This window comes from Argiope bruennichi, chromosome 4 (assembly GCF_947563725.1).
Source record: "Argiope bruennichi chromosome 4, qqArgBrue1.1, whole genome shotgun sequence".
NCBI lineage: Eukaryota > Metazoa > Arthropoda > Arachnida > Araneae > Araneidae > Argiope > Argiope bruennichi.
In genome coordinates this window covers 65,146,657-65,250,498 of record NC_079154.1, presented here as the reverse complement: position 1 = coordinate 65,250,498, position 103,842 = coordinate 65,146,657, and the positions used below count along the sequence as shown (strand labels likewise).

General features: G+C 28.9%; 3 protein-coding genes across 10 annotated transcripts; 2 read left to right on the top strand and 1 right to left on the bottom strand.

Annotated features, from left to right (window-relative positions):
- Window positions 1-12,640: 12,640 nt before the first annotated feature.
- Window positions 12,641-41,806, bottom strand: LOC129965460 (uncharacterized). 5 transcript variants are annotated; one of them, XM_056079346.1, is made up of 11 exons: window positions 41,681-41,769; window positions 35,357-35,434; window positions 28,413-28,459; window positions 28,139-28,227; window positions 26,002-26,122; window positions 21,335-21,444; window positions 19,906-20,019; window positions 16,691-16,810; window positions 15,001-15,136; window positions 13,489-13,636; window positions 12,641-12,802 (listed from the first exon to the last, which is right to left on the bottom strand). In XM_056079346.1, the coding sequence occupies exons 3-11, from the start codon at window positions 28,447-28,449 to the stop codon at window positions 12,733-12,735; spliced, it is 945 nt and encodes a 314-aa protein (XP_055935321.1). In that variant the 5' UTR covers window positions 28,450-28,459; window positions 35,357-35,434; window positions 41,681-41,769; the 3' UTR covers window positions 12,641-12,732. The 5 variants fall into 5 exon arrangements, with proteins under 5 accessions (XP_055935321.1, XP_055935320.1, XP_055935319.1 ...); XM_056079345.1 differs by lacking the exon at window positions 35,357-35,434 and having other exon boundaries at window positions 41,681-41,806; XM_056079344.1 differs by lacking the exons at window positions 35,357-35,434; window positions 41,681-41,769 and adding an exon at window positions 28,557-29,331.
- Window positions 39,605-75,432, top strand: LOC129965459 (major facilitator superfamily domain-containing protein 6-like protein A). 2 transcript variants are annotated; one of them, XM_056079341.1, is made up of 6 exons: window positions 39,605-39,904; window positions 51,570-51,679; window positions 54,653-54,752; window positions 58,192-58,291; window positions 64,208-65,521; window positions 72,778-75,432. In XM_056079341.1, the coding sequence occupies exons 3-6, from the start codon at window positions 54,690-54,692 to the stop codon at window positions 72,939-72,941; spliced, it is 1,641 nt and encodes a 546-aa protein (XP_055935316.1). In that variant the 5' UTR covers window positions 39,605-39,904; window positions 51,570-51,679; window positions 54,653-54,689; the 3' UTR covers window positions 72,942-75,432. The 2 variants fall into 2 exon arrangements, with proteins under 2 accessions (XP_055935316.1, XP_055935317.1); XM_056079342.1 differs by lacking the exon at window positions 51,570-51,679.
- Window positions 75,433-78,358: 2,926 nt separating this feature from the next.
- Window positions 78,359-92,495, top strand: LOC129965458 (major facilitator superfamily domain-containing protein 6-like). 3 transcript variants are annotated; one of them, XM_056079338.1, is made up of 5 exons: window positions 78,359-78,497; window positions 84,287-84,452; window positions 87,139-87,238; window positions 88,378-89,739; window positions 92,271-92,495. In XM_056079338.1, exons 3-5 carry the CDS (start codon window positions 87,139-87,141, stop codon window positions 92,432-92,434), a joined length of 1,626 nt encoding a protein of 541 aa, XP_055935313.1. In that variant the 5' UTR covers window positions 78,359-78,497; window positions 84,287-84,452; the 3' UTR covers window positions 92,435-92,495. The 3 variants fall into 3 exon arrangements, with proteins under 3 accessions (XP_055935313.1, XP_055935314.1, XP_055935312.1); XM_056079339.1 differs by having other exon boundaries at window positions 84,247-84,452; XM_056079337.1 differs by lacking the exon at window positions 84,287-84,452.
- The last annotated feature ends 11,347 nt before the right edge of the window (window positions 92,496-103,842 follow it).

Genomic DNA, 103,842 nt, shown 5'->3' with positions numbered 1-103,842 from the left:
TCACACCCCTCTTTGAAAAGTAGTGATCACTGGTATTTGTGACTTTTTGATATTGGTTACGTAATAACCGCTAGTAAAATATTTGTCATCTATAGAGTGACCTTGACTTTCCGACATTCGCATTTGACGATGCACTATTCCATAAAGATAATTTTTAATTGCTTGGGACTTGACTTTGATTGCATATATTCTGTTTACTCCTGGCGCCATCTATTGATAGAATATAGAACTAAAGTAAACATTTTAAAGAAATAACATATATATTTAATTCAAATTTTTCAGAAAATAGTTTACTCCAATACAGAAATTAAATAAATAGTTTTGAAAAAAATCAAATTTAAGAAGTAAGCTGAAATAGATAAATTATTCAATCACACGTTACTTAAATTAGTAAATTAAGTATTAATTACAATTAATAAATTTTATATTTAATACTAACAAATATTTAAAAATAACAATACCAAAATTATTTGTTATTTACAAAAATCGTGGATTATACATCTCTAAACATTATTTTATCGAATAGAGATTATCGATAAAATATTAATATTGAACATTATTTTGTTGTTAATAAAGATTATTATGAGTTTTTAACATTTCTTGGTGGTAGTGAACTTTTTTATGACTATAAAAACTAGAGAATTTCGTATTAATTTTTCATTAAAAAAATTCTTATTATTTTTATTGAAATGGAAAATTTGAGACTTTTAGCAGCAAAGGCTATCATTTCAAATATCAATTTTTTTTTTTTTTTTAACCATGGAACATACGGACATAATGTATTTAAATTACGAATTTTAAAGTAGAGTGGAATTGAAAAAATGAACTAACTGAATAATAGAGACTTAAATACTTGAAAACAAAGATGATATAGAAAATTTATAAGTAAAATTTCCTTGAAATTTTCAAAAAAATGTGTTTAAATATTTTTCTCCTTGTTTATCCGGACAGAATTAGATATTTTTCCACCCTAGGCATGTACATACTGAGGCCCATCTTTTAATAACTGGTCAATAACTTTTATATTTTAACGCTTTTTTTAAGCTCAATCAATATGTTCGTGATTAATTTAAATGTTATACTAATTTGTGGAAATATATATACTTTTGTTTTTTAATGCATACTTGAAGGGAAAAATGATCAAAGAAATAAAATTTTTGAAAAACTAGTCATACTTATTAGTTAATGATTTTCTTATTTATAAATATAAACAATTAATTATTATGTAGGATAATAAAAAATAATATTTCAAATAAATATAGCGTTAAAAGTTATTATTTTACAGAGTCTGTCAAATGATATACAACATAAAACCAACTATTGAATTATCAACATTCTGATAAATTATATAAAGTAATTAGTTGTAATTTAGTTAATAATTTTAATTCAATATGCACACACATCCTGCTCCTATTATTTTATAATTTAAACCAGCATTAGTTGCCTCTTCAGACCTTTCTCGCATAATCTCCATCAATAGATGTTATCCAACTGAACGCCGTGCATGGCATTTGTATATAGTAGTTACGAAATATTAACCCTTGTGGTGAATTTAGCATTTTATTGAATCTATCTTGGAATCCTTGGCGCTTGATCTCTGATATGCGATCAAAAGTATCCGAAAATCGAATTTGTGTTTCAAACATATTATTCCCAGCCGATCAAGACAAAAATTTGGCATAAAACTTCACTTATAGTCGCAAAATCAAGTACCAAATTTTATATATTTAAGTTATTCCGTTTTTAAGTTAACACGTTTACATGTTTCTGAAAGTACAGAACGTCAACGGATTTTAATAAAAATTTCATAGATGCCTACAATATAGATATAAAATAAATGTACCGAATTTTAACCGTTTAGCTCTCTTAGTTTTGAAGTTATCGTATTGACTTATATTCGAATAGACAGACTTCCTCTGAATAGATTTTGGTCAAAATTTGATAGAAATCTACAAATTTGACTTTAAGGCCTGTATATCAAATTTCCTCCGTCTAATTCAAATCTTTTTGAATTATCTTTGTCACAGATAGACAGACGGACGGACGGAGATTTTCCAAAAATGTGTTTTTCGAACTCAGGGAAGTCCGAAACGTGTAATTCGAATTTTTTGACTATTACTATACTTTCTCTGTGTTTCGTATATGCGAAAGTAAAAAAAAAAAAATCTAGTCTAACATTTCATTTATTTTATTTGACAGCTAAACTAATAAATTTTTTTCAATCGACCTGTATGTGATCTCTTTAGTCGGAAATCCACCAGTGTGTCTGCTATTAATTAATGTTTCTCCCCTCCCCCGAAAAAAAACTTGTTTGCTTCCATAAGAAGCTGGAATCAAGGAAAACTTTTCTTTCATTAATGAGGTCACAGGACTTTTTAACAAATTAAAAGAATCCAGAGTATAAATATTTCTAAAAGCCCTGATATAACCCTATTTTAAATTCTGAACCAATACAAATATGATTCATATTTCTTTGCCCAATTTTGATGATACATTTCTTTTTCGGTCAGCTTTTCCCTTTATCTACATTGAGTAAAGGAGCACTTACATTAAGCCAGTGTCTTCATGCCGTAACAGTCACACATACTCAAAAAGAGAGAGCAATAGCAAGTATTTGACCCGATTGTTACATGTTCAGTGGCGTAAGGGGATATAGAAGCCCCGGCTGCCAACTTCAGAAAACACTATGGGAATAAAACATTACTACGCTTACGCTGCTTTTGAAAACGAAATATCTTGAAGGATGAAAAAATAAAGTTTTGTTCCATTCGCTATTTGCTGTGGTGTAGATAACTACCGCATGAGGCATATTATGTTTTTTTCGTCCCTAGTCGTAATCTGGTTTATTAACTGCAAATGGCGCCAATGGTTGCATGGTAATATTTTTTCACCTTTTTCTCATATTTTATTTTTAAAAAATGGCATTAACACATTCACCTTGGCTCCTTCTAAAGCCGACGTCCGAGGCATTCCCCTGCCCTTGTCGCTACAACTCTAATTATTTGATTGAGGGAAATTCATATTTTGCTTTGGTCGCCAGATCCGTATCGAGGGACCCGGGCCAAATGGATAGATAGAAGGAAAAAGGACAAAAATGATCATTTTAAAAAACAAATTTTAAGAATTAGATTGTTATAATTTGCTCTACAGATTAAAAAAAGAATATATGAATTAGCCTTTTGTGATGGATTAAATGTACGGTAATTGTTAGTTTATACCTAAATCAGCAAGCTCACGCTGTTGCAACTGGATCCTTTGCACATCATGGAATATATACCCATACAAACTCAATTTTGCTGTAGTGAGCTCTCAGATTTTTACGCTAGCAAAAGTACATCTTTGCAGTAATTTGTACTTGTGAGTGGTGATGAAATGGCATGCCTTTTCTGGCTTTTTTTTTAACTGCTGCTTTATACTGCTATAAAATTGATGGATGCACGAATTAGATGATCCACTAAAATTACAGATTACACGAACCACTAAAATTGTTACAACGTTTATAGAATTTGACAGCCAAAGATTAAAGAGCAAAGGGGTCATTCGTTCCTTTTTTAAAAATTTATGTTGGATGCTTATATGACTATGCTTACAAATGATAAAACAACCTCAATATTAATGGATGGATCATTGGCGTTCTTTTAATTTCAAATTGGGGGTGGATTGGTGCAGTGGTATTTTTGTGTTTAGTTTCTAGAGGAGCGGAAAGAAATTCTTGCGCAATTTTGTATTATGAGTAAGAAGGAAAAAATTTCAAATTGGTAAATATAAATAATTATTTCTTTATTTTTACATAAATTATATTAAATACTAGCCGCTTTTAGTGACTTATTGATATTTCTATCTTATTGATTGCATTAATTCAGATATACAGTTAATAAGAGGGTAAATTTTAAATTGTACTATTCAGTTAATTTTTGGTCAGCGAAAGCATTAATTATTACAAAAAAAAAAAAAAAAAAAGAGTCAAGAATTGAAGTACAATAAATATCAACTGCAACAGTATTTGAGCTAAATTTTCATCCATAATGTTTTGAATATAATGAAATTAATGATTTTAATCTTCACATTTAACTGTAAAAATTGTGTTAGGCTAAATCTTTAAAAGTTATAAGATTAAATTAATTTTTATTCCTGCATAATTTTAAGTTAAATCATGCTTAACTTATTAAGTTAATAGTAATTCAACTAAATCTCTGCTTTTTTTTTAACTAAAGGCATCAGATAAATCTCACGAGAAAATTATTTTACGTTAACTGGAGATATGATTTTAAGGTCACTGATGAAAAATGTCTTTCAAAACAATACATTTAATAAATCTGAAAAATAAATTAATTTGAATCAAGGAAAAAAAATGAACTAAAAAATTGTCACAACAACGGAAATAGATGGAATTTACTTACAATAAAAGAAAGTTTAATATTATAAGAATGAAAATAAACTTTTATATCAAGCTGTTTAACAGAAGAGGACCATTAGATTTTAAAAGTTGATGAGACAATAAAAGTTTTTCAAATATAACAACAAAATATTTTTTAAAAATATGCATAAAGTTAGAAAAAAAATCGCGAAATTTATGGAAAACATAGCACAAAAATTAGATAAACATAATTTTCTGAAATCCCAGGTGATATAAAAATTATTCTTATGCGATAAAATTTTTATGAGGTTATCGTTGCAAGGTTAAAATTTCTCACTTAAATTTGATTATTCAATTAAAAAGAAACTCTTCAAAGATGCGCATTTTCATTTTTCGTTGTATATTGTACAATGGTCATCTGTCAGGTAGAATATCGAAAACAGTCATCTATAGGAACATTCTCTTTTGTTATGAATAGAAATTTGCCTATAAAAGCATGATTAGAAGTAAAACTCAGAGATAATACTGAAATTTCGAGTTAGAATTTATTACATAAAGAAAAATCAAATGCAGTCAATCTACACCAAGCTCATAATTTCCTTGTTTTTAATTGATTTAGTATAATATTTTTGTTAACATTATATAAAAATGAATGTTGTCTTTTATATAAATGTAATGTTTTTGCCCTATCTTGTAGAAATTAAACATAAAGGATCTTCAAAACAAGTAATAATAATAAAACTTCAATTAAAAATTAATCAATATTTTGTAGTTTTTTTAAAAATGTTTTCTAAAAATATTGTCACAAAAATTAGTTTGGCATTTTAAAATTTAAAAAAATATATTTTTAATTATAAAAATTTAGTTGCCGTAAAATTCCTCGCATATTTTTAATAAATGATTTAAAATATTTATCAAGCATACTTTTCATTGTTGCAATGAATGTAAATTAAATTTACTTCATCAAATCGTTTTTAAGTTCATTATCGTTTTCCATTGTTCAAGCTACGATTCAGAACACTTGTTTTCAGTGATGCATTTATATAAATTAGATCAGAAGTAGATTTTAACTTAACCGTCACTCGACGTTAGATAATTTTTTTCTAATTGCTCTTTAATTTTTTAAATTTATCAAAGAAAAAAACTTGTCTATTTTCGATTTCTTTTTACATAAATTTAGTTAAGATTTATTTACTTTATTACCTTTAATAAATTTTATACCATAAAGTATTCGCTGGCACCAATTTCAAATTGATATTCTCTTTAATGATATAATGGATATTTGTGTTTTCTCCATTTTTAATAACATATTTTCAATTTCATTTTAATTTTACGATTTTTAAAATTTAGATTTTCGATTCTTTTAGAGACTTTAATTAAGAGGAGAGAGAAAAAAAATGAAATTTTTAATATTTTTCATAAAATGTATTATCTGATAAATTTTGGCAGTTTAAATGATATTTTTAACATTTTTCTTGGGAATCTTTAAGAGAATTTAATTTTTATTTCAGGCTATTTCATTTAATTTTTGAAAGCATCACTTTATTTTTCATATAATACATGATATGACGGAGAGATGTGTTGCAATTTTCTCATTTGTTACTTTTCTATTGTACTTACATTTTGGCTAAGTAACGTAAATGTTCTAGATTAGTGAATGGAAAATATAAAGCGATTGGTTACTGAAAAATAATATGACACTAAAATCAGTGTGTCATGTTTTCAGTATAACTTTGTGTTATTTCCAAATTTTTATCAGTAAAAACAGATGGAGCAGCAAATGATTTAATAGAAGAAAAATGATACTGAAAGATTTATTTTTCGTTCCAGCCATTCCATTTCTTTAATCAATTTTCGCACGCACTGGAAGATTTGTGGCAATAAAAATATTTTTTTTTTTCCCGCCAACAGTGAGTAACATTAATGACAGAGAATTTCCCTCATCCGAATACATCTACAACTCAGATACATTCGGAAGGGGATGTTAGCTTACACAGCACAATATCAATCGCCTCCGATAAAATACCACCAAACTAACATTAATAAACAGATCCTTTACTTACGGCAAAACTGTGAAATTGTCTTAAACACCTTCTTTTTACATTCTCGTATAAAAAATATACAAAAAAGAAAGTATTGTAATCGTCAAAAAGATTTGAAATCGGGGCTTCATGAACCACCACTTTTTAGATCATAAAAATACATCTTTGGAATTATGTCTATGTGTGAAAAAACGCGTTGAGCTATAACAGTGAAATTCAATATTTAGTTTTAATACCAAGTTTGAGATTTTTAGAAAATTTTTGACAAAATCCATCAAAGGGAACATGCCCGTATGATTATGAACATGATAATTCAAAAACGCTAAGATAAAATTTAGTACACAGATTTATTTATTTATTATTTTATTAATGCAATAAATTTCAGAACAAATTTTTCAGTATTCTCGTATATATATGAAGGTGCGAATTTATGCAGTAGCAGATTTAGGTCGTTTACAATACACATTATGTAAACCATATTTCAATTAATGATCAAAATAATTTCACGTTTTAAGATATTTCTAACTCAATCCATATGATAATGATTTATTTTAATTTAATTTTCGAAAAGATAAACTTTAAATATTAGTTGTAAAATATATTAGCATTCTATAAATCATTAGTTATAACTTAGTGATTTCCTTATTTACCTATAAAAGCATATAATTATGATAGAAGAAATAATAAACTAAATAAATAATAATTAATGTCCTAATTTATTATAAAGTAACTATACTTTATTTAATAAATCAATATGAAAACATATTTTAGTCCTACTATTTTATAATTCATAGAATTTGTATTTTTTAAAAATAAGTTTATTTATTTGCTAACTGACATTTTTTAATCCACTTGCCTGCTCCCCTCTTCAGTCCAGCGGCTTAAGGCAGTTGCCTACTCTACCTATCGATGGAAGTCTGTCACGAAGCTCACAAACGTAATGACATAAATAAATAAATAGATAAAATTTGGCACGCGATACGTCGCGAATTTGAATCCTATCAATGAAAATAAGCCATTCAAAAATTGCTTCTTTTTCCTTATTATATTACGAAGCTGAAATGCATCAATTATGCATGTCGAATGCGGAGGACGAGCACATTCATGCTTCCCTCTCTGCTGTGTTCTAGAAATGCAAAGATGGATAAAAAAGAGGACATAATAGGAGGTGCTATGTAGTTAACATAATGAGAAAGTCGACGGAAAAACACTTTTGCTAGTTTCGAAAACAATTATATATCAAAAGATACATTTGATAGCTGGTTTCTAATTGAGTATTGGCGTCCAAGTGTAGATATGCAATCAAATCTATACAGTGGAATCTCGCTCTACAAGCGTAATTCTTTCCCGAACCTTACTCGCAATTGGAAATTTCAAAAGAATCCATGTAAAATCGTTTCATCCCCCCCAAAAAAAAACCATCTTAAAATCTATAAAAACGTAATCTATTATTTATAATGTATGCTTTTTATTTTTATAAGAAAATAGTTTAAAGACTTTGATTGCACTTTAAAATGTGGCGGAAATAAGACGCAATATTTCTGTAAAATAAGTCTGTAAGATGCACAGCTTCTGCCTTAAAATTATGCTTCTCAATACACAATGCAATTTCCGATACTTTCAATATCTTCCTTATTTTATAGGAAAGATGTTATCTCTTGATCAACCTTCTGTTATGACGCAGAATGCAGTTTCATTAGCTTTTCGGTGTTCCAGTTATGTTCTTTCATTGGATGATCGATGTTGTCATCTCCTTGTTCCTCCATAATCTTGTTCCGAGATAAAATCTTGTCGATTAAGACTTCACATGCACTTATTCAAACTCCTTGGAATCGCGTTCGACAACGCTATCCAGACAAAATTTCATCCATCTAAATACAATGGTTTTCTTCAAACAAGCGCTCAACACAAACCGATACAGATCAATTATACATGTGACATATTGCTCGTTAAGAGAATCACCTTTTGATCTTTTTGTTTGCTCTAGTTGGTCTTTTGTTTGCATATTAATTATATCTTACACCTCCCTCCACAAAAAATCAAATTATGATGAATTTTTTAGATGAAAACACTGTAAAATGCGGATGATTTTCCGTGGGGTCGTGAAAGCAAGTGCTGAAGCTTGACATTATTTCTTCATTCTCATATTTCTTTAAAAAAAAAAAAAACCATAAACGTACTAATATTTTGTTCCTATGATGCCCGTGCAAATTCTATATTCTTCTTGTCCCCACCCCCCACCCCAACTCCATGTCACAGTATCCAAATGATATCAATGTTAACAATGATTTCAAACTTGAAGACCATTCAGGATATGGGCAGATAAAGCAAGTTAATGAGGACAAATTGAGGATAATAGTTGAATCAAGTACCTAAAATAAGCAATAAAGAAAGACAGGAATTTCAAACTATTATCCATTATGAAAAGATAACATTGATGGAATATTTGAAACTGATAAACAAATCTTGCCACTTTGTTTGAAGATTCCCGAACTTAAAACTGACAGGACTCTCTACATATCGTTTGCATTTCACTGATCGCATACAGAAGAAGAGCATATTTTTAAAAGGGTTGTGGATCATTGAACCACCACCCAATGACAAGCATCAGGTCTGAATTTTTTTTTATTTTAGTTTAAAAAAAAAGGATGTAGTTCACACTGACGCTGGCCTCTTTAGTGCCAATGCGCAACCTAAAGACTTTTCCAAGACACTCAAAATGCGATACAGACCCGAGTAAAGAAATTGTTAGGTTCCTCGAAGGAACCTAACAAAGCATAACAAAGGAGAAGTTTCTAGAACCTTCAATACAAACGGCGCACCACGCGTATGGAGAGAAGCAGTAACGTATCGCAGACCCATGTGAGTTCGGAGCCAGTCAACAAAGGTAGTTTCATTGATTGTCTGCATCTCAGCAGAAATGAATTCTCGATATTCATAAAGGTTCGAAATATACAAGCTCTGCAGACAAATATAGAAGCTTTTCTTTAGAAACACTATGTATACCAAGCAATACGATAGGGAGTGTCTCGAACTAAGAAACTCAGGGTGAACATCAAAGGAGTCGTTTATAAACGATAACCAGTTGTACGGAAATGTTGTGCAAATGCCAGGATTCTTGAAAAGCTGAGACTCTAATCAGTGACCTTCACTAATCGTGATAATATCAAGGCATTCAAATCGGGAAATCCAGCCAGCAAAGAAGGTTGAGCTACTCTTCCGCACTTATAGTTTCCATAGATCATGCCTCAACCCGTCTAGAGAAACAACTAATAACTGTCAGGCAATAATGACACGATTTTTCAGGAGGTAATGGTTCAATGATGTCTATGTGAACAGAGGCATTGAATCGGAGTTGTGCCAAAACTTTGTAGTGAAGAGGAGTAATGTCTCTTTATCTTCGAGCGTTGGGAATGTAAGCAGGCATGAGATCATCCACGACAATAGCTCTGAACTCTGGACCAAGCGAAAGGAGTGGAAAGCAAACAAGCAGTTCTTAAGAAATTAAACACTTGACAACGTTCAGATGCAGATATAAAGAGTCTTAGTCGTGATAAGGAAATGTCGCATGTCGATGTGAAATCAGAAGAAGGAACTTGAATTCCCTCGAAATGTTGTTAGTTTCCAACAGCTCTTGGTCACCTTTTTATGCCTCTCTATCAAGATTCACTGGTGGTGGGAACGGAAACGCGAATAGACCAAACGGTATTGTTATTGCTTTTATCAGTACATCTTGGTTTACGGAAAGCTGAGTATTCTGAAATTAATGACAGAGAAAATACTGCAACTTTGTAATTGGCTCCAGGAGTCATGCATGTGCTGGACAGGAAACTATCTGGAATTGGTCGAAAATTAAGAGACCTGTAATCGTCGCATGGTTGCCAGTCTCTAATATTTTAGATACAAGATGAAGTGGAGACGCCTATGGTCTTTCACCATGCCCATCTGTTCTCTCTCTTACCATAGTTTCAAATTTGGTCTTGGCAATTTTTAATCATTCTGAAGCGAGACATTGTTACCGGCAATAGATAGGAGGCTATGATCTCCGTCATATATGATGAACTGTTGAGTGGCAAACATTACGAAAGGTTCCGCAGGGCATTTGAGAGCTGGAAAGTACTTTAAAATATTATAGTTGTAGAGGATAGATACATCCAAAATGACTAACATCAAAGGGTTATTTGTAGAATATTGTTTAGTGGGATAAGTTTGTAATTCTATTCAAAAGAAGTTTAATTCTGCAAGAATCCAACAAGAGTCCGAAATGAACTAGGAAATCTCATCGTTATAGGCAAGGAACGCCAGCAATAACAATGTGCCAGGAAAAACGCCTACGAAATCCAAGGCCTAACAATAACATCAAAAAATCATAGGTCTCGATAGAAGCTGGACTTTTAAATTTGGATTTAAAGAGAGTAGAAGATAACATGGGAACACACAAAGGTTCGAACCAGTATCACAATTAGAAATTGTTTCTTGGGCGATTGGTCAGAAAAGAGAAGGCAAGTGTTTCCATCATAACAACTAGTAGTCGCTGTTACTAGTTGCCAGGTGCTTTCTCGGCAAAACCATAGGGTTTTAAGCAGTGCCTGACTTATTTTGAAAGTGTTGATGATAGAAAGATATTTGAATCTGGTGCAGGATGAGGACTCACGTGGAACCTATGATGCAGTGAGTTCCGTGAAATTCTTGGACTTGAATTTGTTATCACTAGCGCCACCTAACAAGCAAAATCCTTGAACTTCATAGCAAACGAATCCAATGCCATTGCAGATCCAGGAACTGTTGAAGTAACCAACAGTTGGATAGAAATCACAAAAGGATATGAAGACAGAAGAGAATTAATTTTGGAATTTCATTTTCTGGATCCTGTACTTCTCTCATTATAAAGTTTGAGATGGTAGTCAGAAAAGTGTTTTAAATGGTATTTCAATATTTCCCACTGCATGTGTGGTCCAGTAGATCATGGAATTCAAATAGCATTTCCAATTATTTTAAAAAGTTATTTGAAATTATATACATTATGTGGAGTAATTTTGCTTTAGCAGTAAATTATTATTTCATTTGCATATTCTGTTGCCTGCCACACGTAAGGCAAGGCTTATTTGAATTATAAGATGACACTCAACAACATCATCTGAAGGAACAGAAATTTGTAACATGCTCCGATGATGGAAATTTAGAGGCTTAGGATAGTAACGACATCGCCGGAAAATAGAAACATGACACAGGGAGGATACTGTGTCATATAATTATCATTATAATGTTAATATCATTATAATGTTACCACCACAATGAAGTGCTAAAAATATTTAAACCACTATTGTAGACATCTAATATTGTCAGATAATTTAGAAATGAATTCAGTTATCAAATAGCCTGAATTAATTAATATTTTTAAAATATTAATGCTCCTCTCTACACAGCAAAGCTAACTTTAAAAAAAAAAAAAAAAAAAAAAACCTAGTAATTTTGAAAAAAAAAAAAAAATCATTCAGTTTAGATACAGCATATTAAAATAATTAAAAGTTATTATATAGCAGCTGTTTTTTTGACATAATTTTTCATAAGGAACAGTATTAAAAAAATTGCAATAAATAAATCAAATTGAACAAAAGTCTCTAAACAATTCATTAAACACTAAAAGGATTCTGTAAAACATCATTTAAAAAGTCATTGAGTGAGGGCAAATGTTAGAGACTATATTACTTTTTTAGTAAATAATAATAATAATAAAAAAAAAACCAATTAAATTCTTTCATATTAGATATATTATTTCTATTAAAATTGCCGCCGGCGTTCTGGCCTAGGGGTAGCGCGTCTTCCCCGTGACCTAGGCATTCCGGGTTTGGGCATGGTTGCTCTCTTCCTTGTGTTCTCTCTGTGAGGTGCGTGAATGAGCCCCCCCCCCCTGTAAAGAGGGGTTGTGCAAGCGAGTGTGTGTGTGCTATCTTCATTTGAGAAAAGAACTGTCGTGATTTTGAGTTCTGAATTAAGTTTTTATATTTTGATTATCTTGCAAAAGCAATAGAAAAAGGAAAGTTTATATGATAAATGAGTTTTAAAGGATCAGACTTCTGTGCTCGGGTGCTCAGGGGTTTTTACTCTCAGAAGCTACTGCACAAAAATTTGGCTTAAAATAGTCACACAACAAAAAAAAAAAAAAAAAAAAAAAAAACCCGGCAGGAAAATGAAATATGAGAAACAAAACTCTTTGTTTATTAAAAAAAATAATGTTGAGTGAAAATAGAATTATATAGAAAAATATATAACAATAAAAACTATACAAATACAAAAATATACATTTAACATTCACTATTACTATACGGCAGTTTAGCCAGCAAATTTTAACGATGTCTCGGTGAGTAACAAGTCAGTAGCTTCTGCAACAAGCTGATATCCTCTGGGAAAAAACAAAACAAAAACAACATTTGTTGTGAATTATTTCAAGGGAAAACAAACATGAAAAATCTAATAATGTAAAAAAAAAAAAAAAAAAAAAAAAAAAACCATTACTTAAAAAAAAAAAATTATGTGCAATTTTGTAACATGATTTTTTTTCTCTCCTGAAGGAAAAGTATCAAATTTGCCTAATTCAATAGGTTACATGCTATAAGCTTTATCTAAAATTTTACCACTATAAATAGTTGAATCTGATTTGATAAGAGTTATTTGACATAAATTTTAGATCTACTAAATTTCAGTTTCAGAGCAATAATTTATATTTCCTTTATACAAAGAAAAACAAAAATTGAGGAAAAAGTCTAAAATTATATCATGAAATTGAATTTAGCATTTATGAACTAGTTGTAGATTAATTGGTTTTACTATATGAATCATCCATAGATTTTAAATATTTCATAATGATAATGTTGCATAATATTAGGCTGAAATAAACAAATGTTATGATAAATCAATGCTTTGTTTGAAGTAAGAATTTTTTACATGCTGTCAGTCATTAAGACATCAGATATTGTTCATGATTTAAATTTGTTATGACTTAAAGATTGTGCAAGAAAGACTAAAGTCATTTTAATGAAGTGGTTTATATATTACAGATTTATTTATGTTAAAAAAAGTGTGAATTACCTTTCTAAATCTTCTGTAGCAAACTTTCCTTGCTTGCTTAAAGTGTCAGCAGTTTCTGAATTTGAAATTATTTCTTCACAATTTTCAATATATCCCAAGACAGTATCAAGTAAAGATTTTATTTTATTCAACAGCTCAATAATTTCCACTAAAAAAAAAGGAAAAGAAGATATCTTATTAATTTTATTTCGCTTCTAGTCAGTGCACATGAAAGATAGAATAAGTCTTTCAGAATAAAAGTACCCCAAATCTTAATATTTGTTGTTTTGGGTTTAAAAATTCAAAAAAATTGTGGATACTCCACAAAATATCCCATTCTTCCACATTTGTCATTCATTCAATTTTGTAATGATTTGGATACAAATCATTACAAAAATGTTTTCAAATAATTTTTATTTACAGAAAGGAAAATATATATACAATTATCACACAATAATTAGTAAATACCTGTAGTTACAAGTTAGTAGTTTTAAACCAAGTTACTTTTTTAAATGGGAGTAACTTGTTTTTCTAACTTTTGTTGTAACCCCACTTCCCTCGTATTAGAAAAGTTTTCCTTTATGATTGAAGTCTTTTTTTTAAACAACATTTTGAATTAACAATAATGGATTATTGAGAGCGTAATGTTGCATTATTTATTTTTTAATAAAGAAAACATAAGCTTAATAGTGTAAAATTTGTGTAAATAAGATTGGTTTCAGATTTTCATTGCTATTTTAAATTATTAATCTACATCTTGAGTATTTGAGATACATTTGTTCTTTTTATGCAGAAGTAACTATTAAAATCATACAATGCACTGTTTCAAAATTTGTATCCATTCTCCTATTAATAATGGAAGAAAGGGAAAATGAGGGATAATAATAATAATGTCAAAAACAGATACAAGATCTTTTCTAGATACCACATAAAAGCGAGGACTTGACTCACAAGGCCAGATTTAAATTTGGGCCAGGCCTGCATACACGACAAATCAACCAAGCGTTGAACAAAATATTGTAACTTTACAGTGGCCCTAATATAAATACAGAATTTTGTTTACTATCAAAGTTTAATGCTCTAATTTTATTTTGTTTATTTTATATGAACAGAATAGATTTATAAAAAAAAAAAAAAAAAAAAAAAAAAAAACTCTATTTTATGCTTTTCTTTTTGTGAAAATAGTAATGCAACTATGATTTTTTTTTTAAAAAATTTAAACATAAAGCAGAGATATAAATAGAAAATGGATAAAGTTGCAAATAAGGTAATTATTTTTTTTTTATTTAATTAACAGACAAAGATGCAGTTGAGCTAAAAAAGCTTTTTTTTTTCACATTCCCCCCCCCTCTATATATTAATTTTTCTTGTTTTCAGCTAAAAAGATTGGTCATTTTACATAATTTAAAGTCTTTATTTTGTTAATTAGATATAATGATTATGATTTGAAAACAAAGGAATAGAATAAAAATTTTAAATGTGCAAAAATATTATAAGTAAATGCACTAGGAATATGAGGAAAATAAAACCTACCTTCAGAACCAGGATCAGGTAATTTAATGTTTTTTATTCCCAGTTGATGCCGCACAGAATAAACATTTGAAGCTATTTCTTCATAGTTTTTCTCCAACACTGATATCATTTCCAGGGCAGGTAAAAGAAATTTTTCCTAAAATTATTATTCATATAACAGTAAAATAAAACTTTGTTCAAGCAATAAAATATCATATATTCACCATGTAATTCCATTTAAAAATTAAGTTTAAGCAAAAATCGAACATTATATGCATATATCAGATTTCATGATAAGTAAATTTTTTCCAGTATCACTTTCAAACAGCTGCAGCTTTTTAGATGAAAAATAGGAGACATGCCATAAGTATATAAACTAAATATGGACAAAAATTACTGCAGGGCAAATCAATACCATTCCAGATAGAGTGGAGTTGAGTTATTGAAATATATATCACAAATGGGTTAATTACCAAAATGTGAAATTATTATTTTTCAACTCATCTGATTAACTATATAATAGGCTTATCTCTCTCTCTCTCTCTCACTCTCTCTCACTCACACACTCACACTCACACTCACACACTCACACTCACACACACACACACACACACACACACACACACACACACACACACACACACACACACACACACACACACACACACAAATGATATGACATTTGATTGCCATTTTCAAACTTTCATACTAAAAAAATCTATTGAGATAAAATTTTCTATAATTAGTCCCTAAGGCTTATAAGAACATTAATACATACATGAATATTTGTTTAATTTTCATAAATATGAAGATATTTATCATAGCTCAATAAAAAAAGTAACAAAATGGTTAAATGAAGAATAACGAAAAAAAGTTTATTCAATTTTAGTTTCTTTATAGCTAATAAATTTAAGAATTGTAAATTTTATACACATAAAAATTAAATTTTGTTTTCTGTATTAACAAATGCATTTAATGTTTATAATTATCTAGAGTGAAGTAATATCACAACAAACAAATTAATATTAACACATTGTTGACCACTCAAGAGAATTCCTACATCAAATTACCAATTAACTACATATTAATATACAGATTTCTTTCCTTATTTTTTGGATTTGTAATATACATTTTAGACAAAGACAAGTATTAAAAACGGATTATTTTAACCATTTGATTATACCAGATTACAATTTCAAAACAGTCATTTGAAAATACCTGTAGAAAAACAGGAATGTGCCTTTTCCACTTTTAAAGTAAATGAGAGATCTATGATTCTTTAAGGTGATTCATGGAGTTATCTACAATTGTCTCACTTCATTAAAACTAAATATAGCCATCACATATATGGGAATATAAGTATGAATAAAATCATCTATAAGATGTTTTAGCATTAATAGATTAGTTTTAGGATTCTGTTAGGAGCAATAAAATCCAAAAGGTTAGTGATTTACTCTTACCAATATGTACACATAGGGAACAAAGTTTACTTGTATTTAGTTTACTTATTTAGCAAGTTCACAGAAGAAGTAGGTTATCTTAAAGTTTTGAAATAACATAATGAAATATTATTCATACAAATTGTGATTACAGATCACATTATATAATGCACAATAATTCATCAATAAAAAAGGCAAGATTAATGTACTATTTCAAGAATAAAATGCCTAAATTTAAAAGAAAGCCGGAATAACCCATTTGAAAAACATACCTGTCTATTTAAATGTTCATTAAGGTTTATTATATAATTAACAAAATCTAAATCCTTCTTTACAGCAGCATTCTTCCCCAATAATGCTCCCATCAAGCTCCACAGTTCATGAATTTTTTCCTGATAATAGAAATGTTTTTGAAAATTAATAACAGGAAATATAATAAATGAAAAACAATAAAATACTGGAAGAGAGAGAGAGAGAAAGAGAGAAATTGTAGTCAATGAAAAAAAAAAAAAACTATCTTCATATTAGAATATATCATTTAATTTTCACATGACTATAAAAGAAAATCAGAAATTTTAGGACAGAAGATATAATGTGGATACATACAATTAATCTGAAAAGCATTAGAATAATCAACACTCTACAATAATTTATAGATAGGGATATAATCTTCCCTATTTATAAATTACAAAATTGGATTTACAAGTTTATACAATTTATATAAATTTCGAAACATCAAAAAGTAATTCCATTGTACAAATTAATTTTGGTGAAAAATTAATTAACATTGCCTGATTCACACTGGAATCATGAATTCTGGAAAAATATTTCCCTTTTGATAAAAAACGCTCAATTTCTTAGAGCAAAAACAAAAGGAGTCAGATTAAAAAAAAAAAAAAAAAAAAAAAAAAAAAATCCATGCAACACACAAAGTATCAAAAATAGTAACAATATGAACATGAGAAATCAAAATGTACTGTAATATGGCTACCTCAAAGAAAAGTTAAGACAAAAATGTATAAAAATTACATACTCAATCTCTATCAGCAATAAAGATAATTGTGCCTATTTGTTGGCCTTCTTTCTACAAGACAGACAATAAGACTAGTTACCAAATTTGGCACAGATTGTTTTGGAAGATGAAAATGCACCCTTTGGCAATATAAATAAATAAAAAAAAAATAATTATACAAAAATTAAGGAAGGCAGGCATTTTTTTTTCTGCGATAATTCCTGAAAATAATTAGAATAATTTTTTTTTTTAAATCCTTTTACGGACACAATCTTAATAATCGTGCATATTCTCCTTGAATTCTGATAATAAGAATATATAGCTTAACTTTTAGGACTTAATTATATTGCTGCACTGAAATTCAAATTATCAAATATTTAATTACATGACTTTCTTCCACGACTGATAACTAAGGAAGGAGGGGTTTCTTTATCATCTAAGTAATTTTTATGAGTAATAAAAATGTTAACTTGCAGTACAGTGAATTTTAGAAGACAGATTATGTAACAATCTGGATAATTATAAAAATTGTTATACTTCTAACAGTATTATGATGCCATGGAATCGATTCCAATAGGATGATTCATATACACATTGAATAGAACAGATATTAAGTAATTAAAATAATATAGTTTAATGTGTCTCACAATTTGATGTTTAAAAAAATTTTCTAGGAAAATTTATTTATGTATAAATAATAAATAAATAAATCTATAATAATAAATAAATCTATTATTATGTATAAATACATTTAATTAAAAATAAAAAATATTCCTGGCAAATTAGATGGTTGCCTACAGTAGCTAATATTTTAAGAAATGCTCTAATAATTTATTTTTTAATTTATCCAACATTAGAACAGAAAAAGCAATTCATATTTTATGTTTTGAAGGAGGTTTTTTATACTTAAGCAAATTTTAATAAACAAAAAAAAAAAAAAAAAAAAAATCATGCTTTTGATTTTAGCTAAACTGTAGAATTTTTTAATAGATAAATGCCAATATTTCTAGAAAGAACGGTTATTTTAAAAACAACAATCCTCCTATCATTGCAATATAAAATTGAATGATTGTGAATTTTTTTTATAGATAAATGCCAATATTTCTTGAAAGAATGGTCATTTTAAAAACAACAATCCTTCTATTATTATAATACAGAGGAATTCCACACAATAATGCAAGTATTTATATAATAAATATGTCTTTTAAAAACCTGCCATGCAATAATTCTTGCCTTCCGATATTAAAATGTGCCACATAAAGATATGAATGTAAACACACATCAATCTATTATTAGCAATTGGAAATGAAATATATTGTGGTTTATGACCAACTTTGCAGATTTTAAGTTGCAGCTATTGATGTTGGAAGAAGTGCAGTGACGACTGCCATAACAGCATACATGAAACAGAGCAAGAATCAGCCAAGCATATCAGTGACTAAAAGTAGAAGCTGACTGATAAAAACAAAGTTTTGAAGCAAAAAAAAGTACAGCATTTAGTTCACATCTGAAATGATACATACTGACAGGAAAAAGTAAATAAATAAAAAAAAAATAATATCTAGCTTGAAATAGTGGAATAAAATATTCAAAATAGAATTATTCCAAAACCATTTAATATAATAAGCAGTACCTTGAAAAACAATAAAATGGTTTTGAAAAAATACAATCAGATAGTACAACTATGGTAGAATATAATCTGACCAGAAAAAAAAATGTGATTCACATTATTGTAAACAAACCAATATGTTTACATTTGGCCAGCAGAAATGTATTATGTTGATCTACTCAATCCTACTATCAAGTATGTTCAGGGCTAAAAGTGCCATTGTGATCTTGGCCCATTTGCTGTTTTGCAGGGACAAGATTATGTTGATATTCTGTTCAATAATTTTCATCCAATGGTGTAAACTGTTTGCTGACGAAATTCAGTATACTAAGACAATGCTTAAAATCATATTACTGGAATTATCCAAGATTGATTAATAAATATGATAGCAAAGTCCAACATTTTATGTTTCTGTCTGTTTGTTGATGTGACTACAAAAGAATCTTCATGGTGCATTTTGAAGGGAAAGTTGGATTGTCAGATTCTTATTCAAAGGACACTTTCTAAATTAGCAACTTTTTCAGAGGAGGAATAAGAATGCATTCTGTAATCGTTATGCATGACTTTGTCCATACCATATTGTACACAGAATGTAATTTATGTGGAAATAGAGTCAAAATAAAATTAATATTATTTCTTTTCACAAGAATTCACATCATTTTATCCAATCTGTACAAATGGCACTATTCCTTAATATAAATAAATATAGTGAAGAACTGACATCCTCTGTCATTCTTTCTTTTTCTATTTCCCAATATAAATAAATAATATAGAAACATGAATAAACAAGACAAAAAGATTTAGTTTGATATAATATTGAAATTTAATAAATTCAAAACCATGACCAAAAAATCAAATTTACCCACCAGAGCATTTTTAGATCTTGCTTCTAAAGCTTTTTTGGCCTTACTTTCACATAATTTAGCTTGAAGATACTCTATATACAGCAAATCAACTTCCTTTTCTGTATCTTTTGCAGTCTGAAAGAATAAGATGAAATATTAAAAAAAGTTTGGAGATATTTTCGTTTAGTTTTAATATTTGCTAATTGTATTTGCATTAACTAAAAATGGTGGCAAATTTTAAGAAGACTGAATCTAAAATAAAGTTTCAAAATAATTCTACTACATAAAATATACATTTCAACCAATAAGCATTGTTGTTTAGTAGTTAAAAGGTTGTTATTACAGGGGGCCATTTTTTAGTTATTGATATGCTAATGATTTGTTTAGAATGAGACTTTAGAATTATTACTTTTTCACAGATAATTTTTCTATTTTTATATCTTTCAGCTGTCATAACATTATTGAGTTTCCCACAAGAATGAGTAATATTTGAAATTGTGAATAGAACATTTTGTCTTTAAAAATTTTGAAAGGTGCAGAAATGGAATCAACAAATAACAAAAAGTTTTCAACAGGTACGGAAAATTCCTATAAATAAGTTATATTTTCTGATAAAAATAAACTTTATTACAAGTGAATGAAATGCAACAATATATGATAAAAATGCATACAAAGTAAAGGAAACAAAAATTATAATGTCTTAGGATGCAATTGATACGGTTTGAAAAAAAAATTATATCCAATGACATTAATAATTGTTTTAAATGTAGCAATTAAAATAAATGGATACAAAAAGGAACTTCTCAATCAAAGTCTCAGTGATTTTGAACGTTCAGAAGGAAGATTGCTATTGTGATGAATAGCATATAAGACAAGTAAAACCAAAAGTCGTCAGACTGGGTACCGGCCCATTTAGACAATAGCTAATAAAAACTCAATACATAATAATAACTCAATACATCACCACTACCGTATCGTTCGTCTATCCTCGCACATTCTCATACCACCTCATCGGTGACCTCGGACAATGAATCTTCAACATTCGTACAACTGTTGTGGCACCATCTACCCGCAACTAAAGTCGTCAGACTCACGTGACGCAGCAACCCAAAGTCGTCAGACACACTTGGTGCATCAGCACTCACACACGCTCGCCATAACGCTTGGCGCTATTCAACTGGGTAGGCCCATTAAAACAACAGCTACTAATAACTACTAAATACATCACCACTTAACAGCCATATCGTTCGTCTCACCTCCGACTCCCTGGAGGAAGTGTACTGTGGTGAATAGCATATAAGCCAGTAACAGCTCTTCTACCCGAACAGCTGTTTTGGTAAAATGGCTTAGTTACTGGACTGCTAACCACAAGGTCCCAGGTTCTATCCTCGGCGCATCTCATACCGCCTCACTATACATAAAGGAAAAATGAATACAAATGGTCACTTACTAGATTTGACTTTACCTTTTGTTGTTTCACTGCATGAGTAGTGGAAACTTTAGTTGACCCTTCTTTCTTTTTTGGTGCAGCTATTTTAGAAAATTCAGTTGATGAACCCGCTGAAAATAAAATAAAAAAATATATGTTTTTCAATTTAAATTAATTAGTCTGAAGTTTTGAGGACCATTGTTTTTTAATCATAAAAGTTGTTTGCTTTCAGAAATTTTTATAGCAATGTGTTTTTTTGGTTTAGTGTATGGTTTTTTTTTTTTTTTTTTTTTTTTTTTGCTATGGTAGTCAAAAAGTACGAAGCCAGTGATTTTTAGGAATGCTACATATTTATCTGATAAATACTCCAGGGAATATATATATATACATACCATTATATAAAATATTTCAACAATTAACAATTGGTAGGACTTCTTAATTTTTCCTATTTGTATAAGTTACTAAATACACTTTCATGACATTATTTCGGCCAGCAAAAGTTTTTTTGCAATCACAAAACTAGAAAATAAATAACAAAATAAAGCAAGAACTAGCAATTAAAACTAGTTATTTAAATAATGCTAATGAAACTAATATTTAAAATTTTACAAAATTTGAGCTTCAAGTTCACAGAGCAAGAAATAACTGTTCAATAATGTGAACTCACAATAAATTGCTTACAACAGAAAAAAGACATTATCATAACTTAATTTTTTGTTATTTACAATAATTGAAATATAATAATAATAATAAAAAAAAAATATTTGACTTTTTTTTTTATAATCTTGTGAAAATGTCCAGAATTGATACTTTGTCAAATATCATGCTCAAAATATGCTCTATCTTATCATTGCAGTTTATATAAACATAAGAAAATTCAGTAAAATTTTGAATTTTTTTCTTCCATTAATTACTTTTTAGATCAAGGATTCCCAAATTGTGAATTGCAATAATGTTTTAGATGTATATGCATCTTTCCATAATTTGCAGAAAACATGTTGTGGGTTTAAAAGTCTTCATCGAATCACTAATTAGAAATATTTCTCATAAAATTGTATTTAATAAAAATTTTCTTTTCTTCATACAAATTTCTTTTTGGCTCTTAAAATCATTTTAATAAAGAACACACACGGCCCATTCCACGGTAATGTATGTGACAATCGGACTAAAAGATATGCATAAATATCTGATAAATTTATGTACAAATGTAGTGAAAGTCAAAAATTTAATTTTGTTAGACAATTAAAAAAGAGTTTTAATAAATGGTAATGAAAAATATATTTGTATTTAAATTTTGAGAGACCTTTTAAAATTTTTTTTAGATAGTCACGTATGTGACAAAAATTGGAACTGTGATTTGATAACACCAACTTTCTTTAAAAAAATCAGTGAATTATATGCATGAAACGTGCTTAAAAAAAGTTTCCCATAAGAAAAAGGTTTAATGAAGACAAACTAATAAATGCATTAAATATTTCTTTAATTTTTCAATTAAAAAAAAAATGTAACTTTACAGGTCATGTATGTGACAAGTAGTCATGTATGTGACATCGTTCAATTTCACATAACTGCATTTTGAAATATTACAGTATTGCGACCGTTAATTATAGGTGTTGGCAATACTCTAATTATGTCATCCCGCTGAATAACTCCTATATCATTCTCTTGATAAATGAAGTTGCATACGGATACCTGCTTTAGGAAAATAACATTGATTTCGGTGTTATCTAATGCAGACACCTGTGCTACATAAGGCTTCCAGGACTTTTTTCCAAACACTTTTACAAGTAAAAACTTGCCAAGTGAAATATATGCAGAAGTGTGATTTTGTGCAAGTAATGGAGTTCTTTTCAAACACTGTTCTGTATTTTTACAAAAGCATAGCTCTTGCACAGTTGTATCCAAATTTTGCTGACTTGTAAATAAACAAATGTGTTCATCCAAACATTTAATTATGTGGGCTTTTTTAATTCCTGGAACATCCTTAGCTAAATTCCAATCAATTTGAGTTTTATCTATATCCTTTTGCAGCATAGGAATGACAGTGATATTTTGTACTACTTTTGCAGCAACTGTAGCAAAATCAACTGCATTCTGTACTATAGCTCTTCTTGCCTTTACTTCCGCATAGACTCGGGACTTTGCAGTACCTCCTATCCCATCAACAACTCCCTTTCCATGGGAAGTTGCTGAATATTTCCATTCGAAACTAGAAAAATGCTTTTGTGTTTTGAATAAAATAAAGAGGAAGTAACAAATAAATTTGTTTTTAAACTCGCTGGATGGTCCATCGCTCCAAATTATTAATTTTGGTTTATTTGCCTGAAATTTAATAATTTCCAAAAGCTTCAAAATGAAAGCAGACACAGATAGCTTAGATTTATCTTTAGTATCACTTACAATAAGATAACTCTGTGTTTTATGATTCTTTTCAAATAATGCAGCTGTAAACAAAGTTACGTTTTCCCGGCTCCATAGTGCAGACTGTATTTCACTTTGCCACTCACATGAATAACTCATAGCAAAATCTACTTGCAATACAACAGTATTGCTTTGCTTTATATCAGATTGAAAGGCAGCAGCTTGGATTCGTTTAATTTTTACATGCTGCTTAAAACTTTGAAAATTTTCTAAAACATTATCAGTTAATTCAGCTATGCAACCTTCATTGGTTTCTTTATAGAAGCGCTTATTTTCTGACTTAACCCATTGGTGCCATTGTACATTAGAAGCATTATTTAATCCTTTTTTGCCAATAAAATCTAAAAGCAATTTTCCAGCATTACATTTATCACATTTTGTTTCCCAACACTTTGATTCCAAGTCTGAATTGCACAGCACTTCTTTCCAAAAATCATTGTTATAATCAATATTTAATCCTTTTAACAAAAGAATGAAATTCTCATGACTCTTGCATTTACACTGATCACTAGGTGTGTCTTTAAGAAGAAGAACATTTTTAGGTCTTAAACTGCAAAATTTTGAATATCCAATATTAATGCTTGGATTTTCTTCCTTAAACAAAGCATGTGCTTCTTTCATATACATTGTAAGAAAATGTTTACGAACACGTTTTTTAATGCCATTTTCCCAAATTATCATTTCATCATGCATTCCTGGAGCAGTGTAGACTATGTCTGCTCGGCACAAGAAGTCTGCCACAAGTTCTTTGTTTTGATTATTATCACTGATATTGGACTCTCTTTCCTTTTGCAGTTTTAAACCTACCTTTTCCACTAAATTGCTGACTACAGCCATTCGTTTTCGAGGTGAGGTTGGTAAGGCTTTCAAAGTTTTTTTAACTGCTTTGCCAAGTGTCTGGGGAACTGTATAAGGAGAACATTCTGGGGTAGTCGCAATAGAAGAATTCAAACTTGAAATTTTTGTAGAATTACTTATCTTTTTGGCTGCTCTGCATTTCCTCTGCCTTTCTCTAGCTGCTTGCTTTTGTTTCTTTTTCTCCTTTTTTGTCATAGTTGCTGCTTTTAAATCTCTTATTTTTTTCTGCCTTAGCTTTTCTTTCTCTTTAAAATCAGGATCATTTCTTTTTTTCTCATAATATCTCTTTTGTTTAGTAGCATTTTTTATTCTTTGTTCATCATCCATATTTTAAGCTTAAAATAGCAAAATAAGACTAAGATGCTTAAAGATAGCAAAATCTGACTTGCAGCATACTTCAAACACAGTGTGCTGTGAACCTTTGCTTAAAAACAAACATTAGGTTATAGCTGGAGAAGTAAAGGAATGTACTGCCATCTGGTGAGATGAATTTAAAATAACTGCTTTGGATTTTATAATTCAATGTCACATACATAACTGCTTGAAGTCACATACCTGACCATTGAAAATTATAAATTAATTATAATATTTTTTAAATTTTTAAATGCAGTTTCATCAAATAGTATGATTATATTTAGAAAATAAAAATTTAGAACTTTCTATTAATTTAATGATGCAAAAAATAAAAAAAAAGTTTTAATGGTCATGTATGTGACACTCCACAATCTTCATTAGCTTTGATTGTTAAAACAAAGCCAAAATAGACATTAATTTGTAATTTTTTGATATAGTATTACTAAAAACATATTAACAATTGAAAATTAAAATTCTATAGGCACCTTATGAAAGGTGAAATAATTATAGAAACCTTTAAAAAATATAATAATGAAACAGGCCATTTACAAATTCTCAGCCAAGGTTTTAAAAAATGCAATTTTTGATGAGATCTAATATTTTTACACAAAAATCAAGTCAACAACAAGCAAAATCAGATATTTTTCATTAAAATTATGTGTTATAACCATGATAATAGATTAAAAAAAAATTTGCCCCTTGGTTTCAAAATCCATGGAATGGGCCACACTATTTATCTCATGAAAAATTCAATGTACATTGGATGAGAGGCTTGATATAGATTAAATTTCTAAAGAGTGGGTTGAAATATTCCAAAGCTTGAAAACAAAGTTGTTTTAAATAATTAAATAATTAACAAATCAAATAATTAATTGTTTTAAATAATTATTTCTTAATATATTATTAAGAAATAGTCATAAGTTAATGCATTAAAATAATTGTTAAAAATCATTTGGGAAATGTATAACAGAGCCAATAATAATACAAAATAATACAAAATTCCTAATTTCCTAATAATACAAAATCATTAAAATAAAGAAAAATGTCATATTTACAAGGCTCATTGCTATTTGTAGTACAAGAATTATTTTCATATGTAATAGCTGAAGCATCAATAGGTGGAAGAGCAACACGATCTCTGACAGCAGTAGAAGATAGAACTGTTCTTTCTGAACTCTAGAAATAAAATTACTCAACATAACAAAAATAAATCTAATGTTAGCATGTTCCAACTCTATAATTTAATATAAAAATTTCACTGTATACATATATATTTGAATTTGCAGAAGCAATAACTTAATGCACTTCAAAAACAACTAATTATTACATGAAATTTCAGAAGCTATAAATGCTTAACATTCCCAATTTATTCATATTTTCATAATGTGTTTTTTTTAAATCTTTAATATTATATAAAAGTAATATGATAAATTTATTACAAACACGTGCAATTTATACTTACATACTGATGGAAATTAAAAATAAAACATTGTTAATAATTATCTTATGAATTACAGAATTAATTAAGCCATATCTATTATGACAAGAACATTCTGATCAATTATGAATCCACAGCAGAAGAACATAAAAAAATGGGAAATCAGGAAATGTAAAATATGATTTTAATGATTAATAAATTCTTTGACAAAGTTGTTTAGAAAGCATTTAATTATTTTTAATTGACCCCCCCCCTTTTTATTAATTGATTCAGAACTGCCCATTTCTTAGAGTATATCAGAAAGTCTAATTTCCTATTTTTCATGATATGTTTTGCTTACATTATCAATACATGATGATAGTATTTTATAGGACAAAGTTTCTGCATTATTTATTTTACTTAGAAGAAACATAAGTATTTGGCATATATTTGAGAAACAAGCTCAACTAATACTCCAAGAATGATCAGTAATTAGTTATTTATTGATTAAAAGGATGCTGCCAATATATAGTACTGGATTATGACTGTACTACATATAAAGAAATACTGCAATTTTCAAAATGGGAGGATAAGCATTTTGGACAAGGAAAGATCAAAATAACCAACTCCATAAAACATTTTGATAACAGCAATTCAGTAATAAAGCAAAATAAATTATTGAATCTTCATCAATTATTAAAACTATTTGATTCTTTATATAGTATAAATAAATATAGTTCTAAAAATATTTTCACTCAGATTAAAACATTAAATAATCCATATGAGCAATGAACTTATTCATCATCAAAATTATTCCAATACCAAAGCTTCGATTAATTCATCTGCAAATAATATAAATCCCTAAACAGATAAGATGATTATGTAGAAAGGAAAAGTAAATATTTATCCTCAAATATGTTATACTTTCTGCTTTGCATATTTAAAATTTTTGAAATATAAAAACAGAGAACTTCACCCATTGGTATAATTCTGATAGATAAAACAAAATTGCGTTTCAATGATATTCACACTCAGAATCATATCAAACTAAACATATGTTAGAAATTGTAACTGATAATAAGAGTAAGACAACTAAAGCAGACATGAATGCACTGGAAATATATCCATAAGTATAATACATTTAAAAAATAATTTCAGTTACACCAATTTTTTTACTCAAACTTGATTTTCCTCAGATTTGTACAGTAATTTCACTATTTGATTTTAGCAATCCACAAAACAAATAAATTTATATAAAGAAACAATAAAATCTATCTTTTATCTTGGATTGTACAATGAGCACAGTTCACTGGCTTTAATCATCAAAATGTTAATTTTAAAAAGTGAAAAAAATTGAAAATTGAAAGTACCTATGCAGATTCAAAAAAAGTTATTGTAATATTAAAAAAATGTTGTTGATTTTTGAAATCATTCATATGCATATAAAAGTTTACAATTCTCATATCTAATTTTGATTTGATTTTAATTCTCATCATTTTGTCTAATGAATTTGCTGCTACAACTCCTACATATTATTCAATATCCTGCTTCTGTGAGTTTATTTTTTGCAATTAATTAAACAATTAAATTTTTAAGATACTATAAAACTTTAAACATATTTAGAAAAATTTTTGAATTTAAAGAAATATTTATAGCTCAAAATTATACATTCAAACATTTTTTAATCTTGTATAAAATAACAATGTCAAAACAATTAAGCAAAATCGAGATTAAAGAAAATCACCAAATCCTTAATGTAAACAAAATACACTTACTATTCCATCTCGAGTACTATCTTTTGAATGTGAAGATAGTTTAGAAATACCTTCAGCTACTTGCTTATATCTTGATGGAACATAATATCCTGCAAAACAAGATTTATAATTTACGGAGTACAAAATTAAAAAAAAATAAATTTATTATGAATTTTTTTTTTTTTTTTTTTAATTTAATGCACCTCTTTCTTTACTGTAAAACATTTCGAGACCAAATAGTATATAGCTGAAAAGTAAGAAATTTGCAAGATTCAAATTAGGAGTCATCACTTACCTTTAGTTCCTTTTTTACGAATATCTTTTGTTGACATTTTTGTTTATCTAAAAATACAATGCAATTTAAAAAAAGAGATTAATGTAAGTGTAAAATACAAAATCTTGCACACAAGCTACAATTCAGAATTCAAAACAAACTTACGCGCCAGTTAAACATTTTTGATATTGCCAAAAAAACAAAAATATTGGTAGAGTTTCATAATTTGTCATGCTAGAGCTTCGTGTGTTGGATTACTTTGAATAAATTGCAAATATAAAAAATATTCGCTTGCAAAAACATGCCATGAGCTGCCATTTGTTTCTTTACTCAGAATACTGAATGCAACTTTGATTACGAATGAGTTTCTGCCCTTTTATTTTCAGAATATTGTGCAGTTTCTTAGGAAAGTATTCGAGCACTTATCGTTGGTCGTAAAGGTAAAAAAAATTATGTATTAAAAAAACCACCTAACCATCATTAAACTTCCCATTGAGGAAAAAAATTCCAAATTTTTAACTCCCTATCAAAATAGCAAAAAATATTCAAAGAAAAAGAATTTAAAAAAATTTAATTGTATCTTTTTTTTTTTTGCAACGTAATAAATTTATTTAAATGTAGTAAACAGATCTGGGAGCATGGCAGTGCCCCCGCCAAGTCGAGCAAAAACAAGCGGCACTGCCGTACTGTCCTTTTCTCGAAGCAGTTCAGGTCATTTTTGAACCTCTATAACTTCGTTGTGGATAAAACTAGAAGCCTGAATTTTCAGTAACCAAGCAGGCATTATATAAACATGGTATATTTCAAATTTCATTAAATTTGAACTAGTAGTTTAAGAATTATAACTAGTCAAAGTTTGTGAATTTTGTCACTGACTGACTGACTGACCGATCATCAAAACTCTAAGGCACTTCTAGCAGACATAGAAGCTTCAAATTTAGAATACAATTAGAGTTTAGTGTATAAATCACTTCTACTACTTCTAAATTTATTACGTTGCAAAAAAAAAAAAAAAAGATACAATGAATTTTTTTAAAATTCTTTTTCTTTGAATATGTTTTGCTATTTTGATACCTCTATAACTTCGTTGTGGATAAAACTAGAAGCCTGAATTTTCAGTAACCAAGCAGGCATTATATAAACATGGTATATTTCAAATTTCATTAAATTTGAACCAGTAGTTTAAGAATTATAACTAGTCAAAGTTCGTGAATTTTGTCACTGACTGATCGATCATCAAAACTCTAAGACACTTCTAGCACACATAGAAGCTTCAAATTTAGAATACAATTAGAGTTTAGTGTATAAATCAAGGAAAAACTAAAATATTCGTGTAATAATGGACGGATCAATAAATTTCTCGAAGTTTCGAGCATTATCCATTTTGTCGGCAAATTCGTCGCCAAGTCGCCAAATAGTCGCCAAGTTCTGGCATCACTGGATCGGCATCCGGCAGCATCCAATACAGATTACTATAAAACGGCCTTTCGTATGATGACACTATTCTCGCTGGGAAAAATTATTTAAATCTCAAAATTACAGGTTTGTAACAATATCTAATTTGAAATAAGTCAATTTGAAGCTGTGGAAGCTGCAAACGCAATGATTGACTTTCAGAGAATCAATCTGGTAGAAGAAGAGCAAACTAATCTTCAATGTATGATCGCAAAACTTAATGTCGATGAAAAAAGAGTCTTCGATATGATCACAAATAAAATGGACACAACTGCGTAATGCTGACGTTTTACGCTGTTTTGTGAGTGGAACTGGTGGCACTGGAAAGAGCTTTTTAATAAAAATTCTGAAAATTTGGGTTAAGACGTATTTAAACAAAAAAAGTGGCAGTTAGTGCTCCAACAGGAATAGCTGACTATACATAGAATAGATTGACTATACATAGACTATTGCAGCTGCCTGTAGAACACAAGCAACACCGAAGTACAAACCACTTTCTGATGAAGTGCTCCAAGTTCTGAGATCAGATTTGAAAGTAGTAGTTTTGTTTATCATAGATGAAGTGTCGATGATATCCAATGTTACTTTAACATATATCATATATTCATTTACGCTTATCTGAAATATTCGACACTAGAGACGATCAGAATGGGTGGTTTGGAAAAAAACATCTTGCAGTTTTCGGAGATCTCTTACAGCTTCCGCCGGTAAGAGAAAAGTCACCTTTTGAAAAACTATCAACTGTTGAAACTAACAAGTTGTTAGGTTCCCTCAGTGTACCGAATCTGTGGACTGAACTGTTCATATACGATGAACTTACAATTAACATGCGACAGCTCAATGATTCTGACTTTGTTGAAATGCTAAACAGAATAAGATTAGGTGTGAATACACAAAAAGACAGCGACCTACTCTCGACTATATTAATAACTCTCAAACCCAATTCAAATGAAAACAGATTAATTGAAATAATTGAACACCTCTCGAAACTTCCTGATGATACCTTTTGCTTATTATCTACAAAAAACATGTGTCAACAATTAAATACTGCAATGCTTAAATCTCTTCCACATCCCAAAATAAAACTTACAGCTGTAGATAACATAAATTTCCTCAGATACCTAACAAAAAGAGCTCATGGATGCATAAAAAATATGAAGACGATGATTCTATGACTGCAGGCCTGGAAGTGAACATAATTATAAAAATAGGAGCAAAAGTCATGTTAAGGCGAAATATTGACGTGAGTTTTGGTTTAGTTAATGGTTCTATCGGTAAGTGCAAAGAGTAAAGGTTGATCCGGAAAATACAAAAAATAATTAAGAAAATATACATTACATTTAATAAAGAACATATTTACGAGCTTAGTCCGGTCAAAACTAAATTTGAAATTATTAATAGAGCTTATGTTCGCGAACAGTTTCCCATATGTATAGCCTATGCTATAACTATACACAAAAGTCAGGGCCTAAGTCTAAATAATGCACTGATGGATATCGGTTCTGCAGCATTCGCATCCGGTCAAGCTTACGTGGCATCTAATCTATCTAATAAATGTCGACTTTGGAAGTATTAAAGCGCAGGAATCCTCAATTTGTGAATACAACAGACTAAGAAGCATTTACCGTCCAGACTTGTGAAAAATTGTAACATCAAAGCTTACGAGAAAAACCCATAGAGACAGGGACTGGGCTTTGAGAAAAACTGTAGCTGAATCTCAAGAAGTAGTACCGGAAAAGAAAAAGAGGAAGACTACATACAAAAATAAGAAAAGGACTATCTACAAAAAGAAATGAGATGCCATCAAAAACATAACTTGTAAAAAAACCAAGTCTCGTAACTCAGTTCTTCTATCGTAAAAAGCTGTGAGACTCATGTAATACCAAGTAGGTCAATTTATTCAGTCCCTACTTCAGGGTCCTTCTGTCTTAAGTTATTACGTAATTAGCTAACCTAACAACATCTTATAGTGACCATATCAATATTAAAAATATTTTATGGTTTAAATAAATAGATTGACTTGGCAATCGCACTAAACAATCTAATTTAATATAATATGTTAATGTAATCTAATTTAATGTAAAGATACATTGTGTTTCCATGCGATGGTCAAGTCAATCTATTTATTTAAACCATAAAATATTTTTAATATTGATATGGTCACTATAAGATGTTGTTAGGTTAGCTAATTACGTAATAACTTAAGACAGAAGGACCCTTAAGTAGGGACTGAATAAATTGACCGACTTGGTATTACATGGATCTCACAGTTTTTTACGATAGAAGAACTGAGTTGCGAGACTTGGTTTTTTTACAAGTTATGTTTTTGATGGCATCACTATTATTGTTTTCCTATACAGAAATTTCCCTCTAAAATAGTTATTTTAAAAATGCATTTTTTAAAACAAATGATTGAGTAAATAATTCAAACCTCATGCTTTTATTGTATGCTTATTTCGAAATTAATACATAAAATAATAATAGCTTCTGGGACAGGGCGTTTTATGTAATTAAAAATTCTTTATAAGTCAGCAATTAATATTAAATAAAAAATTTAAATAGATGAAAAATGGAAGACATAATTTTATTTTCTGACACATTCCTTTAAAAATAAAACAAAAACTTTATAATGCTGGTGATTAACTTTTTCAAATTTACAACAAGCGATAGTTTAAATTATTTTAAAGAATTTTTTACTTTAATTTTTCTTAATGTGTGTCGTTATATTCAGAAAAATAATAGCACTTAACCTATCCAAAATTTTTTAAATTAATGATAAATTCCATATAACAATCGAATCAAAAATTTATCTTCCGTAAACAATTTAAAAGTTATTTAAATTTGGTATATGGCAAATATTTCTTTATTTCAATTTTAGTTTCTAGTATTAAATCAAAAATTTTCTTCTTAAAGAAATCATTCAAAATATGCTATATTAATGATTTAAAAAAATGTTCTTTTGATTTTTATTTTAAATCGTCGAATTTTCAAAGAAAATTAGAAAAACAAAACTATACAAATATGTTTTTTTAATGATAATGAAGCATATATTTGATTTTATAGGCTAATATATTAATTAATAGACATTAAATATAACTTAATGTCATTAAAATGGCGATAAAGATACTTCGGCAACAGATTTATCGTGTTCTAATTTTATAATTTAATTATTTAACATTAATTTTAATCCTCCAAAAATTATAATATTATATTTTTATAAAATAAAATTATATAATAATAATATTATTATTATAACTTTAAATAATAAATATATGAGAAAACATAACTTTTGTTTTGTTGATGAAATATTTTTAAATAAAATATGAATAAAAAATTCGCATACTTAAAAATTTGAGGGGAAAAAAAACCCAATAAATGAAATTTCAATTTTTTGTAATTCAGAAACCGTTTACTCAAAATTTAAAAAGAAAAAATGTTATGTGCATTCAACTTAATTCAATCCAGCAAATTTTTATATGTACTGGAAATTGGGATAAATTTAAACATGAAATTTTATACACTTTTAGAAGATATATTTTTATGACGATAACCATTTACAGAGTGTTAGTGTAAGATAATTAATTTCAGAATAAAGAGGAAATTTCTGATATTTATTTGACAAACTATAGTCTGTAGAGAAATCCTTTAGATTTAAGCAATTGTCAAACATTTTACTTCTGGTTCGAGAACAGTTGAAATTCAAATCAGTTTCATTTTCATAGACGGCAAATACCATGTATTTTTTAAAACTCTGTAAACATCGTGCCCGTTAATTTGTTTAAAGAATCAGCTAAATAAAAAGGAATGACATATTAGAGGCGTAACAAGGCTAAATGGCGCACAGGGCATAGCATTTATTTTTCATCCACATCCTTCTCTATCTTATTCGCCGACTTTTGTTATTAAAAATTCAAAATATACTCATAAATATTACATTCACTGCGTCCTTCTAGACTAGAGCATTAAAAAGAACGAAACAATGCATTATGGTAGACATTTCATTAAAAGAGAGTGGCATTTTAAATATACATTCTGAAGACAAAAAAAAAAAAAAATGGTAATTTTAGATACTTTTTATTTCATTTTAGTTAAAAAAAGAACAATTAAATATCTATGCAAATACTAAATACCTTTAACATTTTTAAATAGAATTCTAAAAATCGGTGACTTTCGTTCAGCATGTATCGCAATGGAAGCGAATTTTTGGCTGAAAGTTAAAAGATTACAAAAAAATAAGACAAAAAAAAAAGAAAGAAAAGAACTAGCCTGTCTGAAAATTTATCTAGATTCTTCTGAATTTCCCTCGCTTTTCGAATAATACATAAGTGACAAATTCCTTAATCTTAAAATAGTAAAAAAATGGTAGCTAGATATTCCGTTTTAAGAAGATTACTTTCACAACACAGACGGTTACATTCATATGTAATCATTTTTCTGTAGATAGGTTAATAAACTGGACTTTCTTTCAGCAAGCGTTTTTGGCTTTTTAATATGCATCAAAGTTTCATAACTCAAATTGATAAAAACAAATGTGAATTTTGTCAGCTATCGGAAACTATGTGCTTCCAATTAATATAATATATATATTTTTATTTTTTACATTTACAATTTTTACTATTAAGCAAATATTTTTTCACAAATGATGCCTCAGTTAATCATTATAATTGAAGTTTCTAAGATAATAATAAGCTTTCTTTGACAATATATGATCAAGCAAACCTTTTAGGTGTTAATTTTGTATATTATTTTAACAACGTTCGGATTCATTAAACTCTTTTTTCCTTTTCGTAAAGGACGAATACAAAAAGTAAATATTCTAATCCATTTTCTAATATATAATACTAGGGTTTGACGTTTTTCAAACCCGGTTTTAAAAAACCGGTTTTTTAAAGTAAATTTGTCACATTCGAAAACCGGTTTTTAAATTAAGAAAACCGGTTTTAAGAATTCATATTATTATGTAAAAATTAATTTTGAACTTATTTGATTTGCTATTCATTTTATGCAACGGGCAGCAAACACATTTTTTCAACGTTGCAACTTGCATTATTCAGTGCTTGTGCACTGCACAGTTGCGCCTCGAATTCGTCAATTTATGTTTTTTATAAACATCCCTTTTCACTTTTTTTTTCTAGGTGAAACAAAAGTTTGATAAAGTTCATCTCTTGCTTCTCGTTGGTATGTTTTGTATATCGGTATGAAGTCGGTGCTAATAGAAACGTCAGCAATTTGACTGGCTCGTTTCGAAGAAGGTGTGAAAAAATAAATAATTCCCCGTTTTCTGCTTCTTGATCTCGGTATTTAATGATATCATATAAAATTTTCTTCGTACCACTTCTGAAAGCTTTTTTACACCACTTGAACTAACCATATCAATACGAAATATTCAGTGAAAATAAAATGCTGTCAGAAATGACATAACACTCACATACACGTGAAAAAAATAAAACAAAAAAAGTATCTAATTCGAGAAATCCAAGGTCAAATGTGCTCATCGTACCGCGTCTCACCTCTTAATGAAATAGAATTGCCGAAATGTGATCTCAGAATCTGATCCGTCTCGAGTCACGACAGGTTTGCTTAATATTCTGAAGGTGAAAACAGGAAACAAAAATATAAATTGTTATATTTGGTAAAAATAACGTAAGTATTAAGTATGTTTAATTTTTATATATAAATTTCTATTTTACATTTTAAAATTTAAATTTTGTTATATAAATTTCTTTTGTCAAAAATTAGTGTAAAATAAGAAATTCTGGCTTCTGTTTAATGGAATTTTAAATAAAACACAGGGTGTTAAAATATTCCATATTTTCTTTCGCAACGTTTTAACATAATTATGTCTTTAGTAAGAATCGGAATTAGATTAAGAAGTGTTTTTTTTTTTTTTTTCAAAATTCCTTGAAAATGTGTAGATTAGATTATTTTAAATTTCATTAATATTCATAGTTAAAATAATAAAATTGTAAAATAAACATCAAAAATATTTATTTAATAATTTTAATTTCATTTTTAGATAAAAATGAGTGAGTCGAAAGTTTGGGATAGTTTTAAAATTGTTCGGGATAGATAAGGCAATCTGAAATCATTGTAATAAAATGTTGAGCTGCAAAGGATCATCTACGAGTAATCTACATAATCATTTGAAAGCAATTCATGAAACAATTGTCGGAAATAATATAATTGTTTAGTTTCTTGAAGACCCTGAAGAAAAATTTACAAATCCAAAGACACTGAAAGCTGAATTTTCATTATTTGAGCAAACGAATAAAAGAACAAAAATAAACTTAGATTTGTAATTTGATGCCAAACTCAGTAACTAGTGAACGAGTACTTTCAATTTCAGGCAATATTGTGTCCAAAATAAGAACGAGACTTAGCCGCCGTTCAGTGGATATTTTATGCTTTTTAAAATCCTATTTTCTTAAGAAAAATTAAAATTAGTGAAAATATAAATATTATTTGAAATTTTTGTTTGAGTTTTTGTTATTTTGTGTAAGCAATATGTATATGTAATCTTTAATTTTGACTTTGATATTGATTTCGTTTTTTGTTATTTTATATAAATTAAAAACAAATAGAATAGGGAAATATATTTTATTTTCCCTATTCATTTTTTTTGACAAAAATTCGAAAACCGGTTTTTTAAAAATTTGGTTTTTGTATAAACCCTATATAATACCATTTTCTAATTCGAGATTTTACCGAATTTCCATGTTTCAGACCTTCTTGATTGTGAAAAATACATTTTTCTTGGAATTAGGTTTGCCTATCCGTCTGTTTTAAACACGATATTCCAAAACCATTTTGAACTATACGCATGAAACTACACAGAATTTTGCAGCGCATTTGTATATTTCTATCAAATTTTGAGTGAAATTTGAAAGAAATATATAAATGTGTGAGACAGAGAAAAAGTTTGTCTGTCTGACTGACGGAGTACGATAATTACAAAATGCAAAGAACTATATAAATAAAATTTGGTACATAGGTTTTTTAATAGCAAGGAATATTGCATGATATCTCCATGATGTTGTTCTGCATTCTGAATGACGGTCAACATCGTGCAGATATTATAGCAATGTTGGCGGACATTTGTGATAATAGGTTAGCATTTAAAATATATATTCCTTTCGAATTTTGAATCAAATCTGTCAAAGGATTGACAACACTTTCGTATGCATTGACAATTGCAAAAACATTAAAAATTCGCATTGGCTATTGCAATAACGCAAATCTTAATTATTTAAATAAATGAAATTCGGCATGTGTTTTCTTCTGACCACAACTGTAGTTTCATACCCAATTGTGGTTGCAATCGGCTGAAAAAAGGTTCTGAAGTACAAATTCGATTTTCAGATTATTACTAATTATTAAACATTTTTACTGAATATCAAAGGATAGATTCAGTAAGAATGTTAAATTCAAATCAAAGATCAATATTTCTTAAATATTACCCATCAAGGTCATTCAGGGATTTATGGCTAAATCCCAGCTCCACAATTTTATGCATTAGAAGGGGATAGCACCTTTATTAGAGAGAATGAGCAAACATTTTGAGATGACTATTCCCGTTGATTCTTTGAGAATACCATGACAAGAAAGCTTACAACAAAAGGCATTATGCCTTACATGCGAGATGATTGAGAATAAAGGTATTTCATCAGTATGGAGCAACTCCGTATTTGCATCTCGATTTGAAGGGCCATGATGATGAATTTCTAATAACTCGTTCATTAGACTAAAGATGTATCATTGGATTTTTATTAAACTCATCAGAACCCTCCCCCGATTAATTTATTTTTTGTGTGGATACACGAACCACAGTGCTAATAATTCAAGACCAATTACAATCGATAAGTTGAAAGATAATACAACAAAATTTCCTTCGAAATGATACCGAATTCACAAAGAATTCCTATTCCAAAATAAAATAAAAATGATAAATGATTAAAATAAAACAAATGATTACATATGATGGGCTATTTTGAGGCAGACATCATCTTTAGATGCCTAAACGACATTCTACTCTCAAAATTTTGCTGTTTTTTCAACTTCATCTGTCCATTCATTGCCTAGAAAATAACGATCAGCTGCTCCACCACTTTTGATAGCTGATCGTTATTTCTGCTTCCGTAGAAATTCTTCGGTAAAAAAATCAAAAATCAATGCAAAATGGTAGTAGTTCTATAATGTCAATAGCAGTACTTTATAAGTAAGAACGGCGGCGTCCTGGCATAGGGGTAGCGCTTCTTCAAGTTCTGGCATGGTTGCTCTTCATCTGTTCGATGTGTGAATGTGCCTCCCCCCCCCTGTAAAAAGGGGTTGTGCAAGAGAATGCGATGCGTGAGTAGCTAAGACGTACTCTTGACCCTAGTTGGCGCTACTAAAACAAGAGGCGCTCCCTTGGCTTAAAATCACTGTCTTCGTCAGCGAGCTTGTCCATGGGAAGTGCCCTTACAAACAACAAAAATAAGAACAAATAATGCTATATTTCATTTGGCATAGTTTTCCTCATTGTTTTAAGTTTGAACATAGTTTAATTAAATTAACACTCCATTTTGAAACCGTATAACGCTATTTTGGAAGAGAGTTCATAATTAATAATTGTCATCCCATGTTAAGGATGACAGCTGACCATTATTCTACTTTCGATACTTCCATGCCACAACCTCATCAGAAAATTTGTTCTACGATAGTAGATTAAACGTGCAGTAGTTCCGCATTCGTAGTGAATACGGGTCTCGAATATGCATTTTTCGTTTCGTGATTCTCATTAATCTATTCAATATAAAGGATTCCTAACATAGGCTGTAATTAAATTTCTACTAATAATGACGATGAAGGCGTATATCTGTGTTAGAGTGCCTATCACTGCACATTTATACTTCAGACATAATTTCTTTTTAATAAGTTAAAAATTAAGTGAGGTTTTAGGTTTTTTCGTAATACCTTTAAAAAATATTACAGCACAAAAATCAATTTTGCATTAATTTAAAATTTAAAAAAAATATATTTTAATGATGTCCATTTTTTTACCTTATAATTATTTTACTATTTTTAATTAATTTTCAAAGAATATTTTGAGGATATTTTACAATAATGTAATTCAATGTGAAAGTGAAACTAAAATTGTTTTCATTGTTGTTACTAATATTTCATCCTCATTTTCTTTTCATTTTTGATGAACAAGATGTGAAGACTCAGTTTATTTCTTCATATTGAGTAAGTTTCAGTAAATTTCATACAGTTTTATTAAAATTTTAAAAATATTTGTATTTACGATTAAAATTTAGCAACAGAAGTAAATAATCGTGAATATTTTTAAAAAGAGCATTTTTAAATATTGCTACTCCTTTCTGTAATATAAATGTATATATAAAGTCAGAAATAAAGAACAGAATTTTTGCTCTTAATTTAAAAAAAAAAAAAAATTCATTTGTAAAAAAAATGAAACATAACTTTTGAGAAAATTAATATAAAAATAGGACAATTCTTCTCAAATATTAAATGAATAACAAAATTATTCAATGAAATTAACTATCATAATTAACATATATTTTAACATAAAAATGCCTCTACCTAATCTATTTTTAATTTTTAATTTTATTTTTATTTAAAAATATTTCACAAAGAAAATCAAACAACGCTTTCTTGCGATATCATGACCTTATCAATCTAGAAATGACTTGCATAACAAAACAATTTCGTCCAGTTTTTATCATTGTTGTATCAGATAAATGAAATGTATGCAATCATTTACAGCTTTCGCTTTCTCGTGTGGAACGAACATTTTTAAACATTATTGCTTTGTTTGGGGAAAAAAGAAATAAAACTCCATTAAAATCGGAGTGTGTTTTTCTATTTTATAGACCCTTTTATCCTTTTTTTAAGCGTATGAGCCGCGCAGTGGAATTCTGTTTCGTCATTTCTCCGCTTACGTTCAAATGAACAGCTCGCACGTTTCCTGGAGTGTAGTGGTTCGCATTTCAGGAAAACTTCACTTGAAGAATCGCGATGCCCTTGCAATACATTCCTGCATTTCATTTAGGTCGGAGGTAAAGATCTTTGCATTTTTCTTTCTTGTTGAAATATATGTGCACGCTATTTGTGTTTGTTTTGTACATGGTAAACAGTAGAGTTGCAGTCTTATATGTTCAGCTGTGACTATAAATTTATTTCCCATAAGCAGAAAACTGCAAAAAAGGAATAAAATGATAAAATATATCAATACTGTTTGCTATTAAATAAATTTCTTAAATTGAGTTTCAATGTTTTTCTCCTAGAGATCCTTTTGCAACTAGAAATAATAATAATTTAAAAAAAATGTGAATTCATTCATATAGAAAATGATTCTAAATTTCGCGAACTCTTTCTTCTCGAGACCCTTTTCCAATACATTTTTTTTCTATAATTCCATTTCCGATATAAAAATTATATCACGATCTCGAAACTAAGGTGATAGTAAAATGAAGCAATAATCAGTAAAAGAAAACAAATAATCAATAATAATTAATATAAAATTTCTTTGAATATAGTTATTATTAAATTGATTTTTACAGATAATTAAGAAGAATTTTAAAATAAACGTAAATATTCGAAGAATCTGTCCGAAGAAATCTATAGTTTACTTCAATTTTTTTAATTATTTAAAATAATTAATAATGTAAATAAATTTATTAAAAAAATTATGTATTTAATATAGTTATAATGCATGTGACTTTAACTAAAATAATTACATTAAAGAATACTCGGGCCTTTAATCCGAAACATCATAGTACGATTAAATCTTGGGTTCGATTTGTACATCTTTATTTTATTTTTAAAATTTGCTCTTACTTACATAGCAGCGATAACATACATAAAAAAAACCCCATCATGTATCATCCTCACAATGCGCTTGAATATAAATCCAGGTTTCTAACAATGAAAAATATTATTGTACAGTAAACTTAAAAATATTCTTCAAAATTGATAAAAAAAATTTAGAAACATTTAAGGAAATAAAATAAATATCACCGAAAAGTTAACTTAAAATTTTTTTTAAGTAGTTAAAAAGGGTTTATGCATTTTTATATATTCCGAAGTTTAATGGAAAAATACTAAAATTAAGATTAAATTTTAGTTGGGAAAATGTCATTGACATTTTGAAAAAACTGTTATGCTTCTGTTATGTTGGTAACCGCCTTTAGCGAGCAGTTCTTTAAGCATTGACAATTAAATCTCCGAATTAAAACTTTATGATCAAGATTCTCACCAAAATTTATTTGTAAGCCTCAAATTGTGAAAGATTTTAAAGTTCTGTTAGTTTACAGTAGCTCTGTTTATCGTGTAAATGATAAACAGAGCTAATGGAGTTCTAATGGAGTCTACTATTTCATTGTAGTGCCACTAAAAGTTTGGGAATTCTATTTTAAAGTATATTTTGTTTTTGGGGCAATGCAATTCTACATTCTTATTATTGACATAAACTATTATGCTAAGAAATAACAAGTAAAATCTTTCTTTTTTTAGCTTTCAACGATAGAATAAAAAAGCGCTATTAAATTTTGACGAAGCAATAAAAATGGTTTGAATATAATTGCAACAATGAAGTCGATTTTGAATATAATTGCAACAATGGAGTCGAGTCTATGCATCGAAACAATAAACAAAGCTTGTCAAGATTTCGGCACCATTTGTCTGTCATCAATATTGGTGTAACATTAAATTTTTTTTAAGTGATTCAAAAATCAGTTTTGTACATTAATATTTTTGAGAATTATTGGGAATAATGCCAAAATATTACTTAATTTTTAATTAACTAAAACTTTAATTAAAATGCAAAAAGTCACCTTGAGATGCATATTTCCACCCTTCAAACTCTATTACTATCAAATTGAATCGTTCTAGATCATAGACCTTGGGTAGATAGCACATGGTAGGTATAATAAAACTAACCAAAATCATTCAATGGAATTCAAGTATTTTCAAATATGCAAAAAAGGCGAACGTGTGGTTCATTACTATTCAGTGTAGATAGAGAAGCTGCAGTTGCTGGAAGAAGTGCAAGCGTTTTGAATTGAACAATGGTCATTGTTCAATTCACAACGCTTCAATGGAAAGACAGATGCTGCAAGATCATAAGGTGGGCATTTAGGGGGCGGTTCTTCTAGAAACAAATGCCAGTGCGCACTTTTTATAGAAATGAGGATTTTGAAACATATGAGAAAAATAATATCAAAAGATGTGAGCATTATGATGTCCGCCTGCATAGCTTTTTTAAATGCGGAAGTCACAAAATTTCAACTTTTTAAAATAGTGTAATTTAAATTTAATATACCGCAATAAAATATGTGATAGTAGATAAATATATTTGATCTAATTCTAATATTATAATAAATATATAATAGATAATAAATATATTTTATCTAATATAATAATATTATAGAAATGTTGTTGCTATGATATACCATACATTATAAAATAATTAATAAATAAAATGAGTATAGATTGATTTTTGAATTTAATTTTCATATTGGGAAAAATAGTTCTTTCATTTTTTTTTCCATACATCTCGTTTACTTAGAGAAAGAATTCGGCAACTCGAAATTTTTGTTTTAAGATGATGAAGTTTGTAAGTTTTCTTACTATCCATAAATTTCATAATGTGGCATGCATTATGCAAAAATCATTCAAAAACTTTATAGAGTCGACTATTTGATCTAGAGTTATTAAATTAAAGAAGCAGTTATATTTTGGGTATTTAATACCCGCCTAAGAAAGGATTTACCGTAATTGTGGTTAGATTTCAATTAAGGATTATAAAAATTTTAACTTTTCCTCAATAATTTCAGTGTCTTGTATTACTTATTATTGTAACGATAAAAACCATTTTGGCACCACTTTAAAATTCAAACAATAAATATTCCAGATACATAAATTTTATTTCAATATGATGTTTTCTATAATTTTAGCAAACTTTTCAAAGCTTTTTTATATGCAATTTGCAACAATACTTTTAATTGCTCCAGTTACTAAATTTATGCTCATGCTGTGGCAACGAAATGTTATCCAATTTTTGTGAGCGCATTATCTTTGCTTTTGCACGCTATCTCTTAAATTTTAAACATAAAATAAAGATAGGCGACTCGAACCTAAAACATTATCATACCACCATAATTCGGATTAGATGTTTACATTAAAAAAAAACTTTCTTTTGTCTGTAAGGAAGGTTTGAAATCGAATGAATTTTTTTTAGAAATGCTAACATAATTTCAGTTTCAATTTTAACAGTTAGAAAGTCAGGTATTGAATCAAACAGTGTCAAAAACTCTAAAGGGCAAACTTCAAATGCATGTCTTATATAGTTCCAGTTTTACGTATTGTAACTATTATCTTTTATTAAACATTATGTTATTCGGCGTATGATATTATTATATGCAATTAACATAAAATAACTCTTTTTAATTATTGAAAAGTCCGTTTTAACTTTTGTCATCTAATTTTTGGCATTTGTTTTTTAGAACTTTGTTTCTGTTGGTGTATTTAGGTGTTGTCTGTTTTTTTGTTTATTGGTATGAATCTAAATAGTGAAATTCATGGATAAATTTATGAACAACACTATGCATGGCAATCACATTATACGAAGTGAGAGTGGTTAAAATTTAGAAAATAATTTTGAATAATTCAAACGAATGCCATTAAATTTTAATACCAACAGGAAAAAACTAAATTTTGATTTGAAAAAAAAATAATAATTTGGAAGAACAATTAATTAATTCTTAATTATCTCATTTTTAAAATAAGTATTGAATAGATCATTTTTTTATTGAAAAATATTGCAACCAAGATCTGAAACAAAGTTGTACAATTGCCTCTCAATAGAAATTTAATGAAAAAATACTTTATTCTGTTACATTTCAATATCATTCGATGTTTGAACAAAAAATCATGAAGAGATGCTTATATCACATGAGTTCAAGGAAAAACATAAAAAATAAAGGTGTTTTTATATTTTTTCCCAGTAAATATCTTAGGAATGTTATTAGATGGAATAAATTTGTAGGTTACTTGATTGTTAAAAATATTTAAACTATTCAATTTTTTTATCTGAAGCATGATATATTCTAAAACAACACTCGTTTAGTATCTTGCCTTATATATCTATGAAGCAAAGTTCAGAAGTGGATTCACTTAAAACTGAAAATATACACATATTAAAAAAACTGCTTGTGTTCTAATTCCATCTTGTACTCTAAACAGAAATATTAAAAATATTCTGACAGTTTTCTTGATAGAAAAAATATTTAATTAAATAGTTTAATGTTTAAATTCATAAATTTTCAAACTGATCTTTTACTGACATCTTTTGAAGCAAATTAAGTGACGACTTTCTGCAACAGATGACAAATGCGTAGCCATTGTTGCTCGTTGAAAAAGAACGGATACTTTTGTAGAGCTAATTGATTTAATATTTGGGCTTGTCGATTTTGTAAGATAATGAAAAGTTAAGCTTAAAAAGAAGAAAAAATCAGTTGTACAGCTCCAAATGTGGATGTATTTGTTAGTGAATATTTTGGAAGATTGGAGCAAAAAGTTAAATAATTTGTAAGTGCTAATTAAAAGCCATTTCTATGGCATTGACAAATATTATATTCAGATGAAAAATATAAGTGAATTTAATGCATAACTCACTATTATTAAAGATTATAATATTTTGATATTGCTGGTGTCCTGGCCTAGGCGTAGCGCGTCTTCCCCGTGATGTGGGCGTCCCAGGTCGGGCATAGCTTTTCTTCCCCCTGGCTCTATCTGTGAGGTGTGTGAAAGAGCCATCACCCCGTAAAAAGTGTGTGAGTGTCATATTCATATGAGCTAGAAGCCAGACTTCTGCCCTTGGGTGCTCAAGGATCTTTACCCTCAGAAGCTACTGCACCCATCTTTCCGTTGTAACGCGGGCACTACATCATCATCACCAATATTTTGATATTTAATCTCTATTCTAATATTCATCTAAAATCTGATGCTTTCTGTTCGTCAATTTTTGTTTTGGCAGATAAATGACATGACAAATGTATAATGTAATTCTGCAATCTTCCATCCATAATGTAAGCCCTAATTCACATATATGATATTAATTTTTTAACTATTGTTCTTAAACATATATACATATATTTAAAATAACATTAATATCCCCTTTCATTAACTTAAACATATATTTAAGATAATGGAAATATGATCTTCAATAAAAGTTGAGCTTTGATGAAAAAGTAGAATTATGAAAAATATAAAGTTAAAATGAAAGCTATCTGAAATATAGTATATCTTTAAGAAAAAGGGAAAGAAAAATTAAAAATCGATCATTTCTCAAACTTTATGTTGCGTATTTGTAGAATTTTCGCTCTGTTACAATTAATGCGTTAAAATGAACAATTTTCTCACATGATATTGTTACGAATTACTTCAATTCCACTGAGTCCGTAAATTCACTGGGTTCGCTTGTAGTGAGTATATGGTGAGAAAAAATCAGCAGGCCTCAGTAATAAACGACAACGACTTTTATTAAATACGATGGCACTAATACAAAGACGACGAATACACAGACGACAAATGTATACAGCCGAGACGGACACAGGCAACACACAGCAGCAAACAGACCACACCACACAAAGCGGCCAGACAGAATTCAGCAGAAGGAGGGAATTCACGTAACTTCACTCTACGGCCTCTCCAAACGTCTGCAATTCTTCACTGTTTCCTCGCTTTAGCTGTATCCAAATGCCGACTCACTATTACACAACTGGTTACTCCATACACGACTCGATGCTGCATCCACAATAAACACCAGGACTCTGCACACAGCTCAGTTCAGCAATCGCTTGAGTTCCACATAACGCTTGTTCTTCACCGGACTATTCAACTATTCCACCGTTGCTTCGCTATCCTCCCGCCGACGCGATATTTGATTCCGACCACCCCGATTGATTGCAGCTTGAGACTGCCGGCCTTTATAGTTCCCAAGAGGCGGGCCGAGAAGGTTCTGGACCAATCAGGCGTATTTCGATTTCTTTTGGTTCAATTGCTAAAATTATGGAAGTTTCCAGTGATATCTATTTTGTCGCCAAAGTCACCAAGTTTGTCGTCAACCTCCGAGATCACTGACGCGGCACCCGATCAGCATCCAACAGAACTGATCGTAAAACTGTCTTCCCAGTGATTGAACTAACCGTGCTGGGAAGCAACATTACAGGTTTGTAACAATATTTAATAATAAAAAAAATGGCGACTGATGATATAATGATAAGATTTTGCTATGGAAAACTGCTGTTATTGAAAAAGAATATTTTTTTTAAAGTTTGGAGATGGTATGATTTTATTTATACAAATGATTCTTTAATAAAGCGAAAGATAAAAAAATTTAAATCTTGTCAAATTTCTAATTATTTAAAAAATCTGGAAATATTTTTAAACAAATCATCTGTTATTACTCAACAGGTAATTAAACTGCAGAATTTCAAGTTTCTTACCCATATGTTGTAAAAGGTTTTATGATGAATCATTTATTAGAGGTAATTCACTTAAAAAATATAGAATTTTTTAAAAATATATTGTTAGATACAGATTAATTCCGTGCGCCTTAAAGTAACACAATGTAACTAAAGGAATAAACGAAAGGAAAATTATATCATGATGAAAATTCAAAGAAAGAAACAGTGCTTTGAAATCAAACAACAAATACTAATTCTCTCTAAGTTAACTCATTTGTCAAGAGAGCAAATACAAATACATTTTCAAATAATACAAAATTGTGTTCATTACTTATTTCCTCTTTCCCTTAGAAACTAGTTCTAAATTGTTTACTCAGCTTTAGTTGAGTAAATTTTCCTCCTAAAACTGGTTAAATTTTCTATCAGGCTACAGCAGAGCTCGACCTTCCGATAGCTATAATCACTATTTAACTTGTCTGACGATAATAACGATCTAAGCAGTTTGATGTAATAAATTTTTGCGTTTTTTATTTCTAGCAAACATTTGGGGTACTTATAACTTAAGTAGAAAAACAATAAACGTTTTCTTTTATTTTTTCAACAATTTTTTTTTTCTAATTTAAATTTGAAATTTAAACTAATAAAAATGGAGACATAAGAAACAAACACAAATAAAAAAATTATAAAGATATAAACTTTCTAATTAAACTTCTGATAGGACGATTACATATTTTAAATTCTGCATGCAGTCCCCACTTTTAATTACAAAAATATTCCTCTATTATTTTTAATATTAATTTATAAAATTAATTCTAGTAGTTTTTCCTCATTGATTCGTTAAAAAATTTCTTCGTCAGTATTTTCGCGGACATGTATATTTTGCTTCATTTAGGTCTGCTTTATGAGATGATCATTTGTTCTGCTGTATTAATCACTCTTCGCGTTTGGCGACTAGTTGTTCGAAACAGCTATTGGTCATATTTAATTTCATTTAAATCATTTAGGCATAACTTTATGTAACATGATTCCATCAAATTGTTAGACATTAAAGCTTTGTTATTATAATTGTCTTACAAATGTTCTATTCATGGACCTGATAGTGGAGATCAGTCTTGTGACATTATAGTGGTATTAAAAACGTTAACGCAATTCATCTATATTCTAAATTTCGCGGTATTTAGCTTGATTTTTTATTCGTTTCATAAATTACACAGATATTAAACAGAATCCTTCTTTCTAACTATCAATAACTGTAAAAAGTCAATCAATTGTAGAAAAAAATGTTATGAATCGATTTATATAGTTAAAATCCTCTATTCCCGAACCGACGTATTAAAATGCACAAAACTTCGTCAAGTAAGACCACGACAGCATTTAATATAAGTAGATTGTAAAACGAGAATCGACCCATCCTTCATTTTCAACTGGTATAAATAATTGAAGTTGATAGAATTTCATGCTCCATTTATAAACCAACAGACACCCGAGAATCATTTTTTTTCCATTGAATGAGGTTAACATTTTCTCGACTGGATTAGAGTTGTCTGGATCGGTTTAAATGGACAGCTATGCTAAGTCGGTAGGAACAACCATAATTATTGTTTTCCGAAATTAATTTATAAAAGTAAAATTGGATAAAAAAAGACATTGATTTGAAAATTAAAGACAAAATTGAAATTCGTAATAGTTATAAAAGTTTATCAAAAATAAATCATCGCAATGCTACAATTTTTTTTTTTTTTTTTGTGAAATTTTGAAAAATCGTAATCATTGTTATCAGGACCAAATAATAAATGTTGATTACGCCAATGGGAAGTGAATAAAAAAAAAGCACTCCAAGGAATGCCGAAATGAGTCAAGCATTTGACAATTTGCGTTCATTCAACACATTTAAAAAATAATAAGAGCACAAACAACATATTAGTGAACTGCAAGGAATAATTGTCGATAATTAACAATTAAGGAATTCTTAAATTATTTTTAAAATAAGAGATAGCCCTTGATGTTATTAAAATATAAGTTGATCTTATCTGATTCGGTTATTGTTATCAATAACAAAATTATTATTCAACAAATTTAAGAAACAATAAGAGTTCAAACAGTATATTAGTGGACACTGAGGGATAATTGTCGATAAGTAACCATTAAGGAGTTTTGAAATTATTTTTGAAATAAATTAGAGATAACCCTTGATGTGATTAAAACATAGATTAATCTTATCTGATTCGGTCATTGTGATCAATAGAATAATGTTGGATTTCTTAAGTCTTCAAGTGATCACAATAAGTGGCAATTATTATATATTAATTAAGAAACGGAACTTTCAAAATAAATCACAACAGAAAAGAACAGCAATTAATCTTGTTCTTTTTCAGATTCTTCTTCTTTATTTATGCACTACTTCTAATGTATTTGCTATTACGTAACCCTTTCTAGGGCCGTGGGAAGTATGCTTCCCACCAAATTTATCAATATTTGTATGAAATTATGTAGGTTGGCATAAGTTCTGACAATTTTTTTTACAAAGACAGAAACTTAGATGCTTCAGTTCTTTATCTTACACAAAATAACGTGTCTTGATTTGTTACTTAATTATTAATTAACCAAATTAATTAATTAATCAAATTAAATTTATCTAATAAGTTAAATGAATCCCTTTCCTTATTATAATTTCAAGCCTAAAAATATTTTAACATAATATGAGTAGAAAAAAAATGGCCCTTTAAAGGGTTAAATGGGCCCTAGGTGCCATTTTATGGATTCTCGTATATGTTTCTCATTGATTTGTTGATCTATTGTTTCGTATCGATTTTTCGGAATAAGTTTCCATTTTGACAGCAAAATAAAAATTAAATCTGGAAGGTTACAAGACGACTGTCTCCTGTTTTTAGCCCAAATGGAATAATGCATCATGAATATGCAGATGTATTACACACATACGATAATCATCAGTCCTCATTTAGCAAACGCATGATTTATAACTCCCCACCAATAAATAAATAAAATAGTTTGTTAACTTAACTAGCTCTGGTGGACGAAATGGCATTATAATGAATACATCGTTAGGCCGTCGGTCATAAATTGTAGAAATACACGACTTCTCAATAAAGGAGGACGTATTTGGTTACTTTTTTGTGAGTCTTGAATCAACTTTATGATATAATAAACGTTTTACATATTGAATGCTGCTGTTGGCAAAACTATTTTAATGAACAATGCATAAAAATATCTTTAAATTTTGTACGTACAGTCCGGAATATAACAGTATCTTCATAATTTAGATTTAATATGATTGTTTTCATTCTATTTTAAACAATTTTCTCTAAATTATGGCAACGATAATATGCCCATAAAATATATGCTTAATGTCATTTCAGCTGGCTGAGTATAAAAGCAGTAATTAAAACTACGAAAAGAATTAATGTAAAATTTATTTAAAGATATTTTTAAAAAATTATTAAAATTGGGGAAAGATTACATAAAAAGTAAATATGATAAAATTGTTTATTTTTTGAATTTTGAAATGGCGTGGAAATGAATTTTGCGAAATAATATATTCCAAAATTATTGAAAAGAAATATTAATATTTGATTAATTTTTAATTAAAAATTTTTAAAAACTCTTTCTTTGTGAACATTTGTGGAAGAACATTATGAGAAGGAAGTACCTACATTCGGAGTCTAATGGCTTTACGTTCAAAATCTGCACTGAAGTTTTGAAAGATCTTTGCATAATTCATAAATTATATCCAACTTACGAATGTTATCCTGTTAAAAAAAAAACAATAAACTTCGCTTTCACATTCTATCAACTCCCACGTATTGCGTTTGGTCTTAGTGACGATATTCACAGCTTTTGCGATCGTTACCTTTTAGTTTGAACTCATATGCATAAACCAGTATTTCATCACCTGTTATTAAAAATGTTTCATCGGTATTTGAATAAACCAGCAACTCCTGACTATTGCATTGCGTTGCCGTGAAAGAAATATATAATTGGCTTAATACATATCTGTTTTCTTTTCTTTAAATAATATGTCGATAATTTTATAAAAAAAGTAATCCATATAATTGTAGTTAAAAATTTGGGGTCACTAAAAGAGGATGAACATTTTTTTTTAAAATTGCATTTCATCGTGTTTTTTTTTTTTTTTTTTTTTTTTGTAATACTGTTTGTATTTGAGCTAATGAGTTGCTCCTGACCTAACTGGCTGAAGAATTGTCAAATGGATGTACTTGACTTAAAGACTGCTTTAATATGAACACGGAAATGCTTATTACTTCATGGTAGTTATATTAGAGTTAAAAAAAATCGATTTTAATTGCTATTTAATCTAATATTTATCTTCATATTTCAAATGCTCACTTTTTCTTTATTTTTTTTTAATCAGTGAATTTTGCATTAAAGATGTTCCTTCTTTTAATATATCGCAACAAATTTGATAGTCAATCATTTTTTCACTCTTTTGTTGGCCCCTCTTTTTTTCCCCTCTTGATATTTCATGAACTTTATTTATTACTTTTTTTGTATATAAATGCCTTGAAACTTCATTAATAACCAATCTTCCATCGTTCGAAGATTTGGTTATTCCCAGGAAAGTAATTTAGACAAAGCAGTCGATCGAGTTAAAAATACGCACAGGAAATTTATACACAAAATAATAAAGAAACATTAGATGTTGATTTTTTCAAACGTTTTAAAGATTCTTTTAGAACTGTGTCCACTGATTGCTAGAATTTCAATTTAGGGAACACAGAATCTTGGTTTATGAGCAGGTTTTATCGATCTCTCGTGCGTGGGAGTTTGCTCTATGTAAAATCAGCTTTTGCGGATCAAATATGTGTTAACAATCTGCCCTTCTCACGTCGATCGGAATTATTTTGTTTGGCGCCGATAGAACTTCTGTCGCTGATGATTTTTTGAGATCTCCTTGAGATTATAATCTTTATTTTCATAAAATAAATAAATAATTAATTGGAATAATAATTATTTTCATAATGAAGATAATGATTAATAATAAATAATTAAAATAAAATAAACATTGCATAAAATAAATGAAAATTCGCGTGGCACCAATGTGGTGGCACCGGATGGCATTGTGCTAAAAAGCACAGAAAGATGAAGAATCGCCAGTATGAAATGTCATCTCAGGTGATATCTTTGCCATCCATTTAAAACGAGCCATTTAAGTTGGCCTACTCAAAATATTCTTTGCTTTGAAAAAACATCTTTGAAAAATAATTTTTTTTTTCAGTCGGAAAGACCTCTTGAACGTTATGGTTAACAAAGCAACATCAACAAGAGTGTCTTGTATTTAACAGTTTTAGAAGAAAGAAACTTAAAAATGTCAAGTGATTAAGAAAGGTAAGTGTATAAGAGCAGAAAAGAAATACTAAACTCCATAATTTTCTCTTTTGATCTATGTTTTTTTTAAGATGTAAAATAAGTTTTTTTAAAAATTAAATTTATATGAAAAATAATGGAAGAATGGAACTTTTATTTACCTGAGACAAGAATAAGTAAAGAAATGGAATACAAAATTATCTGCCAAAATTGCAATACTAGTACAAGGAACAGGAATAATCAGATTTTGTAATTAATATATATATATATATATATATATATATATATATATATATATATATATATATATATATATATATATATATATATATATATATATATATATATATATATATATATATATATATATATATATATATATATATATATATATATATATATATATATATATATATGTAAGCATTATTTTATGTGAAGCAGAATGCAGTGTTTGAAGACAGTGAAGATACTTTTAATTTCGTGACGTGGTTTTATTTCATTTTGAAGAAGCAGGCATATGTACAAGCGATGAGCACACAGAAAGAAATGAGGAAAAAGCTCTTGGACATTTTATCCCTGGTCTTATATAACCTATGATTTTAATAGGGAAAATATTTCTTTACAGTGCTAATGTATTGAGATTTCAATAGGGATTTTCGTTATACGCGTGGACAAGGTAGAGGAAACACAGGGAGATTTTAAAAAAGAATTTGCTTGATCAGCGGTATTTTATCTCTTCACGCGCAGTGTGGGAAAGTTAGATTTTAGCTGATTCAACAATTTAAGAAAGTATAATATATATATATATATATATATATATATATATATATATTAGCTTTTATGCCTATTTATGTTAATTAAGTTCTCTGTAATAAAAATAAGGAATTTTTATTGAAAAGTCGATTGGTATTCATAATATGAATATATTTATTTAATTATGAATATTTTTACTAATTTTGTAAATAAATTTTATGATTCAAAGTCACGTAACATCTATGAGACTTTTGTAATGTGGGATTTTCAAGTTTGTAACTTGAGCCATCAATTCCAAGGGTTTGAGAACTGTCATAACTGTTGAGAACTGTTATCCTTGTCTATCATAGTATGACCAAATTTGGCTTTTATATCATAAAATTCAATCAGTCGTTCAATTGTATTCTAAAATAATTCCAATCTCTTGATCGTAAAATAGCGGTTTGAATTTCAATTCAATCCAAGATCCGCCAATCCAGGTTAACTTAGTGTATAGTTGTTTAAACTGAGCTTCACCAATTTAGAAAGATGTTGAGGATTTTTACAATCCAAATGACCCCAAAATGGAAAATGATTACTTCGGATGATGCGCTCGTCATTTGCTTATTAAATAGTAACAAAGAAAATTCGAAATTTCCCAATAGATGGCGCGCTTTAAAATGTGAAATTTGCAATAATAATAATAATAAATAATAACAATATATATATAATAGTTTCATTTAGAATTTATGTACATTAAAAAAGTTTTATCTTTCACAATTTATAAAGGCACTTTCTTTAGTATTTAAAAAAATTGAAAACAAAATTCATAAAATTTAAAATTAAATCTACGATCTCAAATTTCAAGTTCTCATGTGAGAACATTATTATTTTTTAAGTCATTATTTGTCTTAATTAATTTAGGTCATCAATCAGTTTAAACCGGTTTGAAACATTTACAGGACTTCTTTATCGATCTCTATCCCCTCCCCCCCTCTCTCTCTCTTTCTCTCTCTCTCTCTCTCTATATATATATATATATATATATATATATATATGTAATATTATTTTAGTTGAAGCAGAAGTGCAGGTTGGACAGCAGTGAAGAGACATTTTAAATTTTTAATTTCGTTTTATTCTCTCACTACCACCATCCAGGAAAGCATAAACATTTACAAGCAGAAGCAGTGTATCACAAAAGCAGAAGTAAGAAAGAAGGGTAAAAGAAATGATCACTAGTCTTATATAACATAGGATTTCCTGCCACGAGCGGATGGAATACATATGTTGACCTTTGACAAGGGCAACGGAAGTATCACTTTCATTTGAGGCATAGTACTGATTATAGAAATTAGTTTTACAGAAAAATCAATTAAACCGAAAGTGGAATTGGATCACGAAATAAGAGAATATTTTTAGAATGAAGTTACTATGGGCTAAATTAAGATAAAATCTTAGAAATTAATTAAATTGAAATTAGGAATAAAATATTATTACACACACACACACACATACACACACATACATACACACACACACACACACACACACATACACACACACACATATATATATAATTTTTTTAAAATTCCATTTTTAATTTTTCTAGTTGGCAAACAAAGTTTTGGGGCTCGACCTATTTTGAGATTAAATAACAGCTATGATGTCATAGTTCTACATCAACCTTTTAAAAAAGCATCTGCTGTCAAAGAAGTATACGTACTAATAAAGCAATACTGGTATAAGCAGGTAAATCTTTTAAAAACGCATCTGCTTTCAAAGAAGTATATATAATTACAATGCAATGCTGGTAAAAGCAGGTAAAGAAATGTATGCTATTAAAAGATGATGAAGAAAATTGCCATTTATGCTTTATTCATTGCCTACGCGATTTCGAGCTTCAAAACCCCCTAACCAAAGCAACATCATGTTCTCATATGATCTCAAACAATAATTAAAAATTTTCTACATTATAGATTTTAATTATATCATACTACACATAATTAAATCCAACATTCCGTCTCTCAGTAGTTGATAGTTCCCAAAAATTAAGAGATAAAGAATTAGAGAATCAATATAAAATATAGTATAATTAGCATAAATACAATATAAGGATGAATATCCTTTATTTCAAAGAGGTGCATAAACTATTGAAAAATGTAAAGCCAGAAACCTAAAAATAAAATTCTCTAATAAATATTGCTTTATAAATTTAGAACTTTATTGTACGCTTTATTTTTAATTATTTTTATCTTTTTTTAGGTTATTTAGTTTGCTCTTATAGAAAACTCGAGAAAATATGGCTCAAAAGTTGGAGTCAAAAGATTCTTCCGAAATTCTTACGAAGTCTGATTCTTCTTCAGTAAGTAAAATTTTACGAATGAATCACAACAGTAAAAAAAAAAAAAAAAAAAAAAAAAAATTCTATATTAGACATTTTAAAAATCTAAAGAGAAATTAATTTAAAATTTCGCTTTAGATGTGCAGCATGCATTGTACAGAGTTTATTAAATTCTCACTTTCCTCTCAAAGTATATCAAGGAGCAAAATATGACTTTTGAATTCATATTTTTCTGTCCGATTATGTAATGTAAATAAACTGTTTTCAGAATTATTGTCTTTAGAATAATAACGCATGATAATCTTTGAACAGATGCAAATAATTCCTTGCCAATGCTTTGCAAATTTTGTTAATTATAATAAGAAATTATCATATCGAAATAGCATTATTTTCATTTTGATATTCAATGATTTTCTTTTACCATAGTGTTTGATTTTTTCTTCTTGCAAAGATTAAGACATTTACAGCACATTTATTTGAAATTAATATGAAATGCAATTTTGTAGGATAGCAAAGTTGGCTTATCTTGAGAAACCTGATTATTTTCTAAGTGTTTATTTAAGCCTTTACAATTCTTTAAGTGTCCAATTCGAAAACAAAATGACATCTTTATCCTTTATTAAAAGAAAAGAATAAAAAAGTTATTGAAAGAAAAGTGCGGATATATACTATAAAATATCATTTTATTCATTTTGCAAGTTTATGATTAAATTAGACTACAAACTCTTTTAAAGGTTTACAAGAAGTTTATATTGAAATAAAGCACAATTATTTTGAATTGCAGTCAGTTGACAAAAATAATACCTGAGCTGGAGGTCTCTCTACGATATCTGTAGTTTGAAACATCGTAATGTGATAATATATCAGGCTCGATTTCTCTATTTTATTTTTAAAAATTTCTATCAATCATACAACAGCGATACTGTGCCATAACAAGTGCATTGAATAATGCCACAAAAGACTTGAGCATGAATCTAATAATTAAAGCAATGAAAAGTGTTTTTATAAAATACACTTAAAATGTTTTTAAACTATATAAGAATTAGAGAAAAATTATAAGAAATGAAATCTAACTTTACTTAAAAACTAATTTTTAAATTTACAAATGATATAAAAATGGAATTCGTAAAATAATATGCTTTGAGATTATTAACATTGGATACGACTTTTTAAGAAAATATATAACATCAAATAATTTAAAGGTCATCAAATATTCTGACGAATACAACCTAATGTTAACCGCCACATACAAGGCGTATCATCGGAGTAATTAAAGTTCACGCATGCAATCCGATATTCTACCATCTGCCACGAAGCCAGTACTTTACCATTAAGCCACTGTAGTTCTATATCATAGCATGACTAAGAAAGCATTAGAAACAAATCATCTTTATTTTCTTAACAGTTACGTTCATTTCATTACGTCACCATATTTTCAAGCGAGGAACTTTTAAACGTTTCGTTATCAAGCTTATCAAATTGATTCCGAAAGCACCTGCAGTAAAAATGGTTTATACAGACTGACTGAATCATCTAACTTTAAATTATGTTTATTGTTATTAATTCTAATAAAGTCTCCTCGGCATTGTTTGAATTATTTGCTATAGTTTATTGTTTAGTAGACAATTTTTCAAGCGTCATACAAATACGAACTCATATTCCTATTGAGAATTATTTAATGTTATGCACATTGAAGAGAGAAAAAAGAAAATTGTAATTGAATGAAATAATTCTATAAATAATGAAAAATGATTTTATATGAATGAAAAATTTCTATAAATGTTACGAAACAAAAGATAATTTTGATTGAATGTAATATGTAAATATAATGCAGGTAACTTGAATCGCATGCAAATTGAATAATATATCTGTAGAATGCGTGTGTTATCTTTCACAACGCTTATGTAATAGAATAAGTCACAGATAGATTGAATATTTTTTTAGATAGTAACAATTTAATTACTTTTATAAAGAAGCTGAAACTTTGATCCCAGAATTTCCAAATTTCACTATTGGAATTAAAGGAAATTTATTAAAAACGTCGACTATCATTTTAAATCAATTGGTATCTCACCAATCTTTAACCAATTACTTTTTTCACTTTTTCATTCACAAAAGAATTCTTCTCATATAAACAGAAAGTATTGTGATCTCCAAATGAATTTGAATTCGAAATCTTGAGAAATCTCTACCCTTCAGATCTCCTTGTGTCCGAAAAATGCATACAAAGAATTTTTCATTTTTGTCTGTATGTCAATACGATAGTTCAAAAACGGTTTGACCTAGATAAAAAGAGTTTGGTATATGATCTTTACATTCAATTTTTAGTTTCTATCAATTTTTGAATGACATCATTCACAAGAAGTCTGTCTGTCTGATGTCTGAGTACAAATGAACACGATAACTACTAAATGTAAGGAGCTAGATAAATAAAATTTGGTACTCAAGTTTAAAATTAATAATATAGTTCCGCATCAAATTTGTAATAAAATGCGCTCAGGTATCGATCGGTTTATAAATGCGATAAATCAAAAACGCAACAGCTTAAATAAATGAAATTTTGCATGTTATCTTGTTACTAAAATTGTATTTTTAAGTCAAATTGTATTTTCAATCGGTTCATAAATCGGCATTCAAAATACACATTCGATTTTCTTTACTGCAATATGAAAACTCTCATTGTGAGACTCTGAAAGTAAAAATCTGAGCACTCATGATATTCAAGGTCTCATTTAAAGTGTATAGTTTTATGCATAGAAGGAAATCAAAGAGTTTATCAAAAAGTATGCGAGAAAGATTCGGTGAGGTCACTCTCATATGTTTTGAAGATTATTGATATAAAAGTTTAATTTTTGTTAATTACGCGAAAAATTTGCATTGCAACTAGAAGATATGCTGCTAGAGATAATTTTCTTTATTTTCGGGACATCCTGTATTTATAAATCGGCGAGTTGTAAACCGAAAATACTTTCTCTTTGTCTACTTCATATACAAAAAAATTAAAAATAACACTTTTTACGAAATTTCGAACCAAATCCGTCAATGGATAGACTGTTCGTTTGTTTGTGGACACAATCACACAAAATTAGCTAAATGAATGAAACTTTATTTATCTCAAATTAAAATTGGAGATTTACAAGAAATTTTGAGCAAATAGAAAATAGCATGGTTCAAAAATGCTTTCTCCAGTTTTTTTTTTCTTTTTCGTCCGTACAACAAATCTAAACAAAAGACTTCCTATTATGAAAGTTGACAAGAAAATTAAGGTTAGAACAGTCTTGGTAGTATTCTATTAGAACTCATTTTTCACAGTAGAAAAGGAATTTCAACAATTTTTATTATAATTTTAGGTAACCTATTCGCTCAAATCATCATTAAATATTTATTTAATTCTATTTACATGGAAAAAATTATGTTAAAACACATACATAAAATATTAATATATATTCTTCTTTTACAGAAGGAATGTCGGGTGCACTTTAATATATACAAAGGATTCAAGATTGTCATTTGTAAACCGTTAGTGCCTTTGAAGCTTACAGTACTGTTTTGGTTTACAGGTAAGATTTCATTTCTTAATGGCTTCTACAAACTTATTGATAATAATATGGGTCATTTTTAATACAGGTAATAATACTAGTATTAATGATTTGACATTTTAAATTTATACACATTTTTATTGTATTATTACTAAAATAAGTATATTTTTTAACGAAATACAAATATGGAAATCGTAATTTATTAAAGCAGATGATAAAATTATGAATATTTAAAAAGTTCTTGCTGCTTTATAAAATATAGAGAAGCTACTTTAGGACATTGCTCACCACTAAGTTATCGCTTTGTCTTGATTCAATCTTACTAATATCAATGCTTTTCAAAAATGGATATCACAAGTACTTGTCAATGCTTCACAAAACAAGAAACAGTTTTTATTTTCTCGTATACAAGGTGTAGAGAAAGTATTGTAATCATCCAGATTTGACGAGTCTCCTAGTCTTAGATTCCCATGAGTTCTATAAATACTTTTTAAGCATCATGTCTGTGTGTTTATGATAAAATAACCCGAAAACGTTTTGAGCTAGACTAATGGAATTTGTCATATGGCTAAATTTTTAGACTTCTATCAAATTTTGAGTGAAATCGATTTAGTGAAAGTTTGTATAGTACAGGTGAATTGAATAACTATAAAACTGTGAATAAAATTTGAAACACAGATTTAACATCGAAAGTGTAAATGCCTGTTAAATTTGCAATCAAGTCCATCAAGAGGTTGACCGCCTGTCGGTCTGTACTTCACAAGCATGTAAATGCAATAACTCAAAATTGCAACGACTTAAATATATCAAATTTGACAAGTGATTTTGTGACTACAATTGTAATTCTGTGTCAAATTTTGTTTTTAATCGGTTGGAAAGCACAAATTGGATCTTGAGATACTATTAATTGTATTAATAACCAAGAAAATCTTCTAGAATAAAATAATAAATTCAGTAGAAATGTTAAATTGACGCCAAAGATCTATCTATATTCCGAATTTATCGTTGCCATGCAAGGCATTTGCAGCCTTACCAAAAGTTCAAAATTTTATGTGAAAAGAGAGGGATGGCAGCTTAATTAGAAAGTATACGAGAAAGTTTTGGGGAAATCCTTCACTCTAGTTAAAGATACAAATTCAATTCGCAGAAATACTAAAGAGAATCTAAAAGCAAAAATCGCAACAGTCAAAATTTTTTCGAAATAAAATTAAAATTTGGAATCATATTTGCAAATTGCATTAAAAAGAAAGCAAATATAAAGGTGACTATTGCAATAAAAATGATATTTTTAATTTCTTTCTTTGGAAAAAAAAAGTAATCCCTAGTATTAACTTCAGAGTTATTTTCTTCGAAATTCAATTAGAATTTTAATTCATTAAAAATTAACTGAGAATTTGAAATTCTCCCACTATAACTCTCAAAAATATTACGCAGAATTCAGTTTATTTATTTTATTATTATCCAAAATTGTTTTTATTATTACATCATAGAATTGATTTTATTACACAAAACTGATCTTTTATATTATTTTAAAATTTAAAAGAATAACTTTTTTTGATGATAATAATTTAGTTTACAAGTAATTTTTGTTGCCTTTTTATAATTTCAAAACCTTTCTTAGCCAAATTTTTAATAACAGTTTACGTAGTTGCAATGAAATTCAAACCATTTTTGCTGTTTCATTAAATGTTTTAATAATTTTTTTCCATTGTTAAAAACTAACGAAAATTCTGCTTATTATATGTGTACTTTACAAGAGAAATCAAAAAGTCACTTTCCGAAAAAAATAACACGTGATTTGAATATAAATTACCCAGTGACTAAAGTATTTAATGATGTTAGGGCGACGTGGGTTTGTCTTCATTTTAATGAGGCGCATAAATAGAACAGATAAAGAATATTAAAACAACAAGATTTTAATGTAAATAACAATTTCATACTTAAAAATATTTTGTATAGGGAATCATGAACATCAAATTATGTATAAAAGATAAAATTATATGCAGATGATATTCCCAGCTGGTTGCCAAAGGAAGTTGTCAAAAAGTAGCAAAAAAGAATGCAATAACGAGAGTTGCATTTTGTTATTCATTCTGTAATAAAAATTCATGGAAGAAGAATTATCATTGTATGGTTAATGAAGAAAGGATATTGCAATAAAAGTACTGTAATTATCATTATATTTTGTTCAGTTATTAAAGAATTTTTAAATTTTTAACTATTCTAAATTTAATTTATATTTTTTGAAACTAAGCAAAGATGTATACGCAAATGATTATAATTTTTCTTCAAAATATATCGATATCTTTATATTGTAAAATCAAAGTAAATAATTTTTCTATTTTGTGTGATTAATTAAATGACACTTTAAAAAGATTTAAATTTTCCTAGAAACCTACAATCAAAGTGATGAGCATTTTCTTCAAAGATTTTTTTATGTATGTGGTGATCAATAACAGAAGTATATAGGAATTAAATTTTATGAAATCACTAAAGATATTTTTTAAAATTAAATATTGTTCATTTAATTTTTTATTAATTCATCGTTGATTATCTTTATCACTAAGTGGAGCTGAAGAATAATGAAAAATATTACTAAAAAGAAAAGAAAGAGGAAATCTAGAATAATCATAGACCTAAAAATGAAAACAGGAATAATTCTTCCATTTTTCCATGCAGTACTGGTGCTGACATCTTTATGGCGGAAATGTTTTAACAAACTTCCTATAAAATACAAAACACTGCGAAAATGAAAGTTATTCAAAAGTTTGTAACAACGAATTGTTTAGTGTTGCAGATGGCCATAAAAAAGAGCCAATGCCAGCCACTTCTACCAAAGATCTTTTAAAAAAGCGATAAATTGTCAGAATTGTGGGTCCTAGAAGAGCATACAAACTGGATTTAGGCGAATAAATTTTGCATTTTCAGTAATGTATAATTTTGAGATCGCAATTAATAAACAAATTATTAATCATTTCGAAGAAACTTGAGAAATTAAAAATACACTAAATGTAATTACATATTATTTTTATTGTACATATATTAAGTATAGCCAGAAATTTTATAATTATTTCTTCAAAGGTTAAGTATAAACCTATTTTCTGTACTTAAATTTAATGAAATAAATCCATAAAATATGGATGTAATGTTTGTTATCCAATGTGTGAACAAAATTTACAAAATAGTAATAAGACATACATAGAGTTAGCATCGGAAATACGATAAATTCATTTTTTTTCATTTCTTTATAAAATTCCATTTTTAGAGTAAAGAATTAAATGCAAACTTGACTGAACAAAAGGTTGTATAAATGATATTTAATAAGCAAATAATATTTATTAAGAGAAATGCTCTCAACCGAATAACAGAAACTTGGATTCAGCAATTCCGTTAAGTTTCCACCACTTGAACGAAGAAAAAGATACTATTCTCTAAACAACATTCTTTAGGATTACAATTCCAGGATGAGAACACTGATCAGTCAACCACATTTTAATGTAATCTTTAAAGTGTTCAGTTCTGGCGATAGCTAACCATTGCATTCTTTCCAAACTCTATTTTCATATAGAAATTCGTTAATAAGAATGAAAAAATATTTACGTGCATTATCAACCATTAATATGATGCCATTACTTTATTGCATCAATATATGGTTTAATATATGTGTCAAGAATCTCATTCGATATCTGGCTCCAATATGAGTGTTTCCGAGAAATACAGAGATATTAGAACAATCGTCTAAAGAGAGTCTGTTCCAAACTATGACCCCATCTTTTAAACTATCTCTTTCTTTAATGTAAAATTGGTTGTATCTGGTTCTTTGAACTCTGTAGTTCAATATAATTCCAGAACAAATCACTCTTTCCTTTTTTTTTATAGAGAAATAATAATCATCAAACACTAAAAATCCTTTTTATTATTTAAGCAGAATTTTATATTTATGCGGGTGTCAACCGATGTTTTAAGTATCTTTACTTTCACCTATATGAATCATAAAAACCGGAAATTTCGTAAATGTAAAAAAAAAAAAAAAAAAAAAAAAAATTGATCTCAAAATGTCATATCTTTTATCACGAGCCCGAATCCAGTGAATTTGGTCATTAAAATTATTACAATTTGGATGAGAGCATTTTAGAATCTAATTTTTTTTCGCATATGAAGAACAGAATATTATAATCATCAAATAATAATAAATTAAAAAAAATCGAATTTGAAGTTTTGACGAATCTCTCTAATTTCGAAGAACTTTTTTTTTGGTATTTTGTCTTCCTGTTTGTGTAAGCCGATCTGCGACAAAGATTACCTCAAAAACGCTTTGAACTAGACGGATAAAATTTGGTATATAATCTTTACACCAAATTTATAAATTTCTGCAAAATTTTGTACGAAATTCATTTAAAGGAAATCTGTGCATCCGGTTGGCCGTATGCAAGTTAACACGATTATTACAAAATAAAGCGAGTTAGATGGATAAAATTTGGTACACTAATTTAGCATCTAAAGTACAGATACCTATCACATTTGGAAACAAATCTATCAAGGGGTTGTCTGCCGGCTTACACTTTCACAAGCATGTAAACATGGTAATTCAAAAACGAATTACATAAAAAATATGAAATTTAGTGTGTGATTTTGTAACTACAGTTGTAACAGAATTTGTACAGTTCTATATCAAATTTTGGTTTCAATCAGTTGGAAATGACGCTTTTAAAACAAAATTCGATTTTGAGGTATTATTAATTGCATGTTAGAGATTAATCGCCAAAGATCACATGATAGATTCAGTAAAAATGCTAAATGAACACCAAAGATTTACTAATTCTTTAATATTGTTCACCATTGTCATGCAATGCATTTTTGACCTTCTCCAAGGTCTTTGAAAGCTTTGGATGGTCCAAGGTCTTATGCAAGTGAAACGGTGTAATGCCTTTATTTGAGAGTTTGAGAGAATGTTTTGTGGAGATAATTCCCGCTGGTTTAACCAGAATTATAAGTCTGTGCCAAAATTTGAACCATATTCTTTGGATCGTATACTCGTTTGATTATCTGCATATGTCTAAGAATGTATGTCAAAAACGTAACAAGTTAATAAAATAAACTTTGATATATTGTTTTTATAGCCATATTGTAGATATATAGGGTGTTCATTAATTGTTGTCGGGGTTTCCGTACCTCATAACTTTCGAATAAAAAATATTACGCAAAAACCGATTACGTATTCGTAAATAACAACTCAAAGAATTTTATTAATGATATTAAAGTGTAAAGCTTGCACAATTTGCACTTTGTAGGCATTCAGCTGAAGGCGATTATGTATTCGTAAATTCGCTGAACAAATTTTGACTCGAATTGAGGATGATGAAAATTACCTTCGGAAATGGTTCTTCAGTGACGAATCCACTTTTCATGTTTCAGAAAAATTGAATAAACATAACTGTAGAATATGGGGCTCAGAGAACCCGCACGATTATCAAAAGTCAAAATTTGTTCAGCGAATTTACGAATACATAATCGCCTTCAGCTGAATGCCTACAAAGTGCAAATTGTGCAAGCTTTACACTTTAATATCATTAATAAAATTCTTTGAGTTGTAATTTACGAATACGTAATCGGTTTTTGCGTAATATTTTTTATTCGAAAGTTATGAGGTACGGAAACCCCGACAACAATTAATGAACACCCTATATATCAAATTTTGAATCTAACTAATGAAAGAGAAAAGATAAAATGCATTTTGGATTCTCTTTATTGCATGAGAAGATAAACATAAAACACATTACATTTTGTACATATACCTGGAGTAGGGTGGAGGGTGAAGAGAGCCCTCCCTCTGGTTGTATCTATTATTAATAACTAATCTAATATGCTGCTTAATTTAATGATGGTTTCAAGTAAATTTTTAACACATATTATTAAAACATTCCTTTTTTATTTCAGGGTCTTATGGGTTAATAACATATTTGACACTTTTGTTCAAGCAACGTGGACTTACATTGGAAGAGATATCATTGATGTACTTATTAGTTAGTGTGACTCAGCTCATATGCAACACACTTTGCGGCATCATGTCAGATAAAATAGGACGACCAAGTATCATATCAGTAATAACATTGGTATCCACCGCAATTGTTGCCTTATGCTTAGCTTTTATTCCTGGAGTAACAAAGCCTACAGTTATCAGCGATCTTCACTGTGGCAAAACTAGTTTGCTACAAATTGAAAGCAATCAAATTTGTGAAGCCACTGACTCATTACAAGCTTGTAGGAAAATATGCACCAAAAGCGATGAATTTCAATGCTGTGACCAGAATTTGGTGCACAAAATTCTGTTGAATGGAACAAACAATCACTCAGAATTCAGTTTTGATTGGTGCTTACAAAATTCAACAGTAGTTTTAATTGCAAATGACACTCATTCTTTGTGTGACATGTACTATAAAAAAGCTTGTGGATCCTTTTGCACAGAAAAAAGACAGGGAAATTCTGAAAGAACAAAGATTGTCATATTGCACGTAATTCTGGCAATAATGCTTCTGACTGCTATAGAAAATATTTTTCGATTTGTTGACATATTGATGGTATCTATGGCAAAATCTCACCAAGCAGAATATGGAAAGCAACAATTTTGGTCCATAGTAGGCACTTTGATTGGACCATCGAGTGCTGCGTATGTGATACACATGACAACCGTTTCAGAAGAAACACCAAACTACACATCTTGTCTATTTTTATTCGCTATTCTCGCAGTAATAACTATTGGAATTGTCTGCACTTTGAAAGCAAGGAGACAAGAACCGGCAAAGAATATGTGGAAAGCGTCGATGACATTGCTGACAGATTTAGACTTCTTATTTTTCACTTTCGTTCTTCTAGTTCTTGGCGGAACGTTTGGATTTCAGTTAAATTTCAAAAATGTATATATGTCAGATATAGGAACACCAACATACCTTATTGGCCTCATGGATACTTTTGCTGGATTATGTGGATTGCCAGTTCTTTTTACCTCAAAATGGCTAACACAGAAAATAGGGAATACTAACATATTCATTCTAGCTCTTTTGGGGTATGCTTTAAAATGTTTAGGATATTCTTTCCTCAAAGTTCCTTGGCCAGCCTTCTTCTTGGAAACGATTACTGCCCTAAGTTACCATCTGCTTTGGGTAGCTGTCATGAACTTTTGTGCCGAAATCTCTCCACACGATATTAAGGACTCGGTAGTTGTTTTCGCTGGCACTCTTCACTTCTCAATAGGTAACTATGAAATTCTTATTATCAAGTTTATGGATATCTAATCATCTGGATATGTTGAATTTTCTTTTAGAAGTTTTCAAATAAAACGTTTGTATATTTCTCGTTTGAATGTTTGGTTCATGGATAAATCTAAAAGAATTCCGAACGAAGTGATTGAGGGGCAATAAGAAAAAAATTTCGCTGATTTTTATTTTCTTGAATATAATTCCCTTAATATTCAAGAATAAAATTTTATAATGATTTGAAAATTTTATCTCAAAATTTTTCTGAATCTCCATGTCTATGTTTTAGATTTTCAAGTGTTTTGGAAAATTTTTTTGAAATTATGCTTGTCTATGTGAACACGTTAATTAAAAGGATTTGACGAACTGAATTTGGTGTACAGCATTTACACAAACTTAAATTGATTTATAGAAAAAACGATTTGTGGGAATTTTGTTTGTTTATGTGTGTAGTACATGTGAAGGTAATAATTCAAAAGTGCAATTAGTTGGATGAATAAAAATTAGCTATGATTCCATCTTCAAAATTTTAAATCTTTGCTAAAATTTGGACCAAATCCGAATATTTGGTTGACTTTCTGCCAATTGGTTCATTTGTTAAAACTAGAATTTAAATACAGAATATGGATGGATGCAATAGATGATTTTTAATTTGTGATTTTTGTATCTAGACTATAAATGTATGCCAAATTTGGGTTACAATCTATTAACAAATAGATTCTCTGCCTACTTGTTGATTATTTTCCTTAACATAAAACACATCATATTGTAGAATTATACAAGAAAGTAGGTGAGATAACATTCTCTTTGGTTGTTAAATAGACACTTTTTATTGGCTTGACAATGAATAACTTTCTTAAATAATAAATATTCTTGAACCACTGGCTTTTCATAGGTATTTTTAATCTATTAGTTTTAATGAATAACTTTACGTATTTGTATAAGTATTAATTTATGAGATATCGCATTTAAATATGGGGAGCATGATTAAATTTTTAAGATAAGCATCTCATCATGAAATTGCAAGCTCTGAAGGATCTGTCACAGTTTTACAGAAAGGGAGAAGCTACTAAAGGGTAAAATAAAATTTTCTAAATTACTAAAAAGCACTTTTAAAGTCTTTGAATTTCTGCATATTTATAGTGTAGTTTTATTGCATAATTACGGATTCCTTTTTGATATAGATTGATTTCAATTTGTGAAACATGAAAGATAAATTTTTAACCATCCGAAAAAGTTTCGTTTATAACAGCTATTAGCAATGAATTGCCAAATTTGGAACCAGTTACTTTGCAAAATAATTTAGTTCCGGAAATTTGCTGTAATAACTTTCGATGATATGTTTGGGCTTGCAATTTAATGTTTATAGTTTGACTTGTTTCATGTTGAAAAGGATGAATATTTTAAACTGACAACATTCCTTTTTTTTCCTATTGTGACCGATTTTTAAAGCTTGTGTGTATGTAATATGATATACGGTATTTCAATATTTTCAGGACTTATCTATCAGTTAAGCGATTAATTTAATAAAGTTTTAATTCCAAGCTAGGAAGAACATCTAATTATGAATTCGAAAAAATGTTATTGTGATTTTACGATATTTATAACTATATATTGTAAATAAAAGACTGAAAAATAGAAAAAATGTTTAAAAAAACTCTTAAAAAATTCCTTTAATAAAATTTGTTTTAAAAAATGATACCATCTTAAAAACAAATATAATTTTTATTACCATTATTTTCTTTCAAATTCATATCAACATTATAAGTTATAATGCTGCATTTTTGCTAATTAAATAATTCGGCATTGGAAAGAAAGCCAGTATGTGACGAACATATTTGTGTTGTTTTGCATTTGAATATAGTTTTCTCCATTTGTTTGTACTTAGATTTAAGTTCCTTTATTCATTTATTTCATCTGTGTTTTCTATTTAGCTATATCACAAACAACAAATAAATTTAAAATTCAAATTGATTCAGCAGCTCTCAGAATACCACATGCTATATTTTAAATCATGCATCTTTTTTTCATGAATTTGTTCACTATATTGTAAGCTCTCGAATGTAAACATTTTGAATAGCCGCGATATTGTGGTATCTTTTATCAAATAGTGAACATCAAAACTGTTGAAGTCAAAATGATCTCATAAAGTAGGCATCTCTATCGACTTATACTGAAGTACATCCAAGAACCATCTTTTTTGTTTAAATTCGCTGTATTTCATGTATTAAAACATAATTATTCGTACTATTTTACGCTTCGGAACCGGAGGGTTTCAGGTTCGTGACCCAATTCCACCGAAGAACTGTCGTGTAAGGGGGTCTGTTGCACGTTAAATCCGTCATGACCAAACGTCCTCCAGCTGGTGTGGTGTGGAGAGGGGGGTGCCAGCTCAGGTGTCGTCCTCGTCATCTGACCACGGTTCAAAATTACGAGGTCCGTCCCAAAATAGCCCTAGTGTTGCTTCAAACGGGACGTTAATATAACTAAAAACTAAAAATCGTACTATTTTACAAAAGAAAAAAAGAACTACGAAATCTTTTATATAAGTTTTTAAAAAGTATTTTAAGACTCTGGATAATAATGTCTATTGATTAATCAGAAATATAACAAATAAAAATGTTTAGCATAACTACTTGATTTCTAAAAAGAAAATGCGTGCAAATGCAAAAGATTTCATTGGGTTTTTATTAAATACTTTTGATTTCACTTAACTTATATCAAGTTTATAGTGATGGAATTGTATAATTGATTTTTCATTCACTTCTTTATAGGCTAGGGTTTTAAAATATGAAAAAATTATTATTTCTCAATGACAAACGCCATTTTATAGATATCAGAACATTGGGATAATTTTGAACCTGATGATTTAATGGTATCCAAAAGTTTTGATAGCACTAAATAATATCAGATTTTCGATATACTACAACCTTGAACTAGATAGTATTTAGCATAACTAATAACATAATATTGTCAGAACTTATAATTGATCAATCTAATTAAAGCTTCATTACACATTAGGGGCGCCACCAAGTAGTGAATTTTAAAAACGATTTCAATTTATTATAATGAATCTAAAATTGAAGATTAAAAAAAAATAGAAAATGGTTAAATAAAAGGAATTTCTATTTTTTTTTATCACTCTGATAAAAGTGTGCTTTTAAAAAATGATCTTTTTCACACATTTTTTTGTATAAATTGAAGAATCAAATCAAACCAGTTAATACTTTAAAAAAAGTGTTGTGATGTCACTTCACGTCATTAAGTAAACTATTTCTTTGTTGACAGAATCACGAACAACAAGTTTTAAAAGATTTCATTTAAACTAAATACAATCAATAATTCTGGCGAACAACAAGTTGATCATCAAAGGCGACGAGTAAGAAATAAATTTGGGTCTTCTCACCCCCCCCCCCCCGCCCTCAAAGCTTCCTCGTGATGAAAAATGACCGATGCACTGCTAATCTAAAGATTTATTACATTATTTATTATCTCGATTTGTTTTCAGAAGAAAGTTCGTTGAGCACGTATGCAGTCTCAATATATAGCACAATATACCTTCAGGCAAGAGGGAAAAAGCAGCGCAGTTAGACGTATCTTTCATATATATCATACATAACTTTTTTAAGAAATTCTGGAATTTGATATTGGACGTTATGAAAACTACGTGTAAACATGAAATCACGTTGGATATGATTTACAGTTCTTTATATGAACAAAAGTACCACAGAAACTGTTTCATTAAAGTAAAAAGGACTTAGAGTTCGCAATTGTTTTATTTACAGCAAATTTTTTTTAACGAATCAAGACAGTTGAAAATATTAGTTAGATGCAAATCAATGACACTAGTCTCATCTCGACTTTCATATTTACACAGTTTTGTATTTTTATGTTAAACTTAGCAACAGTGAAAAAATATATTTCTTCTTCCAATTTATTGCTTAACAAAACTGCAGCAAGATACCTGTAAACTGCTTGCAGGTATCTTGCTGCATTTTCGAGTTCTTGTATTCAAATGCAGAGGAATAGATAAATCAACAGGTATTCAATCCTTTCAAGGATTTGGTTTAAATTTTGAAACAGATTTATGATTTTGTTGATAAAACTTTATGCAACTTTTCATCCTCTTAAATAATAAAGTTCTTGATTTATCTTGTTTACAGCTACTAATATGTTTCCGGACTTCCAGAGGTCTGAAACAGGGAGATTCATCAAATATCGATATCGAATTTTTGACTATAATGATATGTTCTAAATGTTTTTTTTTTTTTTTTTTTTTTTACATTTCGTATAAGAGAAAATAAAATGTCGATAGTTTAAGGATATAAACCTAATTATAAAATGCATACTGTTCAGAGGGGTCATAAGAAAAGTAAATTTGTGGAGGTAATTCGGACATGAGGAACTGAATGACACATAAAAAAGAGAGAGAAAATATTAGAAAGAACTATCTAGTTAAAATTGATTGGATTTCGCGATCATTCCATATCACGTATAACGTTTCACAAAAGGTCGCAAATCATGTTTATTGACCTTGATGACACTCCACATTCCAAAGGATTAGGAAATGATTAAACGGGCAATTGGGACGAGTTCACATCCACCTTCTAGAAAGATTCTATGCACTCACATACAAAAAAAAAAAAAAAAAAATCACAATATGAGCATCTTAGTTAAGAGAAATAACAAGTGAAGTTCTCGTGCCCTGGATTAAAGGACACTCGGGAGTACTATAGAGCAAATTTGTTGATCAGTTAGGCTGCTTTTGATAAAGCAATACTCTACAAGATCGATCTCCCTGAATTATACATTAAAAATATCTTGGGGGGGGGGGAGAGAATCTTCCCTTTTTTTTTGAAGTCCCCTTGGGGGCGCTGTCACTTCGTAATTGAGAATGAGAAGCTTCCGGTATGGTGGTTCGCACCCTTGTGGGCGCACGAAAAGGTGGGTGTCTGGCTCCTCCTATCTATGACGGGACATATTTCCTTTGGGAAGAGTTGTACCTTGATCGGTGAGGGACCTTAGGACTCATCCACAGTTCCCGCCAGTGTTGCTGTTGCGGCAGTCAGGTTATTCAGATTTTTCCGTGGGCCTTCCAGCGGGTCGGAGTAGCTAGGTTTGTGGTTTCCTCTTTTGTAGGAAATATGGAATCTCTTGGTGAAGGGGGCATCAAATATTTCTATTCGTATCCCAGTTTAATTTTAATTGAGTCTCTTTCAGTTCAAAATTTAATCATATTACCATAGGATATAGTCATTGATGAGCTATCTCTACAGATTTGTATTATACTCTCATGGGTTTTGCATCTGTGGAAACCGAAGTGATCCAGATAACACAGTTAGTTTCTACCCTATAATATGAACCTTTCATTTCACCAAGCACAACATTGGAAAATTATAAATCTCTTGTCAAAATATTGCTCAAAATAAAAGATCGTGGCATGAATATTGAAGCTTCTAAAGCTTCTACAAGATTAGAAGAAGATAACATCATTGAATAAGAAAGATTTTAAATTCTTCATCAACCACTAAAACATACATAGTAGACACAATGTATGTTAATCTCTCTTTATCTTACAACGTATATCCTGTATTCTTCTTTTTGTCGAGAGGATGTTGTTGAACCATAAATTTTTTTAAGTTGGATCTATGCGGGTAATTTAATAACAATGAGAAAGCACAATGCAATATAATTCACAGTACGAAAGTCATAAATAATAAAACATTAAAAATCCCAGAATGTGAGAAATTATCTGTTGCTCAAGAATCGCGAAAAGGTAAATCCAACAATTAATGTTTCCCCAGGAAGAAACATAAATTATGATAATATCGCCTCCAACTTAACAAAAATCCCAGATTTGAAAGAAAATTTCTATGCTTTTGGATCGTCTACTAAACAAAGAAGAATTCTTTTGAGAACTATTGATTATATAGATTTAAGGATAGCCGCTGGAGAGGAGAGATGAAAATCTGCAAAACGGTCAGCATTATCAAGTTCCATATATGCTTCGTTCGAGGAATTCATAATTTCAATTGAAAATATTTTTAATTGATTCAAACAATACAAAATTTTATTTTTTACTTCATTTGAAGCTTTTTATCAATTTAAAAATTACTTTTAATAATTAAGAAATTAGCAACTGGGTCATCTTCCTTACATCATATTATTTGTTGCTAATATATAAAAGGTGTCCTCTCTAATTAGGACATCACAATTAGAATAGACGTTTTCTGTATATTGGTGACATGTGAGAAAGATCAAAGTATTGATCGAGTTCGTAGAAGGGCAGTTAAGCTCGTAAGAGAATGGAAAGGGGGGTGATGTTGCCTCATAATTTCTATACGATTGAAAATAAGATCCTAATACAAACTGGACGATTTATCGCCTTATCACAAGAAAAATTCTTATACTGAAACTTTTATGTTAGCTGCATCTCTGAGCAATTACGCATAAAAAATAATTAAAAAAAACAACCTCGAGATCTTTTATTCCTAATTTCGACAGTTTTTGAAAAAATACATATGACACCTCGTTGAAAAGCTCACATATACTGCATTTTTTTTCAACTATCCTTTAACTTCGTAACTCCAATTCTTAAGAAATTAGAAGAAAAAACGGGGAAGAATTAGTTTTCTTTTTTTCCCCGATAAACGGAATTACTGTTCTTTCCGGTTAAAAATATGTTGCTTTTAATTTTCAAAATGTGTTCTATATCCAATTTTTGAATTGAAGACCAAAATTATAATTAATTTTGCTTTCTCATAATAATTTTGTTTAATAATGATATTTTATATTCTTTAATGGAGATTATTAAAACAAATATTTTATAATATATTTCATGTATTCAGTTAATTTATAAAAAAAATTAGAGTTTCTTCAAGAGTTAAGGATAAAGCTAAAATCTTAATAGATGGAAAATTAAATCGAATTCTCTTTAAATTCTTGTTATCAGAAAAATAGCAGATAGCATTTCTTACTGTTGAAGTACATAAAAACTTCCTTTAATTCTACTCTAATTTTATGGACATATTTGCTGAACAAAATATCCATAAAGTTACAGTTTCTTTATTTTTCACTTATTTTTTCTTGGTGAGCTATGAACAATGAATATTGTATCAATCAAATAATCATAATGCTAAGGAACAAATTCTCTAAAGGAACTGATTAATAAAAATTGAAATTATTGAAAAAATTGTCGAAAACTTGAGAGAAAAAGCAAATTAAATTAATTATTTTCATTTTTTTTCTCCCTAGGAGTGGCATGTGGAAGTACAATCGGTGGTTTACTGATGGGATCTTATGGCGGGAGTTTCGCCTTCCGAGTCATAGCTGCAGTGGATTTTGTAGCTGCAATCATATACAGCATCTTCATATACAGCAAGAGGCTAAAAAGCAAAAAAATTCTAGAGATTTCATAATAGTTCAAGTTAAGTTATGATTTTAAATGTGCCTGAAAAACTTTTATGACCTTAGAATATCAAAAGAAATTAGGTCAGCGTTTATCACGATTATTTTTCCTTCCAAACACAATAATTGCTTTCAGCGATGGTAAGACGTTCCTGTTAAGGATGTACAATTTGTAGCAGAGTTTCCATTTAAATGAAATGTTAAAGAAATTAGTATTCAATTAAGATCAAATTTTTATGATTTCTATATCTTTCAAGAAAGAAACTGCTTTGGAGGATGATAGTTTTCCTCTTAAAAATTATACGTCGTAAAACATTTCCAAAGGTTGGTTTCATATATTTCAATGTAATAACGCCAATTTTTCTATTTTTAACGAAAAAAATTTTAATCGATCACCAGATATGGAGAGACATTGTTTTTGTACAGCAGACAACATTTTTATCTAATACCGTTTCAGGAACATACAAATGCAACAAACTTTTAGTTATAAACATTTTTTCGTTTATATTATTATGTTCAATCTTCAAATTTTGACATTTTATTGTGAATTTTTATTGTCAAGTAATTTAGATATGTGCACCGAAATTCCCCCCTCCCCAAGACTCATTCGAATTCTTTTTATCAACTATTAATATTATTTTCGACAATCACGATTCTGTGAGCTTCCTAACTGTAGTAACATAAGGGAATGAACTGATTTTCCTTAAGAAGTTATAAAGCATTATCTGTAACTAAAGTTTTGCACTACATGACTGTCGCAGAGTTTTGACTAGTATGATTTTTATGATTTACATCTTGTGAATCATCATGTCAAAGCTTTTCTAATGATTTTATTGAAGCCAAACATCATCAATTCAAATTGAGTGATTGTCATATAACGATCTTTTAGTAAATAGTGAACCAAAGGCTGCCATTGTCAGCGAATTGTGAAGAAGTACAGTTAAAGTCTCTAGAAAATTTGACGTAAGAATGGGGTATTAGACGTTTCATATTTTCGATTCATGTGATCAGAACATATAATCTGAAGCACCAGAAAATCTGATTACTGAGCTTTCAATGAACTTGGAATAACGAGTATTGATGTCAGTTCAAGTATGGGAAAAGAAAAGGAGGAATGTTTAAAAAAGAATGGAAAGCGTTAGACTTCATCAAGACGACCCCCCCCCCCTGGTGACATCTCTTAATTGAGGATAAGAAGCTTCCAGCATGTGATTGGGTCTCACCGCCCTGGTAGGTACACAAAAAAGGCGGGAGTATGGCTCCACCCATCGATGACGGGACGTACTTCCAAAGGAAGAGGCCGATGATGGCCCTTAGGACTTAACCACAGTTCCAGCCACTATTTTGCTGTTGTGGTGGTTCGTCCATTCAGATTTTTCCGTGTGCCTTCCGACGATTGGAGTAGCCAGTTTAAGTTTCATCAAGACGGGCAATCAAATCGAAACAACCTAGGCAACTTTCCATCGACATAATTCTTCTTCAATGCAATTTCCATTTATGCAGTGACTCACGGGAGCTCCAGTGGGTCACGTCTATACACGGTCAATTCAAGGAAGGATGCCTTCTTTCAACTCCTTACAACAGACCTTTCACCTAGTGATTTAATGGTGTTGATAACTTGAAAAAAGTTTTGAGAATGCTAGGATTTCCATCGAATGTGAACGTGAAAGATGGTTCTAAAATTTCTCTCAGAATGGCCACAGCAACGTTGTTGTTCACTTGCTATTCGTTGTGATAAATATCTCGCGAGTTTCAGTAAATATTTCGAGCTATAATGATGTTTTCTGTTCCTGCCCCGATGGCTGAACTATTGAACGACGCATGAGACATTTTTTCGAAATTAAAAAAATTGGTTCTGAAATAATATGTATTTTCTTTTATTGTCACAATAAAATCCTTACAATTTTGGCTATTTTTCCAAATATAATCTTTATTAATTAGATTTTAAACATGAATATTCTATTGAATGGAATCAATTCATAATGACGTGAAACACATCAAATGCGCAATTCCCTTTTAATAATGAAATTCAATGCACAATTTGTTGTACAATGTACAACAATTTACTTCAATGTACAACTACTGAAAGACACAGTCAACAAATGTGAAAATATGTAAATTGATGCTAGATACTGTATGACATGAATACTTATATTTGTCACATTACTGTGGCAATATATTTATTGATTTCATTTCTTTTAAAGTACTGCTATGAAATTAGATTATTAATAGATTTATAACATTAATACTGTTTCATTAATAGAATCATTCATCTGGCAGTGAATTTGAGAAATAAAAGAGCACAGGCACTCATAATAAATATAATATTGAATCTTTACATATATTTAAAAGCTAAAAATATTTTAAAAGTCAAATATAACAAATATATTAAAAGAATACAGTGTTTTTAAGAAATACAAACTTTTAAAAAAAGTATTTTTTTTTTTATAAAAGCATTAAAATGGGAAGAATAATTTCATTTTCATTCCAATCTGAAATTGTAAAATGAAATCAACACTATAAGTAAATTAAACTATTCTAATTATTAACATTCATTAAAAATTAAAGAGTATTATGAATGTGATTAAAATTTTAATTTCCACAAGAAATTTTTTATAACCGATTTACGCTTTTATAATTTTATTTTGTCACCCATATTAGTAATATAAATATTTTCAAATTTTTAATATGCTAATAAAAGCATTAAATATTTTTTTTTATTTTTATTTAAAGATAGATAAATAGCAATAACTATATAGGATAAACCTTTATACCACTTTAATATAGGTGAAAATAAAGAACTTAGAAGTCTTTCGTGGAAGAAACATTGGAAGATAAAACACCATTGCATGTTGTTTTGATCTTTGATACTTTTTTTATATTCTTTTCTACGCACGAATAAAAGCGTGCTTATTATTATTATTATTTTATTTTCTTATTTTAACCTTGAATTTAGTACAATGATAGTGCACTTGTTCAATAATACAATAACTAACACTCCTTTTTACATTTATTTTATTATTTGTTTTCAATATAATTGCTGAATAACTTTGGTGCTGTAAATCTTTCTTTTTTTTTGCCACGTTTACTATTGTCTTTTATAATGCCCAGTCATATTCACTATTGTCTCTTTTGTCATATATTTTATATCACTTTGCAATTCTACAAAATATATGTAAAGCTCAGTTATTTTGTTCATTTATTTTTTCTTATATAAAAATAATTCATTAATATTTATATTGAGAATGTTTATTAGACTTATTTTATTACTACAAAAATATTTTATACGTTAAGATGTTCATCATTTTATGATTAGCAACATCAAATAGTTTCTTTTGTTTATTTAATTTTTTTAAAGTTGAAGAATCTAGTTTTTATTAAAAATGTTAGGCATAAATGACTTGCTTATTTTTTTATTTATTTGAAATTCTAAAAACTTCTCTCCCAATATCAATCATTCCTATAAAGCCACGTGCTCCCTTCTTTCTTAACACCAGAACAGCGACAATTAAAGTCATGAAACTGGTATCTGGATAACGTAAAGTTACCATACTTTATAAGACATCTAGTTGCAAAATTCATAGTTAGCATTCATATCTTAAAAACAATAGAAGGCATGGGAAATAGCCAAGTAATTGCAAAGTTGTAGTGCCTTAACGATTTAGCATGAAAAAATATTTTCCACATGTTAATTAGAAGAACAGGAAGCATGAAATACACAATTATTTGTTTAGGATTTCCAAAACTTTGATGCCATGACTAGACTGTTTGCCATCATCTTATAAGGGATAATTTGAAACGATACATGTGAAGCAACTTTATCATGCTCCTATCAAATTAATGTTTTTTACAGGCATATTATGAACACTCGAGATATACTTTTTGCGTAATGAAATGCCTAATGAGAGAACACTTGTATAATAAAATTACCTTTTCTTGCAAAGTGGTGAAATTAATTGCGATATTCGCCTATTTTTCTAGACTGAAAGTTCTTTCAAAATCTTATTTTGTGGTATATTTAAAAAATAAAAGGTGGTAAAGTGGTAAGCGGGACAGCCAACCATTGATGTCATATCTAGTTATTGAGAACTTTCATATGAAATAAAAATTTGAGAAATCGATACAGCGTTTTTGGTTAGAAGATTTTGTTAAACTTTCCCTGCGAAAAAAATTTATAATGAAGGGATATTTTTTAAATTTCTGTCGAAATCGAAATGTAGCTGGAGCCATATGATTAGTAATGATGTATACAGACATTATGAACTTCCATTTTAATACAAATAAAGACTAATATTTGTGTGTTTGTTGGCTATCTACAAACCGTCAAGCCCAGAGCTACCGAATTTCACATAGATATATTATACTTTGAAGGGTGGTGATACGCACCTCAGAGCTTACTTATTCAAAAATAGGAAAATTTTCAATGTTTTTTGGTCAGAACCTTCCAAATGAATTATCGATGAGATTTTTTCTTCTTTGAAATGCGAATGCTTTATCCATCCGGAATAGCCTTGTTGGTAGGGTGTTGGATACGCATCTCCTGAGTTGTGAGCTCGTACCCCGTCGGCCAAAGACTCCCCGTGTATATGGTAGCTGGTGGACGTATAAATCTGTCGTGGCCACAAAGTCCTCCTAGTGGAGACAATACCACTGGGTCATAGGTGATCGCCCTCTGATACAGGTATAAATTATGATCTGTGAATGAAATGTACAAATGAAGTCCGCCACATAAAAAGGGCTATGCCGCATGAGTAGCTAAGTCGTACTCTTGGCTCTAGATCGCGCTACTAAAACAAGAGAAGCTACATTCTCTGATTAAACTCGCTGACTTTGTCAGCGAGCTTATCTATGACAAGTGCCATAACAAAGAATATTTATCTTTATAATGGTATTGATTTGTATTATAATATATTCCAAGTATGTATTTTTTTAATATATTCCAAGTATGTATTTTTTTAATATATTCCAAGTATGTATTTTTTTAATATATTCCAAGTATGTATTTTTTTAATATATTCCAAGTATGTATTTTAATATATTCCAAGAGATAAAGACCAAAAGGCCAAATATGTTCAAAGAGAAAGTTTTACACGATTCCCACGCAAGACATAAGGGAAAAAATAAACAAGCTTATAGAAGAAAGGGGATGGGATGTAGAGGAACATTTCGCAGGAACCGCCAAAAAAAAGTATTTCTCATGCATAATAAACTTTCACCACTTTTCACCATCTTAGCCAGCCGACTTAATGAAATAAATAAAAGCACATTTAGATTGAATTAAATTACGAATTATGAACCCTTTGAGGAATCCTTTACAGGCTAATAAATGCATCAAAACCATAATTAGGAAATGAATGCATCATCTGGCATTAGAAGTTGGAACTTCTCATTATTTTTGCTGTCTCAGCAATAAATCGGATGACTCAAAACGCTCTCTTCCGACACCTAGAGCAAATTTAAGCATTTTTATCTTCTCTCTCTTCATTACCTTCAACTATTAGAATTCTTATTATTCAGAAAATAACTTGGAAGCATGAAAATAGTTTATTCATTGGATTAAAATAAAGGTAAGTCGTTGCCTTTTTTTTCTTGCTCATTTGTAACTCATTTTCTTTTTTTACTTTATATTATGTTTAAAATAAATCTTTCCATTAATTTCAAAAAATGTCGTGGCATCAAAACCAATATAATCTTGGAAAATCGTACAGCTAACCGAAAAAAAAATATTAAAACAAAATTCATTAAATTTTATTTAGGTTACCAGAATAGATTTGATGTGCAATCATCATTTTAACTTTGGGAGGGAATCCATTCTGCGTTTGATTAAAAACTTTAATAAAAAGTAACGTTTGGTTATTGAAAATGCGTTTGAACTAAAATTTCTCGTCACTTACAGAAAAAGAGATATGAGACTTAAATTTTATCTTGATTACCAAAGATATAGATAATTTTATTTTAGAGTAAACTTAATGTAGAGTAAATTTTTATAACTTAAAATTGTTTATATTTTATAAAATTGTTTATATTTTATAAAATTGTTTGAATTTTACATTAAAGAACGATAGTTATGAAACATAGATCTTTGAACTGAATTTAGCATTTTTATTTAATCTCTTTAAAAATATGTGTTTCAGATGTCTTTTTTGATTTCTTTTTGACACTAAATTTTGACAGCAATTATTCACAAGATAACATGCTGGATTTCATTTATTTAAGATATTGCGTCTATGAGTTGTTGCGTTTACGTACATGCGGAAGTGTTTACAGACATACGGTCAACTATTTGACGGATTTAGTTCAAATGTGTACCAAGTTTTATTTCCCAAGTTCTTTATTTATTTATTTAAACTCGAATAGCCAGACAACCAGATTTCCAGTGAATTTTGATGGAAATCTACAAATTTGATCGTTGTTCTAAATATTTAATTTGAATCATTTAGCTCAAAGCATTTTTGAGTTATCTTGTTATCAGGCATAATACCAAATATGTGTTTTTCGGACACAGTAGGGGAGGGGTCTAAAACGCGGAGAATCGTCAAAATCTCGAATTCGAATTGTTTTGACAATTTCAATACTTTCTCTGCACTTCGTTTACTAGAAAGTAAAAAATCTCAACTATTATAAAAAACGATATTGAAATAAATGAGATAAATACTACTAAAGTTGCAAAATTGCGATTTGGCGGCGTAATCACTTTTTGAAATGCAATTTTTGTAATTATTTTAACAAATTGCTGGGCATTTGAGGAATTTTTCAAGTGTAACATTTTTCTTAAATTTTGCATGTAAGTCTTCAGTTTGATTACATATGATTTCGCAAGTCTTCAAAACGATAATATTTTTAATTATTAAAAAGCTGCTGGCAACTTCCATTGCTCTTGCAATATCAATTTACGTCTTTCAAAATCAAATAGCTCTCTATAGGAAATTGCACAAGCCATTAGAATTTTATTTACAAAATACTGACCAAATGACCAAAATAGACAGTAAAAGTAACATATTTCATACGAAAGTGAATAAATTAAACTTGCATTTAACAGAAGATATTTATGGCTTTGTTTAAAAGTAACTTTTCCCTAAAATCTTTTCATAATCAGTCAGTTACAATTCAATAATAAAATTCAAGTTCCAAAGTTAAGGACAGATTGTGTTTCGTATCTAATTTTCAAAAAAAAAAAAAAAAAATGAATATAAAAGCTTAAAAATCGGAACAATTGTGTGTTAAACAGATATTTATTAACTTTTACCTAATATCAACGTCAAACATAATTTTCAATTGAATTATTTAATCATTTATGTAAAATTCTACTGTTGGAGCAGTATAAAAAATAAATTAATTATCTCTAATACGGAATGTGTCTATATATATTTGAGGTACACGTGCGGCAATGATTTTTCATACTCTCAATTTCAATCAATTTCTATATTATCATTAACTGATGGACACTAAAATTGCAAAATAAAATGAGAAACAAAAGCTATACATAGAGCAAAGGAGGTTATTCAGTTAACGAACTCTAAGAGCATGTGAAGCAAAAGAAATTACTTGCTTTCCGAGGTAGTCCCAAAGATGCTCAATAGTTCATTCAAACCATGATCCTCAAGACATTACTTGATAAGCCTTGCTTAGTGAAGTGGAGAATTTTCATCCATCAGGAATCATTTCACCAAAAACACCACCTCCGTATTGTTCAAGTATATGGATCAACATCTCATTTCTATATTTTAAACTTTGATAATTCCGCCATGGAGTACGCAGGAGTCAATATAATTGTCTAGAGAGATTCCATCTGAAATCACGATTCCTTTTTAACCTATAAATGTATCTTATAACAATGTGAGAACTTTGGTATCCATCTGATACAATTTTACAACTAAATTTTCGAATTTAGATTGCCCTTAGAATATTTACAATTACTGAGTAACACATTACGACTTTATTTATCAAACCAATTTTCATCCACCCGATCGCCCGCCATGTTGACAAATCATGAAAATAACTTTTCAGATACATTATTAACGAGACAAACACTTATAGAAATTGTTCATATAATTACGAAAACAGGGTATTTATATTCTTTGCTAGCTTCTATAAAAATATCAATTTTAAGTAAATAAACTTCTTTTATTCAATTTAATTAAAATTATTTGGTATCCTTCATAAAAATATTTCAGAAAATTTACAACTATTATTTATATTTATTAAGTGGCCAACTTTAAAAAACAGTTCGTACTTTAATTTTTGAAGGAAAGTTTAAATTAAAAGTTATGAGAAATCCAAATAATGTCCATAATTTATATTATCAAGACTTTGTTTTGAATTAACGACAAATCAATAGTCCTAGAAATAGTTGTACTCTGTACTGACAGAACAACAACAAGAGAACAGAATATTCATCGTAAACTAAACATCGATTTGTTGGCTATAAAACAGGGTAAACAATTATAATATTCTGTATTCGCCAAGTTTAAGAAATGTAAAATGGCTAGATTTAACGATTTGATTATTTCTCTGACTTTTTTCTAATCTCAAAATGATCCTCTATCGCTCTTTTTCTGGCAATTAAGGCTCCAAAGATATTGTAAAAATTTGATAATTCCAGACTTCCTTTCTCTTTGTCATAATGAAACACACAATTTTTCGCTTACGATACAACTTCTTATGCTTATCGATGATATATTGTAATAAAATCAAATTTGGCATATCGAAGCTTTTTTCAGCACATTTTATGATTTTATAAGATACAAAGCATTTCAAAAGAGTAAGTATTGCAATTGTCAAACAATTCGATCCTGAAATGTTAATAAATAAAATTTTTTAGATCGTTACAAATACGGAAAACCGATATCTAGAATTATATCTGTCTGAGGACACGGTAACTCATAAATTAAAAAAAGAATTTGAATTTGGTACGTACGATTTACATACATATTTCCAAGGAATTATGGGGAAATTCGCCTACGAATATACAAAGTTCTATATTTCTATCTGCAAAATTTATAGAGAAAACTCTAAATTTAAGGAGATTAATCAGAAATTAAGATGAAAACATTTATTTCAGAAACACAAGTTTACTCAATACAAAAAGCTGTCACATGCCAATATTTGTGTAGTAGTACATCATAGCGTAGCTTAGTACAGCGTAGATAATAGTTCAGCTTAATAATAGACATCCATATAGCAATTGTGAAATTCATGGACCGTTACAGCAATTCAATGGATAACTATATGATCGAAGTCTAGAATTTTACAATTGTGTCCTACTTCAGGCAAAATCATATCCTTCATTTTTAGGAAATGAAATTTGATAGAAGATTGTCTCTTTCATCCAGAAAAAACATTAATCTTCAAAAAATTTGCTTATGAAATGATAAAAGTCCATTCTTCAGTACAAGAGCATCATCATCAGTGGTGGAGAAGTTTTAAAATCTTATTGGTTAGTCCCATTTTGTATAATAATTCACTGAATGGTTACCGGTATATTCAGTTAGTTTTGACTGGTATTGTTTCAGAATTAAAGAATGAATTAATTGCCTTCAACAGTGCACGATGTCAAAAAATGTGCAGTTATTTTCTAATTCTATCTTTTAATAATCTCTTGTAATATGTATTTTATCCTGAAAATTACAATGCAACACTCATTCAAGTACCGATCAGAGGTGTGAAAAAATTGTCTAAGTCAATTTGCTTTTTAATATTTCAGAAAATTTTATAGATGAAAGAATAAAACTTATGTCCTTATAGAAAAGCTCAAGAATATAAAAAAATATAAAAAAATTAATAAAAAATGATACAAAAAATTAATTTGTACATTTTTTTATTTTCACTATCAAAAAACAAAATATTTCTGTACATTTATTTTATGAAACTTTGAAACTTTATTATTGGAAGCGTATGTCTAATTGAAACTGTTATATTGTTATGATAAAAAAAAAAAAAACCCTTGTTTCATTTTTTGGGACTCCTGTATACATGCATACACACACAACCAATAATATTGCTTCCATCAAAATTTAATATTTTGTAAGAAACTCATTTAGTATTAGTTTTAAGCATAATATTAATATAATTCTTAAGTATAACATTAATTTTTTATACTCGTTAACTTTTTTTTATACTTTATACCAATTACTGAATGAATTTTGGGACTAGCAAATATTTGTAAAATTCCGTTAAACCAACTTAACCTAATCTGATTTTCAAATCGAAATCACACTTTATTTCCACCATTTAATTAAGATTAGAATGCAAGATTATAATTATTTATTAGTTCAGATTTATTTCTTTTACACTTTTATTTATCACTATTATTTTATTAGTTATATGATTAAAATTATTAAAAAAATTAAATGTTAATTCTTTTTGTACAAGTTTAAAGATAAAACCACAAAATGTATTAAATATTCAAATGAGTCATATAGCTCTGATATTCAAGGGTATATCATTTGGGTATCCTATCCATTAAATGTCTTGCCGACTAAGTTTAGTTATGATTAACTATTCTCTCAGCTATTTTTCTCATCGCTAGGCAGGTGCGTTTGCGGAATATTTAGCAATAATTGAAAGATATTTTTAGAAAAATATAGAGAGTCAAATAATCATCAACAGGCATTTTATTTATGAAATGAATTCGGAGTTCAACTCAGAAATATTTATAACGCTGAATAATCCTGCATCTGCATTAAGTATAAACGTTATTACGCGTTTAAAATTCAAAATCCAAACATTATTTTTAAAAGTTGGCAGATATAAAGAGCAGATATTTAATTACAGAATTATCCAAAACAGCAACATGCTCCCACAATCGAAATTTAATAATTAATAATAGAAACTTTCAAAGTTATGTTCTATTCTAAAAATGAAATTAATTTTTCTTAATCTCACTGGACTGAATTACCTTTTTATAACTTAATCGCGAGTGGAAAGGAAAAAGAAACGTATTTAAAAGAGGAGTGGCATTCTATTTATTGGCTTATTGGAACTAAATATCCGTCATCAAGTTTATTTGCTTTACAAGTGGCATAAACAAAAATATTGGAAATTTTTATGATTGGCTGTTTTTAAAGAAAAAAAGTAAGTTTAGGTTCAAGGGCAATCAAAATAACCTTCAATTCAGAGCTATCTAGATGACCTTGAATAATATTATAACTATTTTAGATCAACTAGTTATCACAGTTTTGAAATCAGATGCCCTTGATTGCCATGGCTTAACAGATATATTAAGAGAAATGATCTAAAGGGTTAAATTAATTGTCTTAGTAACATTGCATCCCCGTCATTTTTTTAAAAAATGAAATGAAACTCTTCTTTTCGTAGAAGTGATCATACTTTAAAAAAATTGAGAAAATTTTTGTAGCTGTAAAAGAATCATACAAGCCATGGAAAATTATAGCGGCGTAGATTTTGTTAGCAGAAGTTAAGTTATACGTAACAAATTAAATGGAGATGGCGTATACTTGATGTGATTGGAGATATTTCTTCACAATTTGCAAGAGAATGTGAAATTCATCAATTCAACAAAGGTATTTAAAAAAAACTTTTTTTTAATCTTTATAAACTGTATTAGGATAATAATAGCAATTAATTCTTTGCAATGCAGTTGTTTTCGTAAATCAGTAGTTAATGAATGTTATTAATTTCTTTCAATATTTTATTAATTTAAATTCTAACGGAACGACTCCAAGGGATTTTCAATATATTGATACTAGGGATTGCAATACCGGACCAAAATTTCAATACCGGTATTCGGTATTTTTTAAATCTTAATACCGGGATACTGGTTTTAATACCGGTATTAGAAATTTTAGAAAAAGAACGAAAACACAGGTGTTTCTTTATTTTATTTGCCAGTTTTGTTAGAGAGTGTAAATATCACAAAAAATAATTTGTAACTTATAAATTATAACAGTATATAATCACAAAAAAAGTAATGAAACATCTTATTTATTTAAATCACAAAAAAATGTAAATATCACTATTCAATCTGGGATGCTGCTACAACTTTTTGAAATATGATCTTAAAAAACATAATGCATCAATTGTACTGTCATTAAGCCTGAAAAATAATTTTGTGTAAAAATTACCAGCTGTCGAAAACGCTCTTTCGGCATCTACGCTGGTTAGTGGTACTGTTAGCAATGCGCAATATACTTTTTCCAAGTATTTACCTCTAAATCCTTCATCTTCAAATAAATCGATTTCTCGTCGGATAGTTTTGGTTATAGCTGATTTCTGTATTATATTTTGGTTCGTTGAAATTTTTTTATTTATCGCTAATTCTAATTTTTTTTTCAAGAGACAATTTCTTTTCACTATCGACAGTAGTGACATCATAATCTTCGATAATTGAACCGAATTCTTCTGAATGTGGATAGGGTTGTGGTTAAAAAATTTTAAGAAAATTTACTCTAAACTTAATCAAATTTGAATTGGTTAGTTTCTTTTCTTCTTTTTTATTTTCATTTTTAAAATCATTATAATTATGTAAATACCGTAAGACATTTTCTATTTCGGTATGCCTTTCTTCTGTGAGATTTTTCAATGTAATATATAATTCTTCAGATAGTGATGTGTGTTGTTCTTTCATTGACTGCAACATGAAATTTATTGTTGCATTAGCTGTTAATAAATTAGAATCTCTTCGACATAATGCCTCAATAGTCAGTTTTATTGGAAGTAGAGCTGATATAGTTCTGGATATTAAGTCGAATTCACTATCTGAAAAATTAATTTACAGGTTTAAGTCGATTATTGCTTTTTGGATTGGATTTCTCAGTTTCAAAAATCGTTCCATCATTAGGAGTAAACTATTACAACATGTTTTAGAATCTAATATTAACATATATTCTGTTTTATTTTCAGTTAGTATATATTTTAGTAAAATATCCTTTTTATTGGGGAACGTTTAAATATCTTAACAATTTTTCAAACTTTATAAATTATAGGAAGCAATTCTTGATAGGTTAATATTTCATCCTCATAAGCAATATCTTCTTCAACAATTACATTGTCATTATCTTCATTGTCAATATCACTCTCACTCTTCCTCTCTTCAAAGTTGGAATTCGAAGTTTCTATATCCACAGTATTTGTATTTTTCTGTTCTTTATTTTTTTGGTATAATACATCTATTACTCCTAATTGAATTCCATGTGCATAGCACAACTGCTATGGTTCATCGGAGAACATTATGCTCTTCAGAAAAGCAGCAGCATCTTCTATCCTCCTTAGCATATCTGTTGCAAAGGCCATCCTCCTAGGCCTATCGTTCGGTTCCAAAACTTGAACAATTTGAACTTTGTATGCATGCAGTCTTAATTTTTTCTTAATAACCTTGCACACCGTCGAAATTGGCATATCCAATTCTGTTGCCGCTGATCTCGCAGATATTCTAGGATTGTGTAAAAATGTCTCTCTGACACGCTCCACATCAAAATCACTTGTGCAAGGACGTCTGGAACGTTTCTTATCTTCGATACTTCCAATTTCTAGAAAATTCTTTTTCCACCGCAAGATGCTGTTTTTGGATGGAGGATCTTTTTGGTAAATTCTTCTGAAATTTCTCTGTGCTTGCACTATCGATTTCATTTCTATGAACCACCATAAAATCTGTGCTTTCTCTTGTGGTGTACGCATTCTCCTTAATATCCGCTCGAATAAAACATCACATACAAAAGTACTACATAGAACAAACACATCAAAAGTAAACATAACATTGCAATAGTTACCAAAAACAAAAGAGAGAAAAATGCAATTAATAAGCGCAGACGATATTTAGAAAAGTACAGATATTTAGACTGGAAAATGAAATTATCTGAAATTACCCACACGCGCAGACGATATTTACAAAAGTAAAAATATTCAAACCTGAAAAGGAAAATATATGAGTTATTCCATCAATAAATGCCATAAGTTTGTTTATATCTTTATTATTTTACGAGTTATTAAACATCAAAATGGGTCCGGGACTTTATAAACACCCTGTATTTTAATTTTCTTTTCGCATAGGCAGTGATAAGTTAGATGAGCTTACTCAATTAATTACCACCTTCAACTGTGAATGGCACATTCAGAATAATGGATCATTCTTAGTAAAGTTGAGCATCTTTCTGAGTTATAATATTAATTATATTTGCTTTTATAAAAGATGATTACAAAAATCTATTTCACTAATCATCCTCAAGATATGTACCCGTATTATTCTTTCAGATGGAATCCCATTTTAACTTGAAAATATCCAACCAACTGCAATTCAGAATTTATAAACCACTTGTGACTTTAAAAATTTCACTTTTGCTTTGGAATACAGGTACGCCAATTTATGACACCTTATTGACCTGATAATATATAATCCTGATATTTTTCTCCTATTCGCATGTTATTAGCATGAATTTTTGTAATATTTCTCAGAATTATTAAGGTAATGTAAATATAATCAAGGAATTTGAAATCTATTCATTGAAAAAATAGTAATTACCTCATTCTCTTTATGAATCAGTTATTATTTTAAAATATTATAATAAAATATAATATTTATAAAATTTGAGTATTTCAAAAATATAGTTCAGATTCTCTATGAGATTTTTAAGATAAGTTTTAAATTTCTTTACGATGTGAATTCTAAGAAAATATTTTTATAAACTCGTTTCCATAAAAAAAAAAAAAAATGTTTTTTATTGCAATTCCAGAGGTGCAAAACAAATAAGATAATATGGCTCTAAAATTGAAATAAAAGTTATATTTTATTTATTTTAATAAAATTTAGAAGCCAAAATGATTTTCTTTGCAAATTTTTGAATCAGAAATTTCCTTGATTTGTAGTAGTTTTTAGAGGCCAGATGTTTTCCCGTGAGATCATATTTTTAAGCCTCCAAGATAAACCATCAAATTCCGATCTTGCTAATTTGAATTTTTTTAATCGCATTTGCATTTTTTTCAACCGCATAATCGGTCAACCACACTGGCTACTCAACAGTCGGATTAAATTTGAAAATCGGACCAACGTGAAAGCATTGTCGCGAACTAAGGTTGAATTCTAAGGCCCATCACAGGCTACGATACAACCTTTCCCGTAGAAAGTACATCCCGACATCGATGGGAGGACAGCTCAACCCCCAGATTTTCGAGTATCTTTCAGGGTAGCGAGATCCAACCACCATGCCGGAAGCATCTCGTCCTCATTTCGAGATGCCCCCCCCGGAGGGTTCGTATTATTGGATAAATAAAACTTCGTAGAGGTAGACTGTAAAAATCCTCTTCTTTTAACAAACTAAAAACAGTAGCAATAAACTCTTTAAGCTCTTCTACAAAATGTTAAAATTATTACTTAGTTTCTTCGATTATTAGTTTCTTCGACTAAAGGTTTGGGCAGATCATATCATAAGATGTATTTTATTAAGATAATAAATAAAATTTGGGTCTGCTTAATCTTTTCTCTTTTTTTTTCAGCGGGATCAGCTTTAATTACATACTTGACACTATTTTTAAAGCAGAAAGGACTTACTATAGAAGAAATATCTCTTATTTACCTAACAGCAAATTTGGTGCAGTTTTTCTTCAGTACAGCTTGTGGCGCTCTCGCTGATAAAATAGGACGACCTGTCTCTATATCAGTCTTCACTCTGGCATTCATTTCGTTTGTTGCTGTATGCTTGACATTCATTCCAGTTGTGAACAAGGCTACTACTTACGATCTTCAGTCTCTTGACGAAAAAGATCTGCATTGTGCCGAAGCAAAATTTCTTCATTTCGGAAGCAACCTAACATGTGAAAATATTTATCTTCCAGAAAACTGCAGGAAATTCTGTAAAAAGAACAATACAGATTTCGAGTATTGCCAACTTGATTTTAATTATGAGATTCTTCAGAGTGAAATAGATGGAACTGTTTCATTTTTCAATTACTTCAATGAGACTCGTAGCGATATAAAATTGTGTTCAAGCAATTTTACGAAAATGGTTTTAGTTGGAAATGACTATAACTCTCTTTGTGAAGCATATGATAAAGTTTGTGAAAAATCGTGTAGTAAATACAGATTTCCCCATGAAAACAGAATAAGATATGTTTTATTGTACTCATTGGTAATAATTCTGCTTCTAACTGCTCATGAAAATATGTTCCGTTTTGTTGACGTATTGACTTTAGCTATGATAAGGTTTCAGAATGCAGAATACGGCAAGCAAAAAATATGGGGTACTATCGGTTCATTACTAGGTCCGTCGCTCGCTGCTTTAGTTCTGTACTTAACAAACGTTTCAGAGCAAGACACAAATTATATTTTCATACTATATTTGTATGCATTTCTGGCTGTGGTAACATTAATAGCTGTCATTACTTTAGATGTCAAAAGGCAAGAACCTGTGAAGAAAATGTTTAAATCTGCTACAATACTCTTCAAGAAACTAGATTTCTTGTTGTTCACTTTTGTTCTTCTGGTTCTTGGTGCTACTTGGGGATTTCAGGTAAGCTTTAAAAATGTATACTTGGTTGATGTAGGAACATCAACGTATCTAATCGGCCTTATAGATACTTTTGCTGCCGTATGCGGACTGCCTGTGCTTTTTACATCAAAATGGCTTACTAAGAAGATAGGAAATACCAACATCTTCGTTTTAGCTCTTTTATGCCATGGATTAAAGTGTATAGGGTATTCTTATCTTACGGAAGCATGGCTAGCTTTCTTGCTGGAGCTAACATCTGCTATCAATTTTCATCTTGTCTGGGTAGCGGTCATGGAATATTGCAATGAAATTTCACGAGATCTCAAGGCCACTGTCATTGCTTTTGCTGGTGCGGTTCACTTCTCTCTAGGTAATAAAATTTTATTTTTGATATATATTTTTTTTATATTTATGTGCAATAAAAAATTTAGCACATTACTTTAAGAAAAAGATAAGATATGATTTAACTTTTATAACCGCAAAGGGTCAATCCTTTAAAATTTCAATAACAATAGTAATAATCAATCGACTTTTTTAACAAAGGATTTAAAAAGAGAAACTGAATGCGAATAAATTTTTTGAATTTTATCCTAGCTATATAGATTTTTGTATATCACACCTGAAAAATAGTGAATCTGAAATCGATTCGATCGCGCATCTACTACATACACTCATGTCCAAAATTAAGGTCACAAAAATGTTTTTCAAAGTAATTCTAAATGGCTACTAGTAAAATTTAAACAAATTATATTTTATATATTGGGAAGGATCGCTAACACTATATTAACTTTTGTTGTGGGAAAAAAATGTTGTTTAGCATTAGTTTTTGGGGAACTACTGAAATTAGACCATTTAGACATCTGGGAATTTTGCCTGCAATTTTGTGAATATTGCATTAAAACAAAAAGAATGAACCTGTTTACAGTGAGAATGAGTTCTCATAATCGTTTAGACGATACCTTGAGATGGAGAACCGTTGGCAGGCTAGAAGCTGGGCAGTCTCAAGCGGAGGTGACTCGATGGTTACAAGTGGCCCCGAAAGTGGTATCCAGGTTGTGGAATCAATTCCAAACAAGTGGTACTGTAACCAGGAAGGCCGGCCAAAGCCGTCACAGAGCAATGCCGCCTGCACATGATCGCTATTTAGCATTAAGCGCACGACAGCATAGGCTGACAACGGCTCCTAAACTTGCTCGTGACCTTGCTGCTGCATCTGGGATAAGAATTTCCAGACAAAAAGTATACAGATGTCTAGCAGAGAAGGCTCTTTATGCCAGGAGACCAGTTGAGTGCTTCCCTTTGACTGCATTCAACAGAAAAGCCCGGCTGCTGTGGTGCCTAACATGTCACTCTTGGCCACAGCAAGAATGGGGACGTGTTCTTTTCAGTGACGAGTCACGATTTACCACACAGAGTGACACTCGTCGAATCTTCATCTGGAGAGAGCGAGGAGCTCGCTATCATCCCTCCTACATAAAAGAAATCGACAGATTTGGTGGCAGAGGAATCCTTATCTGGGATGGCATAATGTTGGGCAGTCGTACACCACTGCACGTCTTCGATGCGGGTACTGTCAATGCACATCGCTAAAGGGACGAGATCCCTGAAACCTATGTGAGGTTGTTACGGGGTGCTTTTGGCCCAGAATTCATGTTTATGGATGAAAACGCGCTTCCACACAGAGCCCAGATCATTAATGATTTTCTTGAGGAAGAGGATATTCGACGTATGGACTGGCCCTCGAGGACTCCGGATCACAATCCTATTGAACATGTTTGGGATGGTCTCGGAAGAGCCATTGCAAGCTTAACCCCCCTCCTAATACCCTCCAAGAGTTAAAAGCCGCACTTTTGGAAGAATAGGCTTTGTTGCCCCAAGCATTTATTGACACCCTCATAAACAGTATGAAAGCTCGTTGTGAAGCCTGTATAGCAGTGCACTGTGGACACATTCCATATTAGACAGGCTTTTCCCGAGATAAATGCATTATCTCTGATTCATAATGTAACACTTTTTGATATATCCCATTTCTTAATTCCCAATTAAAATCTTTTCCATGTTGTTATGTGTCTATGTTCTTTCTTCCATTGTAGTATACCTCTGTGCTAAATTTCGTGGAAACACAGTGAATAGTTTTTCATTTTTCGCAGATTTTATATTTGTGACCTTAATTTTGGACATGAGTGTATGTAAGCGTAATGCCTCTAATTTCATTGGGGTCAAAAACCATACTTCTGATGTGGTATATAGATTTGAAAAGTGTTTATCATCTCGGGTATTGTCCTCGTCGTCTGAATACAACTAAAAATTGTTGCATCGATCATCAAACATCTTAAGAGTAATTTGAAAACTTAACCCTATTTGGTGGAAACATTATAAAACATCAAACAATCTGCTTATTGGGAATAATACTTAAAAAAGCAGAAATAAAATTAAAAAAATAAGCGATTTTTATATGAGTTTGCAACAATTCCTTCGTTTTTAAGATAAATATTTTTCCCAGCTTCTTGTATTTAGTTCGAAACTGTAATCAAATAAAATTACCCTTTCTTTGAAAACTCTGTCCCTAAAATATGTCTTTGGTAACAAAAAAGCAAAGAATCAAATTTAAATTTTCAGATTTAATCATGAGTAAAAGAGACTTACTAATAAATGAATTAAATTAAACAAATAATTTATAATTAAATTATGAAAATATTAATTTAGCGTATTATCTATATAAGCACACAACTGTTCTAGTATGTGAGGAAACGAGTGAAAAATTAATTTCGGAATTTCGTCTTTACAAACATAAAATAAATCAATATAAGTAAAATTATATTTAAAATTTTGGCATCGAATGCTTGTTAATCTGAATCGATACAAAAGGTTGTTTAACATGATCTTTTCATGCTTCTGCAGGCCGCGCTTCTGGAAGTGCTATTGGTGGTCTTTTGATGAGTACATATGGCGGAAGCACAGCATTCCAAGTGATGGCAGCTGTCTGTGGCGTAACAGCTCTTTTTTACTCTGTCTACTTGTACAATAAGCACGTGAAAATGAAGAGAAGCCTTTCGAAGTATTAAATTTCAGAGTCCAAAATTCTTTATGTGTTATTTTAAATAATAAATATACTTATACTACTCATATTATATTTATTCTTTTGTCAAATACTAATAACTTAAAAATAACAAAAATGCCCATTTTTTAATACTCAAAGATTTTACAATATGAATTTTATTCCTGTAAAATCATTTTATTATATAAAAATAATCGTACAAGAAATAGACCTGTTTTGCCTAAGTATCCGACATAACCGAATGCCCGTCATTGCAATAGCATGTAGGGGGATATTAAAGTTGAATCCTAATGATCATCATCTTTCTTCGTATAACTCCTCATACAGAAGCTATAACCCTAGTTGGAGTGTAGAACTTGAACTCCCAACATTACTATACTTAAAGGAAAGTGAGAACTAACTGCTGAACTAGAAACATTGCCATAACTGAGATGTCGTTTCTGAAGATGTTTTTTTTTATACTTAATTATACTAAAAAGTTCGTATAAATAACTTTCCACAGTTGGCATTTCATAAGAATAAAAAGTAATTCTGCAGTGATGGGGTGGTGCATAAATGTATAGAGCGTCAATCCTCTTATTCACTGACACCAATCCTAATTCTGTAACACTTAAGTACGCTAGCAGTTTCACAAATTTTTTTAACAATTGATCAATGCTCTTTTGATAACCAGTTGTGTGAATGGTAAAAATAAACTTTGGAATTGGTTGCAACAATGATTGATTACATACAATCTTGAAATTTGACTTGAAAGTTCTTGAATAATACTTGGAACCATTTGGATAAGTCTCCACATTATGCATTTTACTTAGAGAAAAATTATTGTTCAATGAATTTAAACAAAAATACATGCGAGCAGTCATGGAAATGACATTACTTCTTATAAATATACTTATGTCGATACAGATATGAATTTCCTCTCAATGATAATTGTTTTATTTTTAAGATATTTGACATACGAGATCAATGCATTATTTTACTGAAATGCAACGACTTTCAGCAATCTATTTTAAAGAATTAAAGCATTTTATCATTTTTCAGTATATTTTCTTTTAAATTCACTCGTTTAATACGACAGTCCTATTATGACAATACATCTATCGGGAGCCCTCTCTCCTCACTGCAAATTAATAATTGTCTCCTCAATCTCTTCTATAAGTTGAAGAAAAAGTCTTGCGAGGTGCTGTGAAGACGAAAAGTTACCGCATTTATTTCATTTTTGAAATTATATTGCCTGAGGCTGCGAAAGAATAAGGAAATGAACCTCTTATCCCTTGAATTAAAGGACTTAGTATTGAAAGGTCAAAATCTAGCAAAAGCAACAAATCGTCTTTACATTTGTTAGTCCTAACAAATGTAGCAAATCGTCGCTACTTTTATTAGTCCCGCGGTTTTTAAAATTTCTACAAGAGAAAAAAAATATTTTTCGCGAAACAAAGATTTTTTTTTAATATCTGATATAAACATGCAGCTCAAGCTCATACCAGGCATGAAAAAAAAGATATATTCGTTATTGGTTGCGAAACTTTTCATTTTTCTTTCTTTTGTAAAAATTTCAAAAATTGAAACAGCAAGTGTTGCTCGTAACCAATAAAATGTTAAGCCCCTGCTTCTCATCCCCAAATATATTAAGATATTTTTCTTTCTAATATATAGTAAAATAGTTTCTTAGCATTAATAAGTGATATGTACGCTCAATTTTTTACATTTACATTATATAACTTGCCTTCAAACGTCACATTTTTTTTACAATTATTATTCAATACGTGTTCGAATTTTACTGATGCTTTTCCTCCCTATTTCTACATTTCTTTTTGCTTTTTCACATAGTCCAGCAAATTGAAAGTGTAATTAAATTTGTTTTGAGTACTAATTATTCTTGCTATGCTATATTTAGAAATTAAACTATTACATTAATATTTTATATAAAGGCTTAATTAGGTGATTATATAATTTGTGAGGGAAAAAAGAGAAAAATTCTTGAGAGTTATAACGAGTAAATATTTAATTAAAAAGTTATAAGAGTAAGAGTTATTTAATTTTAAATTTCTTTTACCCTATTAAATAACTTTGCACTTCATTAGCCCAAATTTCAGTTTAAAAAATAAAAAAAGTTCTTTTATTTTTATATTTATGCCTGTTAGAAAATATTTTACTATAAATAATAATAATGCACATCGCCTAATCCTGACATATTTTAGTGATTTACGAAAAAACTAAATGGTTCTTCTGAAGCTTTTCCTTATTGGTCCATTGCAATTTGGCAAAATAGAATTTTTTTTTACATATTTTAAACTTTGATCAAATATTTCTTTGACCTTCAGAAACTAAGAACCGAAAAATTCCCACCTCTGAAAGGGGGAGGGAGAGCTTTGCTTCTTATTGCCTGCCCTAAAATTTAGAAAAAATCAAGTCTTTAAAGTAAATTAAAATAAATTTATAATTAAAACTATAGAATTCAATTCAAACTTAGAATTCAATTTTATAAAATTAATTGGAACTATAAGTTTTTGTAATTATAGGTAATTTGTTATTCTATACATTATAAGTTTAGATTAAAACTTATATCTGTCATAGTTTTCGGAAATATATTTGATATAAAAATACCAGTAAAATATGAAATGCTTTCAATAATTATTTTTTACATTTAAACGCATTAAACAAAATTTAACTATAAAACTTAAAATGTGAAAATATAAAAACTTAGTTTTTTACTTTATTTTATGAATGAAGTTCTACAAAGATTATGAGACCTAAATTTATCTTTTAAAAAAATCATGCGCATTTCATTTTGGAAGAGATAGTATGCAAAAAAAGTATAAAATCAAAGCTTTATAAACACTAAACACGGTAGAATTTTCTTTGAACACAAAATTTCAAACATAGTTGTGAATTCTTAATTTAAATGACTATCTTATGCGTGAAAAATATTCACATTACACCTCAATATAATTTTTTAAACTTAAAAATACCTTAATTATTTTTTTTTCTATTTAGATAATGTAGAATAATGTTATTGTTCTAATTTTATTAGATAATATCACTATCTTCTGCTTCGACAACGAAAATCTGTGCTCTAGATAAATACTCTTTCTGTATATAAATAATAACGCACATAGCACAGAAATCGCTGTTATTACATACTGATGAATGGCAACACTCAAATGTAAAAAAAATCGTTATACGAACTTTCAGACTGCTTCATTGAGCCTTTTACAATTGTGTTTATTTCAACGCTTCGCTATTAATGATGATTCAAAGTATTATAAGAAATGATCTGAAGAATGTTCTCCACATCCCTACCAAACTTCACATAGTTAGAGCAAAGAAGACTGAAAGAAATCAAGTAATAGACGTCAAATGAAAATATTAATACAACGCGAAAATACGCTTAATCATCGTCAGATGTATAATCACTATAAATGAGCTATGGAAATTGATGATCATATCTTACAATAGCAGTTTTTGCATTATCTTAAACTCAAAAAAATATTTTTTTAACGACTTCAATTTTATTTCTTATGCATCTATTATTAATAAATGCTACTTGTTTGTATGCTATCCTTAAAAAATTATAAGAAAACGAATTTGAAATGGTGAAATATTTTTTCTGTTATTTTCAAATCAGCATTTGATACAGTTATAGTAGCTGAAAATTTAATAATTACAATCAGCAATTTTTAATTTTTATCCATGAAGAACTCAGAAAACTAAAACTTTATCAAAATATTACTTCTGGTTTACTGAATACAGATATTACATGGGCAATTTTTTTTGTTCTGCTTCGTTAAATTTAATGAATATATAGGGCAAAATACAATATATGAACACTTTGTTTTAACTATGCCCACTAACAAACACAATTGAAAAATTTATACCAGTATCCGTGTCTTTTTGCCATTAAATCACTGCCTGTCACAGATTTCTTTTATAAATATGAGTAAATTACTTTCATAACTACAAAAAATGACAATTTTCAATACACCTACATTTTACTTGTTTGCCATAAAAATCTGCCATGCTAAAGTTATAATTATTACTTTCTTAATCGCCATCCAGATCATTACCACATAGTGCACACATATCTACCAAAGAAACAAATAAAAAGAGAGAGAGAGGCACGAAGAAGAAGAAAAAGAAGGACGAGAGAAAAAATCGTGAAATGTTTTTCAAATTTTTGTTTTATCTCTTTTTCAATATTCTTATCTCTATTGTTTATATGTAACGCTATTTAATGCTTACGATATTAACCTTCATAACAATTCTCTGAACGTAGACAAAATTTTTCTTTTCACTGATTGTTAAACAGGGTTGATTTTTGATTTTATAATTTCGATGATTTCCAGCGAACATCTCTGGAAAATATTTTCCGAAGAAAACGATATTTTTTTGTTAGTGCTACCTGCTTCACTAATGAAGTATTTAATTAAACTAGACTTCAGATGCAAAAATGGTGAAAATTCAGCAAAATCTTGATTTTATTTCATTATATTAAATGATCAAACACATACAAAATAGTATGCTATATTATCAGTGACAAATATTATATTGTCTGTTACAATATTATTTTTAATATTACCTTAAAAATACTTATATTGCTATATAAATAAAAATTCATGTAAAAATATTCTCATTTAAAATGCACAATTTACCGGATTTAAATTATGTATTCAGTTTGATGGATATTTAGCATATTTTGAACCTTCAAATGATTCATCAACTATAAAAAAATCCAAGTTTAAAAAATATTAATCACTGGATAATCCTTCAATATTTAGCTTTTTTTTACAACGCAACTGAAAGTCCGTTTTCTGTAGTGCCAATATCTTTCTGCTTCATAAAGGAATTTTTATATAAGTTGCCCTATACTCTGATTTTTAAACTGAGGAAGAAGAAACAGACTATTTCTCTCACATGTGTAGTTAAAAATTAATTATTACAGATATTCTCATTTCCTTGAAATTCAAAGTATTTACTTTAATTTTTTGCATAAATCTTCACTAACACTGTTCTATATTTTCTATGTCTAGTAAATTTGGTTGACATTTTTGAATGTTAAAAGAGTTAAAATAAAGCGTGGAAAAATTTGATATAAAAAATTTATATTTTCCGTATTATTTTAGGATAATACTATTTTTATAAAAATGCATGTAAATATTGTTAATACTTCTGTCGATAAAAGTTCAAAATCATTAATAACTTTCTGTAAAATGGAATGAACCAAATCAATTTTTTCGTCATTCATTTCTGACCGATCGCCTTTGTGACAGAATCTTCACTGAGATGTTTTAGTTCAAGCATATTATTTACATGGACACATTTCAAGGGCAGTTCATGTAGCTTTTTTGGAGAAATTCGGGAAAAGAGTGTAAATCCGAAAGTTTTTGGATAGTTTTTCCTACATATTAATGCAAATGTAATGTACATTAATGTAATGTTTTCTACATATTGATATTCCCAATTATTATAACAACTGATTTGGAGATATATGTCCGGAAATTCTATCAATAGAATTAAAAGAGGGGGGGGGACAGGACTTTCTGACCTCTAACACAGTATGGCATAGATAGTATCGTAGAACTAGGGAAAAAAATAAGTATGCAATTTTTTTTCCATTTGTCTGATTAGATTCAAAATATGATATATATATATATATATATATATATATATATATATATATATATATATATATATATAATTTGGACTATATATGAAATTTATTTCACATATATGGTGAATTTTTATTTCGTTTCTTTTATTTTCTTTTCATTTCTTTTGAATTATGGCACTCACTAGATATGAATCGATGCTCGGCGAATGGTAAATTCAATGATTGAATTTGTTAAAATTTTAATACGAATCAACGATTTTGATGATAAAAATATATGTCTAATCTCATTTGTCTATTCTTTTTGAGTTATTCGCATGAATATAGATGAAATACATATATATAGAACTTCTCTTAATGAAATTTGTTCAAAATTTGAAATAAACTGCAATATCGTAATAGCAAATTTTCCCCTTCTAATTCATTATAGTTTGGTTATCTATACTGATAATCAAATACTGATATATATATCGAAAATACTACTCTAAAGATAGGTTTTGCGAATTTAGAAATATTTAAAGCAAGAAAAATTATGAAGTTTTTGAGGATTGCAATAATTTTTCTTTGCATATGAAAAACTAAAAAAAAAAAAAAAAAAAAAAAAAAACCCAAAGCCAGTTTTTATATTTTTTTGATTAATAAGCTGCAAAATATTATATACTCTATTCCTTCAAATTCTAAATGCGTAAGAAATACACATAATTACGACAAAAGCGCTCATATAGTAGGCTATTTTACAGAAATTGAATATTTTTCCTTAAATGGTAAATAATTGTATATTAGTTTTATTTTATGAATATCGTTTGATTCTAGAAATTTTCAGCCATTCTTCATTTAAAAAAAGGTAGAATATTTCATTGATCAAAGTAACATTTTTCAATTATGTACCTACTGAGAAAAAAACGTTTCGCAAAAACATTCTTCACCAAGTTATTCTTTGAAAGTCTTAAGTAAGGCTTTTTATTTAGTTTCAAAGTCATATTTTGCATCAAGATGCTGCAAAGAATGGACGAAGGAATATCCAAATTTCAAACAGAGACCAGTTTTAAGCATCTATCAACACAACCAAACTTAAGCGTTGGAATAATTCGATTTAAGTTTACGAATCATTTCACCAGTATGATGCCGAAATTATTTGTACATCTTACAAGAAAAAAAGCAGGAATTATGTTACAACATAATATAAGAAAGAAAAATGCTTTGATTATATAAATTAGACATTAAATTGTATATTGCAGTTTTTTTAACATGTGATTGTGACGTCACAGGAAATGATTCCATTGTGACGATTATAATTTATCGGGCTTTGCTTCCAAAGGATGAGATCAAATAGTTCTTTGAATATTTTTTTTTATCTAGATCTCTCTCTGTTCCTTAAAAAATAGTATTCTTTTAATTCTAATAAGAAAAATACTCTAAGAGTAATTAGCATATTATCATGAATTGAAAAAGTAAGTAGTAACATGCAAAAATTTCTAACCATATTTAAAATTTCTAAAAAAAGTTTTGTTTATTAAAAATTATATACGATTTCAAATCATAACTGCTGCATATACAATCCTGAGATGCATAATAGTCGTTTATTCTGTAGGTTTAATTATCAAACATATTAAATTGTCTATGAATACACAATTAAATGAAAAAGTTAATGCAGACTTTAAAAAGGAACAAAAATAATTCAATACATTTTGAATAACTTTTGTCCCAAATTTTAAAACAATTCTCTTTAAAGAACTCCATATTCAATATAAGAAATTTCACAAAAGTAACACAAAGTGTATGATTAGAAAGCTGTAAATTTAAAAGAAAAAAATTACATCTGAAGCAAAAAAAGTAAAAGAAATCGAGTAAACAAGTTCAACTTTGAGCTTTTTATAGGATCACGGAGCATTTCATCAGTAAGATTTCTGTTTTCGTTTTTTTTTTTTGGTGGAACTGCAGAAGATTTTATTGATTTTAAAACAGATTTTTTTATATCATAACGCTAAAAATGCTAAATAACCCTACAACTTATCACTTTTAAAAAAGCTCTAAAAATTAATTTGACTTGGATCTTATTTGATATAATATTTTCTGCAAGGTGAGGCTTCAAAGAAAATATCTCTTAATTTTGATGATGGAAACATTTGATTTAGTGATTCACTACAGAGCATTACTTGTGAAATAAAAAAAAAATGTCGTATTTTATAAAAAGTGTTTGAGCTATTCAAATATACATGGTGATTAGAAATAAGCATCATTTTTCCGAGAACTGTAGGAAAAGGATAGTTCGCAATTAGGGATTGCAATACCGGACCAAAATTTCAATACCGGTATTCGGTATTTTTTAGATCTTAATACCGGGATACCGGTTTTAATACCGGTATTAGAAATTTTAGAAAAAGAAAGAAAACGCAGGTGTTTCATTGTTTTATTTGCCAGTTTTATAAGAGAGTGTAAATATCACAAAAATAATATGTAACTTATAAATTATAACAGTATATAAAGAATCACAAAAAAGTAAAGGAAAATCTTATTTATTTCAATCACAAAAAAAGTGTAAATATCACTATTTAGTCTGTGGTACTATTACACATTTTTGAAATGTGATCTTAAAAAACATAATGCATCAATTGTACTGCCTTTAAGTCTGAAAAGTAATTTTGTGTGAAAATTACCAGCTGTCGAAAACGCTCTTTCGGCATCTACGCTAGTTGGTGGTACTGTTAGCAATGCGCAATATACTTTTTCCAAGTATTTACCTCTAAATCCCTCATCGTCAAATAAATCGATTTCTCGTCGGATAGTTTTGGATATAGCTGATTTCTGTATTATATTTTGGTTCGTTGAAATTTTTTTATTTATCGCTAATTCTAATTTTTGTTCAAGAGACAATTCCTTTTCACTATAGACAGTAGTGACATCATAATCTTCGATAATTGAACGGAATTCTTCTGAATGTGGATAGGGTTGTGGGTAAAAAATTTTTAAGAAAATTTACTCTAAACTTAATCAAATTTTAATTGGTTAGTTTCTTTTCTTCTTTTTCATTTTCATTTTTAAAATCATTATAATTATGTAAATACCATAAGACATTTTCTATTTCGGTATGCCTTTATTCTGTGAGATTTTTCAATGTAATATATAATTCTTCAGATAGTGATGTGTGCTGTTCTTTTATTGACTGCAACATGAAATTTATTGTTGCATTAGCTGTTAATAAATTAGAATCTCTTCGACATAATGCCTCAATAGTCAGTTTTATTGGAAGTAAAGCTGATATAGTTCTGGATATTAAGTCGAATTCACTATCTGAAAAATTAGTTTACAGGTTTAAGTCGATTATTGCTTTTTGGATTGGATTTCTAAATTTCAAAAATCGTTCCATCATTAGGAGTAAACTGTTCCAACGTGTCTTAGAATCTATTATTAACATATATTGTGTTTTATTTTCAGTTAGTATATATTTTTGTAATATGGCATTTTTTGTAAGGGAACGTTTAAATATCTTAATAATTTTTCGAATTTCATAAATTATAGGAAGCAATTCTTGATGGGTCAGTATTTCATCGTCATTAGCAATATCTTCTTCGACAATTACATTGTCAATATCACTCTCACTCTTACTGTCTTCAATGTCGGAATCCGAAGTTTCTATATCCACAGCATTTAAATTCTTCTGTTATTTCTTTATTTATTTTTTTGGCATAATACATCTATTACTCCTAATTGAATTCCATGAGCATAGCACAATTGCTGATTTGCAGCAATCAACTTCCCAACTTTTTTCATAACTGTTGCTCCATTAGTCGTTATGGATACAATATCTTCTTTGAGGGACAATCCATGTTTCGCTAATTTAGATTTAAGCCATTAATTAGTTAATTAATTTCGCCCGTTAGGGAGACATTAAAAACAAAAATTTATACTATTTTGCTATGTTGGCGATCCCTGAACATATAGTGGAGACAATTTTAAAAATTTCTAGTAAATACCGAAAAACCGGTATTTAAACTTGTGAATACCGGTATTACAAAATTGTAAAATGGCTCAAAATACCGGTATTCGGTATCCCGGTATACCGGTATTGCAATCCCTATTCGCAATGATAACAGTAGTGCCAAATCATAAATATATAACGCATTTGAGAACATGGAAAAATGGATTTCCAAACAATTTCCAAAAATGAGTGATAAGGTAAAACAGCAGTCTTTAGTATATAATAGAAACATTATTCCGTCATAATTTAAAATAATTTTTATACCAATCTTGACGCAGATTTATTACGGATTTTATATCCAACGCTGTTCGGGGCTTACGATTGATTCAGAGGCATATTCATTTTTTTTACGAAAATTGCCATTAAATTTTCCCAAGAAATTCATATTTTTTAAAACTGAATTTAACATTCCAAATATCGATTATTTGTTACCTTGTATATCATAGTTGGAGTGAAAACGTGAGGAGCTTGAAAAAAAAAACGTATTTTATAAAACAATACAAACAATATACAAAGAAATAAATAATACATTTGTATAAAAATGTGCAAGTATACAACATAAAACTTTTCTAAGTAACTATCGTAGTATTCAACATGATAAAGACTGCTCTGAAAAGCGTAGAAAGTTGTATATTTTCAAAAAATTCATATGCTATTGCATTAATATTCTAGATTACTTCAAGATGCAATAGTTTTTTAAAAATTTTGTGAATGATCGCGTATACTTCAAAATGTTCCAAAACATTTTGGGCATTATATAAATTTCAAAATATTCAATATATATTTCAATTCAATAAACTTCAATATATGTTCAAAAATGATGCATGATGTAGTGGAATAAATAGGGCTGCAGCAAGTGCTGTAAACAAAATGCAGACATCCCTCGAATGTCAATAGTTAATTTTTAAAAAAATCGAGCGAATCACAACATACGACTTGTACAGGGTAAATGCGAAGAAACAGACTTCTGTTAAATTTTATTTTTAGGAGAATATAAGACGACATTTTTAAAAGAATACAAGACGATTTCTCTATAAATGATATTTCCTCATATCTGGGATCTTACAGAAGAGTTAATGAAACTTGTAATCGATTCTTTAAATGTGCAAGGCAAATTTTCTTCTCCTTATTAAGAATTTTCTAATTTTACAATTATTAACAAAATTGAGAAAATTGTTTATTTTGTATTCTTTAGTTAGATAAGACGCAAAGATGTAAAGTGAAGTGGTCGATTGAAATTAAATGGCACAACGTCACATTGAGAATCGAACTTGTAAGGGGATGTTTAACACCCGCTGAATTTTTGCTCACTTAGTAAGTAATAATCGTCTAGGTTGGAAGTAATAATCGTGAGGTTGAAATCACCCTTATGGTTCAGGATGTGGAACAAATAGGCATGTAATGGATTTTATTCATATTAAGATTGTCAGTGATTTAGGAGTACAATAAAAACAGATGTCACAAACACCTAAATTTAAGTTTATTAATGTATGCAAAGAGTTCTAAAGTGCAACTTGATATTTTATTGTCCTCTAAGCATTTACTTTCATAACATTTCCTTTCCTTTTTTACTTCAGCGTCTTTTAGAGTTCTGAAGTGCATATCACAGAAATTCGTTATTCGTTTACAATTTTTTTCCTACAGGTCAAAACCGGGACACTTAAAGTTAAATAATCCTGAATTAATGTTTATTTCCGTTTAGTCGTAATAATGAATGCTAAAGAATTCGCTGCTTTTATTATACTTAATTTACTTTAGATACTAATTTAAAATATTTGAATGTGTTACACACTGAACACATCGACTTTTGAATTATTCTCTGTAGTAA

Coding starts and splice junctions, on each gene's coding strand:
- LOC129965459 (XM_056079342.1), top strand. CDS start 54,690: ATGGCTCAAAAGTTGGAGTCAAAAGATTCTTCCGAAATTCTTACGAAG. Junction 54,753..58,191: donor CGAAGTCTGATTCTTCTTCA/GTAAGTAAAATT, acceptor CTTCTTTTACAG/AAGGAATGTCGGGTGCACTT. Junction 65,522..72,777: donor CACTCTTCACTTCTCAATAG/GTAACTATGAAA, acceptor TTTTCTCCCTAG/GAGTGGCATGTGGAAGTACA.
- LOC129965460 (XM_056079345.1), bottom strand. CDS start 28,449: ATGTCAACAAAAGATATTCGTAAAAAAGGAACTAAAG. Junction 21,445..26,001: donor TACAAATAGCAATGAGCCTT/GTAAATATGACA, acceptor TTTTATTTTCAG/CGGGTTCATCAACTGAATTT. Junction 20,020..21,334: donor AAAAGGTAAAGTCAAATCTA/GTAAGTGACCAT, acceptor TTATTCTTTCAG/ACTGCAAAAGATACAGAAAA.
- LOC129965458 (XM_056079337.1), top strand. CDS start 87,139: ATGGAATCCCATTTTAACTTGAAAATATCCAACCAACTGCAATTCAGA. Junction 87,239..88,377: donor ACTTTTGCTTTGGAATACAG/GTACGCCAATTT, acceptor TTTTTTTTTCAG/CGGGATCAGCTTTAATTACA. Junction 89,740..92,270: donor TGCGGTTCACTTCTCTCTAG/GTAATAAAATTT, acceptor ATGCTTCTGCAG/GCCGCGCTTCTGGAAGTGCT.